General features: G+C 45.0%; 10 protein-coding genes across 10 annotated transcripts in view; 3 read left to right on the top strand and 7 right to left on the bottom strand.

Moving 5' to 3' along the window:
* The window catches only part of LOC119462096 (paired box pox-neuro protein), a 19153-nt gene extending 11557 nt beyond the window's left edge, over positions 1 to 7596 (top strand). Inside the window, exons 3-6 of the mRNA XM_037723442.2 lie at positions 294 to 525; positions 1403 to 1721; positions 2626 to 2867; positions 7118 to 7596. Of these exons, the coding sequence (XP_037579370.1) occupies positions 294 to 525; positions 1403 to 1721; positions 2626 to 2867; positions 7118 to 7596 (1272 nt within the window). The remainder of the gene's footprint in view (positions 1 to 293; positions 526 to 1402; positions 1722 to 2625; positions 2868 to 7117) is intronic.
* A 16150-nt stretch (positions 7597 to 23746) lies between these two features.
* Positions 23747 to 52686, bottom strand: LOC119461090 (protein arginine N-methyltransferase 6). The gene is made up of 13 exons (XM_037722274.2): positions 52391 to 52686; positions 52258 to 52305; positions 52050 to 52183; positions 51941 to 51982; positions 51761 to 51861; positions 47207 to 47254; positions 46340 to 46408; positions 44775 to 44848; positions 41913 to 41995; positions 41670 to 41779; positions 38680 to 38789; positions 37044 to 37151; positions 23747 to 27858 (listed from the first exon to the last, which is right to left on the bottom strand). Exons 1-13 carry the CDS (start codon positions 52459 to 52461, stop codon positions 27774 to 27776), a joined length of 1083 nt encoding a protein of 360 aa, XP_037578202.1. The 5' UTR covers positions 52462 to 52686; the 3' UTR covers positions 23747 to 27773.
* Positions 52687 to 52884: 198 nt separating this feature from the next.
* On the top strand, positions 52885 to 59886 carry LOC119461091 (pre-mRNA-splicing factor ISY1 homolog). The gene is made up of 9 exons (XM_037722275.2): positions 52885 to 53070; positions 53192 to 53214; positions 53307 to 53473; positions 54646 to 54758; positions 55514 to 55575; positions 56661 to 56716; positions 56972 to 57219; positions 58521 to 58613; positions 59713 to 59886. Exons 1-9 carry the CDS (start codon positions 53068 to 53070, stop codon positions 59821 to 59823), a joined length of 876 nt encoding a protein of 291 aa, XP_037578203.1. The 5' UTR covers positions 52885 to 53067; the 3' UTR covers positions 59824 to 59886.
* A 5254-nt stretch (positions 59887 to 65140) lies between these two features.
* Positions 65141 to 67477, bottom strand: LOC119461089 (serine--tRNA ligase, mitochondrial). Its single transcript, XM_037722273.2, has 2 exons — positions 66539 to 67477; positions 65141 to 66120 (listed from the first exon to the last, which is right to left on the bottom strand). The coding sequence occupies exons 1-2, from the start codon at positions 67313 to 67315 to the stop codon at positions 65599 to 65601; spliced, it is 1299 nt and encodes a 432-aa protein (XP_037578201.1). The 5' UTR covers positions 67316 to 67477; the 3' UTR covers positions 65141 to 65598.
* An 8808-nt stretch (positions 67478 to 76285) lies between these two features.
* Positions 76286 to 85506, bottom strand: LOC125947837 (uncharacterized). Its single transcript, XM_049673272.1, has 4 exons — positions 85041 to 85506; positions 82398 to 82662; positions 78874 to 79089; positions 76286 to 77632 (listed from the first exon to the last, which is right to left on the bottom strand). Exons 1-4 carry the CDS (start codon positions 85397 to 85399, stop codon positions 77312 to 77314), a joined length of 1161 nt encoding a protein of 386 aa, XP_049529229.1. The 5' UTR covers positions 85400 to 85506; the 3' UTR covers positions 76286 to 77311.
* Positions 85507 to 86837: 1331 nt separating this feature from the next.
* On the bottom strand, positions 86838 to 90815 carry LOC125947654 (microtubule-associated protein futsch-like). The gene is made up of 2 exons (XM_049672835.1): positions 90724 to 90815; positions 86838 to 89385 (listed from the first exon to the last, which is right to left on the bottom strand). Exon 2 carries the CDS (start codon positions 88440 to 88442, stop codon positions 86838 to 86840), a length of 1605 nt encoding a protein of 534 aa, XP_049528792.1. The 5' UTR covers positions 88443 to 89385; positions 90724 to 90815.
* LOC119461088 (uncharacterized) lies at positions 90276 to 92625 on the top strand. The gene has a single exon (XM_037722272.2). It carries the CDS (start codon positions 90664 to 90666, stop codon positions 92614 to 92616), a length of 1953 nt encoding a protein of 650 aa, XP_037578200.2. The 5' UTR covers positions 90276 to 90663; the 3' UTR covers positions 92617 to 92625.
* A 6689-nt stretch (positions 92626 to 99314) lies between these two features.
* Positions 99315 to 128654, bottom strand: LOC119461086 (protein FAM76B). Its single transcript, XM_037722270.2, has 9 exons — positions 128402 to 128654; positions 118390 to 118454; positions 117310 to 117373; positions 117067 to 117222; positions 114000 to 114280; positions 111658 to 111735; positions 110542 to 110683; positions 103594 to 103695; positions 99315 to 101461 (listed from the first exon to the last, which is right to left on the bottom strand). The coding sequence occupies exons 1-9, from the start codon at positions 128483 to 128485 to the stop codon at positions 101363 to 101365; spliced, it is 1071 nt and encodes a 356-aa protein (XP_037578198.1). The 5' UTR covers positions 128486 to 128654; the 3' UTR covers positions 99315 to 101362.
* Positions 128655 to 132286: 3632 nt separating this feature from the next.
* LOC119461087 (solute carrier family 13 member 4-like) lies at positions 132287 to 136781 on the bottom strand. The gene is made up of 2 exons (XM_037722271.2): positions 136536 to 136781; positions 132287 to 132466 (listed from the first exon to the last, which is right to left on the bottom strand). The coding sequence occupies exons 1-2, from the start codon at positions 136650 to 136652 to the stop codon at positions 132287 to 132289; spliced, it is 297 nt and encodes a 98-aa protein (XP_037578199.2). The 5' UTR covers positions 136653 to 136781.
* A 1558-nt stretch (positions 136782 to 138339) lies between these two features.
* Positions 138340 to 143874, bottom strand: part of LOC119461084 (sodium-dependent low-affinity dicarboxylate transporter 1) — a 10029-nt gene continuing 4494 nt past the window's right edge. Inside the window, exons 3-9 of the mRNA XM_037722266.2 lie at positions 142961 to 143110; positions 141793 to 142096; positions 141113 to 141152; positions 140917 to 141036; positions 140114 to 140230; positions 139368 to 139451; positions 138340 to 138448 (exon numbers count right to left, since the gene is read on the bottom strand). Coding sequence (XP_037578194.2) covers positions 138340 to 138448; positions 139368 to 139451; positions 140114 to 140230; positions 140917 to 141036; positions 141113 to 141152; positions 141793 to 142096; positions 142961 to 143110 — 924 coding nt within the window. The remainder of the gene's footprint in view (positions 138449 to 139367; positions 139452 to 140113; positions 140231 to 140916; positions 141037 to 141112; positions 141153 to 141792; positions 142097 to 142960; positions 143111 to 143874) is intronic.

Raw genomic sequence — 143874 nt, 5'->3', positions numbered from 1 at the left:
GAACAGCGCAAGTTCTCGCGTGAGATGGCGTATCTCTTTTGGTAGGGATTTTTTTTCTTTTTGTCCCAAAGAGAAGGAGGTAAAGACACGAAGTAAACAGAGATTAATAAGCAAACACTTGACAGCCACACCGATCATGTTAGTTACGGTCGCGTTCTTTATCCTGCTACGATCCCAATCGCGATCAGTCTAAATATAGATTGCCAGAAAGTCTTTCGCTGGTTCTCTAAATCGAGCAGCACCCTTCATTCTTACAAGCGTGTGTTCGCGCCCTTCTGTCCGCCCTGTCGCAGGTATCCAATCCGCAGGTGATGCGTCGAATGCTGCGCTACAAGAACGATACCAGCCCCAGCGGCTGGGACGTGCGGCAGCTGCTGCCCCACCAGCCGCAGCAGCACCAGCCGCAACATCAGCTGCAGCCCGACCACCCGCTGGGCGCGGAGCACGGCCTCACGTCTTCACCGCCGTCGGCGTCCAGGGTGCTCCGATGCGCCGCCGAGTGCTCGACGCTCGCCTCGCCAACCGGTACGGCCGTGTTTAAAATTGTCGCTTCTTTTAATGGGGCACGAAACAAACATTTCTTTTTCATTTCCCCATTTTCCTATCACTGTTGTACAGGAAAATATCAAATCAATGAATAAATTAATCAAGCAAGTCCCAATAAGCAATCAACTTTACTTTAATCATTCAGTAAGGATGTTGGCGTGCGTTGTTATACACACGAACGTTTTGAACTCAGAGACTGTACCAGCACCGGCTCACAATCCTACACTTGTTCCCTTTTGATGTTATTTTAATCTAAATCTCAATTTTTTGTAATTGTTTTTATTATTCATAGCGCCTTAGGCTATATATAAGTAAACCAGAGTATCAGAGAGCAAGTGCTTGCAGCCTCTCCACCTGATTTTCAAGCCAAAATCTATCGATGGTGACAAAATGAATACCTCAACTAAAAGACCAGACATTGCTATTTGATCCTGCAGCAACAAATACAAAGAATCATCGCAATCATCACTATTAAAGCTGATAAAAAGTCGGTCATAATGTAAACCCCTAGTCCGTTCAATATTCCGAGATGCCGAGATCATTCATTCATTCATTCATTCATTCATTCATCATTCATTCATTCATTCATTCATTCATTCATTCATTCATTCATTCATTTATTATTATTTATTTATTTATTTATTTATTATTTATTTATTTATTTATTTATTTATTATTTATTTATTTATTTATTAGTTTTACGCTGGTCAGAGGACTGCTTTACTAACGGTGCCTCAGTATGATCAGACAACTTCCCTTTGCACCATCGACTACATCAACCATTTGAAAGCAACGCGTATCTTGTCAGACTTGAACATCTCGCCTGTGCTTTTCTCCTCGCATGTTCACCGAGCAGTGGACGTGACGGGAGGCCTGGCTGAACCACTGCCCCTCGCCATGGGGCCCTACTACCCCAACCCTTACTTGGCCCTGCAGCACGTCACCACCTGCCTGCCCACACTGCCCCCGCAACAGCAGCAGCAGCAGCATCAGCAGGCCCGGCAGGCACAACAGCATCAACAGCAACTGCCGCTACAGAACGGCATTGGCCAGATGACGCTGCCTTCTACCTCCTCTGCCATGTTTGCCGCTTCTTCGTGTGCGACCATGACGCGACCTTCGACGTCGCATAACTCTGGAGGAATGCTCTTCCAAAAGAAGCAGCGGAGCAGGCCGTAAGTCCCTAACACTGGATATATATGCGCGTGCGTGCGTGCGTGCGTGCGTGCGTGCGTGCGTGCGTGCGTGCGTGCGTGCGTGCGTGCGTGCGTGCGTGCGTGCGTGCGTGCGTGCGTGCGTGCGTGCGTGCGTGCGTGCGTGCGTGCGTTGGATAAGTATATAGATGCTTACGCATTTAAGAAACAAGCGGGAGCTTTTTGTTGCAAGTCGAAACTACGGACCCCACTGGCATCGCAGAACAGTAGGTGGGCTCTGTGAAACGCACGGTATCTCTGCGGCAGAGTACTCTTTACAGGACAACTCCGGCGCGCCAAAAGGCCGTTTCACATGGCGCGATTGGGGCGAAAAAAAAAAAAATCGTTCTGTCGCGCACGTCGCAGAGCGCCGCCGAGTCCTACTCGTCGAGGTCGTCTTCCGTCGCGGAGAGCCTGCGACGTCGCGGCGGTCGCTGAGCGACGGCATTCACTGTGTCGCTGTGTGAAAATCGCGCCATGTGAAACGGCCTAAAGGTGCTCTCTTTCCGGGAGAAATATTAAAAACAAAAGTATTTCAAATAGTATCATTTTGTCTCCTATGTGCAAATACGAGAAGTTGAATAGAAAACTTACTAACGACTGAAGTTAAACAAGGCAGACAAGGAATTTCACAACAACGAGCTTCAGCCACTAAAGCGTATGCCTGGCTCCCCCATCGACCAACTCGTGTATATCAAGCTATCAGTCATCAATCAATCAACGGCATTTCTCACAGCCAGAGTGTAGTTTCAGGATGTTAAGCATTATCAATTATTATTTGTTTCATAGTGACCACAAGCGACCCAAATGAAGAGCATTTCATTCATTGCGAGAGACGACACAACCTTCGGCATCAAGTTTTGCCATCGCTTTCGTGTGTGCGCAGTGACTCGAACGAGCCTGACTCAGAGGACGACCTCGACGACCAGGACTCGGCGGACGAACAGTTGCTGTCGAGGCGGCGCACCGGTGGGGGCAGCAAGGGCGTCACGTCGTACTCCATCGAAGACATACTCAAGAAACCGGGTGACTCGCCTGCTGGAAGGTCCAGGGCCTCCCACAGGAGAACGGCGGCTTGGAGCTCTGATGACGGAAGTGCGAACGGCACGTCGCCACAACAACCGAAAGGTGCGTGAGAGTCGCCATTCATTTCTTGCAATCTTCCCGTCGCGGCGACTCAGTGTCATCCTGACCGAGGTCGCGGGATCGATTCCCGGCCGTTCGCGGGTTCATTCCACTCCCGTCGGCTGCATTCCGATGGGAGCGGAATCTAAAAACACTCGTGTACTTAGTTGAAGTGCATGTTAAATAACTTCGGGCGGTTAAAATTAATCTAAAGCCTCCGCTAAGCCACACATCAGAGCCCCATGCACTTCGGTAAGCTACGTTCTACAATTTCATTTGATTTCTTGCGATTTCTTGCATTGTAGATCACTATGAAACAGAGCACCTGGTCTCGTTTCCGGACGGTTAAATGCCTTCGTCTATAGCAGTAAAAAAAACTGCAGTACTGCGTTGAATTTTCCAGAACTGGGCGTATACGTTAAGCGAGTGTAATATTCCAAGTAATGTTTTTCTGAAAAGCATTGTTTGAATGTTGACTAAGCTCATCTTTTAACATCACACACCGCACAGTGTACTTATTGTCTAAGAAGTGACACTTAATTTGCATTACGCTAAGTCTATGTCTGTATTGTTTAAAGGACACTGGCAATACTTTTTCACGGATATGGATATACTTATACCGTCAGTTAGTGTCACTCAAATGTTTCGTAGCAAACAGTGGTTGGGATTGACTGCTACTGGCGTCGAATAAGCTTAGGGAGTTCGGAAGCTACGGTCTCGAGAGAAAACCAGGGAACATGAACAGAGGGCGCAATCAAAGCTTCTGCAACTTTCCAGCTTCGACCTGCTTATTGATCTCTGGCCGCGTTATCGTAAACGCCATGTTGCCCTTACACTATTTCGGCCAAAACTAGATTTTACGCCTACAAATAGTTGCAGTGTATAATAAACATTAATAGCAACGAATAATTTTCAGCACGCTTGAATTGACAGCTCTTATTTTTGTGATTATTCATTATACACAGATGTTACTTCAACCTGTCGGTGCGGTAGAACAGTTGTGGCTGTGGTTCTGTTTGTGCGAAGGACCGAGCAAATGCCTCGCCACGAGGACTGTGTTGTAACAGAACCCATAGTAACAGGCATCCATCTATAAGAGTAATCGCGCACCATGTACAAAGTTGCGCGAAATGTGACACTATTAGTCGAGTTTATGTAAAACACATGTTCTATTTAGTGGTATATACAAAACATATTATAGGCCATAGTTTTCATCCATATAGCCCTGTTTTGCTTTCTTAACGACTAGTGCGAAAAATATAGACGAAAGTTTTGGAGAACAACAAACATTTGAAGAGTAGCTTTTTTATTGCTTCTGTGAGTTGTTTGTCATCTTCATTTCATTTACTGATACCACCACCCAGTAAGGGCTATTGCAGAGAGAGAAACAGAGAAGTAAAACATATGGTATCCCTAACAACAAGGCGTTGTTGTCGTGGATACTAGAGAAAACAATAGTATAGACCATAGAAAAAGCGAAGATATGAAGTTACTATAATTCTTAAAACCGGAGAAGTAAGCTTTATTTGTTATGTATGACGACATAATTAAGATCATGACCCAGCACTCAGAAGTTTAGGCAGCGAGTTTAGGCAGGATCGAGGCGCACTTTAAAACAGTAGCGCAAGCAATGAAGACTGAGACCATATGCAGGACGCATTATACAAATTATTTGCGCAAACTATCTTCCTAGGCCTACAAAGTTCCTCGCATACGTCGAGTAGTGACCACCAGCCGCGATACTCGAGTTACGCATTAGCCGCAACGTTAACAGCCCAACTGCCAGCCGCTAGCCATAACCATTATCAACTGCAGAATGGACACGAAGCTCGCAAGCAGCTCGTAAAACAACCTCTGCCCATCTCCAGTGTTTAACGAAGCGAGCCGGCCCATAATCACCTGTGGTCAGTTTCCCTGGCCCCTTATACGGGGCAGCGAAACTTCATCCACAAAATGTGCCTCAAACGTTGCACACGGAAAGTTGCCTTCTTCCGTCGCTCCTGGCACACAGAACGCAACTATGGTGCCATTATATGCGGTTTATGACAGCCCGACGTGCACGTATACTTCTACTCAACCGCTACAGTTCGCTGTATAAACCCTCGTCAAGTTTCCGAGAGACCTGCGAGACCCTCCATCTGGCGACAGTGGCAAACGAGAATTCAATTAGTTCGCCCCTCGCCCACGAGAGGCGCCACGCGCCACTAACGGCGCGGCGCGCGCACGGCGCACGCGTACTGTGATTACGGCTGCCGCTGCTGCCGCCACCTTGTGGCGGGAGTGATAGCTGTCACGCTCCGCGGCCTCGCAGACGACTCATTTCATGGCGATCGGAAGCCGACGACAAAAACGCGGTTAATCTCTCCCCTGCCAGCTTTGTGGCCACCGATCACCCACCACACCCAAGCTGTTAGTCCTCCCTCACCTCGAAGTTGAATGGAAACTAGCGCCCCCTTCCCCCGAAGCCTCCCTTTTCTTTATTTTATTTCCTTTTAGAGTAAGTGCCCGAGGGAGGCAGGGGGAGAATTCCCAAAGGGCATTTTGTTCCCGTCGGCGTTCGCTTTTCGACGCCGCCAGTTCAGCGGTCGGTGTTCTGACTCTGGGTCGGCGAATGTGATGCAGTGCTCTACTTGTTCCCGTGCCGGTGAAAAAAAAAAAAAAAGGGGGGGGGGGAGGACCAGATAGGAATCGGACGCTGCTGGGGAGATCAATCGCGGCTCTAGGGACTCCTCGTCGCAAATAGGGGACGTGTTGAGAGGCTGTTGAATAGAGAGAAAACGAATTTAGATTTGTGTCCATTGATAGCGACCGCCGGTGGCTCTGTACTGTGTCCCCGAAAATGATGTGACCCGGCGCAAGATACAGGAGGCGCACAGCAGCCATTTGGAGCTCCTCACGCGTTTGTCATATTTTGCTCTCCCTCTCTCTCTTTCTACTAGTTGTTAACAGCACCTCGCGAAAAGCTTCTCTTCAAAGAAAGTTGCGGAGGTGTTGGCTATTTGCTTTGGCGCGCCCGCTTATGACAATATATACTCGAGTATGCTATGGTTACCAAAAAATAAGAGCAAGGCCATGAGTGACAGTGTTCCGCTTCACAAGTAACACTTGAATCCTTTTCTCTACGTCAACCTGAAGACAAATGACCGTTGGTGCAGTCATCCCAACTTAAGTATATATCATACTTCCTACATTTCTAGTATCGGCATTCACGTTGTTTTACTTAACGTAGGCATATACAGGGTGTCTCCGCTTAGCAAAGGTTTAAAAATATACCGAAGCACAATAGGAGGACGTAACCAAATGCATATTGTGGGTATGGAACAAGTCTAGCATTTTCCTTAAATATTCTACTGAATTGCATATTTAGTCAATATTAACAGCGCATAAGACGAGGACAAGTGAAATAGCGACAACATATGCGCTAACTAACGTTGTCTTTAATGCAACAAGGCAATATATAGAACCAAGACAGCCATGCGCCGAGCATATCGTCAAAGATAAAAGGCATTGATTAATGTTTTTATGTATACACAATGGTGAATCTTCAATTTAAAAAGGTGATTATTCCTCAGAAACGGTCTACAGTGCACTTTATAGGAATGCGGCTTCTTTTCTGCTTAGAGCTATCGAAGCCGGGCTCACACATGCATTGCCTCCTTCGTGAATAGCGTGTGCTTCGGCTATCAAACGTGCGTAAATCTGTCGGTATCGGCTGATAACTTACGCGGTATCTGCCGTACTTACGCGCTGTTTCCCCGTCCAAAATGCAACGCCAACTAGCCCAACGCCAATCCCTTATGTAATCAACCAACTTCGCAAGCATTCACTTTAGGACAAAACTTCGGATGAGGAAGTTGTAGAGCGCTCCAGGAAATATTTGATTCAGCAGCTTCTACCTTCCTACTTGTTCCTTAATCATATTGTTCTGCCTCCTAAAGAAAGCCCGCGAAATATATATATATATATATATATATATATATATATATATATAATGTTGTCTGCTACTGCATCCCGAGCGTATTTTAGAAAGCACCCGCTAGGTGGCCATCAGTGGCGTCTCTACAGGCGATGCGCTCGCGTATAGGTGCTGTATAGCATTATATTATCTCGAACCTTCGAACCTGAGTAGAGGCCCTCTTAGTAGGTTGTTCAATCATTGTTCCACGCGGCTGCTGCACCATATTACACCTGCAAAAAATTGTATTGCTGGCATTCACTTACGCCTGCTCTTCACCACATCGCCCTTCTTTCAGGCCACTCGAAGTCCGAACAGGAGTCGAGTCTGGAGGCGGAAGTGACGTCATCGTCGGCCGACGCCGAGTGCAACGGGCTACCACCCGCCGCTTCCCAGCAGCAGCTCGCCGAACAGACGACCGCCGCGGCGGCAGCAGCGGCTGCCGCCGCAGCCGTAGCGGCTTTCCAGCCCCAAGCCGCAGCTCTGGCTCTGTGGGCCGGAGCCGCAGCCTCTAGCCCAGGCAGCGTAGGATTCGCGTCATTCCCGTTCACGAGGTTCGCACCCATGATGGCGCCGTTCCCATGCTCCTACTTCTCGCAAATGGCCGCCATCTACCCGCATGCCCAACCACCGCAGCCATCGTCGTCGTCCGTCGAGCCGGCGATCGCGGTGGACAGCAACGTCGTTGCCGATTCGGCAACTTCGCCGTCGCCCGCAGCGGAAACCCCGGCGAACACGATGCATCCTAAGTCGAGTTCACTGGCACTGACTCCGTGATACGTCGGCGAGATGCGTGCGTTGCTTCTTCGTTTGTAGTAACACTTGTTGAGCGTTCTAGCGAATAAGAGTTGCGCTCCTGGCGGGCAGTTCTTTTTTTTTTTTTTCGCGCAGAAACGGAAACTAAAGTGATGAAAAATGACAAGAAAACAGCAAATGCACACGCGCAGGCTGTGGAGTAAAAAATGATTTTTTTTTTCAGTCAGCAGGATAGAATAAACTATTACTGTTGTCGGCAGGCGCCTTGGGATGTAGGACTTCGTACGAGGCAAATCCTGCGGCATTAGGCATGCATATGGCGTGCACTTCCGGTTAGTGGCATCGCCAGACTGCTCCTAGCCTATTGGCGGTGCGCACTGTACTAACTCGGCGTAAAAGTACGTTTCACCTGAAGTAAACGGAAATTTATCGCACCGCCTACGCTGCTCGAAAGATACGACCCCGCTTTGCCAAAGATAAATGAAAAAAAAAGGGGGTTGAGGATCTCTTAACGCGTGGCGTTATATACGCCGACATAGCCTTAATAGGACGGGAACAGCGAGCAAAACGAATAGCTGCGCAATGCTTGAAGCAGCTTGCAGAGCGTATCCGACAAGTCACTAGTCAGGGAAGCATCGGGGCTCCCACAGGTATACGTCTAACCTACGTTGGGAAAATAAACTTAACCGGGGCACGCCGACTCCCCCTATTAAGGGCCGCAAGAAGTGTGGTGCGATATTGGAATGATCTAATATAATTGATGTTCGGATACTCGTGAAATTGTTGCAAATGTTTCATAAGGGGTCAGACAGCGTAACGCCGCCGTTGCGCTGAGTGTAGTTTTAAACAATTAATAGTAGGGCTAAGTGAACACAGCGATGAGGCGACGCACCTGTGCGCACGGTTCCGCCTTCTGAAATTGAGGTCCTTTTTTCTATTTTGCGCACTATGCATCGTTTCTCTAGCATTTTTTTGCACCCACCAAAAGTGGGAGTCCCTCGAACACGGAATTACTTGATTCCGTCTTTCACCGAAAACTATTTGCCAATCATCCACAACGTCCAATATGACCTCACTCGAAGGTTGGCCTGCGTCTGAGTAATGGAATTCGTATATCGCTACGGGTGCGGATCAATGGCCTACAGGTGTTCTGCTGCTCAAAAACCTGTTTCAGTTTCTGTACCAAGCCGCGGAGCGAGGTCATAGTTTGACGAAGGCAGAATCGCAAATGCATCATGTACCAAATTCTCAGCCTAGATGCCGAAAACTGATCCGGCGCCCCCTATATATTGGATTCAAGGCCATTTGCGTTGAAGTAAACCTCATTATTTCCCGATTTTCTTGCAGCCCAAACCAATGTTACAGCAAGTAACCGTACCTGCATGGTCAACGCGATATGTTGCAAAACCACCTACCACGACGTAAACAGCTTTAAAATAGCGTAGTCGATAACTACCACAGCTACAAGTCGGTCGGCCGATGTCACTGCGTTAGTCACGACTGTTCTCCAACCGGTAGGGTAAAGACATGCGGTAAACAATTGATCACGGTACCTTGCTAATTCCGGCACCATGTCAGTGCCATCTATAGGCTGTAGACGAGCTCTCGATAATAGCAGAATAAAGGCGATCAAATCGGTGTTATTTTGTTACCACGGTAGAACAATGTCATGGAATCTGCGAACCCCTTCGAAGAGCTGGAACTGGTCACTTGTTCGTGCGTAAAAATTGTCCACTGTAAACACCAGAACAAAGGAAGTGTTAGTTCCCGACTTTCGGTGTACACACGGAACGGTATGACTTATTCTGTGCATGACGAGTGTGCGCGCATGAACTGGTTGTTTGTCGTTGAAGTCATCAGCATCTGGTCAAAAACACAGAGTGTCATTTTCATCGTTCATAGCTAGTCATACGAAATCAACAATCCCTGCTACCGGAGTTCGTGACTCTAAATGTGAAGAGCCCGTTCGCTTTCGTTGTTGTAATGGTTACCAATCTCTACATTATCAGAGCAGTCTCGTATCGAAGCTCTTCTTTGGCTCTACCATGTGGGAAGTAGAGCCTTCAGGATACTTTAGTCACTGAAATGCGATTACCATAGCCTCCGAGATCGTCAGCGGTTCTTAAACTCGGAGGTGACGCTATGCGTTTGCCGGCGATACCTGCGGTTTAGAAATATATTTAGCCCTTGGAGGAGTGGCTAGTGGGCTTCTTTCCAGATACCATGATGCGCTGAGATATGTCATAGTTGGTCAAAATTATTCCAGAGTGCATAAACCACAGCATCATCTCATATAGTGAAGGTGTTATTGTGGGCATGACTCCATGATACAATGAATATCATAACGCTGGAATAGCGCAGGATCGTCTTATCAAGTCTCCCTAGTCGGCGGAATCGAGGAAGAGCTTAGACTCGAGGCTGGTCTGTGGCTACGGTTGTAAGGATCTATATCATTATCTTCTTTACAGTGATCTCGTGTTTCTTGCCCCGTGATGCCAACTACTAGCAGTGGTGACAATGTTGTCAATAAAATAAATGACCCTACATGGATGCGTGTGATTCTTTGTTTCTCTGTACGACTGTCTCCTAATTGTCATGTTCAACAATTTATTTGACTTTACTTTAACGCTGTCACTTTGAAAGAAGTTAATTTACCGAAGACAGCGGAATCACGAATCATAGTAGCATAATCATTGACCAGTTACAGTCATAGTAAACGTTGAAAACTACATTACTTGAGATGAATAAGAGTAACTGTTCTCTGCTTCAAACGGCAAGAACAGATGTAGAGGAACCATTGTAGTAAGCGCACAAAGACGCGTATGAAGAACATGAACTGGAATAGGTTCAGTTTTACGAGAATGAAAAGCATACACGCGGAAAGGGGCCGATTAAACGCACAAAGGCCAAAACGAGGTCAAATTTCTTGTTTCAAGCTGAGTGAAAGGGACCCTGAAACAATTTTGACGATTTTGTAGAAACGTACTGAGTCGTTAGATAAGTAATTCTGATCATTAATTGGCGCATCTAAGCGCTCCGCGTATAAAGCGTGTAATTTATTATAAGGTTTTAAAAAGGTACATCGCTACCGATCACAGCACGCCAATCGGCTGAGTTTTCAGCCGCCCCTGACCAAGTGACGCGATTTGACCATATGACGTCAGTAGGGCGAGCTATCCGATTGGCTGCCCAGGGCGCGTCATCTATCATTTTTCCGACATTATGGTGAACAAATGTTGTTCGTAATAGTTTAGATGTTAGTTAATTTGTTTCTATATAAATAAAGTAACAGAAAGAGAATGCACAAGGACAATGTATCACTACAGTAAAAGCACTTCCGGCCCACAGCAAGTGTCGTCTGTTTGTGTTACAACGGGCTCCGTGTTGACGAGAGCTGCGTGGTCGGTGTTGGTCTCGTTCTTTCTTTTCGCGAGCGCCACGGTTCGCCCTTGCGTTGTGGGCTGCAAACGTAGCTACTGGCAATATGTCAAGCTGCGACATCGTGCCCCTCTGCAAGGCAGCAGACGAGCGGAGTGGCTGCAGCGCATCGGAGTGTCGGAGGTGGCTGGACCGTGTATGCCGTTCAGGCCACTCACGTACGTCTACGCTAAAGCTCCTTCATCACAGCGGTATGAAGGGGCTTTAGTTTACGCCTATCCGTCAAAGCACCCAGCTCGTCTGTGGTCACCGTAAAACCGGACACGCTCGGCGCTGCGACAGAACGCTCGTAACGCACGCTGCTTGGACCGCTCTCGCTGGGGATCGATGGCCAGGCGGCTAGCGGTGAGGTTGGAGAGCCTTCGCGCACTGCCAACGCCTCCTAAAACGTTGGCACTGCCTCCAAGACAACCGGAAGTAGACAACATCACGCCACGTCATGACGTAGGGCCCATTCACACTTGCGACTAGGCGAGGTCGCGCGACCAAATTAGTCGCAAAGCGACCAGTCGCAAGTAGTCGCAAATGGTCGCTTTTCTCGAAATGCGACTGTTTCGGGCCAGTCGCTCACTGCTCGATTTTTCAGTCGCGCGACCGCAGTCGCAGATCAGCTGAACCAATCAGATGCGAAGGAACAGGACGTCCGTATACGCTGACGCTTATTTTACGCGGCGATGACATTTCAAGCAGACGTGAACGGCATATCGCGAGACATTTCGGTTTAGCGACTCGTCGGTCGCATTTGTCAGTGTGAACATCGTTCGTCTTGAGTAGCTTTTTGGTCGCCAGTCGCAATCGGTCGCGCGACCTCGCCTAGTCGCAAGTGTGAGTGGGCCTGTAGAGCCAGCGAAGGGAGAGCTTAGCCCCGATCACTCGGCGAACGAGTTGAGGAGAAAATGCATGGCTAAGGAGGACGGTAACTTGTAATCATCTGTAGCTCTCTTAATATTAGACGCTTCACTTAAATTATGACGCGAATATTTTACTGTAGCTGTACCCTACGCGTCTACAAAATTTGTCCGAACCATTTCAGAGACCCTTGAAGGATGAGTAAGCCAGACCAGACAGATATAAGCGTTGTCTGACGATAATGACTACAGTTTGCTTTATCTGTATTGCGTAGAATTATTGCTGGCACTTTCTTGCGCCTCGGCGTTAACTCCGTTCATTCATCACTCGAGGTCGCCTGAGGTCTGTAGCGTCGCGAGTTTTTAAATGGACATATAGTATCAACTGATAGTATATAGTATCAATCATATAGTATCAATCTGATATGTTTAAAACTTTGTCTTTAGCTGATTTCAATTCTTTGCTGCTAGAAACTGTAGACTTAAAGCATTTTTGGAGAAGCCAGTATAAAATTCCTTATGTTCCTGTTCGTTGCTCAGACCGAAGAATCCTTATGTTACACCCCGCTGTAAGACGAGATACGATCGAAGACTCCGTAACTATTACGTCCCCGCAATGCTTAATTCAATTCCGCAAAGCATACAAGACGTGAAGACGAAATGTGGTCTCAGAAGGGCTCTTAGACACATTAATGCGTGATAAGAAAGCCTGTCGTGTTTTTTTTTTTTTTTTGTCTGTCTGTCTTTTTTTTTTTTTTTTCACTGTTGTCTACAGCCTAACAACTTGTTACTGATGGCTCTGTCGCTGTCTGCCAGGCACTGCCGTTCAAGCCCACTGCGGCTTTGGCAGGCCCGATTCTTGTACTGTAACATACTGAAGTCATCAATAAAGTATTATTATTATTATTATTATTATTATTATTATTATTATTATTATTATTATTATTATTATTATTATTATTATTATTATTATTATTATTAACTCACACCCAGTCTAGTGCAAAATATTGGCATACATTAAAGGGGCTAGTGAACGCGTAAATCCAGCGTAAAGAAACGCTATGTGCTAAACGTTAGAGCCGTTGGCGCCGCCACCATCACTGCGGTGCCGTCCCATTGAACGGAATATGCGCGGTTCGCGCATACAGAGCGCACGCGCTTGGCTGCAAGAACGACGAAGCAAAGCGGACGCACCGTAAACACTACTCTCAATCACATCGGTGGAAGAGTCAAGCCAGGGAGCCTACAAGCTGCCAAGCCAACGTGCTGCCTTAATTGCTGGCATACGCGTTGCGCATTGACGTCAGCAAGGCTTGGCGGTGCACTAGGACTCCTCTGAAGCGGTGCGACATCTTGACAAGACGCAGCACGCAAGGTAACTGTTGCTGGATAGAAGGAACAGCAACCTGGCAGCTACAAAACGCCTATAAACGCTGGCGTGACGAAGAACGCACGCATAAGCAAACATGAACACATCTCACTCGACGACTGCGGAAACTCGCTGTCAGAACGCTGGAGTGAGGAAGCGCGGCAGCAGCAGCAGCAGCGAGCGAAATTCGTGCTGCGTCTCGCATCAACGGGAACTAAGCCGCGAGAACACAGCGCACAGCGGACTGTGTCCCTGACGCAGATGGCTTTCAGGATACAGCGGCCCGAACGAACCTCTTTTACGTTGACCTCGGTAACTGTAGATGCGGGACTGGGTAGGTGCCGCTGTTTGATGCCAACTTGTGTCCCTGGGTATGTGCCAGTAGGTGTGTGCCGCTCTTCAATGAACGTCCTTAATGCTAACTTGGTTAACTATAGGTATGAGAGAGAGATAGAGAAAAAAATTTATTTGCAGAAAGGCAGAGAGGTCGGCCTGAGCTGTAACTTGCTCTGGCCTGCTACTCTACATTGGGGAAAAGGAACGGGGAGGAAAATGGTTAATGAATGATGATGATGATGATGATAAGAGGAGGTGGTGTGTATATACAAGTTTACAACGTTGTGGCATCTCTAACGTGTGCGTCCAGCCCAGTGGCTTGTAGATAGACTATAGCGGCACTGGTTGTCAGGGCTGCCCTGTTTGCATTGTGCCAAGGACCTAAAATCAACTCGTCTGATAGGGGCCTCTTATCGACTTTTGCATTTGAACAGACCAGTTTCTGTCGTTCTTGCGCGTACGCGGGACAAACGCAAAATATGGCCCACTGGGAATGTGCCGCGCTACACTGACGATAAAGATCCCTGAACGGAATCGAACCCACGCCACATGGGTTCCTCAAGGACAGCAACCCGACGCTTTAGCAGGCTGCGCCACAAATGCACTGACATGCAACGCCTTTCACGCCAACGCTTTAGCGAGCTGCGCCATGAATTCACTGGTAATGTGCCGCTCTTCAATGAACATCTCGCCAACTTGGGTCACGGAGTATGTGCCACTGGGCGCACGGCAAGCGAGGAAACAATTCTCAGCGTTAGTAGGCACCGGCGCGCCACGCTTCTCGTCTCGGAGGCCACGCGAGAACTTCTCAGTTGTGCCACTAGATGGCACAGCGTGTCCAGAAAGAAGCGTGAGATGCGCCCGGTTGCCTCATCACGAATTTCTCAGCGTTCGCACGCATCGGCGTGCCATGCATTTCGGAGGCTATGCGCCGGCTTCGCAGCGGCGGCGCTAGCTGGCGCCGAGTGTTCTCAGGGAATAGCGAAAGGGCGAGTCCCGCTGCTGTACACGCTTCATACATAACTCGTTTCGACGGTGGCGATACGTTGTATCGCTATTTTGATTCAAAGATAAATGCCGTACCATCGAAAGTTATCGTGAGATGGGGGGGGGGGGGGGGGGGTGAGATACACAGACCAGGCTGGCGGACTGGTCTGCTAGAGTTGTGGCCCCCTGGGTTCCAACGTAGCCCCCGTCCAGCCTAGATCCCCCATTCCCCCCCCCCTCATTTTGTTTTTCATAAAGTTCATTTCCCCCCTCACTGGAAAAAAAATTCAGAGTACCGCAAAGGTATTCTGAATGCCGGCAACATTGGGCGGCGGCGGCCATATCATTTCTATATAGACCACCGACGCACACTGCTGGCGTGCATTGGGCAACAGACCGAGTTTCTAGGGGCTGGATCTCGTGGTCCGTTCGGCGGAACTGGAATGTATTTTTTTTTTGCTACCTCAAATAGATATTGTACTTGATCGATGTACTTTTCAGCAGAATTAACTTTGAATTTCACTTTATTATGTTGTCTGAAACCTGGTACGACCGCCATACTATACCCTGGTGTTTGCAGAAGTATCAGTGTTTCACGCGGTCTAGAATGGGAAGTCGAGGTGGTGGAGTCAGTATGCTTGTACGCGATAATTTCAATGTAGAATGTATCCCTGATTTTTCTTGTGTGACCGATGATTATGAAATCTTGTCTGTTTTACATGCTCGCACCGTGTACTCTGTTGTATATCGCCCGCCTCATGGTAATATACAATTCTTTTTTTGCATTCCTGGAAAAATTCTTAAACTACGTTGCTGAATTGCAATACAAAATTGTACTCGGCGGAGATGTCAATATCAACATGTTAGAACTTTCCAGCATGACTCGTAACTTTGAATTACTATTACAGTCGAATGGCTGTTTGAATGTCATTAATGCTCCCACTAGAATTACACTTGACACGTCTACATGCCTTGATCTATTCATCACTAATTATGGCTTGAACAAGATTAATTCTGGTGTTCTATCATATAGCCTTAGCGATCACATGCCTATTTTTTTCAGTTTACAAAGAAAAGCTAAGATAACTCCTGTAAATGACATTCCGTCCCAAATAATCTCGCATGCTAGGCTAGTATGCTTTCGTAATGAATTAAATCAGGTTGACTGGAGTACTGTGTACAGTGCTTCTTGTGCTGAAGTGGCTTACAACACATTCTTGCAAATATCTTTCGCCGCCTATTTGAAACATTTCCCTTCGCGTTCACACCGCACAAGGCCTTCAAAGATACGCAAACCTTGGGTTACGAAGGATTTATTTGAAAAGATTAAAAAAAAGGGAAGATTATTTAATCAATTCCTTAAGTCACGAGATCCAGCCGATCTTAATGCATTTAAAAGTTTCCGCAATGGCCTGAACAAAGACTTACGTACTGCTAAACTTGCTTTCTACCACAAATCATTCGCGCTATGCAAAAACGATAGTCGAAAGCTATGGCATAAGCTCAATTTATTGATGAATCGAGTACCCACTCCCGCCACTGCGCTACGAATCGTGCATGATGGGGCTGAACTGAGCGGCGACTTGTTGCCTGATTGTTTCAATGATTATTTTGTCTGTCTGCCCCACCAACCCGTAAGTGCCAACGCCTGCCAATTTATTACTACCACTTGCCCAGACTCGATCTTCATTAACCCTACAACTGAATCAGAAATCACCTCACTTTTTTCTGAGCTTAATAACAGTCATGCCTGTGATGCTGACGATATTCAAATTAAACCTGTTAAGTTTGTCCTGGACATAATTGCGACAGCATTAGTTCATATTTATAATATCTGCCTCTCGTCAGGAGTATTCCCACATGAAATGCAGACGGCGAAAGTAACCGCAATATTTAAAAAGGGTGATAGAACCATGTTGTCAAATTACAGGCCGGTGTCGGTTCTGCCAGTTTTTTCTAAAGGCCTAGAAAAGATTATATCTTGCAGGATAATTAACTTCTTGGATAAACATAATCTGTTAACGAACCAGCAGTATGCTTTTCGCAAGAATAGATCCACTCAGCTCGCTCTATTAGAGCAAAAAGAATTTATCCTAAATAATATTGAAAAAGGTCTGTTTACACTAGGGGTCTTTATAGATTTCTCGAAAGCTTTTGATTACATTAACCATGAGCTCTTGTTTTCTAAAATGACATATTATGGCATTCGTGGCAGTGCCCTTGACCTCATTAAATCCTACCTAAATCACAGAAAACAGTTTGTACAAATAAACAATAAGGCATCTCAAACTCGTTCAGTTAATATTGGTGTTCCACAGGGCAGCATTTTAGGGCCCCTTCTCTTTAATATTTATGTTAACGATTTAGTGAACATTGATGGGGACTCACATTTTGTAATCTATGCTGATGATACTACGTTATTTCTTTCGTCTACAAATCCAAATGATTTAGTCTCAAGGGCTAATATCGTACTGGAGAAGTTATATAAGTGGTCAGTAGAAAATGGCCTATGTATTAATTCCTCAAAAACTAAAGGAGTGCTATTTCGGGCTAAAAATATGCAGACCACTTTGCAAGAAGACCTGAGGATTAATTCCTCTACGATTGAAATCGCTGAATCTATAAAATCTCTAGGTGTACACTTTGACCAACACATGACCTGGAATAATCATACAGATTTCGTTGCAGGCAAACTGTCCCAAATTGCTGGTCTGATCTACTCACTGAACTTTCTCCCCCGTTCCGTTAAAGAGTTGATATATAATTCCTTATTTATGAGCCACTTAAACTACTGTTGCCTTGTATGGGGTACGACTTCTGCAACTAACATTAAGAAGTTGTACGTACTACAAAAGAAAGCAGTTCGTGCTGTATGTAACAAGCCGTACGACTTCCCATCTGCCTCCTTATTTCAAGAGCTTAGAACATTGAAAATAACAAATCTTACGGAGTACCGTCTGGCAATAGCCTATAAAAAGGAACACAAAAGCAATATAAGCCTTATACAGTCAATAGCCCAACTCAACAAGCGTAAAGCAACCTACACAACCAGATTTCCAGAATACTGGTACACACCTCACTCACGTACCAATTACGGCAAGCAAATGCTATGTTCTAGACTGCCTAGGCTACTCAATGATCTGTTGAGTAATGAAATTGATGTACTGTCGTGTTCACCAGTTGATCTTTATAACTTTTTTTCACGCCTCTAAATGATTCAGTTGTGTCTTTCTTTGTGTTTAAACTATGTCTGATTCAGTTATGATTCAAATATGTCTTTCTTTATTGACTAGATGATCAATGTTGTTGTACTTATATAATCGCATTTTTTTTTTTTTTTTTTACATAGTCATTACGAAATATGTTGCTCCACCCTGCTGCTCGGATGTTTCTGGGTTCTTGGGACCAGTCAAGCTGCCATGAGCAGCTTTTTTTCCCACTTTCCCACCACAACACTGTATTGTACATGTTTTGTGGAAAATAAACAAACATTCAAACATTCATTCATTCATACGGGAGTCCGAGATATCGATGGGTATGAACTTACTGCGCGGTAAACGTCGGAGCGGTGCATGAAATGTGCGGCGATGAGATAATTGAATGATTTTCTCTAGATTACTTTTAGCACAGAGGCACATATTTGAAAATTATTCGGTGTAGTAGACAAGTAGTAATGCAAATCAGATTAGTTAACTTTCTAAACAAAAGAGACATGCAATTGGTCCCAGTCGAAGACTTGAAGCGCGCCATCCGAGGAGCTCACATCATTTCAAGCAATTAAAAAAAGTTGATGCCGCTAATTTTCACAGCGTAATTAACTCCGGCCGATTACAAAAGCGATACCGAACAGCCGAAAAGCGCAACTGTCACGTCCTTAGTAGACGACTGTCCATGAGTGAAGCGACTGCTTACGCATTACCGTCGGGCGAGCATGAAGCTGCGATTGAGGCTTGATAAGGGCTATTCTATGTCAGCGCGACGTGACTGTAACTGGTTAGTACGAGTTCATCTTATCATGATCATCATCATCAGTCTATATTCTAACCTCGGCAAGTTTCTGCCCCATATGTTAGCACCGGTAGAATGCAATGATTGTACACTTTTCTTTTCAGCGACAGTGGTAAACTCCGAGTCAGGATTTCGTAATGCTTGCCGCATGCACTCCAACCCAATTGTATTCTTCTGTGAATTTTTTTGTCATTATCAGGGTCCCCTGTGAGTAACTGACCTAGATAAACGTACTCCTTTACGGACTCTAGAGGCTGACTGGCGATCCTGAATTCTTGTTCCCTTGCCCGGCTATTGAACATTATCTTTGTCTTTTGCATATTAATCTTCAACCCCACTCCTACACTTTCTCGGTTAAGGTCCTCAATCATTTGCTGTAATTCGTCCCCATTGTTGCTGAATAGGACAATGTCACCGGCAAACCGAAGGCAGCTGAGATATTCGCTGTTGATCCTCACTATATGATGAATTCTTGTTCCCTTGCCCGGCTATTGAACATTATCTTTGTCTTTTGCATATTAATCTTCAACCCCACTCCTACACTTTCTCGGTTAAGGTCCTCAATCACTTGCTGTAATTCGTCCCCATTGTTGCTGAATAGGACAATGTCATCGGCAAACCGAAGGTAGCTGAGATATTCGCTGTTGATCCTCACTATTAAGCCTTCCCAGTCTAAGAGATTGAATATTTCTTCTAAGCACGCAGTGAATAGCATTGGAGAAATTGTGTCTCCTTGCCTGACCCCTTTCTTAAATGGTAACTTATCCTGATCACCTTTGTCTTTATAGACAAGATTTATCCTGTTTCCACGCCACCCAATCGAAATTTTAGAGCGCAGCTCATAGGCGCCCGTTCCTGCGGCGAGTGTCGGCGTCCTACCTCGTAACCGAGCGAACGAGCACAGCGAAAGATGAGAGCGAACGCGGAGCGGTGGATGAAACAAGCGGCGAGTGCGAAGAGGCATGAGGAGGAAAGCGGAGAGAACGGTGCAGCGGAACCATGAAGCGGAAAGCGGAGGAGGGTATGACGAAAGCTTGAGAAGAAAAGAGTAGAGCGGCGACAATGGCTATGGGATGGCGCCAGAATAGCGCGCGTCGTCTAGGAGGCCTGTTGGCGGCGGCGGCTGTGAATCGCGCTCACGCTTCACCCACGCGCTGGCTCTCGCGATCTCGATTAGCGAGGCAGTCGCGCAACGCTTCGCTCCGTTTGCAACTCGCCGCACGAGACAGATCGTATGTGCCAGCCAATATCGCGAAATGAAAACACGTATACAACTGCGCTCAAATTTCGCATTAGGGAGTATTGTAATCGTCGGTGAAGCCGACCGTCAGTCCGTGACGCGTTAACAAAAAACATCGCTGAGCGAAGAGTCACCTGGGTTGCCTAGCAACCCCCTCGCGGAGCGGCGTGTGCTTCGCCTCCTCTCCGTGCCGTGCACATGTTGCCTTAGGAAGGAGAGCATGCGCGCGGCGCGCGCTATGCTCGGGAGAGAAAAAATGAGAGCGAGAGAGAGAAATTGTAGAAACACCAACGAGGCAAGTCGCAGAGCTGCTGCCGACGCCGTCCGCGTTTCCCCGTTTCCCCTCGTTCGCGTCGAACGCGGGCGGTGTCCGTGACTGCAGCAGGCGCCTCTGGCGGCGGCTCGGCAGGTTTCGACCAGCCATGCCCCGGCAAGTGTGGAGGCCACGGTGGGGGTGCAGTTTGGTCGTGACGTCACCGGGGAGATAAATCTCGGAGCCGCCGCGTTGATATATGTACTCGCCAAAAGTTGACTCTGTTTCGTTGGCTATGTGGCGAGTACATATACGACATGGTACGACCAAAGAAGACCCGGAAACCCGAGGAAAAAGCCGCTCAGCTTGAAGCGCATCGCGCGGCCAAGCGCGAATCTGCGCGTCGGCGGCGAGCCGATTCGGAATACCGTGCAGCACTTCGCATTTCCTAGCAAAACTTAGCCAAACCTAGTAAAACCTGGAAGAAGCTAGGTCGATCACCAGCTCAGCTGTACGGTGGCTAGAAGGAGCTAGCCACCGTATCCGCTGTTTACTCCAGCCTTGCACCACTAGTACAAGCTTCCTACGTTATTTTTTTCCCCTTGCTTTAACCACTTGCTCTATGACACTATACAGACCCCTTGCATAACGCCGACAACCCGTGCGCACATTGGATTTTCCGCCACCATCGTGAAGGGTAGATGTGCGGGTGAACGCAAGATATGCGTAGCAAGTTTGTGGGCCACGCGAGTTCTGCTACACAGGCCGTGCCGACCGTTCGACCGTATTTCACGCTAATTGTAACAGTCAAGTGCAGCTAAAGGGAATGTACAAAGTGCACTTGAGCTACAGTGCCGTCGTGAGGTATGCGTCACTCGACTAAAGTCATGTAGGCGACAGCAGTCGCGTATCTTGAGCCAAGGCTGATAAGACATGTAGCGGTGCTTACGCGTCTACACAAGCTGAGCCGATCGTGCGGCCGAATACTCTAGCGCTTGCGAGACCACTTAATCCAGCCGTGCTATAAATAGATGACAGCGCTGGTTTGGTACGCCTGTACATAAGATATTGCAACATGCTTCTTTTTTGTGTAATTTCATATCTGATATGGAATCAGGAACGACGTAACGCCGGACAAAAGGTATAGCTCCTGCAGTCAAGGCCTCTTCGAGTCGCTGCTTCTGCATTGTAACATTGTCAACGACGCTTTCGTGGCGCAAGCGCGGCAACATGCCAAAATATACTTTATAACTACCCTGGTATTTTTGATATGCTTTGTATTATGCGTAAGAGCAAGCTTTCTAAATAAAAAAAAAAAAACTACCCTGTCACGCGGAACGAAGCTTGCGATCGCGGGGACATTTTATGCAGCGAATTACACTGTGTGTATGTCACGCCTGTTATATTCTTATGGTGCTAGTAGAGGCTTTTATTTTTATTCATTTATGCCTCACACTAACAAATGTGTGTATATCAGTGCACCACAGCAAACTCAAATGAGACCAGCAGCAGAGCACGCACGGCTAACAAACTTATAGGCGCGTTCTGTGCTAGCCTGCACGTCTACCGTTCTCTATATGGTGGCGGGAACCCAGTGTGCGCAAAGGGTCGTCGGCACTATGCAAGATGACCTTGGCATGTAGCAGTTTCGGGATTTAATCTGGTCCTGCGGTCGTGTTATTAGGCTGATTTCCTTCTGCTTTTGTTCCAGTTCAAGTTTTCTACGTTAAATCTGGAGCTGTCACGCTGTTGCTTGATCTGCTTGAGCCTGAACCACGGTGGCTTCGGCCACGCCTCAACCACCTGAAACTGCGCTTTCTTTCTTGCCGAAGTTATCACTAATACTAGTCTAATATTGTCCCTCCTGTACCGCAGCGCGTCGTCTCCTTCCAAAACGTTACCGTCTCCGCATAAAAAGGTTTGAGAATTTTTGGTTATTGCTGGTAGAAAGCATACACGGTCCCCGAGTATTTTTGGTGCGCCGTTATCCTTGTTGCGAATGTCGTACACTCACTGCGCGTCTCGAGAATAATGTTAGCCAGTGAAATTCACAACCATGGTGGCGGATGTGGAACTTTTTTTTTTTTTTTTTCAACCGCAGGTATCACGAATTGAACACAGGGCGAGGTAAAACCATTACAACCTAAGAGCTCGCGCAGCGTTCCACAAAACATCTTATTCGCGCTTGAGCCCAGTTATCGTGCTTTTGCCCAAGTGCCACGCCGCAGTATCAAATTATCCAATTGAAATACTGATTGGTATTCGAAAATTGTAATACATGCATTCCTCTACTGATAACGCACGTTGCCCTATTGTTCTACACGGCCTCTTTGAGACGCTAGAGCGTACTGAAATACGCCAGCGCACTGCAATAATGCTGAACATTTGTTAAATGAGTTCGCAGATTAACTTTGAACCTAGACATACTCATCATTCAAAAACAAAACGGTGCTCTTGCAATCACTTTTTCTTTTTTAATTCTTATGTCGTGCGAATAAGGGGGAGGGACAGTTTGACACGGGAAAGCGCAATATGGCTTACGGTGCGGGCGAAGTTCGCGCTGTTAGACGTCTGGTGCCGCAATCCAACAGGTCTTCACGAAGACATCCCATGGGTACCCACATGGGTACTCTAACATGGGTACTTTCTGGTACACTGTAGCATGGGCGTGCAAGCTCCTTCCACTCAACCACATCTTACAAAGCAGCCACAAAACACGCTACACCCCAGCGAGCGCTTCGCATGATAGCTGATCCATTCGAATATCCCCAACTCACTAAGTGCTTTGTAATTAGTTCGCCCATGCATTGCAAGTTAAACCGTACGCGTTCCACAGCGAGCTGATTAAATATGAGCGCATTCAATGCGGTAGAAAATTGATATTTGAATTTCTATATCGCATTGAACCGTTGGCAACACTGACGGGTGACGAAATGAAGGGCGTTCTACGCGGTCAACGTGCGCGCGTTGATTCGTTTTGACACGCGAGTCTCAGCCCTCACCACGTGATAGTTTCTGCAGGCGTTCCCTGGCTTATGCAGTTTTTCTCACGCTAGTGATTAACTCGCGGGTACGATGCAATGGTGACGCCATTGCTGTGTCGTTGTGCGACAGCGTGAGGGGCCAGGGGCCGTATTCTGAAACGATCCACTTCGGCGATAGTATCGCCTCGGCGACAATATCGCCGTCATGCGCGCGCTGATTGGCTGGTTGAGCAAGAGTGGTTGACGTCGTGCTCAACCAGCCCATCAAATTTCGCTAAAACAGCCAACCAGCGCGCGCCGCTGCCCAAGGCAATAGTATTGCCGAAGTGGATCGTTTCAGAATACGGCCCCAGGAGTCTGGCATCGCGCGTTCATGGTGTTGGAGCAGAAGACACAGCGAAGGACCCGCACTTCTCGACGTCACACAAACCATGTCAGAATGGCGGTCACTGTCGATTGGATGAGTTCAGAGGTAGCGATTTGAAATTTCCAGTTGAAATATGCGTTAAGGGCCAAGTTCTTGCGTGTGCGGCTAACCACACTGGCTCATTTGCTCTTAATTACAATAATAAACAGAACGGTTGGACGGCTATTCATATGGCCCCTCCTCTAGGCAGGCTACAAGACTATAAAAAAGACAGGTAGCAGAGCCGTCCAAGTGGCTTGTGTGGATTTCAGCTTCACGCTGGTGATTAACAGAGCAACTCCGCAGCCGGCAAAATCATGTTTATTCAGCATCTGTTCATATTCAACAATACAAATATGTTAGCTTTAACTTACCCATTTAAACTGCCCGTTGCATACCAATTTACTCAACAGATGCCTGGCAATGAGCAGCCTCATGCCCACATCAGCAGCCCACATCATTTCATACCGGAGATACCGGATATATATACTAACGAACTACACAATTTCTGCACTAAAAAGAATATCCATCAACCTGTCTTTAACAATGTGCTAAAGGCTTAGCGAAAGGTGTGCAGCTTAAAGTGTAAGGGGGTGAGAACATCTGCAAGAAACTTCTCAGCCCTTCCTGGCTGTTTTTGATTAAATCCCGACCTAGGTCATCTTTTGGCATTACCGGGATGCACCAACTATGGTGCGTAAAACTGCAAGTGGTCACAAAGTTATGAAAAACATAAAAGAAGACTGGCCATTTGAATAGCAGTTTTGTTTTATTGTACATGTACTGTACATGAATGAATAAAGTCGCTATATGTTCTATGAAGTAAAAAAAAAATGAAAACTCTGGCCATGCAAGTTTGCAGGCCGAACCCTGCATAATCAAGTAAGGTACGAAAAAGGTTTAAAAGATCACTGCCCTCAAGACATGTCACATACGGGAGGGAGGTAGCAATGCCATCAGTAAACTGCAATAGCAGCAGTAGCAAAAATGCACGTTCTTACCTAATATATGGCACAATGCTATCAAAACACATCATAATTTGTATCTCTCAATGCTGCTTCGCTCCACATGATGAGAATAGGTTTAACTTCATACAACTCCAATATACAGTTGCCAAGACTGTAAAACTGACATTCTACACTCAAGCTACAGCCGTATCAAAATATGTCAAAGGTGTCCAATGCAGGCACACAAAAAAGCAGGGCTCAAACCAGGCAGCCTGTCAAGGACGCCGAAGTTCAACTTAGTCTTCTGAAATAAAAAAAACTACACACATGCATCAATTTTTCAATTATGTACAGGGTGTCCCACTCAAATGTAGTCCAATAAAGTCAAACCTCAATACAACGAAGCCTCATCCAACACAAATATACCTTTGTTATATCCAATATTAATTACGTGCTGATATGGCAAAAAAAAAACACATTTTAGATTGATTTATTATAACCGTATTATAACAAGATTTGACAACAAATTCAAGTTCGACAAGCTGAAATCAAACAAACACATGCCTATGAAAAAAACAAAAATTGGGGATGATCACATGTTCTGAACACCCCCTCCTATGGTGTACATCTCCTATAGTCTTCGTCTATGACGGCAGCAGCGAGAATGTGAGGAGATGCCAACATGATTTTGTTCAATGAGTTTCATGCAAACTTCATCTATCAAGTCTCTACGGAATTATCACTTCAACGAGCCTTTGCCATAGGGAAACGCATTTTGCTTCTCAAACTACAGATGGCACAATGCATGCATCCTCACTAACACTAATACAGTAGACCCCGCACATCATAGAAACAAGCTTTAATGATACTTGGCTTACACTAAAATAAGACACAGCTACAATTTCATTCTTATGATTCCCATAACAGAAAACCTTTATGTAGTGAAGAGCCAGGCGCTATGGTCCTACCCTTTGCAATAGAAGACACTAGCAAGCTCACTCCTAGCCAGAAGCACATGCTCACAGCACATATACAGGGCTGAAACCTCAAGATTTCTGGCTCTAGCTGCCAATGCACCTCAAAATGTGCAGCAGACTTGTTGTGAACTTGATATTTAACTGTTGCCACTAGCCAAGCTTACAATTCGCACCACTGCTTTGCGCCCCAACAGATGCAGCAGTTGCGGCAGCACGAGCGATACCATCACAGGTCAACAGTTTTACGAAAGCCAGACTGAAAACTGCTCTAACAGCTATGTCAGATTCTGAAGGCAATAAATACATTGGGGAGGCGTTCGTCGCATCCAACATGCTCGACTTGTTTTGTTCTGACAGCCACGATGAGTGATTTTGACGGGCTTAAGGATTGGCTACTATATGAAGTGCAATAAAGGGCAGAGACTTAACCTTTGCTTTGCTTCTCAACTGCATACTGGTTCGTCTCTGCGGACTATACAGTGGAGGCGGACTATCGAAAAAACTTATTATTGCGATAGCAATTATATGGACACTTCAACCGGATTTCTGCCGTCGGCGTCGCCGTGAGGTTCCGTATAGATGCCAAGGGCGATAAAATCGTCGCCGCGCGCCGTATGCGCGAACGAAAGCACGCGGGGGACGCGCTCGCTATCACGGAGAGCGAACGCACGGCCGAAAGCAAACGCGACCGTCGCGCGAAAGGCCGTGGGGGTATGAAAGGGAGGGAGGCGGGTGACGCTGTGCTCCGGCACCAAAGGCATATCTTGCAATCGGGCGTAAGGGGTACTTGCCACTTAATCTCCCACGCGAAAGCAAGAAAGCGGTAAGGCAGCGCGGGAGGGAGGAGGGGGGGGGGGGGGGGCGGCGCGCAGCTTCTACTCTGCCAACAACTCCATTCGTTTGCCCGGCTGTGGCCGTCGCCCGCACGGTCTCTTATCTCCACACAGCTCTGACCTTTGTATGCGCTGTGCATCCGCCGCTCAGTTTCCTTTGAAGCGATAGACCGCACGAACCTTGCCCGCTGCGGCGGCTGCGATTGCTGCCAGCGTTTTGACAGTCGTTGTCTGCGGTCATTCAGTGTGATCTATTCATGTTTGCTTGTGCGCGCTAACACCACGCTTGTTAATTCAGTTAGTAAACGGATGTGTCGAAGTTTATGCAGCCGATAAAACTACTATCCCTACTCCGAATAGCTCTCTACTAATTTGCTATCGCAATTGATGCTTCGCCTTTCGGGTGAAACTGCGACTTTTTTTTAGACACAAATTGGCCTCCTAGGACTACATATATACATAGTCAGGAAAATACGGCATTCCGAATATGCCGTTTGAAGTTGGCTGTGCTGAGCACATTTGCCGACAAACTTTTGGGTTGGTCGGACATGGAGGGGGCCACACTTGGGCCCGAACTACACTATTACGGCTGTCAGTGTATTTGTCAGTCAAGCCCATGCGTGCAATTTAATGCTTAATCACTGATGTCTACTGATATGACATATTGACAGCAAGTGTCCAACGATGACATGTCACCAGCCGCTCCGAGGCCATCAAGAAATTTTCATCACTCTCATACTGCCTAAGGTACTAGGCGTAACCTGTGCTGCTCCAGTCAGCAGACAAAAAGTCAGCTACAGTCGGCGATCAGCCAGCAAACAAAGTTGCAGCTTGATGCCGAGTTGACATGACGGCAACTCTGCTCACAACGTTTCCTGTAGTGCGTGCGAAGATCACATAAAAAACTTGAGCAGCATCTGAAAATTCGGTTGCCATTACACGAGCTCTAGGGGCAGGTGGCAGTGCCGTAGGGAAGTCTGAAAAATCATCCGTCTGTAATTCTGGTTGGCGACTGTACTTGTAAATTTTTGCTAGCAGAATGATATTCTGTGCCATGCGAAAACAAGAATTAGCTTCATTGTAATTGATACCATATCAGATCAAGCATTTTTGTTTTTGTTACAGTAAAACACTCAATTGAAATAAAGCATGAAAAAACAAATTTCAGATTTACTTTCTTACAGTATTCGATAATTAATTATATCGGGCTTCGTTATGTATTGACGTTTGACTGTATCTACCACTTTGAGTTGCCGTCTAATTTTACTTCCTATCCGACTCTGCACACCATTGAAATGATGATGAACTCCTCATATCATCAATAAATTAGGCAGAGATAAGCACGGCAAGATTTACGTGGGACAGATTTTTTTTACTTCTATGCAACGGCACTCAAACACAGACACAATGCAACCTCTGGATTTTTGATGAAGTGAAAGTTAAACATATATGGGTTTATTTCTGTGACGTTGAAGGGTTGTCGCCTTCCACTGTACATGCCATGTCAAATAAATACACATGGTGAAACAGCACTGGCAAGAAAACCGCCAGGAGAGATTAAAATTCCAGCATTCAAGGACCGCACTCGCTCATTCGGTACAGTTGCTTTCGTGCCTGTCTGCCATCCACGGTGAAGGCCAGCTCCACGTCCAACATTCTGTGCATAGGATAAATAAATATGATTGCGTGATTTGCACTGCTACAACAACTGTAAAAAAACGCATTGGGTTATTTGACTCCGGAAAGAATTCCCAGCTACACAAATGATGAACATCAGCATCACCAGGGTTTGTTGGGGCAATACAAGGTCGGATGGCCAGTTCCATTTATTACAAGCAGGCTTGCAGCCTTCACTCGGCAACTTGTGAAATTTTTCACTCACACTCTTTGTTGCTTCCCTGAGCTTTTCACAATTGCGCTGTCTTATAAATAATCTAACTACAGTATAGACCACTTATAACGTAACCGTTTATAATACAGAACTGGCTACAACGCGGCCTTTTCCGACTCCCGTTTACCCTCCTTTTTCCGACTCCCGTTTACCCTCCCATAGAACTCCATGTATATGCATACTGCTTACAGTGCAGCCGCGTGAAACGAAATACCGGTTATAATGCGGCTTCCGCGGGAAAATCTCGCCGACAAGGGCGGCAGCGTGTCGGTGCGTGCTACCGGCCGGCGTATGCATTATTCAATGCAATTAAGCTTTCGGTAATTCGAACTTATTTGGCCGCACATCAGTTAATCCGGAAAACTTTTGGGGCTCGGTGAGCGAGGAGCGCCGCAAATATGTGACGCAAAAGAGCCAGAACGGCGCTAGTGTCCAACCGAAACGAGGCGGCAGAGTCCGCATCGCCACAGCCTGGCCATCAGTTGAAATCGTACGTGAATGACAGCAACGCCGGAACGCTTCGAGCCTATTTGTGTCTTTAAAGCCTGTATTCTTGCATTTACCGCCTCGTATAACATTACGTTGGCCGCGGGCTTTCGTAACTGCGTAGTCGTCATCCACAATCGCGTCGATAGCAGCCGCGGTTTTCTCCGCAGCGGTTGCGGCGAACAGTAGTTTCGTTTTTACTCGGTACGTGCGTCGGCCGCTTGCCTAAAAAAAACTGCGTACTAGTCGCCATCGATGATCGCATACATAGCGACCGCGGTTTCGACTGCAGTTGTTGCAGCGAATGGTAGTTAATTCGTACAGACTCAGTGCGTGCGTCGGACGCGTGCCTTCAGCACCGCAAAGTCGCCGTTCATAATCATGTCGATAGCGGTCACGTTTTTTTTCCGCAGCGGTTGCGGCGAACAGTTTCGTTTTGACTCAGTGCAAAGCTGTAGAGCTTGAAAAGCACTGGCTACATCGCGATTATGTTTTCGCCAGCTCACTGGCGAAAACGTAATCGCGATGTGCGCGCGATAGTACAAAGCGTGTCTACATGCTTGGTCTACATGTTTAGCATACGTGCAGTGCTTGAAAATCGTTGTTTTGGTTATAGTGCGGTACCGCTTATAGTGCAGATATTCGCGACTCCGGCGACTTACGTTATAAGCGGTCTACACTGTATTACCCTTTCATTCCCAAGTCATTTCGCTTGGTGATGTTCCAGCTGGCCTGCACTTGAGCATTTAAGCTGAAGTACAGCTCGTTCGAAGAGAGAGGAAGAACTAAACACTTGCTACGATCATTGTTTAAGCACAAGGAAACACTACGATCAAGAATAAATTATTCTTTAAGAATGATTCTTTAAGGTGCAACCTTTGTCCGTAAAGTTTCGAGACTGATTTATTTTCTTCTCTACAAACGATTCCCCAAAACAAATGTTGGTGCTTATGTGTAGCACCATCTTTTCGGGCTAACGTGAGCTATTTATGTTAATTGCTGTGGCAGCCGCTAGATGTCACTACATGTAGAAAAATATGTTCTCCCTAGTTGCCTCCGCATTCTACTGCGAGTGAATGTGGAGAGACGTCCACCTCGAACAGCGTGTAAACATAAAATTCTGTGCGAAGCATGACAAGACAGCCACACAGACATAAGAGCTTCTTCGTGACGCTTACGGCAACGACATTATCGCGGGCGCGAGTTTTCGAGTGGCACAAGAGGTTTGTTTCGGGGAGAACATCGGCGGAAGACGACACAAGGCAGGGGCGCCCTGCAACCTTACGGAATGAAAACAACGTAGCTCGGATCAGGGAGATCGTACAGCAAGACCGCACCATTACAGTCCGCATGCTATCGGATGCTCTCGACATTAGTGAGACAACATGCCACCAAATTTTGCAAGAGAACTTGGGGAAATGAAAGCTGAATGCCAGACTTGTGTCGCACTCCCTCACACAGGACCAGAAGGACACGCGGGCATCAGTGAGCGCCGATTTGCTCTCCGAGGCAGAGAAGGATGCTACATTCGTCGACAGCATCATCGCTGAAGACGAAACATGGCGTTTTCAATATGATCTTCAAACAATTCGAATGACGGTTCACAAGCTCTCCAGCGTTGAGAAAGGTGCGGCGACAGAAGAACAAAACAAAGACGATGCTGATAGTTTTTTTCGATGCCAGAGATGTCATACACCATGAGTTCGTCCCACAAGGACAGACAGTGAATGAGGAGTTTTATATCCGCGTGCTCTAACACATGCGTGCGTGATGCATTGCGACGCCGCTGCCCTGACTTATGGGCATCTGGACAATGGAGCCTTCTCCACGATAACGCAAGGCCGCACACTGCTCTCAGCGTGACAAAATTTTTTGCCAAGCACAGCATTACCGTACTTCCCCATCCGCCATACTCGCCTGAACTCTCCCCATGCAATTTTTTCCTGTTTCCTCGTGTGAAGAGAGCCCTAAAAGGTCGCTGGATGGGGAGCGTGGAGGCCATTCAAGACGCCATGACAAAGGAGCTGACAGCCCTGCCAAAAGCATTTTCCAACTGTTTCCAAGACCTCAAGAAGCGTTGGAAACTGTGTATAGGCTGCAAGGGAGACTATTTCGAAGGGGTGCTGCACAAATGATTTCAATGTTAAACGCATGTTTTTTAATGGACTCAGTCTCGGAACTTTACGGACAAAGGTTGTATATAAGAAAATTAGCAACCCCACAAATCATGTGTGGAAACATGACGTACGAAGAATTTTTTTTATATATACGATATTTACTCGAATCTAACGCGCACTTTTTTCCGATAAAACAGGTCCAAAAATTGCATGCACGTTAGAATCGAGTACGACCATAAATCTGGATTACCATATAGCCGTTGGCATTTAAAAATTCCAACGGCTTCCTCAATGTGCTGCAGTACACGTGCTTAGGCATTAGTCGTCCAATTTTCTGCATCTGCTGTATCACCATAAAGTGCTGAGTTCATCATGATGCCACATTTAAAAGGAAAGTGATCATGTGTGCGGAGACGGACGGAAATCGAGCCGCATCACGGGCGTTCGGAGAATCCGAAACTTGCATGCAGGACTGGTGCAAACAAAAGGAGAGGATTTTTGCCAGCAAAGCAACATGGAAGGGTTTCAGTGCAACGAAGTAGGACGTATTCTACGATGATCAACTTAGGCGGTACGATCGCCTTGGCCCTATCTTGAAAACGATCTGCGACGTGGAGAGTCTGCCGCGCGCTGTGTTTTCGCCAGGTCGCGTTGAAGCAAGAGACATGCTAGCACGGAGGTCAATTCGCTCGACGCGTTTTGACAGCGAGTTTCCACGGTCAACGAGCGAGAAGTGCTCATGTTTGCATGTGCGCGCGTGACACCGTGCTTAATTTATTTAGTAAGCGAATGTTTAAAATTTTATACGGCCGATAAAACTGCTATCCTTACTTCGTATAGTGGTCTACCCATTTGCTATGACAATCGATGCTTTGCCTTTCAGGCGAAACTGCGACTTTTTTTATTCATCGCAACTGTAGTGCACCGGGAGCACGGTGTAAGATATACAGTAAAACCTCGATAATTCGAAGGTCGCCGGACCGCGAAAATTCTTCGAATTAAGCGGATTTTCGAATTAACCGAAATGAATAATAAAAAAGAAAACAAGCAAGAACTTGCAGCAAAAAGAAATCACCTTTATTTTCCATGTCCGAGAAAAATTACTCAATGTAATTACCGATAAGGGATTACTTGGCGCGCTGGTTCGCCGCCCCTAGTGCCATGCTCTCCAGCTGGCTCAAAAAACGTAGCATACAAATATCACCCGCACTGCACTCAACAAAGTTGCGGACAATGTTTACGGAATCGATACTGCCGCGAAAGCGGGCGTGGTGGTGCTTGACTCCAAAAATTTGGACTTGCTGGATATTCCGGACTTCAAAAATGCACCGTCAGGGTTCCCATTGAGTTCATGCATTTTCGCACCCAATTTTTCTGACGAATTGAGACCCCAAAGTTCGATTTTGCGGACTAAATCGCTCTTTCCGAGCCGCGCTACCCAATCTTGAAGGCCACCATGTTGGATTTTGCACTGGCTTGGATTCCAGTGGCTCGCTGTGTAGCCTCCAAGATTGGAACGCGCGCTATCAATAGAGAGCTTGTGCAATCCTCCAGTCTCGGAGGCCATGCCCGCTCTTCCTTGGCTGACAAAACGCTCCAGAGTACTGCTCTTTTTCTTTTTTCTTAGTAATGCGCTCAGCACTATCGTTGTAACCATTTATTGTGGGATGTTTTTTTATTGCGACACCAATTATATGGACACTTCAAGCGGATTTTCGCCGTTGGCGTCGCCGCCCTGAGGTTCCATACAAAGTCCAAGGGCGATAAAATCAGCGCCGCGCGCCCGCCGTATGTGCTCTTCTACTCTTCTAACTGCGTACTTAGTGCCGGAGCGGTTTCTCGCGCGCACCGTATCTTGGAAGCGATCTCCAGACGGCTCTGACCTTTTGTATGCGATAGACCGCACGCGATAGACCGCGCAGCGATAGACCGCACGAACCTTCGCGGCCGCGCTCGTTCGTGCGCGCTGACACCACGCTTGTTAATTCAGTGAGGGTTTTTTTTTTTTTCTCAAGTTTCGGTTGCTATTTTGAACGTGGCGTGTACACTGAGCAGGTGTCTCGGAGACCCAAGTCTCAGTGATCGGCGCTACTTCCTGTACCTTCGCGAGAGCTAAGTGGTGCGAAGCTCGTTTCTTGGATCTTCGTGGCGAACTCCGTTGGCGGAGATCGCCAACGCGGTGACGTTCGTGTCGACTGTACACAGAGACGACGTCATTGCTGCGCAAATCCAAGCAGGTCGATCCCCTCCAAGCGTAGTATGAGGCAGGGCATTATTAGAGATTTTTTTTTAAGCCGCACTAATAACTTTTTTTTTTCGGCCGAACGAGTTTTCCGGACTATTTTTCAGTCCCCTCGAGCTCGGAAAATCGGTTGGCGACTGTACGAGCGCCCTAACCTAACCGCCGCACGTTGCTACTAGCCGGAAACTTTGAATTATCCGAATAGAGCCGCGCGGGCCATTCAAATTATCCGGTAGAATTTGCATTGAGAATGACAGGACCGCTCAAATTCTTCGAATTAACCGAAATTTCGAATTAACCGAGTTCGAATTATCGAGGTTTTACTGTATATATGTATATATACATATATATACCTTACATCATGACCGGGAGTAAATCTTTGTTTTTCCAAATGAGAGAAAGTTGTATTTCTGTAAGAAAGCATGAGGGTCGCGCTACTGTAAAAATGAATGAATGAATAATAACTTTATTTATAATCCGGCGAGTTACTCGGGGATTTGGGCGAATACCCCTGCCTAGGTGTCGGCCAGGAGCCCTTGAGCTCTGGCAGCTTCCTCGGCCCGCTGGACGGCCCAGAGTTGGTCTTCGAGGGCGGAGCTGAGCAGCGTAGTCTCCCAGCGCGTTCGGCTCGAGGCTGCGTCCCCGTCTGGAACCCCCCCCTCGTTTGCACTCCCATAACATGTGTTCCAGGGTTGCCCTGGCCTCACAAAACTTGCATTGGTTGGACGAATAAAGCTCTGGGTAACAGAGATTCAAGATCACCGGGTTTACAAACGTTCTTGTCTGCAGCTGTCGCCATGCGACCGCCTGTCTCTTGTTCAGTTTCTGGTGTGGTGGCGGAAATTTGCACCTCGCCAGTCTGTAGTGTTGCGTTATATCTCTAAAACTCGTCAGGCGATCCTCCCACTCCCACCCCTCACCAGACGTCATGGCCGAGGCGGCGGTAGTGTGGTTGGCGGCTCGGTCCGTAAGCCCTCGAGCCGCCCCGTGCGCCGCCTCGTTGCCGGCGAGTGATGTGGTGTGGGCGGGTGCCCATACGATGTAAACTTCTTTATTCCCGGTTTTGCCCGCGAGTAGTATTCGTAATGCCTCGGGGGAGATGCGGCCGTTGGCGTAGTTGCGAATTGCCGTCTGGGAGTCGCTGATGATCACTTCGGCCTCGGTGGTGGCCACCGCTAGCACGATGGCCACCTCCTCCGCTGTTTCCGCGTGCACCGTGCGTACCGTGACACTAGTTTTGCAAGTGTTCTCGTGATCTACCACCGCGGCCATGAAGGATTTTACTGTAAAGGATTTTTTTTTTTTTTTGGTCATGGAAATCAGGTGGGCTTTACAATCAAGGTCGCGTTAGAATCGAGTAAATACAGTATATATTCTGCTGGTCTCAATGTATTTTTGAACAAGGCACTCCACTTAATCGATCTTCTTTCGAGAAAGCTACCTACCACTTGTTTGTTCAGATAATCTGATCTAGCTCTAAAGAGTACCAATCGAGACCGCAATTCAAGTGCATGCCGATGGTGACACTAGTTCTGTTACACACTTTCTCTGGAAGTTTGAAGGAAACCTATGAATGAAGTTTAACAACACTTCTGCATGTGTCTGTGCCATTGGTGAAACATTATGTCAGAAACGCACAGGTAAGGCACTGTAGCATTATCCAAGAAAATTAGTCACACCTTTACATACAAGAACTCTTAAGACTTCAGTTAAGCCATAAAGGGCCAAGAAAAAACTACCTGCCAGAGTATGCAATGGTCTTGTAAACTGCATTGTGAATGTTTTATTAATTGCACTTTATTATTAGAAACTGTACAATAGCATACTTTATAAAGTACGCTTGGAATTTATGGGAGAAAAACACGAAGCAGGATCTCAAAGGTATGCTATAGTTTGGAACGTCTTAAAACGAGAAGGTTTACTTCAAATGGTCAAATTAAACTTTATACAGGGCCATTTAGCTTTCTGATGGAAAAATTAGCATTTTAGTGGCTATTATTCTTTGTTTAGGATCTGTTTTTACTATTAAAGCCTCACCTTATATTCAAACAAATACAGTAATTTATACAAGTGAACATCTGAGACTTTCAGCACTTTCTTCAATGGTGGTTGAAACATTCGATATAACGGTGGCCTCTCTTGCAATTAGGGTTGATTTCTTGCATCATTTACTCGGTGATATTTCCCCTCTTGCAGTTAAGCTCGATTTCTTGCATCATTTGCTCGGTGATATTTTTGTTAGAAGCTTCTCACCTATTATGAGATGGGGCCCGGTTCTGGTCCCGGAATGTGGGTTGCCCTATTTTTATTCCATATCTCATCTGGTTTGGCAGTGGAATATACTATATACATTGCCAATCTTGTCTAAATTGTTTTTCATTCATATAAATTTAGTGCAACAATGTTCGCTATTAATTGAATGTGAAGACAAGAGCATTGTCATTTTTTGTCGGCGGCAAGAAAGGAATCTGGAGAAGAAATATCAATGATGATGCAATCGTTATTCTCTGTTTATGCCTGCAACCATCTGTGAAATTTCTTTTATCCAGCAAAAAATATTTCACAGGAGTTATGGCAAAAAAAACAAAAAAACAAAACAAAAAAAAAACAGCATATGTGCTTTGAGAGCAAGCAAACCCTTCCAGCATACACATAGGCCTAGTGTACTTTATAAAGTACACCTGCATTCATTTTCATGTGACGCTTTAAAGATGCATCGTACAGGCAACATTATGCCCATTCATCATTTATGACACTCTTTTCTGAAACTTTCACACAAAAATTAGCTATACAAAGCAAGTACTAGAGGTGATAAAAAATAAACTGTGCGCACAGCTGTGCTTGCTATGTCCAGCACTTCTCGAATTTTGACGATGAATAGATGAAGGACATCATGCAGCGGAGAAAAAAAACTGTGTGTTCGTCATTGCAAGATCCTTCTAAGCAAAATGGCATACTAAGAAAAACAGTACGTTTCTTCTTTAACTATTTACAAATAAAAAGGCTGCCAAAATTTCAAAAGTACACTGGACACTAATGGGGAAAACGTGTATCTGTGAATACAGTGATGCAGTCTGCTTTGCTTATAGCCTAATTTTAACTGGCATGCTGCGAGAAGAACAGGGGAACCACAGGGCTAAATTTTTTCATTTAATGTGACGCGAAGCAAGAAAACAATGAAGCCGGGGAAAGCATAGGGTAAATTAGTCATTCTTAATTGAAATGTAAAAATGAACAGAGAAATGAAAGCAGACGAAAAGACGACTTTCTGCAGGTGGAAGCCAAACCCACATTTTCCACATAACGCATGCAGTGCTTTACCGTTAAGGCCACTTTATAGTCCAACACAGCGTGCCTGTCCGCCAGCGTCGGTGGAGGTCGGCGACGCCAGGTTCGTCATGTTACGGTGGGGCGAAAACAGACCCTCTATAGCCCGTGTGTGCCGCGCCACGTCACCTAGACGCATGTGCACTTTATACGCAACTAGGAGTTTCAGGATGATACGAAGCTGCGAGCTCGCTGCACAAGCCACCAGCCCATCTTGCTCAATGAGACGCAGACGTGGTGCATTCTAGGTGACAAGGCCGGCGTGAAATGCAGCGTGTCGTATCTCAATGTCAGCTGCAGCCAGGGCACGCCGACGAACGCCAGATACGTCGGCCGCACCTCGCATCGGAATATAGAGTGCTGCGCTTTCGCTGGCGTGGCATCGCCGTGCCCAGCGCGCTTGCGCGTCAACTCTACATCGGACTATAAAGTGGCCTTTAGGCTACTGTGGCAGCCATCATCCCGACAACCTTCCAAAATTAACCTTGTGAGCATTAGCCAGCACCACTAATGGTCATGGTGGCAGACGTGGAACATCCTTCCAAATGCAGTAGTCGCAATGTATGTGAACTCAAGGAGACAACTGGCCAATAAATCCTTGGAATGCTACACTGAAGCATCAGGTCTGCCAAAGTCAAGACCCTAGCTATGCAAGGAGCAATAATAGTAAGGTGAACCGAGAGTATACATTTTTTAGTTACCTATAACCACACGAAGAAAACGGACAATGAATTGAAGAAAAGCAGGTGAGTCAGGATAACTGCTAAGTTGTTACTTACCGATGGTGGTCAGCACTTGGATTGATTGTGACAGTTCCTCGAATCTCTGAGTCCTGCTTGACATCAACAGGGTTTATGTAGAGAACTGTCTGCTGCCAATGCGTCTCACTGCAAGTGGCACAGGGGGAGGAATATTTAAGCAAGATGCATACCTGCCAACCTGTGAACTTCGAAATTGACGAAACTCCTTCGTACACAACATTGGAATGGGTGAGGGGGGAGGGCAGTGGAATAGCAAGCATTTCTTAAATTTGTCCTGAGCACACACTTTTCGTGGGATACATACGCACTTTATTAACAATGATTTACCTTTACTTGCAGCACACAAGCAGCAGCAAACTTGAAAAAAGGCAAACTAACAAGCAACACACTGTTTTTAGACCCCCCCTCCCCCCATAGAAAAAAAAAATGCGGTTTTACATGCCAGAACCACCATTTGATGAAGAGGCACACCGTTGTGGGGCACGTCGAATTATTTTGATCATCTTGATTCCTTAACATGCACCTAAATCTAATAACATGGGCATTTCTGCATTTCACCCCCCGTCGAAATGCGGCTGCTACGGCCGACACGAAACCCGCAACCTCGAACTCTGCAGCGCAACGCTACAGCCTCTGTACTAATGCAGCGGGTTTTTTGGATCACATCAACTTTAGTGTTGCTAATATAACCTGCTTCTGAAACTTGTCTGAAAGAACTCAGAAGTTTTGAGCGCAAACAGGAGGTGCAGGTTATAACGGCACCTTTGCTGTCCTCTGTGACTTCATGGCAATGCACACTGTGCTGCCATGAAGCCACACTGTGACTGGCGACTGAACAAACGAGAAAACAAGATTCTTTCTTGCTCTTTTCTTCATGCCAACAATTGTGCTGGGTTGCTTTTGCAACCCTTTTCAAAAGTTTGTGAGATGAACGCTCAGAAATAAGTTCGTTTTACACATTTAATACCACGAATGCACAAAGACTGCTGGAGAGGACAAGATTGGTTAGATTAAATCGAGGCTCCATTCAATCTTTGGCAACAAGTAATAGCAGTTTTTCAAAGTTTAGTATTAGATGCATGCCTATTTGCTGTCTACACCGTTTTTTGACACAACACACTATTGCAAGTTACGGCATCAACTCCTCGTACGCTCTGCTACACTACATACGTAGATGACACGCTGACCAACTCCCATTTGCTCGAATTCCAGCGCATGGGACTGGAAGTTCAACTTCTACACTTTCGTGTAGCGGCAGCTGTCAGCATTCCGAATTCAGGGGCCGAATTCTGACGAATTAACGAAGGTTTGGTCCCATAGACTAACATGCACTTTGGCCGGGACAAATAGAGCCGTCCGAATTATCCGAATTAACGGGTGTTGAATTAACGAGCTTTTACTGTATAGCTTTCTAGTTTGGACATATAAAAAGCAGGTAGCGGGTGCACATTTCGTTGGGGGTGCGTGTTAAAATCAGGCAAGTACTGTCAAATGAATAAGCAGTGTGTCTTTTGTTTTTCTGCATCTTCTTTAATTCAACGCGCTAGAATAAAAGATCAATTGAGATCACCAAATATTTAATATTCACTAGTGAGGCACACAACAAAAGATCCAGACATTCGCTACTGACTACAAAATAAGCCAAGTAACTCACGAGTCATAAGGTGATGTGGAAAGAATCACATCCCGAGGAAATTCCACTGAAAACCAAATGACAAAGGCGTGAACCCTGCCATGGCCATAGCAACAACACATGAAGTTTTCCTGTGATAAAAAGGGGGGAAAGAAAATTAAAGGGTTCATTCAAGAACAGTAAATGTCATTCAGGAGACTGCACACTAGCAGCACATGATCGTTCACACAACTGCAATCACACTGAACATTTGTATGAAACTGCTCATGCTCGTTTGATAGAATAATCAATAGTGCCAATTTCTTTAAAACAGCCACAACACAAATGTAGCAGAGGATGCTCTAGTTCACAGCTTAAGACCTGCACAGTGGTGGAACAGCCATTTTACCTTTTAGCGCACATCCTGACACAGGGAAAATGCTGATTCGGCGCAGTGGTGAACGTACATCTATACACCAGATGGTGTATATAGATGGGCCAGGCCCTCTTCTTCCCACTTATTACGTTTGCCTTCCAAGTTATTACATTGAAAAACTGAGACGGTGCACCACCAATGCAGCATAATCATCCACAGGCAGCGCTTATGTTAAAAGCCACTGTGGCTGACTTAGTTACCTTGCGTGGTTACTTTAACTTACACAGCTGCGCAGAAACTGAAAAAGAGCTGCAAGTGCTTGAAAAGATACAAGAGCCAGATGGAAATCAGAAGCTTCGATTAGTGTGATTCACGGCTACAACCACTCAAAAAAGTGCTTAACATTCAATTTTTAACTGTCAGAGGCAATAGCGAGTCTCATATAGCGAGTCTTATATACCTCATCCGTAGTGCCACCTCATTATCGGATGTTTTGCTTCCCTGGATCATGCATTCATTTCCCGTGGTCCTTTAAAGGGGCCCTGAACCACCCTTGAGGCTCGGTGAAATACAGCGTAGACCGCTTATAACGTAAGTCGCCAGAGTCGCAAATATCCGCACTATAACCAAAGCAACAATATTAAAGGCCCGCACATATGCAAAACATGTGCACCGAGCCGCCACGCGTATGCGACAGTCGAGGAATGCGGCCAGAACGTTTGCATTCAATTTACAGTCGAATCTCGTTAATTCGAAATAATTCACGCGGCGGCGCCTACGACCGGCATTGCTCCGGCACCGCCATAGAGTAAAAGCTTAGGAGAGACCCCTCAATGTCGCGCGCAAACAAAACAAAAAAAGAAAAGAAAGAAAGAAAGAAGAAAAAAAACGCGGCGGAAATTTCACCCTCTCTCAAATGGCAAGGTCGCCGATTCTGCACTGCGCCCACGGTGTAAGTGATTACGCCGGAAGATGCGTGTACGTGCCGACGTCTCAGCGACGCTACCGTAGCCATGCGTAGAAAATGGCAGTGAACCCTTCTTACTCCTTTAAGCTTCCTCTACTTTCTAGTCGCGTGTTGACCTTGCACACTGCGGCTACGGCGCAGAGGGAGCAGCGGCACTGTCCCAGGCCGACCAATGAAACTGCCCCACGCCGGCAAACGCCCGCTTCTCGATAACGGCAGAAAACGAAACTTCGGGGAGCTGGCGCCGGGCCGGCTGGAGCGGCCCAGCGGCGGTGCCTGCACGGCGGCGGGCGCGCACGCTGACAGAGTGAGGGAGCTGCGAGGGAGGACGAGGGGAGCCACCGAAGCGGCGGAGTTGCCGAGGCGAAATCCGCTTCCCTGCCGCCCTCCTCCCTCACATTCCACGGTCTCCACGTGCGCCCTTCGCCGTGCTGTGCCGGCGCCGCCCGCTCCCTCAAGTTTCGTTTACTGCCGTTATCGTGAAGCGAATGCAACAGAACACCTATACAAACTTGTTTCGCGGCCCTCGCTCGCTATGCGTGCCGTGATATTTCACGACTCGCACTCAAGATTATGGTTTCAGCCTCACTGGCTGTTCGTTCGCACCACGTGCCCTTCTCCACTTCATCTCTCTTTCTTCCTCGAGCACTCCTTGGGGCGCCCGTTTGAGGGGAGTGTTCGCCGTCTCCGCTGACTTCCGTACTCCCAGGCAGCCGCACTGTAACCGGTATTTCGTTTCCCGCAACTGCACTATAAGCGATACGTGTATACATGGAGTGCTATGGGAAAATTAACGGGACTCTGAAAAGACCGCACTATATCCGATCCTGCACCAAAGCGGTTACGTTATAAGTGGTCTATACTGTAACATAATCTGCAGGTAGCATATGCTGCTGTGAACATCTCAGTCAAGTTTTACTGTCATACGCAATGCGTGGAGCTCGCAAGTGGAGCGCAAAGTCACCTTTCTCTCATACATTCTCTTTTCAACTGAAGCCATGATCCTCCCTTATTTCAGGACGCTTTATTTCGTAATAAAGCGCATTCCCATACGTGGCTGCCGCTGTTAGCGGCAGACGGATAAAATGCGGCCGCCGCGGGGTGCCACCACAAGCCCACTGGCTAAGTGCACTGAGGCTCGCGTTTGGCTTATGTTTAGTACGTCGTAGACCCAAAAATCAGAATTCGTGGTATCTATGTTAACATCCAAAATGAAATTTGAACTGCGTGCCGCAGTGACATTTCAAAGGTGGAGTGTTGTGGGCCAGCACCACTCCGCCGTAGCCTTCACCGTGCAAGGCATTGAAGAAGGAATGGGAGCACAGCGGAGGCCGTGTTTGATTGCCAAAAACTCCGCTTCTGCTGAACACATTGAAGTACTTTGCAAGGCAAAGTATTTCTGAAACCACCCATTTTCACTTTAAATGCCTTTTTCCACTTCGATAAAAAGTGGTTGAGGGCCCCTATAAGAATTGTATTAAATGAACTTTACTATACTGGCAACACGGGTACACAATACTCTATGAAAGACCGCTAAACTGAGTATGACAACTGTTGCTCTGATGCGTGGCTTTGTAAATTCAGTCTGTAGCTAGTCACTAGTTAACGCTATTTCAGTGTAGCAATATGAGCTATTGAATTTAAGTATATGAGAGAGCTGTCAAGAGATTTCATGAGTATGCAACTCACTTTAATGCACTGGAGGTCTTCAGACTTGACAGTGTAGAGGTCCAGCTCGAGAAAGCAAGTGCCTCTTGAGATCACATTCTCCGCATCTACAGTTTTCACCGTGATGTGTTCTGGAGAGATTAAAAAAAAAAAAAAAAGAAACATGACATTTTTTTTAGAACCACGCAACGTAACACAAGAAAGAGCTTAGAAAGAGAAAAGAACACAAGTTCACATGTTCAAAGAAAAAAGTGAGATGCTTACTGTACATCTCCGCCTTTGCGAACTCAGTTACGCAAGACATGTCCACATGAAAGTTGTCCTTCACCATTTTCCAGAAATCAATCCTGCAGGAGAGGGCAAGACTGTAGCATTCAACAAGCAGAATTTCTTGTAGCGTTATAAGACAAGATCTATAAGAACTTCCAGAGTTACTATAACACTGGCATTTTGTTTGTCTTGAGCACAGAATTGGAAAAGAGTACAAGAGCGGTAGAAAAACTGGGGTAACAAGCCCTGTCAGAGATGAAAACGCCATTGAAACTCGAATGTACAATAAGTTTACCCAGCTCTGGAACATCCTGGGTTCTGAAAGGTGCAGATGAGAGAAAAAATAACTTAAAAAAAATAATAGCAAAAATTGTATTAATGACAAGGACCTAGTGAAGGCTACACTAAAAGGCATAACCACTTGAGTGAAGTTAAAGAATGACGAAGAAAGGAATATTATTATTACTAAAGTTGTTTTATGTACCATATCATTATTCCTATGTTATTCGTGCTATGGGCACAATTAAATAAACCACCAAATGTTCTTTCACATTGCACATTAATACATGAGGTGCTTAAGTTTGCCGAACTGAAACACAACTGCTGAGGTAAAGAAGCAAACCTGTACTACGTGCTGGGCATACATGATGCTTTAGCAATAAAGCTAACAAAGCTGGTGGTTAATGCACTAGCTAAAATGTTGGAGCAAAAGAAGCCCTGATGCAACTGCCACATAAGGGTTACACTGTCTTAATAATGTATTTTCAATAAATAAATAAATATACAGTTTTAGAATAGGGGACCTAAAGAAACAATGTTGTCGCCATTGCTTATGCGTCAGACACAAAAGGCGTTAAGGGATTTTATTGGGCACACTATTTCTCAGACATAGTGTACCGCCCCAAACTTGCCCTAAAAGCTTTGTGTCAACAAACATGGCAGCAACCATCCATGCGATTGTTCCCGCCTTATTCCAACTTTTATTCGATTCCTGATAACTCATAAAGTTCGGTGGTGATTTAGGCTATCGCTCTGTCTCATCCCACATAAGAGACTAGGGTTGATCAATGAAACACCACTATTTTCAAGTTTGGTTGTCAATTTAAGAGGTGGTAGACCTAAAAAGGAAATGTTTGGGCTAGGCAAAAATAGACGGTCGAATCATGTAGTGAAGCCAAGCTTGTGGCCAAACGCAACCAAATTGTGTCATAGCCAAAGTTTGACAATTATTTTCAAAATATTGGCGCCAGAGACGGCAGCAACTTAATGAATGCGACTTTGCCAGGACGATGACATCGTTTTGTCGCGTGTCTAGGCGTTTTAAAGCAACAGCTTTTTTTGTTTCTTTGGCACTGGAAATGCATGGTGCAACGCATAGCAAAAAAATTTATTACAAAAAGAGAGCGCTTGCTTCTTCTAGCTGACAAGGAAGAAAGCAGTTACGAGACGCGCATGTCGCCGAAACTCGTTGCGCGCTTTTTTTTTTCATCCTACTGTGGCGTGTTACTTCAAGCCATGGCCACGCTGAAAGGCTAGAGCACTGTGGTAGCGCTCCAGCGTGGCTGTGGTCAAGCACGTTGTGTTTTCTATTTAAACACATTTTAATGCTGAATGAAAGTATTGTTTTCTCTCCAAGTTCCACCATTGTGGCCTTCTCATTCTCTCGTCAAACCTAAACATCAGCCGAGAAGCCTCTTCCTCCACTACTTTAACTTTGAACAGGCCGTTCAAAGACTAACCCAGCCAGCGCATGCACTCTTGACATTCAAGAAAAATCTTTCAGATCACTCCAACTGAAGTCTAGATAAAGTAGAGATAAAGATATGGGCGATCGGCTCATCTTCGGCATGGAGGATGAAGTGAAGGTGTGAACTTTACATCGCAACAAAGGCAAAAGCCATGAATGATGCTATGAGCGTACGCACAATTGACCTCTTGGATTAACTTCGCTGGTGATGGAAAGTAATTTAGTCACCCAAACTAAATGCAACAAATTGTTTGCTCGTACTAGATGAACCTAAAAATGTAATTAAACAACAAATTACGCAAGCCAGAAACTGCATCCTTCATGATACAGTATTTCATTTTATCATTTATTGCAACTTTGCTCTAAAGCCACATTGGCGCTCCAAGTGCAAGACGCAATCTGCAAGTGCAAAACTCTATTCCAAAATTCTTCATGCCTGCACCCAACACAGGCGCACACAACACTCTTTGGAGCCTCTATTCTAAAACTCTCTTAATAAAGCCACAGTGCAAGTGATCCAACAGGACAAATGTCACTCAGCCCTTCGGAGCTAACTGCAAAACCGAGATTAAAACGTTGTCACCATTACAACAGAAGAGCACAACCTGTATCAGTGCTTTTCACATCAACAGTCACGCTATCAGAAGCTGAAAGTAAATGTTGTCAACTATTGCATTTGCAGCTACAGTAGTGTTGGCAGAACATGCAAGAAGCACACGTTTTAAAGCCCCATGTTTTTCCTTACGTCCAATACCAATGTGTCGTGGATCCTTTGATAAACACCTTCCTAGCTGCAACATTTAAAAAACAAGCATTCAGAGGTATAAAGACTGGCACTTCTAGTCAATGGGCTTCACATGTCTAATAAGAAAAAAAACAACAAAATCAGTGTACAGTAACTCTAAAACTTGATGAATTGGGGACATTGTACCATGATTTTCAGCGGATCAGAAAATCTAGCCTAAGAAAAAAAAAATTACCACATGTATAACTGTGTGTTTTCGTAATGTGAGGCTACCACTGCATGATATAGAACAAGAAGTGACAGCTGCCGTGTGGCGGCGAACCACTTACTAAACGTAATACATAACTGAAAATAGTGCACTTGCCTCTCAAAGCCTTCGTCCGGATCAGTCAGAGGAGCAATAAACATACGAGCTTTTTCTGGAAGGAGAACACCATCCTGCAAGGAACAAAGCAAATAAAAGAAATTTCATTATCACCTGTTCTCTTCTCATAAGCTCAACATAAACAGAAAAGAACAAATGCTACAGCAACATTACCTAGAGAAGACATAATAGCGCAAACTGAGTCAATGACATTATAGAAGAGCTCAAGTACTCATCCTTTTGTTATCTATGCGATTGTCTCAATTTACACTCTAAGTTTTTTTCTCTACACATGAACCAGCCAGCCCAGTTGCGAGTTATATTAAACAGCAATTTTCACAACGTCAGCTGGATGATTAGTACTCACGTCATGTTAAGTAAGTTCTGCATTAAAGGAACAACGATATCAAATTTTAAACGTTTCATTTTTGGTGGTAAATGAAGACCTAGACCTCAAAACACTAAAACAAATATTGTCATGCCTCAGTGCACCTGAAACAATTCCCTACAATAGCGCTTGTACAGACCCCATTTTGGTTTCATTTCCCAGAAGGTGCATGAGTCACGAACAACGCATAATGTGGTCAGGTGCAAGCAGACCATCGCGGCATTTTGGCAATCGCTCCAGCTCACTCGGTCATCTGCTATGATGCTACATCAGGCTGTGCAATGAGCAGGCGACTGAGTGGGCTGGAGCTAGCACCATAACGTTGGGAGCTTTTGCTACGACGTGACCACATTCCGAGTCATGACGCATACCTTCATTTATAGGAAAAAATTAAAAGTAAAATTTTTCCCGTCAGTACTCCTTTACGGCACGACAAAACTAATTCTATATCGAGGTCAAACTCGTGCAAAGCTAGGACGCACCCATATAACACGCTGTAGTGTAATGAATGCATATCAAGGGGATAATGTGGCCAGGGCAACATTTCACAGTAACATGCCAAAAGGAGGCTAATCGAAAGGGAGAGGTTGGCTACGGCAGATTCATGCAAATGGCTGGCGCAAAAAATCAAGCATGAATGAGAAATTGTAGACTAGCTATTGTGTTGTCACTGCTGCGCATACCCACACTGCTCTTTAGAGTGAAACAATCAAGCCTGTAATGACAACTCATGATACACAGTACCCCTACTTTTGCAAAGTAGGGGTACTGTGGCCGCGATTTGGTGGGCCATGCGTGCAGGAGTGTGCTGAATGCTGAACTGGGCTGGTTGATGCATGTTAAAGAGGATCGAACAGTGCAACAGACACGACAAGGCGTCTGTCGTCTACAATTCACCCCATCTCATGTGCTGTTCGATCCTCTCCATTGTACGAAGCGTGAACAGCACTATACTGTCTTAATGTGATACACTGAGCAAACGTGACATATGCATGTCAGAGTCATAACAGCCAAGCAACAGGTGAGCACACTATATATCTGAGCTGTCACGCATCAGTACTGAAGTAACATTACCTTAGCGAAAAAATATATATATATATGAAAAAAAAAAAAGCCTCAGTGGTACAAATAGCACTGTGAAAGCTTCAAATGTCCAAAAGAAAGGAAGACAATCCACCTTGTTCAGCCACTTGTCTCTGGCAAATATTACCGACTGAAGCATGGACTCGTAGAGGAGCATGTAACCCTGTATTAGGAAGAAGAAAATGCCAACATCTTAGTACAGAGGTAAACAAGAATCTCCCTCAAACAGCTTAACTAAGGCATGGAAGCTTCTTATGTTAGTAAATACGAGCACATGTCTAGAGTGCTCGAGTGCTGCCCTGCATAGTAATGAGTAATAACACAGCAGCATAGAAGAACTTTCTGTGGGCCTAGTTGGCGCATATTTGATACACTTTTTAAAGCGCAAACAAGAGACAAGGCACAAAAGCAAGGTCAAAAAGCGCCTGTCCTGTGTTTGACCTTCCTTTTGTGCCTTGTCTTTTGTTTGCGCTTTAAAAAAATGATCAAACATAGCAGTAGCAGCTCGGTTTAAGGTACCAGACTGTAAACTACGTTTGCCTGGATATTCTAGTGGCTTCTGCTGGTCAAAAGCATCATCTCTCAAACTGAACAGAAATGCTCAGATATCAATTTCTTTGCAACAAAGCACACACCAGTTAAATGCTCCAGAGAGAAGTGTAGACGACTGTAACATTAAAATTATGGGGTTTTACGTGCCAAACCCCCGATATAATTATGAGGCACGCCGTAGGGGGGGGACTCCGGAATAATTTGGACCACCTGGGGCTCTTTAACATGCACGTAAATTTAAGTGCTCGAGTGTTTTTGCATTTCGCCCCCATCGAAATGCAGCCGCCGTGGCTGTTCTCTGCATAAATTCGGTCATTTAAGTCATGTGGAAGCTCTAAGTTAAGGCGCCTGCTCAGGCCCTACAAACCAAAGAGCTTGCATGCAGTAGTGGGAGTGGGAATACAATTACCATCCATTCACTGACGATAACATCGACTTTTTCAGGCAGTGTTGCTTCCTGAAAAAAAGGCACAAGGAAATATATGTATGAGCGCAAGCACAACCTGGCACTGTTGCATCGGTCAACATCAAGCCACAGTGGCATAGCCAGGAAGCTATCCTTGGGACAAAACAACACCCAAAAATTGAGAGCCACACCCCACCCCCCTCTGCAGTGCAACCTTTCTTTTCCATGCTTGCTGCTTTAATAGCTTGACATCTTCGAACTAGCTGCCATTTCACCATAGGCAAGACTCAAGAATGACTGTGATCCAGGGAGCTCAAATCACTAAAAAAACTGCTGCTAAACATACACATGTTTTCAGTGGTCAAATAGGAGAAGAAATACCGTGGTCAAGCAGGTGCATTCTTACGACAGAGCATCGGCAAAGTTACAGGTATCCTGTGATGTCCTTTCCACATTATATTTATACCCAGAACTAAGACAAGAGGACAGTGTTTATTACCGTGTTACGATAATCGTTGATCAGGATGATTACTAACAAAAGAATGTCTTGGTGATGCTATGCTCATACAATTTCTTTATGCCTGTGCTTTTATTTTTAGAAACTGCATAGACTTCGCACTGTACGTATCTCTGTACCTTTCTTGCATTCGAAATGCTGTACATGTTCAATGCTCCCATCTACTTGCTATGTTACCCTCTTTTACTTTGCTCAGGCGCGGATCCAGGGGGGATGTCCGGATGTCCTGACCCCCTCCTCAGATTTCTGCATCGCCCCCTCGCTGACAGGGGGATGGCCCTGTCGCAAAAAAAAAAGAAATATGGCCACCAGCATTCTTCAAAAGTATTTTTCGCGAGTACCATTGGTAGCAGCCATGTAGAAGAAAAGCTAGCTCGCTCACAAGCTTAGTTGTATTCTGTAGGGGTGTGTGTTGTCGCGGCGTTGCCGTAGTTATTTATTCTCATGAATATCTTGGACCTCCTGGCACCGGCCGTGCCTTACTTGTCCCGTCGGTGGCGTCGAATGAACGAGAGAACGTCCATTTTGCCAAGCACGCCGATGTGCGCGCGAGCGCTTTCGCGCCTGATTAACTTACCTCGGGGTGTGATCGGTTGCCTCATTGGCTGTCATCGGTTCTGCGACTAACCTGCTTAACGAAAGACATCTCTCGTTGAAGTGTTCACATATCAATAATAACAACTAACAGCTAAACTAAGAACTATGCATAGGCAACTTTTTTTAACTGTAGCACTCATTGTGATCACAGTTACAGGTTGACAATATCCAGTACAAGTATAGTACCATTCGGACGCTACAAGTTTTTCATTGTAACTTCGCAGTTTTATTGTCGTACAGTAAGCATAGGAGGCTCAAACCCGCCGGATCCATTTATCTGAGTGGGCGCTCTCGCGGAGCGGGGCGAAGCCTCGAGCCGCGGCTGCGAAGTGGGGGAGCATGACGTCAGCGGCCAATGCCAGCGCGCGGTTCTAGGATGGCATCGCGTGGTTAGAGAAAGGGGAGCAGATGCGCGCCTTGTGTAAAAGGATGACGTCGAGTGGGAAACAAAACATGATGACGCTGGCTCGCGCTCTCGGCTAACACGCCACATCATTCTTCTTGTAGGTGGTGTCGTGAGTCTTCATACGCGGTGATTCGCATATCGTAAACACTCAGCGTAGTGGTTGCCGGATTGGAGCGGGGCGTTACGCCCGTATTCAAGAACGTTCCTCTAGTCAACACAACACCTCGACTCAAGAAGAAAGATAGCACCGCCATCCCTCCAAAGAAGTGGTCACTGAGCTTCATGATCATTCACGGTAATTTTTTAGAATTGTCGCGTCTTTATCAGTTGAGAGGCGGCGCTGTGCTCAACAAGGTGGAGTGGAGGAAGAGCTTCGAGTCGAGGGCTGTTTGAGAATAGGGGAGTTAGTCCTCCAAAGCAAACGAAGGTGTCTCAGCCGAACACAAAGAATCTTCTTAAGGAAATCAAGGTGTCCCAACAGAACTCCAAAGAGGGACGCGTGCTTACGCATTTATAACGAACCTGCAACAGATCATCCCAAATTTTATTTTAAGAAACAATGCAGGCTAGATATACCGGGTGTTCAAAATACAGCTTTATGGTTTTCTTAAAATTAGGCACTGGGAGGCACGTGAAGACCACCTACGCAAATAAGTCATGTGGCCAGAGGGACACAAAGTGAGACGATAATTATCGCTGTTAGCAGCCTAATTAAATAAAATTGAATAATTAACTTTTTATTGACTGCAGTAAGTGTGTATGTTTGTATTCAAAAGTTAGAAGCAGTCGCATTTCTACACAGTTTCACTTGGAAGAATTATTCTAGCATGTCTGTGCTCCAAGATATCCCACTCAAAATTTTAATTGTCGTTCGCCTGATTACGCATGCAACTTGCAAGAGAGTAAGGATCAGCGCAAAGCTCCTCCCTGATGTGACCCGGCTGTTGCGTGCGCCGTTTAGTCCGACAACGGGGCGGAGGCATTGGCAAAGATAACTGTCCCCCTTCCCCTCACGGCTGGTGAAATGAAAAAAAAAAAAAAAAATTGAAGAACCTGTAACCGCTGTCGTAACACGCGACCGCGCAGCCTGTAAAGATGGCGGCAGCTGCCATGCCGAGATAATGGCGCGAGTGGAGAAGCCGGAGGGCAGTGCGTGTGCGTAATGGTGACTAGACGAGCGGGCATGATCCTTGCCTGGGCTACGCAAATAAAGTGACTGCTGATTTCCAAGTATTGTAAGTTTTATTGAAATCAAGAGCAACAACTGCACCATCAACAGCAGAAGCCTTTTTAGCTATGCTAACTAATATTTCATACTGCCGCTTTAAGTTTGGTGTTGTCATGCACAAATCTCATGACAACACTTCACCCATCAAGATGTCAATGCCCTAAAAATGTTCAAAATGCCTCCCTTCCACAGCAACGCAAAGCATAAACCGCTCTCGTGTCGACTCGATAACTCTGCGCAGTACAATTGAATGTAGTCGGATATCTCGGAGCACGGACACGCTAGAATAATTCTTCCGACTGATACTGTGTAGAAACACGACTGCCTCTAAGTTTTCAATACCGTCGACTTTTTTGTCGACTTACTGCAGTCGACAAAAATAATTGTTCAATTTTAGTTAATTGGGCTGCTCACAGCGATAATTATCATCTCACTTTGTGCCCCCCCCTGGCCACATAGCTTATTTGTACAGGTGGTATTCGCATGCCTCCCAGTGCCTAATTTTAAGAAAACCATAAAGCTTAGTTTTGAACACCCTGTATACAGCCACCAAGCACATGACTGTATTGGGTAATGTCCTTTTCCTATAAGGTCGGAGAAACTGATACCTGGCTTCGCTACAGGTCTTCTTCCTCTTTCTGGGGTTTTACGTGCCAAAACCAGTTCTGATTATGAGACACGCCGTAGTGGAAGGCTCCGGATTAATTTTGACCACCTGGGTTTCTTTGACATGCATTACAACACAAGCACACGGGCGTTTTTACATTTCGCCTCCATTGAAATGCAGCCGCCGGGGCCGGGATTCAATCCCTCGATCTCGTGCTCAGCAGCGCAACGCCTTAGCTGACTGAGCCACCACGGCGGGCTACAGGTGTCGCTCTAGCCGTATAAAACGCGGGTTTATCGTGAGCAGAAATGGTGAATTTCGGTAAATAAGAAAGGCTACTATCATCATCATCATTGACAGAAGCTGACCCCCCCCCCCCTCAGAAAAAACCTGGATCCGCCCCTGACTTTGCTGTCACAGTTTAGTTGCCAATAATGCTTTGCCTCATGGAAAGTGCCTCTGACAGTTTTATAGCTCCAGGATCTCCTTTTATACTAATACTCAGCAAATCAAAAGTGTCACTTGAACAACCTTTCTCTTGCTGCTCTCAGAATAGGAAGGATGTCCACTTCATATAACCAGAATCCCATCTCCAGTTCTCCTACTGAAAACTCATGGTAACCAGGGATGTGATCATGCAACTGTTCAAAAAGCGAACCGTTACATAAGACTGGACCGCTGATTGCAGATGGTGAACCCTTTCACAAGGCTGCAGCAAGCAGGTGGCAAAGCATTACCTTTGCTAACATGAAGTTTAGACAATGCAAATTAGAAACTATTCTTGCTTTATCATTTCAAAAAACTAGTTTGTGCTAACAGCAATATTTCCTCTATTGTTGAATTCGCTGTTTTCATTTGTGAATTCACAGCGGAGAAAGAACATTAAGTTGTGTGCTCTGTTATAAGGTGCTTCCTTAAGACAACCTTTATTCCTTTATCTGCTGCTCGACCGTGCCACGTATGCCCAGATGGCACCAGGCAAGCGCGGTAAACGCGAGAAGGTAACAGTACTAACAGTATCATGCACAACAACTTCAACAATTGGGCCAGTGCCGTACTAATTCACTCGAAACAAGATATCCGTGTACGGCTACCGACAGCGGAGCGAAGAAAAACAGCACGTTCATCGAGACGATATACTGGCAACGTCACTGTATTACAGCCATAAATGATGGAAAACGATTCGCTTCGCTGCCTCTTACCTCTACTTTGCTCTGAACAACCACGACTTGGTCTTCAACTTTATTTGACGACACAACCTTCCTCGCTACCTCGGCCACACCGCTGGCCTCAACGGCATAAACTGCAGGCAAGGGACACCGTTACAGCAAAAGCCAGCGCCGGTGAAATTGACCTTCAATGAACACAGAGAATAAGCTTGCCTTTTCTGGCCCCCGCTTGAGCGCAGAACATGCTAAGGATGCCTGCAATGAAATGAAGTGGGCACGTATTTAGGCAAATGCCTAAGTAAGCATATAGCTTCTTGCAAACCTGTGCCGGCTCCTAGGTCCAAGACAGACCGCTGATAGATGCAGTTGTAGTTGTTCAATATCGCCTTCCTATACGTAAACGTCCTCGCAAAATCACCGATCATCTCTCTGTGAATGTCCAGTCCGGCGTAGCACCTTCGATGGGGATAAGGCAAATCATTTAGTTAGATACAGCACATTAATTCAACGCAACACCGTGCACGACTCACTTGAAGTATTCGTTGTCATGTTTTGTCCTCAACTTGAGCGTTTCGTCGCTGAAATTTATGATCAAAAATCACGTCAGAACGTGCACCAATGACCCTTCGAGTAAAACGCAACGATGCTTTCAATGAGGGGCACCTTTGCTCTTCAGCGTCGGAACGTTTTCGCTTCAAATCTGGCTGCAGGGACCCGTTGCTGACAGCGTCCATTTTCTTACAAGACCTTGGGAAGCGACTAGCGATTACAGTGGTGATCCACTAGTAAACACCTTCAGGGCGCACTTGTACGTTTACATTGACATAATAAATTATAATGACGGGCGCAAAACCACTTTGGCAAGGTTCCATACAAAAGTTGCGGCGGAAAAATGATACCATGCGGGATCTTCTCGGTACGCGCACTTGTCAAGCAGTGAATGCCCGCCTACAGTTTAACGGTTTCGTATACAACCCATACAACTGTTAAAAACAAAGAACGCACCTCGCATTCTTACAGTAACTAAAAATGGTACTCGTAGAACACTATGAATTACAACAACACACTAAAACTAAGTTAATTGTTTGTATTATAGCTGTTTTGATAACGTGTAGTTTGCGACAGGTATACAATTTTTTACAACAGAGCTAGAAACAAGTCACGGCCAGGTCAAGCATCCAGCCAAAGCAGCCGAAGTCGCGAAGGCGCATCGGTCAAGCGAGCGAATCGTGTTGTTTACGTCGTGCTTGCTGCACCGTCACTCGCTGTTACACACTGAGAAGTGTAATTACATCGTAATCCTCATCTGTATTCTTGAGCTTCCGTCATACTTTGCTACAATGGTAAGCGACATTTGTTCCCGATTAAACATTTCTTGAAGTCTCGTGTCCGGACCGTTTGCCTCGTTCAAACGTCGCCTTGTTATTAATGCACGATGGTTTGTTCTCTTACACACTGTTCTAGGCGAGAAACGCTGAAAAGGCAATGTAAGTAGTGGCTAGATTGTACCTGTGCCCTCATAGCGTACTTCGTTTTCGCATGCGACTTCAAATGATGGTCTTATTTCTGCTTTTTCTAGGACGACGCTGGCTCGCTGGAGAGCCGCTCAGTTGGCCGAACAAGGCAAGGGTGTCCAGGAAAGACGACCTTTCCTCGCATCCAATTGTCACAACCTGAGGAAATGCGAGAAGTGGAGGATGCAGGTTATTCGCGAGATCGCCAAGAAAGTCGCCCAGATACAGAACGGCAAGTGAACTCCTGACATAGTCTGTCAGGCTTTGCTTGTACGTTTGCAGGCGGATTTTCTTATTTTCTTCCTTCTTGAAGGGGTGAAGGAGGTGACCTAAGTAATCGATGGTAGTTAAAACTACTTAGGGCTTTATTTAGTACATTGGTTCTGCTATCATTGACGAGTTTTCTATCTACTCCTCAAAACATTATTCGATTGTGAGGGCTGGAGTATTGCAAGCTTCCGAGCTGTATGGAGATGCACATTTCACACGAAGAGGAAATACAGCCTCATATGTTGCTAAGCGACTATATGAGTGTTAGTTAAATTGAGTAAACGCCATGCCAGCTATGTCATTTTGAAGCATGCCTTTGGCTCAGTTGTAGCTTCCACATAGAGAGTCGTAATGCCACTACAAAGCAGCAGTGTTCGTAATGCATATGCCATGTACAGCATAATTCCCTGTATTCTGTAGGCTTCCTTGATTTTTGTGATCAGCTGGTGCAGCAGGGTATCATTGTTAGAAAGTGTCCCAGCAAATGATGCAGGAACCGACAAGAAAGCTGAACTTTATCATTGCCAAAACATGCAGGGTCAAATTAGCAGGCGCTTTCTGTTCTTGTGTCCATGTCAACCATGGTGCTTTTACTTTTGGGAGTCTTTGTGTGCAGTTTACGGGGACATTCGTGAAGTCTTGTAAGCTTTTGTAGGCAGTAGGGCACAAGCACTTGTCTTGAGGCAAGTCAAAGTAAGAGCATCATAGTGTGATAAATTCTAGTTATTATTAATTTTTTATTGCAAACTATAGATTTTAATCCATGCAAATATTGAAAATTGTCATTATAATTATCTTTTCTATGGTTTCCTGCTGTGTACTTGTATTTTATATGCCTATCGCAATATTTCGTATTGAATGATGACTGTATCTGATCTACTTATGTACTTTTATTTTCACTGGTGCCAATATTACAAAACTCTGTAGAGCTCCTTTTGAAGCCTCTTGCTAATTGCAGTGGAAATAAACACACACACACACACACATGTATATATTATGATTGATACCTTCCATCTTTGGTAATGAAGCATGGTGTCTTCTCTACAGCTATACAATTTCTCACTAATTTGGTTCTGACTCACTGTCACATACATTAACTTACCTGTTCCTTTTTTTTTTTTTTTTTTTTTACAGCTGGCCTGGGAGAATTTCGTATTCGAGATCTCAATGACGAGATTAACAAGTTGCTTCGAGAAAAAGGGCACTGGGAGGACCGGATCAAAGAGCTCGGAGGTCCTGATTATGCGGTAAGTGTGTGAGAACTTGGTCACGGGTACTTCAGAGTCTCGATGTGATAAAGTTCACAGAGCCTTTCTTCTATTTTTTAAAGTGATGCATCTGTAGTCCTTCCAATTGTAGTCTAAGCATTCTGACCAATTGATGCGGCCCAATTTTGTGTTAATTTGTGGAGAATCTGCCAGGCGCTGAGTGCCGCATTATGTATGATGCTGATGCATGTCGCATTTGGTGTGGCCATCTTCGTTTTTTGATTTACGTAGACCCTTTTTCTTTATTCCCTCCTAGTCTTCACTCACTACTCTTCCTAAGTGTGCGTTTTTCTTCTAGAGCAGGCAGGCACGCAGTTGCCAGTTTGCTCTTTATTCTTTCTCCTCGCTGTTATTGTTTTTATATATACAAACATAACAATAATGTCTGATATCAGAGATTGAAAAATAGCCAGCGAGACAGGCAGCATAGGTTACTGATTTGCACAGTAGTTTCATACAATTTTGCCCCTAGCAGCAGTGACCAGCAACTTTTTTTTTTTCCTAATTGCAAATACGCAGCGAGTCACATTAAAATTCACAGATGTGCAGTTGAAAGCAATACTCTTTCCTACAATCATTGAACACTGGGTGCTGCTAAACTCTAGATCAGTCTCTAACATTGGCACCAGCTTGAAATGTATTGGACTCAGTGTGCAGTGATTGAATTGTGAGTGATGAACTAAGAAATTGCCAGGAACACTCACAGTGTGTTTTTGCTCTCGTGCACATTCCAGAAAGTCGGTCCGAAGATGCTCGATCAAGAAGGTAGAGAGGTGCCTGGAAATCGAGGCTATAAGTGAGTGTTGCCTGTGTTTTAGCCTAAGGCACTTTCACCACCCGCTTTTGCTGTGCATGTCATTGGCTGTATTAAAGAGAGTACATAGAATGTAAAGTAGAGGTAGATTCGTGCATTGCTATCAGCGCTTGGTGTTTTACCATAAAGAAAATATACACACAAACATTGTCAGCATTTCATACACTGCAGTTGTCATGCAAGTTTGCCACCAGCCTTTGTGCAAGAACATAATGAAAAGAAAAATGCCTGAACAGTGAGAACAGAGCTGCACCTCTTACATTGCAAAACAGCATCTTTCTCTCGATTGTGCTTGACAAATGTTTATGTGTCAGTACATTCAAACCATGTAATGCGTGAGATGGATAACCGGTGGACTATTAGAGTTACAGGATGGATACCAAGAGTAGGGAAGCGCAGTCGAGGACTGCAGCAAACTAGGTGGGGTGATGAAGTTAGGAAATTAGCAGCCGCAAGTTGAAATCAGCTAGCGCGAGACAGGGGTAATTGGAGATCGCAGGGAGAGGCCTTTGTCCTGCAGTGGACATAAAGATAGTATGATGATGGTGATGATGACATTCAAACCTCAATATAGCAAATATGGATATAAAAAGTTATCAGAGCTAATGCAGTAAATCTAAAATGTATATCACTGATAATACTAGCATGTTATGAACATATTCTTACAACAATTATTAACAAGATTAGACTGGATCATCAGCTGCTTTAAATTGTTCACGGAAAGTACCTACACACCTTCGAGTAAGCCAGATCAGTTTACCTATTCGCAGAACCTTTGAGGCACAAGTTCCAGTGGCTTACATTTAGCTTTCGATATAACGCTAATTCACAACAATTTTGAGTCGGCACTAGATATATTCTCCCACTCTCGAGTAGAAATGTGTGTGCAAACAGACAAACAAATTTGCTTTTATGACATGTTGAAGTGAAGACACACGGTCATTGTGTAGGTTAAAGAGTAGCTTAGTGGTCCTGCATTGTTTGCAAAAGTGTAGCTAGAGAACAGAAGCTGAATACGGATACTGGCATTACACTGACCACTTTCGTGGTTATTTTCCATGATTCAGATACTTTGGCGCTGCAAAAGACCTTCCAGGAGTTCGGGAGCTGTTCGAACAAGAACGTAAGTAGCAGTTGAACCAGAACATAGTAAGAAAAAAAAAAAGTACAGTTCAGCAGCCCTAGTAGTTGCACTGCTGTATGCACCATCTTATACACTGCTGTCCATTTATAGTAATGTTCACAAAACTGATTAATACCATTGCTAATAATTTAATTACCATTACAATCTGGAATGTCCATGAGAATGTCCCTCGGGAATGTTCATCCTCTTACATACACAATTCTAAATGCATAACTGATAATGCGTATGTTGCAGCGCCACCTCCCCCAAGACGAACAAGGGCAGAAATCATGCGGGAAATAGACGCAGACTACTATGGTTACCGAGACGACGACGATGGTGTCTTGATGCCCCTGGAGCAGGAACAAGAGAAGGTAGCCATAGCCAAGGCCGTTCGCCAATGGAAAGCACAAAAGAAAGGAGTCAAGTCTGGTGCGGAAGGGGACAAAGGCACTGCTAGTAGTGCGAAAGATGAAGAGGACATCTATGCTGTAGAGCCTGAGGTATATCTGAAACTGCCTTTTATTAATTTGGTTCCTTCAACGTACCCTACAAGAGGTACGGCCTTTGTTGAAAGTATACAGGCTACTCTCTGCTTTCACATACGTCTTTCGGCTGTGTGGTGCAATTCTCGTAGTGCTCCCAGCACTCTAGACCCTGGATGGCGAGTATAAAGTTCTTTTCATTCCCCAGGGCATTGGAACTTGTGGCCTACCACAGGAACTCCATTAACCAGCCTGTTGTCAGCCTTGTAGTTGCAGGCAATGTAGCCTGTATACTTTTGACACGACTACGTGTTAGCATTGATCAGCATTTTTAACCTGATTAACACCATTTATAGTCAATTGCTTGGTTGTATTGACTGCATTACATGTACATAGAAAAAAAAGTGAGAACAAAACTTCACATTACGTACCATACCAAGCAGTTGTTCGATCCATGTACTGGCATAAGGAGTAGATAACATTTGAAAGTGGTGCTTTCTTCCATTAGACAATGCTTCGGGCTTGCTTTTTCCATTATATTACATTCTCTGAGTGAGCTGCCATGCCAAGGGTAGCTGGTTACTTGAGAATGAATGCTATCGCATGACAACTAGGGAGGTTGAAAGGTGCAAAGCTAGCAGAAAAGACATTCAATGTGTGTGTCGCAGTTCACATGGCAAATCATTTCCTTCATTTGTAACACTTGTTTAAATCAGTTTTGTGCTGCTCCACACAGCATGCACGCATCTCCAAGGCATTGTTACAGGAACCAGATAGGGGTGTTCGACTGTGAAATATTTTAATCGAATCGAATACAAATACTATTTGAGAAAAACATCCTTTGAATATTGAGTACTCCCAAATTATAAAAAAAAGTGAAATGAAAAGTTGTGTGGAGTCTGTTTGGCAACAAAAAGCTTGTTTACATATTTCAATACATGTAATGCCATTAGCAACTGCATGTCTGGTCAGTGGAGAAGCTTGTAAATGAGAAACAAAGGAAAGTACACTCATATCTGGTGCACGATGGTGACAGTAGTAAAAAAAAAAGAAACAGCATGTCACCAGTTGCATGTAGTAGAGTGTAGTGGTCCTTGACTGAGTACTAGTCCCCACTTGCATCAGTCTTTCTCCCAGTAGACTGCAAGAACTGTTGTTTTTCCTTATAATATTCGAACGAAGTGAATACTATTCAACTTCCAATAGTGAATTCTCAAGTCGAATACGAATTGAATAGACTTTGCTGTTCAATTCGTATTTGAATAATGAGTAGTCGTGAAGGGCTTGTGCTACAATATGTTTCTTGCATATTTGTTTAGAGTGACGAGGAAATGGATGACGAGCCCACCACGGAGAGTGCCGAAGAACAAGCCAGGTTTATTGCTCATGTTCCAGTGCCTTCACAGAAAGAGGTGAGCTGCCATTAATTGCAGATGTAACACACGGATCAAAGTATCATAATGACTCTGTTCCTTTCCTACTCCTTTTTGTTTTTTGTCATTGACACAAGTGATTCCCTTTGGTGATACAGTAGATCCTGAATATATCAAAGGGGATTTCCAAATAGTTCAATACATTGATACCTAATTCGAAATATAACATTAACCTATCTGAAGCTTATCTGAAAACTCCAAACATCTCAGAGAGTCTCCCGAGATCGTGAATGCACAAAAGCCGCACCCGTGTAAGGACCGCACACCCAACTTGACAGCCCAAAATTTTGAGGAAAAATTTCCACCGGAGAAGTGATCGCGTTCTATGCCCCGATGCCGTGCACGAGCATCGCAAATTTTGGCACACTGCGTACTTCCGCATGCTGCTACTAGACGGCAAGAGCCAGGGTGTGCACAAGTCACCGGCTGGGCCGGCACCATTTTGACCAAAAGGTTCGGTCCCGTGTAAGGGCTGCACCTCATCAAAGTTGTGAAAAAAAAAGTGTGGCCCTTACACGAGTCTAAAGTATTTTTTTTTTCTAGACGAATATCACAAGTCGCTCATGCCACGGTTTAGTCTTTAATAAACTGTAAAGCCTGCATCACTTAGCTGCGAGATCACTGTGTGCCTCACACGCTTTGAAGTGCTTGTTGCGCACTTTTATTCATGCTAATGTAGAAATGGATGCAGCGCAGAAGCAAGCCGGCCAGTATGGATATGGGCCATGCCGCCATCAGCACACTATTACTGTGAATTGCACGTGACCATGCCTGACCATGTATGTGTCCATTACAATACGCCGCTTGAACAGCCGATCATCATACGTTGGCAATGAGTCAACCTGGCAAATGCTTAGATTCGAAAGTGGCTTGCAGCCACTTTACCATGCACTTTTTTTTCTGAAATAACTTGGGATTTAGTTGGTGGCCATTCTGGCAAAAAATTCTGCCACCATGTGGTCATTCGCAAACGTGATGCATAGAACAGTCAAGATTCAGGGTCTGTCAGCATGGCTATTTGTTTTCTTTTTGTGCACTGTATATGTTCATGTCTACAATAGGCCACTATTTCATGCAGGTTGAAGAGGCTCTGGTGCGAAGAAAAAAGATGGAGCTCCTTGAAAAGTATGCCAGTGATGTTCTTCAGCAGGAAGCTGAGGAAGTGAAGGAGATGTTGGGGTTGCAGTAGCGTACTGCGACAAGAACTGTACAGTCTTAATTTCGTTTTATAATAAAACCACGCATTACTGCATGCACCTGCATCATTGTCAGTCTGTGCCATGTAGACATCTATTCAAACCTTTTCATATTAAAGCGTACTAATGCAAAAGTTACATGGTCAATATTGCCACTGTTCCTATGATAAGACATGGTGAACAGTTATAGCAAGACTAAGGCTATTATAACTTTGTCAATGTAATTATAATTTATGCATTTATCATGACATTGACTGATTTACAAATGGATGCAGCCAAAACTTTGTGCCAGCGACATTAAATTATGTGACACATGTATTTTGGAACTCGCGAAATGAGGGACGAGACGACACTTAAACGTTGACAAGAAGTTTGAGGTATGGTTGCTGGAAATAGTTGAGGTAATGTCTTCTGAAAGCACCTTAACCACAAGGGATAAAGTTAAGCAACGTCATCAAATCTGATTTGACAATGAGTGAAATCAAGCCTTGCAATCATTTGCCCACCCCCGTCATGGAAATGAGCTCTTGCAGCGAATGCCTTAACCATTCTGAGCAGCGCAGGAGTAAACAAAAGGCACCACATTTACTAATTGCCGACAATTATGCAATGCATTAACCACCATTCTCTCACTTTTTACAATTTAGAGCAGCCAAAAAAGCAATCTAACTTGAGCAGTAGTGCCTTTAGTATTATGCATTGGCAAATGCTGTGGCCACGTTTCAAGGCTACCTTGGTCTTTTCTGCACACGGAAGCAGGTAAAGGATTGAAAGCAAGATGATACCAGTATCATGGCTAATTGACGGAAAGGCACAGTTATCCTTCGAGCAGCCATGCTAGTACCGAGCACGACATTGCTTACAAGCTGCGCTCTTTGGCAGTGCATGGGCAGTTTAGTGTCTATAGCTTAGTGGCTGCCATGTAATAGCACGTCCATTCCAATGGCCCAGTTTAAAACTCAATTTCTCACAAAACTTATTAGTTTAATATCCCGAGTACTCCTCCACATTTTTGCAGAACGTAAATTTCACAAACACGCACTGAGAGAGTGCCCTCTCCTTGGTAAGCCCTGCAAACTTCTGTTAATGCACCAGACTTAACCTTTTCAGATGCCAAATAGTTGTGTTGATTGAAAACTTACTTTCACCGCATTTCCTAGATCTTCAGAATCGTTAGAAGCTTACAGCTGCACAATAGAATAAGAGGTTTCAGTTCTTTAGTAAGTTTTGTCAAGTTCACAGAATGTAGACTCCATGCAAAAACTAACAGCAGGAACATCAGATATGCGAACATCAACTATTTCATGTCTGCCAGGCTTGAAAAGCACCTATCCAGCCACTCGAAAATTATGACCGGTGCAACCTATTGTGAAAAACAATGAAAGAAGTGAACCTGCTTCATTACGATGACATACTCGCCACCAAGCAAAATACCCAACCATCTACCTTCATCTCATTTTACTAAAACAGCTTGCCTGTTTAATTCAAACTTGCAGCACTAGTTCAATCAGAAGCGCTTCAAGATGTATGGGACATATTTTAAATATCCTTACTTTAATCAATTCTTTTGCTTTTGATGCATTATCTTGATGTACAGAACTGTGTACATTGCGTCTGAAAGGGACCAGGTCTAGTCATTTTGAGCTGACAAGCGCAGTGCATACAACGTGCGCTAACAATCGTGTCTGCCAAGTATTATATCTCTATGTGCTGTGGAAAGAGCTTAAATTTCAAACCAAATGCAGTTTGCCCTTCTCATCGTGGGCGCCACACTCCCAGCCAGACAGTTGAAGTCAACCGCACAAATGCGCCTACATACATGGCAGTGCTGCGACATCACTGTGACGCGACTTTGAGAATTATTCAAGGCAACATCAATTATTTAATCTGTTGCTTCAGTAGATCGATTAAAGTTTAGAGAAATAACAAAACATTTAAACCGAATGCCTGCATGTTTTTGTTTTACTTCGTACCGTAGCAAGAGAGATGTACTTCCCATTTCGTCTGCTTGTGCCACGCTTGCGCGCAGGGAGCATAGCGGTGTAATTTTCTACCGTGTTCCAGCGCTCCAATCATACTCTTTCATCCTCTCAGGTCTGCCTCAGTGCACGCGAATGTGGCACTGACTTATACTGCTAATCAGGTGTCCTCGTGCAGAACGTGCAATATCATCGCTGCGCAAAACAAGACAAATGCAACAGCTCGCGTGCGCGACCGTCGCCGCAAGTGCACCACTCGGCAAAAATGCGACAGAGAAAAAAAGGAGGCGGGGCCCGTGACGTATTTGTCACGTGATCCTCTGGCTCTGGTATGGGAGAACACAAGGAAGGAATTTCGCTTGCGAAGGCTAGACGGAGATAGTGGAGAGAGTGTCTATGTTAGAGGTGGTGCCTCCTGAAATCATGGGTTCGCGGCACTTTAAATATTTATCTCTCTGCTATTAAGGTAGGTCACCACCTTCGAGAAAAATTTTCACAGTAACGGTCCAAAAGTTACAACTCCACTTGTGGTGTGTAAAGCTTAGTTATTTTGAATGTTTAAAATCAGAAAATTGCAGAAAATTAAAATTCTTTTTTTTATAAAAATCAAAATGTGCCGAAATATGCATGTTGCGCCAACAGTCATAAGTGAAGTATGGTCGATGCGATTCAAATGCAACTTGGCAGGTATGTAGTGAGGACAACAGTCTGTGCATCTAAGCACCATCATCACCGTATCTCAAAGCTGAGGCGCGTTATCATAAAAAAACTAATAAAGATGATATCCGGCAGGTTTTTTTTTTTACGCAATTCGCCATAGTATAAAAAGGTACTGCTCGTTTTCATTAATTCTGCTTGAATGCACAGCTCTATGTATAACAAAACAGCACGCAAAATTTTACGCGAAAATATTTATTACACGGAGAGTTATCACTGTTCGCGCAACTGCACATAGCAAAAAAACATGTTTTGAGAAAAAAGGGTTTAAAGATTTCAAATGAATGTTTATGTAATAAAAAACATCGGAAATGCCTAAAATCCACCAGACTCTTAGCTTGGGCCCTCCTTGGAAGCGGCATGGTCTCCTTTTGAGCGAGCTGATGCACGGATTTTTTTTTTTCTTGCCTGCTTTGCGTCTCCACCTGAGTTGCGCGCGGCCTTCCTCACACAGCAGCAGACACTGGTCAGGCATGCCATCGTCGTGTAGTGGCCGTGTTTTTCATATTTCATAGAGTACACAGACTTTTTTCTTGAGTGGATAGCGCTAAATGCACGATGTTCAAAAAGCGCACGAAAAAGCACACGCGACACAGACGCAAACGCCACGCGAACGCGTGCAAAGTAAACAGAGTGTGCTGTATCGCCCCGTAGCCCTCCAGTGGAATTTTTTAATGAACTCAGAAAATGACTTGCACTTGAAAATGAACTAAAGCATACTAAAATGACGTAATATGCATTCTGAGAGACATTTATGATGAGGTAACAGATTCCGTGGTATCAGAAACCTTCAGTTTCGGTTTCGGACGCATCTAGGAGGGGTTGGAAAAATCGCCAGAACTTTTGAACCGCTTGAGCTATCAAAATAATTCTTGTTGCTAAATATTCTTCAATAGACAGGGAATCTAAAAATATTAATTTTAAAAAATCAAATTTTTTTCAAAAAATCGGTTTTCGAAGGTGGTGACCTACCTTAATAAACTAATTTGAAAAATTCTTGCGATAGAACACCCCGTAAGGGGCACATAACAACTTCCAGCATATAACTAAAATTTGCTATGTGGCCTGGTGAGGGACCTTTTAAGAGGACACCTCACCAAGTTTGGGCACTGCAAGTAAGCAAACCTGATGTGTAGATCATGCATTGACGATAGTGTCTACAAAATATTGCAACAAAGTACTCCAAGGAAAGAACAAGAAACTCAAAAGAAAGCTCATGCATACTTATCCTCGAGCGTGGCCAGGCACCTTGCCAGCAGAGTCAACGTTGCAACTTTTTCCTATCATCACAGGTCTCACTTACAGTGCACAAATAGCCAGCAGCAATGTAAACAACATAGGTATTCCCATGAAACACGATGCACAGAAAAAACACCACCCCAAGTGCACTCCGTACGTGCAGTGAGAACAAAAGAAAGAAAAAGATTCAGGCAGGATGTGTAATCTAAACATCACAATCATACTGATTTGGGCTAGTTGGCACAGATTCGTATATTATTTTAACAGCACCTACTTCTTTATCATCTAGTGTCATCTGCCTTCTTGTCCCATGTCTCAGCTTGTTAAAGCACCATACCTGCCAACCTAAGAACATTAAAATTTGTCAAAATCGCAGGGAAACATCTTCATGAACTTGAACAAGACTTTCAAGAGTGTGGTCAGAGACTGACGAGCAAAACTGTTTTGTAAGCAGATCTTTTTTTTTTTATTGAAAAATATTTGTAAAATCGTATAACAAGCCCAAATTCGTAAACGTTAAGAAAATTCTGGAGGGTTGGCAGGTATGAAGTACTATGTAAATGTCATGCGACCCAATCAATAAAGAAGGCATATGAGGAATATTGCTTGGGGATTCTGGTTGAGGCAATGGGTGACAGCCTCTGCTGCTGCTGTGTAGTTTAACTCCTTGCTTTATCACTTTTCAAACTTTAATTTGCTTCTGATCTCCCCTATTACCGAACCCTTTTGAAAAATTCTTGCAGTATAATGCTCCCTGGACAACACTTACCCCCGTATTCAGAAATGCATCTTAACTTGAAGCTCATGCCTGATTTGATATAAATGACGCCTGGTGTGAACCTGCCTGAGACGCTCATTGCGTTTCCTGGGGTATGTTCACGACAGGCGTCATTTAAATCAAGTCAAGTGTGGGCTTCAAGTTAAGATGCATTTCTGAATACGGGGGTTAGTAGCATCTAGAGTGTAACCAACTTTCTGACAGGACCTGATGAAGTGCCCTATAGTGGTGCATATTATGGTCACTGCACAGCGGCCAACCGTAGCTGTCCACTTTCCATGTAAAACCACACGTACGAGATCATGTGTGCCAATGAGATGTAACAAATGGGTATGCAGTAGCCACGTCTATTACTCGTACGTCTATTACTCGTACGCTTGGTACGTCTTCACGCTCAGTTTGTGAACATTTTCTGCTTAAACACGGATATGTTGAATTGCCCTACATTTTATTACAAATTATGACCATTATATAAGATGGGCAATGGTTTTGGATGTTACTTTATGTGCCTTCTTTGACCATTTCTGTGGCAAGGCTTTCCATGATGCAGACTGTGTGGCTACAGACACCATTAAGTGCATAAGAAGGATTCATAAACAATTTTTACTAATTCTTTAATCACAACATTATAACACCGCTCACAAGGTGCTTGCATGAACTTACAACAACCTGCACTGGAAGCTATACAGAGATAGCTTCCAAATGGTCCCTGCATACCACATTTGGTAGGAACATGAGTTGAATGTGCTGGTTCACTCAAGGACTCGCATGCATTCAGGAATCAAGTGGCTAGACCTTTCCACACCGGTTTCAATAAGGAGCATTCAACAATGCAATGTGGCTAAAACAAAGGTGACACAATTTGCATGAACGTGCACTTTCGAGCACAGATTGCAAAAAGAAGAGAGCTGTTCTGAATGATTGTGCCACAAGCTTATGCACTGTCCATTAGACTTTTGTCTACCAGTCTTCACACACACACCTCACGAAGAACCCGTCTGAAGCAGTAAACAAAAGTCATCGACATGACTGCTGCAAAGTTGGGGACCTCAATGCTACCTGTTTTCCATGAAATAAAATGGCACTGGCCGTGGTATTCGTTCCGTGCCATACGGTTCCATAAGGGCTTTGTCACCCATATACCTTCTCAATGCATCAGGGATGACTACGGAATTATCCTTCTGCTGGTAGTTCTCCACAATAGCTGTAAGCATCCTCGGAACTGCACAGGCCGTGCCGTTAGTAGTAAACACATAGGATGGCGCCTCTCCCAGGGTTTGCCGACAAGTAATGCCGAGCCTGCGGCTCTGGTAATCGGTGCAGTCTGAAGCACTGCTGATCTCGCCGTACCGTCGACTGCCTGGCATCCAAGCTTCCATATCTAGCTTACGATAGGCTGGCAGCCCAAGGTCAATGGGAGGCATGTCTGAAAGTTGCACGTGGAGGTTGAGGTCTCGGCATATCTCCTTCTGGATCTCGACAAACTCCTTACGCAGTGTAGCGCTTTCACCCGGTGGGGCAAAACCAAACATTTCCACCTTGTTGAACTGGTGGACCCGGTAGATGCCTTTCTCTTGCTGAAAGAAATAACAAACAATACAAATATTTTTTTTTTTAATTTTTGATAGAACCACATAAAATAAGCTCTCTGCATGAATCAAGAAACTGAGTACAAGGCTGCTATTCTAAAGCAAGAAGTAGTCGAACTGAATCGCCACGCTTATCATCTGTCACACGCAAATCACTGTTGCGTATAGTTAGCAATTACTTTAAAAAGAAATGTCATGCTTGGAGACAATACGAGAAGCAACGAACAGATCATGCTCGTGTTAACCGGTGCCGACGAATATGCTGGTCGATAGAAAGAGCGCTCTTTGTGCTTGTCACTGCAAATTAAAACATAGTGATGGCGACCACGTAACCCCGAAACTGGCAGTGGTTAGTGGCATAGTTGGGGTGATTTACAGCCCTTGCCCCTCAACAACCACCTCTCACCTTTGTCGACGATATCTCAGCCCGATAACAGCGGCTGACTGCCATCAGTCGTTGGGGCAGGTCAGACATCTCTAAGCACTGGTCGCGGTACATGTTGGCCAAGCCCATCTCCGCTGTGCCAGAGAGGCACACCTCGGTTCCCCAGTTAGTTTTGAGGCGATACACCTGGTTCCGCAGCCCAGTCGTGAGCATGCCACAGGCTTCCAAGTGCGCGGGATGCAGTAAATCCGGGACGTACACTGCAGTGAACCCTTTCTTCAAAAGCTTGTCGACAGTGAAAGAAATGAGAGCTTCTTCCATACGGGCTAGGTCGCCGCGGAAGAAATACGTCCGCTCTCCGCACATGACGTTGTAGTTCGGATCTGTCTGAAGCAAGCCCATCCTTGACATGAGATATTCGAACCGCCTGGGAACGAAGTCCATTTGCCGTTTTTCGCCAATAACGTCCACGACGACTGGTTCGTCGCTTTCCCTTCCCAGCACGTCCGGGTGTGTCATGTTGGGCATCCTGGCGATAGCACGCATCAGGTCGATTCGCATTTGTTCGTTCTTGTGTTTCACTTTGAGCTCTTCCCATAGCGCTCGAATTTCGTCTAAGTCTGCCACGCATCCCCTCCTTGTAAGATTCTTCGTGATAAGGTTGTGGTTCGCGACGTCTGCGTAGAATTCGACGTCGAGGTCAAAAAGGCGATGCGTACCTTCCCTGAACTGTCGAGCGGGAGCAAAGACTTGCTTTCCAAGCCTTGCGAGATGTAGTAACGGTCTTATAATAAGCATGGCAGTGTTTATAATTTACGCTGAAGAAGGGGTTATAGGGCAGCTTGCATTCTATGGCTTCCCCGGTGTAATTACTAAGTTTCGCATTAAACTACTGCGCGGATCTGAGGATCGCATGTGCACTTTCCTGTGGAAGCAGACATGTTGTCGTCATGGTTTGCAGACTGTCAAGGGCAAGATCGTTGAAATAGCGGTCGCGAAAGCGGGCAGATCACTGGGGCAGAAACATGACATAAGTTCTATTTCACGATTACAACGCCAGACTCGTCTAGGTCTGTTTATTAACTTTGTAAATTAATAACTATCCACATTGTCACGATACTAGTATTGTTCTGCTTGTCCTTACACAAAGAAAAATAACATGACATTTTTTTATCCTTTTTTTTTCAGCAGGTGATAGTCCTTCCTTTTATTCTAGAAACCATTAAAAAATAATGTTAATAAGCCTCGAAGCACGTTAAATAATTTACTATAACAGTTTTCCTACCGACCAATTTCGGTTTCGTTTCCCAGGAGGTGCTTGTGTCGTGAGGTCACGTAGTAGAATATGGTCACATGAGAGCAGGACCATCACTGCCGATGCTGAAGGACGTTCTTTATTCCTGAATGTAATACCAATTTCTAGTTTCTAGAAGAGAACACCCAAAACATATTGATCGAGGAAGCGTTCCTTGTATGATTGTCATATGTTATATTTTACAGGCAAGGGCATAATCTTGGTGTAAGAAAAAGAAACTGGGAAAATTCGTTTTTTGGTAGCCCGACTACAATGCTTTTCCTGTATCATTCCGGAACATATACATTCGAACCATTCATTTGGCGCTCATTTCATTATACGTTTACAAGTTTCTATACGAATGTAAAATTACAGAGCGTGACAGATGATATTTTTAATTAATATATACTCGCTGTCCTTTCAGTTTCATCGTGATGGGCTTACAGATGCGTACTTAAAAATCTTCGATACGCTACATAAGTGAAATGTACGAGAAAACAAATAAGCCATGCTGAGATATTAATTTGTGACGTGTGATTTTTCGCTTTGAGAGGGAGAGGAATAAAGATTCAGATTGCAAAGACGTGTAATATGCTGTGATGCCGTGTATTCAGAAGTACACTCGATCCTTTAAAACTTTCAGAACTTAAAAAAAGAATCATAATGAGACACGAAAAGATTTCAGAACGTATATCCATGGGGGTTTGTTGTTACGCCAGGACGGCGTGCTCAATTTTGCGCCGCTCGTAAAACACACTGACAACGTTCCGGAGCACTTGCATACGTAATTTACTTCAAAGGCCGCAAAGAACCCACAGTCTTCAAATTTGTCCTACACATTACCCATAACATGTCCCTCACTTTGGCTAGATATAAACAAGGTGCCTCGTTAAATTCGCCGAATACATTGGAGAAACCAACTACGAACCCCTTAACGCATGAAAACAGGGAATTCAGTAATTATTTTCAAAGCTTCTAATTTAGCAGGCAACGTGAGAGTTTCGCCACACATTAAAATGAACATTTCGTATATTTTTCCTGAATTTGAAGTTGGTGTCTTGCACAATTCTTTTATAGGACTCTGGGAAACATAGCGGATGATGGCGGTATGACACTGTGGAATGCTTGAATAAGTAACTTTCCACAAAAGGCTGTAATTAACCAACACAGTTTAAACATTTAACGTACGTTCTTCTCTCATAACGTATACTTCCTTTTTCAACGAAGTATAAGCACTGTGCCCCGCATATTTTACCGATGAGCACGAGGAAAAGCAAGTATACATGCCTCGTAATAAGGCAAAAATTGAATGAAGACCAGTATTCAGCAATTATTTTGAAAATACATATAAGGTATACACGCTTCAAACTTTCGGCACACGTCACATATTAAGTGGCCTCCATTTCCTACAAGTACGAAATTTCTGCCGTTAATGGTCCTCCTAGGAATATGGGGTGACTATTTGGGCGTTTCTTATAACGCCTCTAAACGGGTCAAAGACGAGTAATTTTAATTTAACCCCTAATTAAAACACACGCTTCAAATTTTGCCTGCTTATGCACATTACGTCCCCATTTACAATATCACAATATTCCCCCATTCCAGTAAAATATAAATTTCGTGAACAGCATAGTTTTCTCAGAAAAATAAAAGCCTTCAAAGAATGGACTTAGCTAAAGCATATGACTCCGTGAAACATTCAGTTTTACTGAATGTCCTACAGAGTCATAATGTCCCAAAATATACTATTGCGTGGTTGGCAGAACTTGTGACATCAAGAGAATTTTATTACTTTATGGATGGCTGCTTTTCGTCTAAATTCAGACTCGCGGTGTCCCCCAAGGAGCAGTCCTACCTCCAATATTATTTAACATATTAAATAGTTCCATTCCCGCCAGTCAGGACGTGCAAGTTTACGTTAATGCAGATGACATTTCATTCTTCGCGGCCGACAATGGCATTTACTCTCTATAAAAAAAAAATTGCAAAGATACTTGAGTATGCTTGATGTATCCATGGCTTCAGACAATTTGCATGTCATTAAATGTAAGTAAAAGCGCAATGTTGGTACTCCCACTAAAGGATCCGATTTCAATCTCTATATTTTTTAAACAAGAACCCATTCCCCAGGTTGAGTTTCTTAAATACTTCGGTATCATTTATGACGGAAAACTCAATTGGAGTCCACATAGAAAATGTAGCATCTAAGACACAGCGCGTGCTTTAGGTTTACTGCGCAGACTGAGCAACCGAAAATATGGGCTACGTAGGGACTAAATAAATTAAATTATGGGGTTTTACGTGCCGAAACAACGGTCTGATTATGAGGCACGCCGTAGTGGGGGACTCCAGAAATTTGGACCACCTGGGTCTTTTTCGCCCCCATCGAAATGCGGCCACCGTGGCCGGGATTCGATTCCGCGTAGGGACTCTCTCATAATAATATTGTTACAGAGAGTTGTGCAAAGTGACTTTATTTACCGGAGATGGATGATGGTGACCGCGCAATCTGGCCTAGAAGCACTTCGTCCTCCTCTTCTTCCCAACTACTTCTTGTAGGCTCGTTACATTATATACATAATGTACATGCGCCCAATATCGGAATTCGGCTGTGTATTGTTCTCCGGAAGCGCTGCTTATAAAACTAAGCCTCTGGTTCTTTTGGAGCGTGAAGCCCTGCTCCTGTGCCTGGGACTCCCTAGGTTTGTAGCAAACAATGTTCTTTATCAGGAAGCGCGCCGGCCAACATTGCCCTGCAGATTCCGCATCTTAACGATACAAACATTTCTAAAATTTTTACAGCTTTCCTAATTAGACGATCTCAATATGTCTTTATAAACGATCCAAACTCCTTCTTTCTTGCTCATTGGTCACGTTTTCACACCCCGACAGATTATTTTTGTACAAAAGCAATTAGATAGCCTAAATGTGAACATTCGAGACGTAATTCCAGTTATATGACTCAAATCAGAATATTAAGACTGAATTCGATGACATTTTCCCACAAAACTCTAAGTTTCAATCAGTCAGGTTCTTAAATAATATCTGTTGCAGGATTACCTTGCATACGTACACACAGTTAACATAATAGCCCCTGACGCTTCCGTGGACGACGATAAGGCGGACATAGGCATTTTCTCGCTTTCGCTTGGCTGGTCATTCTCTTTAAGACTGCCAGATTTTACTCCCGTCTTTGAAGCTGAGCTCTTGGCAATGATTCTAGGCGCAGCGGAAACTCCCGTTGAATGAAACGAGTGCGGTTATTGCAACACATTCCCTTTCTATCTGTACTTCGCTTACAGCTTCAACCAATACGCCTGCTCTAAAGACGTTTCTCACACTAGTTCCCCCACAGCTTAATCCTGTAAAATTATTATGGGTACCAAGACACTGCGGATTACATTTAAATGAAATGGCCGATTCATTAGCACGAGCGTCCCTGAATGGACCGATAATATCGGTCCTTCCAGTGGTGGCACATGCATAACAGCGATCAGATACCGGACATATTCAATCTGTAGAGATATAATTGAAACAATAACATCTTGGACTGAATTTCAGCACCTAAAATTTCCGTGGCAAATACAGCGGTGTCCATCAAGACAATCGGAAGTAATGATCACAAAATTACGCTGCCGTGTCCCCCAATTAAACCCTATATTACGCCTGGCGATATCGCCCCTGTGTCAATTCTGTCTAGAAACAGAAACCATCGAACACTATTTTTTAATTTGTCGGCGGTATAAATTGCAAAGAAAAAGACTTCTTGAAATTCCGTTTGCTAAACTGGGGGTAAATTTAAAATCAGAAACAGTACTAACTTTCGGTACCTCAGTACAGGAACGTATTTGATGCCGTTTGTGGTTTCATTCAGTCAATTCAACGATCAAATTTTTAAATCCCTACTTACAATTTTCTTAGCGATACTTGTGTGTTCAATCATAGCAATAATATTATAAATTGTACTGTTTAGAAAAATTAATCGCTCTGTTTTGATTACTAAATTGCACAGTAACTGTAGTTTCAGAAACAGTATCTAAAAGTGCAGGTGCCCAATTCTTGGCCGATCCCCCAGATCATCATCATCATCATAATGAATGGACCCTTTAGTCTTACAACTTCAGATAACACGGCTGTTTCACGACAGTGGACATTTTAAATAATTATCTAGAAATGAATCCGCTTGCTACATTATGGCTGCCTGCTATGTATGCTGAGCGCCCAACAGAGCGCTTGCGACACACGTTATGTGCTAATTTAGGGAGAGCCGCAGAACCAGCAAACCGGCGCCGTGAGGGAAAAAAACTTACTGTTCCGGTGGAAAGCCGGCCCAGTGGCAACACCAAGTTTATTGAGCCATTAATTTTCAGGTTGTTAGGATGATAGTTATAAGCATCACAGTGCTGTGTCAAGCCGCAGGGATATGGGAGCGATAGCTGCGAGGCGTAATAGGAACGAATTTACGTATTTCGTACTAAAACTGTGAGACGACCTTGTGATTAGTCTGCGTGGACTTTGTGGCACCACTGCACCTGTGCGTCAATCCTGTCGGTGCAGAGGATGGATGTTTTTCAAATATTTGGTGCCTTGACGGCGACCGCCAGCGACACCGCTTCGAGTCGCGGGACGATATATTCCTCCTTAAAGCATCCCTTATCTCAATTACGGTGTACTAACGGTTACCGTAATGTATGTGTGAGAACTTTTGTGATATCGTTACAAAAATTCCACTTTCGGTGTGAGCGCCTCTCGTTTCTGTTCTAATTTAATATACAGCGCGCACGATTTGTGTGATTGGAATTGATTTTGATTTCATATGTTATGAAACAATTTGTGTACCTCAATGATTTTCACTTTGCATGAGACAACGAAGAAGACGAGGAAGAAGGGAACGTTCGCTGATCGAGGCCGTTATTTGCGCAGCATTTTGGAAACGTGACCCTGCTAAGCTGAAAGACGTCGATCGTAGCCGAGTTGAAACCAGCATATCTGTCGACGCGCTGAACTTTGCCAGGAAGAACGGTCAAGACCGACGTACGAAGCGCTTGCAGCTTACGGATCTCACCACAGTCTAGTCATGGAGCAGCAGCCACGGGCAGAAGTCACTGACGTCTCTGCACAAGAGCAATCCACGGGTAAAAGCAGATCCACGGAAAATCCAAGGAAATCCAAACGGTCGAAATCATCCAGGAAGTATTCCGGGCCTGCGCGGAGCTCCTCCAGGATAGACAATGACAGAACATCAGTGGAAGACAAAGATGGAAGAACATCAGTGGAAGCGAGAAGAGGTGCGGAAGAATCCGCACAAGACACCAGAGATATTCGAGGAGGTATAGGTACCAATACTGGATCACAAGCCGAACTCAAGGCGGGAACTACACGGGGTTTGAGGTACCTGGCCGAAGGCCTGGCAACAATAGCCGATGCACTGAACGATGGAGGACAAGGAATTCGCGCTGCGAGCCGTCCCGCCACTGGAAGGCCAGCGTAGCGCCGACCCATTGCCTTTTCTCAGAAGCAGCGAGTCCGAATATGTTTCCACAGAAGATGTCCCTGGCTTTCGGCGCAGCTTTCTTTGCTCCAAAGGAAGTGACGCTCAGTATCGCCGTTGCCATCCTAAGCGTCCTCAAGACCCTAAGGTCGTTATTACACTCGGGGACTCGGACGAGGCGGTCGCCGAAGGAGTGCCTCAAGACGACTTCGCCGGCTCGGAGGAGTTGGTCGTTGACAAACCGCCTCTGGGTGATGGAGGCCTAGCCTACTTGGACGATACGGCCGTCGAGAGAACGCCTCAAGGTGACTGGTTTGACGGAGGTGAACGTGGTCTACTCTTCGACCTAGTGCTAGAGTCGCCCTTATATGCTGAAGAAGAGCAGCAAGTCGAAGAGAAGACCGGGTCAGGGAGGTCACGTACTCACCAGAAAGCTCGCGGCAAGGAAACGACCTCAGACAGCGAAGTGGTCAAACCCGTGGCAGAAAAGCAGGATGGCAGCGCGGGGGCGCATAAGAGCGATAAGGCGTCTCAGAAGCAAGCGAAATATGGTGACTCGAACAACAAAGTCCCGGCGATCGTCTTCGATGAAGAAATCGCCACAGAACCGGCAACGAAGCACCCGGAGGAAAAAGAAAACGAGCTTAACAAGAACGTGCCGGCGCAACCGTCATTTCCACCGGGAGACATTTTTCAGAAGATTGTTGATTCGCCCGCGTCGCACGCAGGGCAGGCCGCCGCGCCGGCGCCTCGAGATCCACCCGCGGAGACGGAGGTCGTGGTGAGATACAGGGCTGCCGGCGCTGTTACCATGGTGCTCGTGATCATGGTGCTTCTCGTCGTCGTATCGGTGGTGGCCGATTACTACCTCTCCAATAGAGATTCCACCGACGCGACATCGCCCAGGACGCCGTTGACAAGGACGTCGACCGAGATGGCCCATGCAACGGCTCGGTTGGCGAGCGAAAACCGAACCAGACGCATTTTTGTCTTCATGTCCGAAGAAGAGACCAAAGGCGACGATATTGCCATTTTGGAAGTGAACGACGAGACATGAGCATGCTTTTCGGGATCGAGTATCTCATCAGAATATAGGGCTTTAACCTGTTGGCTTGGTGGCTTCCGATTCTTGCCGGTAGCCTCGACAGCTTTACGCACATGTCACTTTTTATATGAGCAAGCTATACCTGAAGCGAACAAGATTTGAACCTCATAAATCGGTGGCTTCCGAATTTGTGAGCAGCCTCGACAGTTTTGTGCGGAGATAATTTTTAAGGACGCTATAAAAAGTTGGTTTTTATTAAAATATAGTTTGAGACAAGATAATGCAGTCGACTTGCATTCACGTGACCGTGCATCCACAACAGCTCACTGTTTTAAACTTCCCGCAGTGCTACGTAGGTTCAGTCTAGGGACTCGGTCGGACAACAGTTTCTTTCATGGAGGATATATTATCACTGCGGTCTATCGGTTTTACACAACTTTCACGCAGTTAATACCTACAAATCTGCTCCTTCCGATAACGCTTATATTATCTCGCTTGCCTGTGAAGTCTATAACTTATGTCTACAGAGCAGCTTACAGTTTTTAAGTATGAGAGAAACAGCTCAGTGATACCTGCTATCTGGGTTCCTGAGCATCACAGGAACCCAGGTATCGTGCATAAATTATGATCTCATGTACGCCTGCAGCCACCACTGCGTGACTTGTTCTTGTTTCCAAACAAGAACTCTTGGTGAGGTGTACCCTCGCAAGCGCAAAATTCGGTCGTTTTTTTTTTTCTTTTTCCTTTCAATGCAAAAATGGCAAACATGTTACCACAGTGCAGTTAGCGGTGTACTGTCGGTATTCGCAAGGCGCTTTGCTTTCGTTATATATTTGTCTTATGTTAAACTGTTAAACAATTATTTAAAGAGACCGACAACCACCCAGAACGTGTCACAAGATTTTTGATGGAAATCAAACAATCATAATTTATAGTGATAGTATTGAGCGTGCCATTTGCGGGTTAAGTAGGAATTGTAATTTTAAATTAGCATGGAGCCGCGAAAATGGTGCGTCGCGCCCCCTTGCGGTGAAACCTTGGTACTAGAACTGCGAGCTGACAACGTAACCGCACATTACTGTACCTAAGTCGGCTGTTAGTAAGTGCACCGTATGTATCGCTTAGGATAGCAGCCTTTTATGTCATATTGGCATTTGCGCTTTATTCTGTGCGTATTACGATCTAAAAAAAAAATCACGCTAACAATCGACGCTTCCTTCATGGTAATGAGTGGAACTGCAGAACCATGGCGAGCCGTGGCGTCCCTCATTGCATGGCGGCGCACATGAGTGCTTTTGTACGCGTACGTGTTAGCGAGTGAGTACCTAGAATTCTGTGGTCTTCCTGTGAGCTACAAACTACCATCGCATAAACATAGGCTTGGTAAACAAGATATTAATTTCTTTATACCAGCGCCGCGCTTGTATGCTTACCACCAATGCCAGCATAAAATCGCTGTCGCACTTAGCTATCCCTGTTTCTAGCATGCTTCCCCATAATGCCCCCCCCCCCCCCCCCCTTAATAAAGTTTTCTTCTTCTTCCAGCGTACGAAGTTCATAAACACGATCGCGACTGCAGACCGAAAGACGCTGATCAAAAATAATCCACGACGTTTTCCGCGTTACCACTGCAGGATTGCACACTCTGACTGCTAAGCTTTCCGTTGCACTATTAAAAAAAATAACGGGGTACCGTCACGATCTGCAGGACTTCAATAAAGTTTATTCCATCCATCCATCCACGTAAAATCCATCCATCCATGACGTGAGCGACAACCAGCATTTATAGATGAATGGATGGACAGACGGACAGACGGACAGACGGACGTCCGTCCGTTCATCCATGAAATGTTGGTTGTCGCTCACGTCACTACAAATACACAAAAGACCCGTATTCCGTTATCGTTTACTGTCAAGCATTTTACTTGGCACGTCAAGCGCACCATTCAATATGGGTAAAAAAATAGATTGAAAAATAGGTATATCACAAAATATCTTAAACAATGCGGAAACTACAGGCAGGTGTGACACAGCGCCTGCGTGCCTCAGTAGGAGGAGGAGCAGCTGCGGACTAAGTAGAAGGAAGAAGAATAACTAGAACACGTATATATAATTTTGTATGCTCCCGTACATGCACCTATACGCAGCAGGCCCCTGTAGAGCTAGCTTCTCCACAATAAGAGTCACTGAAAGGAGAAACACACCGTTGCGATTTTCATCGTTTTAAGATTGTAGTTCGCATACAGTACTACGGTGGCACGACGAACTTACTTTCGAAAGGCCAGTTGGCTATCGTCTGTGCGATTTCCTAAGCACTGACGCGAATAGTATTACAGGAGGCATAAATAACATAATGGGTGTGCTTTTTTCACGCGCGGGCACAACACTTTTAACATGTTTGTTGCTACGTGTCTCACACTGCAGTGAAATAATTTATTTTGTTATGACAAAGCTGCAGTATGAAGGACAGACCCAGCATGACATAAGAGTTCCGTGCCGCAGCTCGCTGGCAAACTTTCGTTGGACTCCCAACGCTGGTTTTTCCTACTTCCGCGGTACCCTGCATTCGCAGCATTTCGCCAGCGGTGTGACGATGTATAGTGCATGCCACTTGCATACGCCGTGCCAGATTCCTTGCGAAAAATTCACTGATATACAAAAAGGCCCGGGGACTCTTGTATCACAATTACTGTCAGCATCTTTATCAGATCACGCGCTACTAAATATTAGCAAAATACGTTATCTTAATTTCATATTTCCATGACAATTGCGTAATAACGGCGTAAGAACGCAAATTACGAGAAAAACTAAACCCGAGGATTAAAAAAAAAATAGAATGCGCAAATACCCATCTCTACTCTTTGTGACGTCACTCGTTAAGGCGTCCGTAGTTCGTCGATGCCATAGAAAACAGCCAGCTGCGCCGTCTCGTGTGCACTGAGCGATACGAGCAGTGAACGACCTTCAGTCACGACCGTCACGAAAGTGGCGTTGACGGCGAATTCCATCGAGCAGAAGCTGCCCAGGCTTGGGTTCGCTGATGATCGTCTCGTTCCCCAGCGACAGCGGAGGCGGCTCCGACGCATTGCCGGCTGCAGGCGGAGCTGTGAAACGGTCCGGGTCCAGCACCATGAAGAGGTGCGATCGCTGTTCGGAGGTCTTGAAGGCCACCGAGGCGATGGCTGTCGCCAGAACCAGCAGCACGCAGAAGATTGTCGTCGAGCGGCGCCAAGTGCGACGCACAATCTCCCTGAACCGGGCTTCATACCGCTCCTCTCGCAGAGCCTGCACGTGTTATTATTGATTGATCGATTGATTAATTGATTGATTGATTCGCACACCACCTTTAACCTGGCTTCGCGCCGTGATTGACTGATTCTATACAATTTCGTCACACCAGAATGTGTACACTGCCTAATTTTGTTTCGAGCGCTGTTTGTACTGGGACTAGAAATGTCGGCAGTCATTTCTTTCGCCGCATACAGACCACATGATAGGAAGCAACAACAAAAAACAGTAGCGCCGTCGGCTGGCGCTTAAACGCAATCCTAAAATTAAAGGGAGTTCTTTTTTATTAACTGCATTACTTTTGGATGGGGCTGTGTAGGTACAAGAACGCATAAACAAGCGCATGAATGCACACACACACGTGCGTACATACGTACAAAAGCACATACATACATACATACATACATACATACATACATACATACATACATACATACATACATACATACATACATACATACATACATACATACATACATACATACATACATACATACACACACACACACACACACACACACAAACACACACACACACACACACACACACACACACACACACACACACACACACACACACACACATACATACATACATACATACATACATACATACATACATACATACATACATACATACATACATACATACATACATACATACATACATACATACATACATACATCGCTTTGTTACACGTGAATCGCTTTGTTAAAGTAATGAGGCTCTCAAAGGCGCATACTTGTTGCAGTGAAAATATTTAGGTAGTGTTTTTTGTTTCATAGCGTAATTCCGTAGAGAACAGAGGTCTTTAACTACGACATCTGCGGCTATAGCATAGGTGGCGAGACATATAAGTTGATTCGTTATAGGTGTGTTGCCTCGAGCGGCTCGAGCGCCGGTAGGGAAAGCGACTGCCACCCCCCTCTCCCGACGCCGCCACAGGGTGAGGGAGCGGGGGGGAGGGGGGGGGGGGAGAGCGGCCGGCTGTCCTTCCCCGGCACTCCCGCACAGCATCCAAACCTTCAGACACCTCAAAGAATCTCGCGCGACAGCACTCGCCTCTCAAATAGCTACAATAGCAAGCATTGGGCGACGAACCCACCCTACTAAGGTTGCGCGGGGGCCCGCGGCCTTATGCATCGGCGCCTATGTGAAAGTGCGACCACCGCCATACACGCAAAACTATATCGAAAGAACGAAAGAAAGCTATTCGCTTTAAAGGCGTTGCGTAGCACCTCTTCTTCCTCGCGCGGCGGCGGTAACGTCGACGATGAGGTGACCGATGCAGCCGGGACATTTGTGCCGGTTCTCACACCCGGCGGCAGTTGCGTCGCAGCCTGAGATGCGGCCGAGTCGCTGGTCGGAGGTGCACGGGCCCCAGTGCGGGATACCCGGCTGGCCGAGCTCTCACTAGCTGACGATGGCTGGGCCACAACGTCCGCACCTTTCACCTGCGAAGACCAGGCGTTCTTTATTTATGCGAGCGGGAGAGACTCGGCATTGCTGGTACGATGTAACGCAAATAAACAACGCATATGTGTCGTTTCATTCCTCAGTCCGTTTCTCATTGGCGCTATTTCTGTGCAATGTCCTGATTTATAATTTTAAGGGGGTGGGGGATGGAGATTGGGGAGGCTGGCATGATTGTGTTTGAATGCTAGAATTTCTACCTATATATATATATATATATATATATATATATATATATATATATATATATAGTAACTAGATTTTTCAATGGGCCAAGCGTATTTAGGAAAATCAGAAGCACAACTTCGCGGTTAACTTAGGTTGGTAACCTAACCTAAGTTAACCGCGAAGTTGTGCTTCTGATTTTCCTATATATATATATATATATATATATATATATATATATATATATATAGTGCTATCTGAATAAACAGCAGAAAACATGACGATCATGCAACGGAAGACGAAAGGGGCTTTTTTGTACATTATTATGTAAACTGCGGGCGCGCTGTGAGCGCTGATATCATGGCGCTCCAGGGCATGTGTCCATTGCTGGCCGTCTCGCTGGCCGTCTCGTTCAGTATAGCCATGCACGGCGCTGAGCCCACAAACGTTATTCTGTTATGACCTCGATCAACCATATTTCCGTTTCATAAATTAGAATTTTTTGCTGACGAAAACGCCAGTCTGACCAATCGCCATTCTTTTCAACAGTCGCTCTCAACGGGGGAAGTTCCGTATGAGTAGAAGATTGGTTAAGTTATGCTAATTTTCAAGTCTGGTGATAAGAGCGCTGTCGACATATCCCTAACAAGTGTTCCCGGTAAGATATACGCTATATACTAGAGTACATAATATTTTCAAATGTAAGCTAATCACTTGGAAAGGAACAACTTCTTTAAACATCAATTAACATACGGTTTTGGAAAAGGACTGTCATGTGAGATACAGGTAATCGAATTCTTTACAGATATTTTTCTAAACATGGATGCGTGCGCTCAGACAGATTCCATATTCATTGAATTCGCTTAGGCCTTCGATCGTGTCGCTCACTTCCCGTCTCATAGCTAAATTTTCAAGTTTATTAAACATCGAAATGTCGATTCCCTAAATATATCCTAAGAAATTCTTGTCATTACGTTAGCAACGAACCGTCGTCGATAACTTCGCGTCCAGTATTAGCGGTGTAACATCTGGCGTAGCACAGGGAAGCGTCTTGGGACCATTACTTTTTATGATTTATATTAATGATCTGCCATCTGAAATAACATCATCCATACGCTTGTACGCTGACGACTGCTTAATTTATCGTCAAATCTGCTCACCCTCCAATCACGTCGCTATATTCAACGTGATCTTAGGCCGTATTACTAAATTGCTTTCCACGACAAATGACCCTGAACACTGATAAATGCAAACTGATAACATTCACCCGCAAAAAGACATTTCCTGATTTTGATTACTCACTTCATAATGCCCCCGTTACACGCCCCAACTCTTAGAAGTATACCTTGGCATTCTCCTTACACGTAACCTGTCATGGTCCGCGCAAATCGAAAAAATAACTGCTAAAGAGTCACGTACGCTCGGATATCTTAAACGTAATCTTCGTGGTGCTCCTCCGCTCACCAGACAACTTGCCTATCAGGAATTCGTTAGGCCTGAACTCAATTTTGCGGCCCACGTACACCTGGTCACCTCGTCAAGCTTACCTAATCACGACGTTCGATATCAGTTCAAAACAGCGCTGCCCGCTTCATTGCCCGAGATTATCACCGCCACTCTAGAGCGACTAGCACCAAGCTCTCCTTGTCCCTCTCACCTCTCGAATCACGTAGAATCGTAGCATTAATTGCTTTGCTGTTTCACAGTATATGCACCCGTCCACCCCGCCGCTCACTCGGCCATGCACTCCGTACATCTCGGCGTTTGGACAATCATCTTATAGCTTCCAGTGGATCTTTAATCAAACGATTTCATTCAATTCATCCGCTTTACCACGGGCCATTCAGCATTGGAATGACCTACCACACGGCATATATAGCTGACATTTCCGAACCTGCATACTTCAGAGCACACTTAAGTATATTGTGGGCATTCATTGTGCACTTCATCATCTGTATATTATCATCAGCATGCGTGTGCCCTTCATCTTCATCGCGCGTGCGGGCGCATCATCAGCGTGGACTGTGCCGAGGGCTGTTCATGACGGTTGTTGATGCCACCTTCCTTCGTCGAGTCTCTCGGGCTAAATAAAGGTCCGCTCTTACTGTGACGTCATAATATATTATTTCCATTAATTATGCGTCACCACTAGCCGCACTGTGTAGCTAAGTCCTCTGGCGAAGTTGTATACGTTCTTGTTGTTTCCTTCGTTGCTTTATACTTATGTTAGCGACTTGTTCTTTCGTCTTTACGCGCTATATGAACTGTATAATTTATTTTTACTCCCTTCTTGTTATTTTCCTTGTATCCTCCCCTCACTGAATACTCCATTGGGAGCCTGTGAGGTAACTGAATGAATGAATGAATGAATGAATGAATGAATGAATGAATGAATGAATGAATGAATGCGTACGGTTCGCTTTCTGAACCTTATAAGATCACGCCGGAAGAGCTATCTGTTGCATGGGCTAGCTGCTTAAGCGTTCCATTCTATGCCCATAGAGCGCAAATATACAACGCACAAAAATACTATAGACGCTAAAGTATATGCCACAAGCCTCCGTGCTGCGTACTTAACTGTGCACATCTTTAAGCGTGGAAAATCATTTGCGCTCCAAATGACAGCAAATGGTTTTCATTTTATTCATTTATTTATGCATATTGTAAGCCTTTTTCAGTGATAGTCTGCGAAACACGAGTGAATACACGTGTAAGAGAACAAAAAGAAAAAAAAAAAAAAAGCACAGGACCACATAGTTATATCACGGCCGTGGTTATATTATTATATATAGGGGCGAGATGCGAGAACACCCGTGAACTTAGATTTAAGTGCACGGTAAAGAACCCCAGTACTTCAAATTATTCCGGAGTCTCCCACTATACGGCGTGCCTCAAAACCAGACCGTGGTTTTGGCACTTAAAACCCCATAATTTAATTAATTAATAGTCATATTAGTTAACATAATGTTAAATAATATGACTTTACATAATGTTAAATAATAATTTGAGACTGTCGTACAAATCCTCCTAATTACCGTTTATTTTCAACGCGTCCTTGAAAACAGCTACACAACTCGCGTTCACGAGCTCACGAGCACATCCTTCTACGTGAGACCCAACTTACAGCGGTGCCGCTGACTTCAGTGACGTCATGTTTGTCAGGTTTGCCTCCATGCAACTTCTGCTCCGCGGCGGCCCCGCTCTTTGGAGCACCGCTCTTGCCTTTCCTCCGCAAGGCCGTGGCTTTGTGCACGTCTGCGGTGCTCGCAACCTTCTTGGTGGCAGGCGCATTGTCGTCGGCTGTCTTTGTGGTGGTCGCGAACTCGGCCAGCGGCTCTCCCGAGACACGATCCGCCGCGACAGCTTTCTTCTGCTTCGAGGTTGCCCCCCTTCGGTATAAAGCAGTGGAGAAAATTCGGCTAAAGGCGCAGCGTCAGCGTAATACAGCAATGCTTTGTTGACGCCGGCTTTATGCAAGTGAGCGCTCAATCCGCACCAAAGTCAATGTATAGCGTGGTTCAATATTTCAAAACAGTGCGTTTTCACGCGGCTGTGATGGCCCACAGGCCGGCATGCCGAGATGGAGTAAACTGTAAACAATTCATTGGGCAAACTATACACATGCAGGATGCCCGAGTTAGCGTTAGCCAAGCTGTTAAAAAAAAAAAAATGTCGCAGTTACACCCGAAAGGCGAAGCATCAATTGCGATAGCAACTTAGCAGAGAGCTACACGGAGTAAGGATAGTAGTTTTATTAGCTGTATAAACTTGGACATGCAGCAGCACCAGTAACGCGCAGAACTGTTGTCGACGCCGTCGCCGTTTTGCCCGCGTTCGCACCGAACGCGCGCGGCGTTGGTGACTGTTGCCAGGGCCTCCTGGGGAACGTTTTTATATAAATACGCATTTGGTAGCCGCAGCTAAACGTCACCTCCCCTCCCTCCCGTCCCCCCACGGCCTTTCGCGCGACGGAAGAAATCGCGTTTGCTCTATATATATGGTGATTGTAAAGGAGGAAAGAGACGCTTAATTCTGCAGCCCTTCAGGGAGCATGGCTACAGTGCGTAGAAAGTAAATATATTCTAGGCACTGTAGCATGGCGGAGAACGCGCGTTTGTTCTCCGCCGTGCGTTCGCTCCCCGTGAAAGCGCGCGTCCCTCGCGCCCTTTGACTCGCACATACATGCGTCCGGCGCGCGGCGACGATATCATCGCCGTTGGCGTCATACGGAACCTCACGGCGACGCCGACGGCAGAAAATCCTCTTTGAGTGTCCCTATAATTGCTATCGCAATAAAGAAACATTTGTACAATATATTTGTACAATATAGTTCTTTTCCGCCACCAGTGTACTTTTGTGAAATAATTACCTGGTGAAATAGAAAAACATTGATTACTCAGCGTTCTAATTTCGAATTAAGGGCGTGAATTCCGACGGGAAAACAGTGTTTCTTCTTCTTCTTTTTTCTTTTTTGATGTTATTGCATGCGTCCTAAAACATCTAATTGACTCATTTTCAGCTCGCTATGTCCTGAGTAATTATTTTTTCCACGTTTTACTCGTAGCGTGCGAAGTACGGCCTCAAGAGATTTGCGCTCGCCGGCTGCCGGCGCGCGCAAATCTCGCAGGCCGTGGACTAGCTATGCTCATTGTCTAACTCGGCAACCGCATCGTTGCGCCAAGCTGTCCGGTATTGGTATTGACTTCCGCTGATAGCGATCTGTGTGTTTCCGCGTGGCGAACGCAGCCTACGCGATGACCAGGTCCCAGCATGGTCATTGCCATCCATCCGACTGTTGACACGAAATTATAAAGGAAACACAGTCTGGGGGGTTTCTTGGTAAGGAAGCTTCGCAGTTGGTGAAAACTTGGGACCAACGCGGTTCCGGGGGCAATCGTCCTGCCATTTGAGCTAACCAGGATGCTGCAGATCGCAGAGCGAGGCCAATTTATCGACAACTTGAAGCAAATTAGGGATGCTGGATATAGGAAACAAGTTCTGTGGAAGCCCGCAATCTTGGGGAACGTTCATGAAAAAAAAAAAAAAAAAAAAACTTCAGTTCATTCGACTCCTGCACAAAACTACAAAGGACTCCCGGACTGGGTCGAATTTTTCTTCAACTGCATGGCTTTCTTTCTAAGGAACCCGTATTGTGTTTCGATCCTTTGTAGATACGTGCTTGCAGTCGTGTAAATGACAATTTTCCATTCCCTGAATTGCTAAGTATATGTGAACAGGTACCCAGTGCAGTTGTTTTTTAAATGTTAGATCCATGCAAAACAACCTAAATTAACCTTTTTCCCCGAAATTTACTAAAATTACATACTATTAAGTTTAGCATCCAGCTGTTTTTTTTTTTTTTTTTGGGGGGGGGGGGGGAATTCGATTGAATATGTGTATGCGACATCCTGACGTCACTTTTTCATGCATGCAAGACGCATAAGAGGGGAAAAAATCATCATAAAAATTGTTAGTTTTCCTAAACGTAGCCATCATGCTACAAGCCATTTGAATGCTCAGTATCACCTGAGGTTGTTCGACGTGGTTATGTTGTTGCGCTGATAAGCACGAAGTCGCGGGTTTGACTCCCGGTAGCGGCGCCCGGAGCGGAATGCAAAAACGCCCGTGTACCGTGCTTGGGGTACAAAGAACACCACGTGGTCATAATTTATCCGGAGTCGCCGTACCTCAAAAGCCAGGGTGCAGTTTCAGGATGCTAAACCCCACAATCTAATAATGCTGCAAGAAGTACGCCGCGCTCACTTACTGGCGTTCCGCGGAGTTTTCTGTTGCGTGCATGTTTTTCTTCTGCTTGCTCGACGCCACGGATGCCGCTGTTCCATCGGCGGCGTGGGCCGCTACTTCCTTGGACTGTGACGTGTCGCCCGCTGCATCCGTGCCGGCCGCCCCGGCAGAGCCGCCTACTCCGGCATCTTTTGCCCCGGGGCCTGATAGCGAGGCGGCTGACGGCACGGTGTCCGATGCCCCGGCGTCCGGGCCACCGCCAGGCAGCTGCGACTCCCGGCGAACCGCGACCGTACTAGGGTCTCCCGAGTCCACAAGCTGCGCCTCCGCGTCATCGTCGTGGACTGGAGTTGCTTCTGGAAGGCAGAAATACTGGCCCATTCTCCTCCGTTCTCTTCTTGATGATGATAATATTAAAATGCAGAGGCACCTGCCCACTCAAGGGAATAGCGGGGCGCGCGCACTGGGATGTGTGCATTGCAATGCACTGGCCTCCACTCCATCTAGTGAAGATCAGCGATGCAATGCCATAGAAAACTTTATTCGTGGTAATCGCGGACTAAATTGATGATCATCATGATGATACTTTAAAGCATATTGCACGGACCCACAATGGGGCCAGGAACAGCGGCACAGGAGAGGCCAATGGCAGGCCAGTAAAGTCCTTTGCAAAGTCCCTTTCTTCAGGGAGGAGAAACGACGACACCACAGTAAGTGGCGATTTGTTGATTATAATCTATTGCAGAAGTGAAAAAGTTGTTTCCAAGCGATGGCGCATACGCAAATGCGGTAGCCTGACCAAGAAGCGTGTTTTTTTAGTGAATAATAATATAAATTGAAACTCGGAATAATCAAGTGTGTGTGTGCATAACTATTAAGGGAGGGAGGCACTTAGGCAATCGCAGTACTTGAAGGCAAAAATAAATTGAACGGCCTTTTCATTTTTTAAAATATCCTTTGTGAATAGTCTATAATATTTGTATTTTGTTGTACTGTTCTTGTTCTGTCAGCATAATCTCTATTATTCTTTTGTATCTACATTGAACAACTCATCGATATGTTTTTGCTCGAAACCTAAAACAATTTCGGTGATTGATCACGTCCGCGGCTCTATATAGATTGTGCGTGCTCGACACTTATAAATTGCCATGCTATTCGGTCGCTCCATTGTGGCGCTTATTGCACTTGCACGCGTACGTTTTCATCGTTTACAGGTGTGGCGCGAACGGCTCGTACAACCACAATCTACACGAAGCCCACCAGATATACATGTGGGCGGTGTTCACGGGCGATAGCCAGCAGCCTCCGTCCGACTGTGCCCACAGGTGCCCTGCCCAGCGCCACGCGACAATAAAGCACGGCGTGCACATCCTTCTAACACACCAAGCTATATATTTACACAGTTCTATGACGACATCGACTACACCTGACATTCTTCTCGGTCTTTTTTTATTTATTTTTAAATTTTTGTTCTTCGAAGTAGGAGCAGGGCATATGGCAGTAGTCAGCAGGGAACATTTCGTAAGCAACGATGCATTAATAACCGAGTGCAGCGGCATTGCGTGGCACGAATAGTCCTGCCATCCGCATTATGTCCAGAGTGTCGAATTCCATTTTACGAAATAACGCCAGCTATATATACGTTTGCTTGCACGTCAATAAAAAAGTCAATAACAATCGTTAAAATATAACATGTAGAAAGAAAAAAAAAAGGGGGGGGGGGAGGTGCCTATGTTTCAGCGTAACACGACTCACAAGCGGCGTCATTAAGAAAACATTATTAAATGTGAGGCGATGTCGAAGACAACAGCGCCTGTACCTAATTGATGTCCAGCGTGAGAATGTCCCTTTCGGTTTCTTCCTCCGGTATCATAAGCTGAGCGCGGCCGTTCTCGCTCTTGTTCCACTCCGGGAACGTCAGCAGCGTGGTGCCCTCTTCGTGACCCTCCTGCTGACCACCCCTGAACGTGAACTGGCCGATCGCAATGGTGAACACCACCACCGACGTCAAGAAGAGGAGCGCTACGGTGAAACCGATCCGCGTCTTGTAACGAAAGACCAGCTCGACCGTGTCCTGTGTCCCAGGCGCGGGAGCCTGCTGAGACAGCCGCTGGCTCTCGGGAGAAACCACAGCACTGGCGGGGCCTTTCGGAAGGTCGGGGATCTTTTGCACGACATCCGGAGGCAGGTACAAAGGACAGAACTCGCTTGCTTGAGTGTCGGCTGCTGCCTCTGTTTCCCCGGCTGCCACCTCTGTGCCGCCGGCTGAAACATGCTCACCAGGACCCTCCACCGGCTCACTCTTGTGGTCCGGTAGGTGCTCTTCTCTGTGAGATTCGTGCTCGTAGTCTTTGGCGCCGTCTTCCAAACCTTCGCCTCCACCCTCCGCCGGCTCGGCCTCGTGGTCCGGTAGGTGCTCTTCTCTGTGAGATTCGTGCTCGTCGTCTTTGCCGCCATCTTCCAAACCTTCCCCTCCATCGTCGCCGTGATCCAGTTCCTCTTCACCGGCACGTTTCTCTCTGTTCACGACGGACGCGATTTCCTTGCCGTCGTGTTCCGCAGCAACGTTCCGGTCTCCAGCTGGAGTCGCGGGTGACATTGACGCTGTAGCATCGGGCGGCGGCGGGACGGACTCGGTCAACGACTCTTGTACCGCCGTTTCATCATCGGGAGCGACAGGGACCAAGCGTACGGCGAATTTCTCGTTGTCGGCGGCCTGCTCCTCCTGCGACGGCGATGAAAGAACGATGGTGGGGGGAGAGGACAGCAGCTCCTCTCTTTCCTTCTCCAAGTTATCCAATTCAACGGGGTCGGAAGGCACGCCGGCTTCCCGCAAGATTTCGACTTGACGAAACTTCGCGGCCAGCTCATCCTCCGCCTTTTCACGCAGTTCAGCCTCTAGGAGCTCCGAGGGCGACCTGTGGTCCATGACGAGGTCTTCGAGGAAATCGCGAGATTTCGTGGTCTTCTTGTTGACCGTTTGCCCAGCAGCCGACTCTTCCGTGTCTCGTTTGCGAGGCTCGGTTGACCTGCTGGACCGCGCCGCGGCCTTTTTCTCCCCTGGATCGTCGGCGGGTGGTGGAGCCGTGCCGCAGCAGGCGTTCAAAACGTCGGTCAAGGAGCTGACAAGTCCGGCGAAGCTGTGGGCGAGAGCGTCGCAGCCATCCTGTTGCACTGTCGCACCGACGTAGTCCGGAGCGGTATCGGGCGACGGCGCCACGTAGCTGTAGCGCAGACTGGGCTGCTGCTGTGTCGGTGACTGCACGGACGCTGGAGTCGTTGCTTCCGAGCTGGCAGCCGGTGTTCGGCTGGGTTGTTGGTTGTCCTCAAAATGTGGCTCATACCTCGCAGAAACACTTACGGATCCGCCTTCTTCCTCGCTGTAGGTGCCGTCGGTCAACTCGGATTGCACCAGATCAGACATCGGTAAGCGACGGTTTTTGAACGCTTCCGTTCACTTCACCGTTTCGTTGACGTTTCTCTTGGCAGCAGTAAATATGTCTTTCGGTTGATAACTGCACTAAGTAGGCCAGCGGACCAAATAATTCGCTAACGACGGCAACCCAGCCGATAACCGAACGAATGTGGAGCGCGCTGTTCTTTTTCTTCTTCGTCTTCGCTTATTGAGGCCTGTGCGCGTGCATTACAGCATTGACAGCTGACTGATCCCCGGTGCGGGGGAAAATGAGCAATAAAAAAACAAAAATGCAGATCCAACACATATTTTGGAATACAGGTGAAAAAAAATGTCCGACGATTACGATACCCCCTAATGCAAAATTTGAGCGCAGCTGTACACGTGTTTTCATTCGGCGATATATATTACCCGCTGTAGTTGCTTAATGGCTATGGTGTTGGGCTGCTAAGCACGAGGTCGCGGGATCAAATCCCGGCCACGGCGGCCGCATTTTATTGGGGCAAAATGCGAATACACTTGTGTGCTTATATTTAGGTGCACGTTAAAGAACCCCAGGTGGACCAAATTATTCTGGAGTCCTCCACAACGGCGTGCCTCATAATCATATCGTAGTTGTGGCACGCAAAGCCCCATAATTTAATTTTGTTGGCGATATATTGAGGCAAAAAATTTCAGACCGAAATCACCGCACCGACTGGCAGTGGACTAGTGCCGTCAGCGCCTTCGCAGATGGAGGGGCAATATGGAAACGCTGGCCTGATGAGCGGCATCATAGCCAGCTGTGGAAGAAAACGACGAACGCACGAGCAGTGGCCACTCAAGATTGGCTGCATTGCTCAGGATTGGCTCCAATCGTCAGCTGTGATCGCAGCCTTTACGATCTATGTGATGATCAAATGTGTGCGAACATAATATAACTTTCAAGCACCGTGATCATGTTCTGATATACCTGATGCATGCCACGGCGTTCGCGCCGTTACGCCGAGGGACACCGACGAGCCAGTTGTGGAAGAACGCGCGAGCAGTGGCACGAGCGCGTTCGCGCGGTTGCGCCGAGGGACGGCGACGCTCAACCCAGGAAAGGGCTAAAGCCCCTGAAAAAAAAGAAGAAGAAAAAAGTTAGAACGGGCGTATAAGAGCTGTGCTCTAAAGATTTTAATTCTGAGGTTACGTGCCAAAACAACGATATGACTATAAGGCACAGAATCCATCTGAAGTGAAAATTTCGTGAAGCTGCCGGTTAATTAAATACTAAGCAATTGTTCATCTAGCAAAATGTTTTGCAGTATAGCGATTACACTCGGGGAATCAACAAGACGTACGCGGCCCGTGTGATCCGAGCAACCGCAGATTACACAGTATTCGGGAACCGGCCCACCTTTCTTGACAAGAAGCCGAGTCGACCGAGCACGGCTCGGCTTCTTGCATATACAGTATACATAGGCTGATATCTATTCAATTGGCCGATACCTATTTGCCTGGTTGGGAACAACTGAATTAAAGAACAAAGAAACTCATTCATTCATACCATAGCCTCCTATATATTATATGAATGAATGAATGAATGAATGAATGAATGAATGAATGAATGAATGAATGAATGAATGAATACGCGTGCGTGCGTGCGTCTATTTAGTGCTGAGTGAGTGCAAAAACGTCACGATGTTCTGCTCACAAGTAGAGTGGTTAGAACTCTACAAGTGACCACCACCTGCGCCATGACACTTCCACCTGGAATACGAAACCGAAACTGGTTGTAGAAATGCTAGATAATTACTTAGGTCAATCTTAGGCGGGTCAGTATTTCTATTTAATGTCGGTGTTCAGACCTTCATTTATTACAAAAAATGGTGTAAATAAACTAACTAAATTTATTGTGTATTTCTGAGGTGTTTTTATGATTTTTATCCCATAAGAGTTTCATACATATTCCCCTATTTGCTCCGTGTGTGTTTAGGATCGGACGCGACGAGTAAAGCTAGTACTAGCCACCATAATAGTACTACCAGTACTACCGTCGTAAAAAGCGTGAGTGGAGGGCTTTAGCGATGACGATGACCACCTCCTTACCTTGGCGGGGCCTTCACTTAGATTGCGTTTGTCGCATAAGCCTCAATCCATATCCAAATCCGCATGGGCGCATTCACGCAACTCGAGACCGTGCTAGGGCACAGTAACCATGCTCGAGATTGGCTACAATCGTTGGCTGTGATTTACGATCTATTTGATGATCAAATGTGTGCGAAATAATAGAACTTTCAAGCACCGTGGTCATGTTCTGATATACCTGATGCATGCCACGAAGTTTAAGACCCCGCAGTTCGCGACCGCGATGCGCTGGATGTGCCAGTTTTGGATGTTTCGGCGAGCGCTCCACGGAAAAATTCATCGCGAGCTCGAGAACGAGTATTTTCACGAAGTTTTGGAGAAGCAGCCCGACCTAAAGCACAGTGTGATGAAACAACCAAACAAGGAAAGCGTACGCAAATTGCTTAGTGCTGCTGTCCCTACGGTAGACGACTCCATACGTCGTTTCGTCGAGCTCTCCGTGCACACGGACGAGAGTAGCTCGTGCATCGAAAATAGAGAGCACAAACCGATTATAGAGGTTGTCGTTGCTAGCTTGCCTGCAGTGTCCAACGATGGCTTAAAGTGTGCTCTTGCAGGTCTTTGCTTGTGGCCACAGACGGAGTCGACCACAACTCCGCACTTTAAGCAGCTGTGGAATGCGCTTGACAACGAGTGTAGCGCACGGTGTTCTCGATGGGACAAACAGCGCCAGCTTATGCTGGCGGACTGTTTCTATCATCTGCGGCTCAGCAGGATCTCAAAGTACAACAGAACCATGCTTAATATTGTTGGGCGCTCGATCACAAAGCTAACGCCCCGAGAACTGATTCAGTACTTGTACTACACGAACCTGCAGCGGTGGATGGTGCGAAACATCAAACCAGTCATTGAAGATAGGCTTCTGTCATCTTTTGACGTGCTCAATGTTGATGAAATCGGATTGGTGTGTCAAAGCTTCTTCAAGTCTCAGGAAGTAATCGAAGACAAACGGCTTATGGCACGGATCGTGAAATCGTTTGAAGAAAACGTAGTGCAAGCGGACAGTATCGCGATTGGAGCAGTAGCAAAAGTACTTCGTTACAGCCGGTCTGCTCATGACACATCTGCTTGGGCGAAGGCTCTGATAGTCTGCGAGCCTGTTGTAGCCAAGTGGGCACCAACCACAGTAGCTCACGTAACGACACTGGCAGTTGCACTTAAGAGCTACCACCCTGTTCTCCTGGACACTGCCTTGCAGCACTTAATGGCAGAGATAACAACTGTTCGGTTGAAGGAAATCGCAAGGACACTGAAAGCTGTAGCGCTGTTCAACCATAACCCTGAAGGGTTTGATTACAAATCTGTATTACACGAGCTGTCGAGCCTACGTAGGAAGGCAGAAATTGAAATTCACCATCACACATTTGTGTCAGCGTTGTGGTATCTGGCAGTTGTTGGCGTATACTGTGTGGACTTGCTGCCAGTGGCACTGAATGACGATCGTATGTATGGGAGTTGCAAGCACAAGGACGTTAGCTTCCATGCGGAGGCACTTCAGAGCTCTGTGCAGATTGAACTGCCCCAATATACCGGGCCATTTCTGAGCCCGCATGTCCTCACGAGTTTACAGACAGAGCGCCATTTCGTGGGGCGTGACATTGATGAAGGAACAAAAGGGTTGGTCCACAGGGAGCAAGTTACTTTAGAAATTGTGAATCGTCTGCAGACCCGGTTCGGCGATGTGTGCACTATCAAGCGTACTCTTCCGCACCATCACTACCCTGACATTTTGCTTTGTGTTGAACAGGAAGGAAAGCTGGAACTGTCAAAATGCGAGTTGCAGCTTGCCAGTGGTGTATGGAAACCATTCAAAAGTGGCACAAAAGTTGCTTGTGCTGTGGTTGTGCACGGGCCAGGGTCATACTGCACTAACACTAACAAGCTTTTGGGCATCGAGATCATGAAGTTGCGTCAGTTGCGGCATGTGGGATATAAGGTAATAGAAGTGCCCCATTTTCTGCTGTCGCAAATGTCAAAGATTGCATTTGACTCCTGGATTGAGCAGAAATTACAGGCTCAGCGTGCAACTGTAGAAATTTCAAAATCCTGTACAATAAAAGGAGATTTATAGACCATGCAAGTAAAGTCCTTAGTAATTATAAATGCTTATTGATAGGGGTGTGCAAATATTCAAAACTCTTGAATAATGAATCAATTACTCCCCCATTCAATTCAGGGACCGAACTGAATAGTCGCTGTTCGAAAACCCAAATATTTTTTTAATAGTTCTCGAATATTTCATGTCAATTGTGCATGATGAAACATGAAATTGAAGCAAGAATACGGTAACTTTGATCCCCTGCACAGTGGAGATACTGTACTAGAGGACGCTGTCGCTCAGGGAACTGGGCTTTACCAGTGAAACCACGATGAACCAAAACTACAATTTTGCTTAGACATGGCATTAGGCAGTGGGTATTATTTGGAAACTACATATAGATGCAGCACATGTGTCCTCCGGTCATTTTAAATATGAAGGCATTTCATTGCAACATATTTGATACAGTAGTGGCATTATCTGCCGCGACCATTCAAAATAGAGAAAAGGGGCCTTTTATTTTTTCTCGCTCTGCCATAGCCACAGATCACCTGCATTTCTGTTTTTGGCGTGAAGGCATACACAAACGTTATTTGGGCCACAAGGGTGCGTTTCTGAACTTAATGTCATAATGCATAACTGCATATGCTCAGAAGAGCGCCGAGTTTGCAAACAAACTTTTTAGTTATTCTTAAGAAGGCTACCTTCGTGTTTTTATATAGATCATTCTTTTTAATGTGCAGTGTAATGACAAACTTTATAGTGTCATCAAAACCATGACGTGAAAATTGTTTGAAATTGCAAGTGAGGAGGCTGTATATCCTTTGCGAACTGTTCAAAAAAAAATTATCGATTCGCTTCTGGCACTACTCGATTCGGTCTCAAAATGCTACTATTCGCTACTACTTATTGATCCTGTGTTCTTCAATAAAGTAGGATGTCATACTGTTAGGAATCCAGTATGGTGGTTATTAGGCTGGTTATTACTGTGCCAAGCACAGAGTCAGTTTCACAAAAGCGTGTGTAGTGCACCTTTGTTAACCACCTTCAGCGTTTCATCCATGCTTAAACTACGGAGAAAATGCTAAGTTGAGCCGTTAAATTACGCTTCTACAATAAAAATACCATGCCGCCTTTGAAGCTGTTAGCATAAGAGGAAGCATGGGTGGGCTAACAAAGGTGCAAAAACGAGAGATTTGTTGGAAACTTTCCACGACGTCATAGATTTCGATGGCATCTGCTAGGGCCTGGATAATTTGTTATCGGTAAAAATGGGCTATGTTGTACTCTAAAGCCAAAGATAGAACTTGGCAAGTTTCAATAACTTCTACTGCCGTAGCGGCTGAAATACAAGAAAATACTTATAATAAATGACATTGCAATGAAGCACAAGCACTGGTGGTTTCAGTGCGTAATTCTAAAAGGTGAAATTTCGACCTTTATTTTCTCCCTTAATAATAGCCTATTACATGAAATAAGCAATAAAATTTTCAAAGCACAACTTATTAATCTAAACTGATTTCGTTAAGGTGACCACAAACTTGCTCAATGCCTTGCCATATTAGAACGCTGAGGCGAGTCATTTACCTTTCAATATGATGAAAATTCTGGGCTTCATATATAGTATAAGTGCACAGTTCTTAAATTACTAGGATAAAGGTATATTTGTGGAATACATAAATAGTCTGTGAATTGGCTTAATGGGTTAATGATTAATGTCAATGATTAATGCCAAATAATCAGCAAATGTGTATGGAGCATTCTGTAGGCCGCCTGAAACAGAAGCTATATAGCTTTATCATTTCCGCACATATTCAGCCACATTTGCAGACAATGAAGATGCAGCACTACATTGAAGTGTTTCTCTTCCATACAATCCACAATTTTGATAAAATGGTGTTTAAAAGCCTGTCTCCCTCTACTCTTCAAAAACTACACAGCAAGCAATTTTATCTGTTATGCAAGTTGCAACATGCTTTCTTGGTACATTGTGAAACAACCTTTATACTAGGCTTAGGGGCTTGAAACTATGCTGCATTCACATTTTAACGCGATAGCGTTAAGGGCCCCGTGTCCCAGACAATCCGGTGTCGGTGTAAGCATCGGCGTCTGGCGGAAATCATGCCGAACCACATCATCCCGAACCACACCGACCGGCAGGCCCTTCGTGTGGCACAAGGCGTTACGTGAACAAAAATTGAATTTCTCAAAGTAAAATCCATCAGAAAAATCATAAAGTACGACTTGACCACAACCTACAGACATGATAGCGTCAGATTGAAATTTGAATATACGAGGAAAAAGCCTGATAAGCAGCCAGGAATCTTTGAATGCTATTGCGTTCTACTCTTAAAGGCGAAGCTTAAGCGTCCTCCAATTCTGATGGTGTTTCGCTGTACTTTGGTTCTAGGCAACATTGAGGGGAATGTTGAAAACTGAGCCTTTCTAAATTTTGATGGGGCCCCATGTCACCGAAAATATGGTGTCGGTGTCAGCGGCATCCAATAACGCTTTCGCGTTGCACTCTTAAAGGCGAAGCTTAAGCATACTCCAAGTTTTTATCAGTGAATTGCAAATTTGCCAGTACCGAATTTTGATTATCAGCTGCATCTGCAGATTTTGAAGGGAAGAACACAACCAAATTTTAGCTTGGGCAAGCGTACGACATACTGCATGAATATAAAAGCAACACCACATGCCTTCTGAATCTTTTTGGAAAGATACAGAAAGCATGTTTTCAGGCTCTAGAATGCAAGCAGTTGAAATGTGTACACTTTTCCCATTACGATCCAATTATACCGAGCAGAAATGTTAGTCTAGCACTTTATGCATTTAACATAAGTGGTTCCCTGTTAGCGTTAGAACATCCTGGTAACACAATCCTGGCTGCTAAAAAGTGAGCTGCCAGATGGTGGCCCATGTTGCTCAGGCCACATTTAGAACAAGACAGTAGAAGCACAACTTCTAGTTTTCCTTGCTCCAAGCTCCCCTGGCGCTAGAAGCGCCAGCCCCTGAGCTCTTTCTCGCGGATTTATGAGATAAAGCTGTCTTCCACCAATTCCTAATCGAAAGGTACAGCACACACAAGTGCCATTCACAAAAGCAACACAGACTGCAAGACAGCACCTCTGTGGCACACTGTGAATGCTACATGTAATCACTTCATCAGGCCAGTGATACAAGTCTATACATGCGCTTTGCCAGCTTTATGTCAAAAGTGGGTCACCTTATCGTCGAGAAGCTGGTTGGTTACTAAATGTTTGTAAGAGCTTTCAAAGCCACTACGTCTATGGGCGGTCCATGTTTAGTCACAAAGTGTGGCTTCCGTGGAATTTTTGTAGCTCTAGGCTTCAGGGATTGAGTGGGACACTTTGGAGTTCCACGCCTGCTACGGGAATCGTGCACTAGATTGCCACTAACGAGAGAAAAAAACAAAACAAAACAATAATGTACCGACTGAAATGGCAAACTTGCTACAAAAGGTAACCAATATGCAACACACACTTCTTTTTAGAACTTGTTACAGGAACCAAATGATCAGAAACACAGATGTCTAGTTTGCTGAACTGGCACCTCCAATCTGGTGTTCACATGCAGACTACGACACCATTGGAGCTCATTCCTCTTGTCAAATCCCTAATTCAGTATCAGATCTGGCGTTTCCCACTTTGGTTAAGAAATGTATGTCTGTGAGTTATTCTTTAACCCTTCAATGTTGTGTACACAAATGTGTACACCAAGATACTAGATAGTGCAACAGCAAGAGCATTGATGAAAGTAATATTTAAAATGTGTGACATGCATCTTAAAACACTTCTGATTGGAATTGTTAGGCAAGTTCGAATAACCTGTGCAAAATGTTTTAGCAAAAAGAGTAGGAAGGTAGACGGTTGGGTGTTTCTGCCAGCTGTCAGTGTGTCCTTGTATGTAGTGGGTTAACTTCCTTCACTGTTTTCCACAATGTTTTGCACCAGGCATAATTTTCAAGTGGCTGGATAGGTGCTTTTCAAGCCTGCTAGAGATTAAATAGTTGATGTTCACATGTCTGATGTTCCAGTAGCAAGTTTTCACATGGAGTCCACATTGTGTAAACTTGACAAAACTCACTAAAGGCTTTATTCTACAGCTGTATGCTTTTGACAATTCTGAAGATGTAAGAAATGTGGTGAAAGTAAGTTTTCAATCAACGGAATTAATTGGCTCCTGAAAAGGTTAACAGCTCTGTGTTCTGGATTAGATTACATGATTGCTCTTTTCGTTACACCATGTTGCCCTTGCAATAGGGGGCAGAGGAGGGCTGTGCAAGCTGCGTTACAGCAGCCTTCTCCTCGGCCTCCTTCATTTGTTGTAAATAGACTTCAGAAAAAAAAAAAAGGAATTGCTAAGAGTACTTGGTTTAGCCTAACGGGCAGACACACATCTCGAGCTGTACTGAGAGAAAGTTCATTTGCTTAGCGTTGGGTGCCTTGATGAAAGATTCATCCCTGCACTTTTTAAACTTGGTTAGCACTTCCATGTGCGTTACACAAGGACCGCGTGATGGCACCTGCATGTTGCCATTTGTTTCCCACGGTGCAGTCTCTGTACAGGTTTAGTTCGGTCTTTCCTGAACTTCTAGGCTCCAATTATGCACGCATACAGAAGTGTCACTGCCCTCCTGTGAATTTGTTCAGAAATAGAACCGGTGCTAGGCTAATGCACCTGTGAAAGCTGCCACTGTCTGTATGACTGATGCTATCAAACCGGCTACAAAATTGTTCGGCTATTAACTGTATGGAGCTTACTGTGCTATAGGAACTCGGAGTCTATTAAGTATACCATAGTGGGCAACTTCAGATTAATTTTTAAGACCCGAAGCTTCCTAATGTGCACTTAATGCTTGGTACAAGAGTGATTTTTGCAATCTGCTCCACTCGGAATAAAGCTGCAGTGGCGACGACTTCTAACTTGCAACCTTGTGCTCTTTGTAAGCACAACCCCATAGTCATCAGCAAAGAATCGACAGCATTAGCAAAGTATTAGAATATTACACGAAGGTAAGCCTTGCAGTTTGACGAGCAGTATAAAATGCAGTAAGCATTCACTTGCCAACTAAACATGCATGGTGTTACATGCCCAAAGAGAGACACTAAGTTCACTAGTGGCCACAATTCTGATGTGATAAGTGTCGGCAGTGGCACATGTGCTTGACTCAAAGCAAGCGTTCTATGCTGCCGCTCCTTTAACATTTTACTGTGCTAGGTCTCCGAAACACAACAAATCATGTGACTGCCAACACTCGGTGCATGGGAAGACGCCATGCATTAAAAGAGAGCTTTAGCTGAGGTGCTCCTATCTAAATTACATGCAAAAGGAGAATTCGTTTTTCTCGGCAACCACTGCATTACATTTGATGAGGTTTGTTGCACATAAAATAAAAAGTCGAAATCTGGTGACTTTTGGTTTTTTTTATTTTTGATTATAAATTTATGATTTATGTCGTCAATATTTTATTAAAAATTGGCAAAAATCAGAAATTTTCAGAAAACGAAACTATAAGTCTACAACTAACTCGGCAATGAAAAATCATATCACAATTCTATGCTCTGCGTCTAATAGTACATCTAAAGCGGACAAAAATGATATATTGCACATGAATCTAAAAAAAATGAGCAATATGGAAATACAGCTTTCGCAGAACTCTTGTACACAACATAACGAATTCACATAAGATAAAAATTGACATATCAAATTTGTCCACTATGAATGATCTAATGGATGCCGTTTATAGAAGTGCAATAGCTGTTCTTGATGTAGAGCTATTAATTTTTAAAGTTCGTGCTTCTATTTTTTTCAAACTCTCAAATTTTTGAAAATTCTTAAAAAACAAATGCAGGCCGTAAATCGAAATTCCGTTTCAACAGTCGCTGGAATTTAACTTTCTCTCTCGAATGCAACAAATTTCATTAAATCGGTCCAGGGGTTATCTCAGAAAAGCATTTCTGCATTTTACATGTATTTGAATACGCCGCGTCGGAGTAGGGCCTGAGCTAAAGCTCAGGCCTTGAAGCAGATCACGGGACCTCTAACACGCAACATGCAGGCCGCACATGTGCTGTCAACCTCGGGACAGTACGGATGCAGCGACAGCACGAACATGCCCGAGTGTCAGTATAATTGCCATCACAGTAAAGTTGCAGATACTAACAGCCTGTAATGGCAACACTTCTGAAAATAGGAGACACTGTAGAATGTGCAGTCAAAAAGATGTGGTAGAGCCATCGGCAAAATTTTTGGTGTAAGCAACTGTTGTGCCTATCTTTATCGAGTGATGTGCATGCACAAGCTCGATTAGCGCCACCTTTTGCTAGGAAAGATTTTTGCGCTCTAAGCTAATTACCGCACGAAAACTTTTGTCTTCAGCGGACACCATGGACATCATTCTAATGCTTAGACTTTCATTCTAATGCAAAAAAGCCATGTTGAAAGTGACCTCTAAAAATTTTTTTAAACACCAAGGTACACAGTATCAGGTCTCAAAGGAAGGCTCCACAAACACTTTTTACCCAATTTTGCAGTACTCCTTTTGTTTACAAATAGGTTATCTATAAACACTAGATGCTGGAATCTGTATACCTTCTTTACAGGGTTGCCTTAGACCAGTGAAGGCCATTTCCATTTTGGCTACTAACGCATACCACTGTCCAAATAACATGCACTGAACATGCTTCCACAAAACAGCACACAAGGCATTTTCGCTGAATAAATTTATTGTTTTTACCATTTTTAGAATGTACAATGTTGCAAACAAACTTTGCAAGAATGACTGCTGAAGCAGACTGGCACTCACAGTTGCATGACACAATCAAGTAGCACAATCCATGGCACATGCTGACCACACAATGCTTGCACAAACCAGTTCTTAATTCCACTTCAGTGGTGTTTTCTTTCAGTGAGCATACAGGATTACTCAGAATAGCTCCTATAGCACTCTCACAAGAGCTCGTGTCAATCTTTGCGGCGTCACCAAGCCCTTGCAACTGCTTTTTAAGAGTATAACACTTGGGTACTCCTCTTCACCCACTGAAAAGTACTAACACCATGACACTCGCAAATCACTTCTTAATTCCACTCTGGCCAGCCTGCTTCGAGCAAAACATTTTAATATAGAGGTTCCACAAGATATATATGAAACAAGAATGAAAATGATTTTGACATGTCTTCTACAAATAAGCCTGTCGCCTGACAGTAGACAAAGGAAGACTTCGTAAGAAAATAAAAACACAAGGTGAAGTGTGGTTTCTTAACACAGACCTGAACAATTCTGGGAAAAAACAAACACATTACGAAACTATCGTCTCATGGAAACTGATACACGCCTGTGTGTGTAAATGTGGACGTTCAACTAAAACAACAGTAAGATGAAGTGGGCCCTGCAGGCTCCACACGAGGACTAAAACCCTACAGCTTGCCAGTTTTGGCAGTATAGCGCTGAATTGCGCTAATGGGATCACCACACTTTGACTTGTCACCATTAAAACCCAATCAACAGCATGTCAATATGGCAATGGAGTATGTACTACCCTCCTTAAAACACTCGGGAGTTTCTCGGCCACGTCCCTTAACAAAGGGATAAAAATCGGTCCATAATGTGCCCGTACTTAAATTAATGGTGGCCCAAAATCAGTTATGCAGGCCTAGTTGCCACCGAAAACCTCAGCAGAAAATGTCACTACAGACCAGAACCACTGAAAACATTCTACCACATGACCAGTACAGGGCATCTAAACAAAGATGAACTCCTGTTCATTACTTAGGCAAGAAATAAAAGACAATCCAAGCCTGAAACCACGGCAACACTACAAGTCACCATTATCCAGCCCAGTTGTCACTCACTACACTAATGAACCGGGCACAACTGTTCCCAACTACATAAAAAAATCCAGCAGCAACCATGTTGTATTTTTTGACTGTACAGAATCTATGCCAAATTTTAAGACCCTGTCAATCTCTCAAGGGATCATCAGTCTCGTATAAGTCTTGACCGCAGATAAGAATGCAATGGTACGTACGTACAGTGGATCTGTAGAGCCACCAAGTGAATTTCAATAGGTTGCCCTTCTGTCAGCACTAAATGTGCAGGCATGCACATTATCGCGAGGCAATAGGATACTTTTTGAAAGTGAATTGGCGCCCTTGGCAGCAGACATTTCACAAAGTGATACGGCACATGCCAAACGTGTCACGCCTGGGCAGCAAGGACCTCAGATGTGTACTCGGGACTACTTGCCTTATCTGCCTACGTTAACTACACAGAGCACCCATCTTGTGCACCTGCAGGAGACAAACAGATGTACACAGGGGGGGAGGGGGGGGGGGGAGGAGGTATTAAAGACCACCTGTTCTTGCAACGGACAAGGCTGGAAGCAACTGGCCCATGATTGTAAAAGGGAGTGCCGAGATTCTGCAGCTGAAGACTTTCGCTCCATGAGCTCGGCTGTAAAACCATCAAAGTACTCCACTGCCATTCCAATCACCAAAGCTTAGGACTTGATTCGAGAACCGGCACCTAAATGAATGTGGGTTGCACATCACAAAATCCCGCACAACTGCTACAAAACTTAAAAAACAACAATAGAGAGATGAGATGATATCGCCTGCTGATAAGAGGGCTGGGGGAGAGGAGGGAGAAGGAAAATAAAATGGCAAAGATGAGCGATGGCGAAGAAATTGGATAACAACCACTTTTTCCAGTTAAGCTGGGCAAAGAAAGTGGGAGACAAAATGTGGGACACTTCCGTCACGTGATCAGGGAAGATGGGCTGTCTGTTGCCACTGTGTTCTTTCGATTGCTCTTGGCCTTGGCTGCAATCTGTTTCTGCAGTGTCAGCAGCTTGTTCTGAAATAAGTGCACACAAACTGACACTTGAGCGTTGCCAGCAAAGAGGGTTAAAGGCATTTGCACTACTTCACCGCTTCATGTAGAGAGACCGTCTAGCATCGTATAACGTAGAATTTTGTCTACGTTAGAGTTTCCTACCAAAATTACTACAGGGAACTGTGGCGCCACAATTGTGCAGCTACTATGGAACCGATGGCTAGTACGTGGATTTGTCTAATCTTCGTGCTTGTGGCTTCAGATGTTTTGGCACCATTTATTGCACTTTATCTTTCTAAATTTTTAAGAAATCATATTTTGTAACACATGAATGCAAGAAGTTCCTGTGTGTATGCATAATCACTGAAATGCTGCGCTTATAATGCAATAATTTGTTGTAAATAATCAATTTATGAAGCCACATGGCCGTTCAATGCCAGGACAAAGTTTAGGCAGATCCATGTACAGTGCTCACGAAATGAAATGCGTCAATTTAGACCTAACCAATGCGCATACTTGCATTTGCAACGCTTGCAGTTTGTGCAACATCGCCGTAATTTTGTTTCGTACGCTTAGATCAAAGCCCGCGTCACCTTTAGTAACCGTACTCTTAGCGACATGGCATATAGATCTGCAGTAATTGCACATATTAAGCATTCCACTTTAAAGATTTACCGTCGAGTTTCATTCCGTGAGCACTGTACACTACTGTACTGTACTGTGAGCACTGTACACTACAGAACAACAATATGTGCTTTAGGTGCAGAGATACACATTTGTAAATTTCGTACTTCTATTTTTTTCAAATTTAGATTTTTGAAAATTCCCATTTAAAAAACTCAGGCTTTAAATAAATATTCCACTTCCAACACCCAATATAATTAACTTTCTCTCTCATATGCAATGAATTCCATTAAAATCGGCCCAGTGGTTATCTCATAAAGTGTTTCTGCATAGGTGGCATCGAAGCTGGGCCCGCGCTAAAGCTACCTCTTAACTCGCCCGTCTCTCCTTCTGAAAGAGGCAGTGTTCACAAAATTTAAGGAGTACTAGATCAAAATTAAAGCAGCTTTAAAGGGACACACAGTAAATCAGTATAGAAAGATGAAGTATTGTTTCAGAACTTTGCTATCAGTAATTGCACTATAAACGGTTAATGACTAGAATAGAAAATGAAGGTCAAAATTTCGTGCCGAAGCCAGTAAGTCATTGTGACAGCACGAATTTTAACATATTTTCTTGCTTTATGCGATTGTAGCTTGGAAAAGTCCTTGAAACTTGCAAATTTTTAGCCTTTGGTGCTTCTAGAACACTGTTCAATCCATAGTTCCCAGTAAAATTTTAACTAGGCCCGAGCACTGGCGCTGCATGAGTGGTGGCTGCTGTTTACTAAATCGCGCCCACGCGCTACCTCTTGCGATCTCCCGATTATCGAGGCAGTCGCGCCACACTTTGGTCCAGTTGCAATGTGCTGCACGAGACAGATTGTCCGCCCTAGCCGATATACAGTAAAATGAAAACCCGTATACAGCTGCGCTCAAATTTAGCATCAGGGCGTATCGTAATCATCGGTGCATTTTTTAAATCGGCAATTCCGATGGCAGCTGTGAGTCTACAAGTACTCCTATGCAGGGAGCCTGGAGAGCTCAGCACCACCGGCTGCCTAAGCAATCTAACTCTTTTCTTATTTGCATCTGTTTTGCCTGTCGCTACGACAAAAATGAAAAGCAGGAAGGGGTACTTATCCGGACAGCCTTAGCCAGAGTCCTTGCAGTCTTTGCAAAAACTTTTGTCATTCTGCATACTGGATGCAACTATGATGTTGAACAGTGAATGTGAAGTTGTACAGCATGTTTTAGCTACAACAGTTAGTGATAAAATATTCACTGAAAGAAATAGCGGTAAGCTGAGAAATTATCTATAGAAAAGAACCTGTGAAAGTTAATCTAAAAAAATGTGTATGTTCACTGAGGGGAAAAAAAAAAAAAAAAACTGAATTTTCAAGTGGAAATAAAAACTGAAAACTCTTGCGCTAATGCATAGACCACATTTCATGCTTAGATCGAGACTGATAATGGCACTTTATTTACAGTTAGAAGCAGCTGTGATACGATAGATGCAAAAAGCAAAATGCGCCAACAAAGAGTCCCCACCGTGAGGTCTTGGACCACTTCCGAATGCTTCTTCTGCTCTGCCAGCAGCTTTGCTCGATGATTGCGTTCATCCGAAGACATGTAAGCCTTGAGCTCTGCAATCTGGAAGCAAGAATAAGCGTTTGGCACACAAAAAAATTAGGCATTGAACGTTAGCAAGGTACAGTAAAACAGTGTTAATTCGACCCCCATTAATTCGGAAAATCCAGACAGGCATATACATTATTAAATGGTAATAAAGCTCTTGTCAATTCGGACGTATTTGGCCGCACACCAGTTAATTCGGACAGCGCGAAGCACTGCAAAGATGTGATGCAATACAGCAAAAGCTGCGCTAGCGGCCAATTTAAATGAAGTGGTGGAGTTCGCATCACCATAGTCATCAGCGGAAACCACACAGGAACTACAGAAATGTCGAAGGCTTCGTGTCTATTTGTGCGTTCGTGTATTCACCGCTGCACATGACACTGCGTTGGCCAGAACTGGGGACGTATTCTGTGACGCCATCAGATGCGCGCTGATTGGCTGGTTGAGGATAGATGGACAGACAATCTGTTGCCGACCAGCTCACTGGCAAAAGAATAATCGGAATGTCCATGCGGTAGAAAGCAAGTCTGTTCGGATGCACTCTTTACCCATGACAAAACGAGCTGCACTGCGAAGTCACAAGGCTCTCGCCGCTGCAAGGCCGTATCAGTAGCGAGATGACGAGAACTACTGCTTCAGCACTGATATTGTGTGAAATAAAAGCAAGGGTTGCGAATTTATACAATAAATAAAGGAGGAATGGTGCAGTATTAATTTATTGTTTTCTTGATACCCTCAATAATTCAACATTTGGTTTATTCGTCTCAGCTAAGGGGAACTTAGCAATGCAATTTTCAAGAGTATTCTTCATGGAAAAGCCACCCAGAAACAAAATTTCGTCGTTATATCCGATATGCGGTGAATAACATCATTGTATATGTTTTTTTTCCTCACCGTTATAAACAATGTATTGTTACATGTGGTATCAATATAAGTGGACTGCACTGTAGCAACATGATCTGCTCATTCATTCACGTAATAAAAGCATGTTGACCTAGTGCGGCCGCTGACGGATTTTTCGAACTAAAATAATTTGGACTTTTGGATATTTCAGACTTCATAAATGCACAGTCAGGGTTCCTATAGAGCTAATGCATTTTCTCAACCGATTTTTCGTACGAATTTAGACCCCGAAGTTCATTTTTCTGGAGTAAATCACCTGGTCTTAAAGGCTGCCATGTTGGATTTTCCACTGGCTTGGCTCCCAGTGGCCCGCTCTATAGCCTCCAAGATTGTAAGGTTCATAGTTTCAATAGAGCGCGCGCCATCCCCTCCCTCTTTTCAGAGGCCATGCCCGCTTTTCCTTAGCTGTCATAAATGCTCTTGGGGACGGCGGGCACCATATCGGTGTATCATCTACGGCACAGGCAATCGCATCAAAATCACACACACACACACACAAAAGTATTTCCTCAAGTACAAAAGTGGGGGATGGGTTCATTATGTGAGTAAACAAGGTAATTGTTAACGTGCAGTACTTTTATGATAATTCCCTTCGACAGTAACAATGGTGCGGCAAAGGATTCCAATGCAATGTAGTTGGCCAAATCGACGAGATGTCACCACCAGCTTTGCTACTGCCGGCAACTGCACCGGTAACTTGGCAATCCGTAAATGGTATGAAGTTTGTATGTACACTTCAAAGCACAAGTACGTACGCCTTGTGTGCGATCAGTACAAGATACCCAATGCTAAAAATGCTTAAACTTTTTACGAACGGCTAGACAAGTGAATGACGTCACACGTCACCAAAATCAATTGCTGAAACTTGTGGCATAACATCATCTACAAACAGACCCATGCTGATGATTACATCGATATGTGCTGCACTTTCTGGTTCGTAGCAGTGTAAAGTTTGTACTGTAAATGCTATTGATACTTTACAGATGATACCTATGAGCTTGCAGCAATGTAATCCACCAGTTATTTCGACTTAAAGCTTTTGTGTCAGTACTCCTTTAACATTTTCCTGTCCCCGCACACCCATTCCCAGCGATAGCCTGCCATCGACGATTTCAAATTCGTATTTCGCCACTTTTCAAGTACCTTCATAGCTAGCACCATTTATTGGGTTATTTAGGAACTATTTCGTCACTTTCTGCTTCGGTTTCCTTTTTCCACCACGTGCACGTGTGGATCATTAAAACACCCCTGGAGAAGGGGCGTGTTCGGCATGCTGAGCGCTCGTAGTTTCCAAGATAGCGTCAGCGCGGCACGCCGCTCGTGCTTGGAAACGCCGTCATTTCTACTGATTCTAATGCATCTGCAAGTTATTGGACATTGGAAGCAGGACTGACAGGGAAGTCAGCTTTGGTTTGTCAAATTTTCAAACGAAGTCCCGCTTTCTGCTTCAAAGCTGCCATGCGCCGATATATAAATATATCCTGCATGTTCTAATCGTCACAGTTCTCATCTGCTGGGTGTTAAAAACCTTTGGTCGGGATCACTTGCCAGCGGCAGCGCAGCGAGTTAAGTTTTGTGCGAAAAGACAGCTGGCAGTCGACGTTGGCATCGCTAAGGAAGTGGGCTAGTCACTAGGGTTAACGTTTTCTTTCATATACAGTGTAGACCGCTTATAACGTAAGTCGCCGGAGTCGCGAATGTTCACACTATAAGCGGTACCACACTATAACCAAAGCAACAATTTTCAAGGCCCGCACATATGCAAAACATGTGCACCGAGCCGCCACGCATATGCGACAGTCGAGGAATGCGGCTAGAACGTTTGCATCCAATTTACAGTCGAATCTCGTTAATTCGAATTATTTCACGCGGCGGCGCCTCCGACCGGCATTGCTCCGGCACCGCCAAAAATCGCATTGCGACGTGTGCGATCGCACTAAGTTTTTTCGCTCCAGTCGCAGTATGTGAAACGGCCTATAGAGCAAACGCTTAGGAGAGACCGCTCAATGTTGCGCGCGAAAAAAAAAAAAAAAAAAAGCGGCGGAAATTTCACACTCTCTCGAATGGCAAAGTCGCCGATTCTGCGTTGCGCCGGAACATTCGTGTACATGCCGACGTCTCAGCCACGCTACCATAGCCATGCTTAGAAAATGGCAGTGAACCCTTCTTTTCTCCTTTATACTTCCTCTACTTTCTAGTCACGTGTTGACCTTGCACGCTGCGGCTACAGCGCAGAGGGAAGCAGCGGCGCTGTCCTAGGCCGGCCAACGAAACTGCCCACGCCGACAAACGCCCGCTTCCCGATAACGGCAGAAAACGAAACTTCGGGGAGCTGGCGCCGGGCCGGCTGGAGCGGCGGCGCCTGCATGGCGGCGAGCGCGCACGGTGAAGGCCCAACCACAAGCACGCGATATTCAAGCGACCGCGACAGGCACACCCTGTCATGCTGTCGTGTCGCGGCGTGGAGCAACCACATAATCGCGACATCGCGAAAAAGAGTAGCGACAGATTTACATTGTTGTGCAAATAAATGTTATCTTGCGCGCGTAAAGAAACCTCAATTTTATCAAAAGGTAAATGTTTTATCTAGACCTAGCTAAAGTATGCTATCATCCCCAGTGAAAATCCGTCCCATGCATCCCCAGTGGAACTCCGTCCCATGCCGCCAGCGTAAGGTGCCGTGGCGCCATCTGTTGAGTAAAACTTAAAACACTTTCTCGGCTCTCGGTGGCGTCTCAGGCCTAACAGCATCAAACCAAAACAACCGATCTCAATAATAACGACAAGAGAGCGCCGATACTCCGTCTTCAGCTAGTGATGAGGTGAAGCGATGACTGATTGTACTATTTATTTTTTGCTGTCACAGTAGAGAGCAAGTTGCAAGAGCGAATTCAGATCGAAGCGGGCAGGCTGATTGCTGCCATGTTGGTGTGCAATCGCTGTCCCCAGCGGATGTCGTCGCGCTGACTTCCGGGCGACAAGCGATATTTTCTGGCTGGCCAGAAACCGGCGACACGACCAGCGACAGCGACGGATAGCCCTCCGCGACGGCAAAACCCGTCGCTCGTCGCTTGAAAATGGCGTGCACGCGGTTGCGCCTTGACAGTCGAAAGTGAAGGAGTTACGAGGGAGGGCGAGGGGAGCCACCGAAGCGGCGGAGTTGTAGAGGCGAAATCCGCTTTCCTGCTGCCCTCCTCCCTCACATTCCACGGTCTCCGCGTGCCCCCTTCGCCGTGCCGTGCCGGCGCCGCCCGCTCCCTGAAGTTTCGTTTACTGCCGTTATCATGAAGCAAGCGTTGGCCGGCGTTGGCAGTTTCGTGGCCCTCGCTCGCTATGCGCGCCGTGATATTTCACGACTCTCACTCAATATTCTGGTTCCAGCCTCACTGGCTGTTCGTTCGCACCACGTGCCCTTCTCCTCCACTTCGTCACTCTTTCTTCCTCGAGCACTTCTTGGGGCGCCCGTTTGAGGGGAGCGTTCGCCGTCCTCTGCTGACTTCCGTACTCCCAGGCGGCCGCCGCACTCTAACCGATATTTCGTTTCCCGCAACTGCACTATAAGCGATACGTGTATACATGGAGTGCTATGGGAAAATTAACGGGAGTCTGAAAAGACTGCACTATATCCGGTCCTGCACTATAAGCGGTTACGTTATAAGTGGTCTATACTGTATCAAGAAACTTTTTACACAGAAAGACGATATTTGCTGGAATATTGCACAGATCCTTTGCACTGAAAATGTAAAAAGTCGAGCCCGACTATATCGAACCCGTTTATATCAAATTATCCCGTACAGTCGACGTCCGATTTCCCGGACGCCCGAAATTCCGGACATGCCTGATTTCCCGGACTCATCTGTGGCACCGTCAAGTTCCCCATAGAGTCAATGTATTAAAAAGTCCGAAATTCCGGACGCTTATAGCCTTCGCCATCCGATTTCCCGGACTTTTTACTGTTAACCGCCGACCCAAAGTCACCACCGATGCCGCCATTTTGGTTGTTTTCTTATCCTCGAACCCACCATACTCGCATCGCAGGTGTGGCCAGCAGCACCGCCGCACCGCGCCGCGGCTGCCGTAACCTCGAAACCACACGTGTCAATCCGTTGCCAGCCGTAGCTTAGCCAAGCCAAACCTCACTGTGTTCGTTCACGTGTTGTTTTGTCAGCTCTGCCAGCTCTGCGGTCGTGTCTGCGGTTGATCGTTTGCTGCTGCGCGCTATCTTCAGTGATCACGTTTCCCGACCTTCAGCATCCACCGAGTTCCTAGCTGTTTCGTGCTGCGCTTTTCGTCGAGCGGATTCGCCGTTTACAGCGATGGCACTGACTGCTCCTTCGTCTTCATCCGCGCCTTTGAACGAACTGCCATCCGCGAACTGCCCTCCGTGGACGAACTGACGAACTGCCATCCGCGGACGTTGCCTTCGACGATCTGCGCGCTGCCGGCGTGTCGATTCCAGCCGGGATAACCTTTGAGGGCTTCGCCGACGCTGACAAAGACCTCGAGCTATGTGCGGAGTTGACCGATGACGAAATCATTCGTCAAGTTACGGAGGATTCCGACGACTCCGACACCGAGAACGAAGAGCCAGCTCCTACACAGCCAACGAGCTCGGAGTTGACGCGGGCACTGATGACACTGTCATCGGTGTACAGCGGCAACATGACGTTGACTGAAATTGAGGCAGACATGATCGCGGGCAAGCGCACCGTGCAAAAGAAAATACGCGACTTCTTTGCGCCCAAGTGCTGACCTATGAGGTAGCGCCGGCCACGTCGTATTTTTTTGTTTTATAAACGGCTCTTTTCAGAGCCACCTAAACGATGCATTGGCTGAATAGCAATGAGAATCTTGTACTCCGGCCGTGACCCTCTCCGTCAGCGAAAAATACCTACCAAAAAGGTGCGTTTTCACGTGCATTCGTTTTTCCGGACTGCCCGATTTTCCGGACGTTTTCGCGGTCCCTTGAGGGTCCGGGAAATCGGACGTCGACTGTATATCGAACAATTTCTAAACACGGAAAATTTACATTGAGAATATATAGCAAAAGTTACTGTTACATCGAACGAAAATAGCAACGACAACCGATATATCAAACTCCACGTGCCTCAAAAGTGCCCCAGCAAGTTGGCTTTCTCTTGCGGTGGCGGGGAAAACTGCCGGCGCCACCCTAGAAAAAGTGGTTTAGACCTGGCTGTGCACGGGCGAACACCCCCCTGCAAAAAATGATCCTGGCCTGCTCGCAGCGCTTACAGCCAATCAGAGGACGTCGTGCTTTCTCCGAGACGCGGAGGCGGTACAAGTGAGGGTCATTTTTTCTTTCTTTATGCTTGTGTGCCTGCTGCTGCCTCTTTTCCTCGAGTCCTCAGTGTGGCTCAGTTCGTCAGTGCGGACGATGATGTCGCCATCATGGGCCAGCTACAAGATGAGGACTATGTTGCAGACGTCGTGCCGACCACGAGCCAAAGCGACAGCAATAAGGAAATTGACGATGGGCCGTTGCCTACATCCTCCGAAGTGATTAGTGCACTTGCGTTGGTCCGGCGCTATTGCGTGAATATAGAAGGTTGCGGCCTCAGCTGCTCCGACTCGTTGGACAACGTGGAGGCATGCGTGCTGTCGCAGGCAGCGAAGTCGTTGAAACAGAAGAAAATCCAGGACTATTTTGTTCCAAAATAGGGCACGCAAGTAAGCCACCATATTAATAAAGTACTTTTCTTATTGGTATATGCCTTTGCGTCATCAAATCCTATAGCGAGCCTATATCGAATTATGCTATATATCGAACTAATAAACGTTTTTTGGTGAGTTGGATATACCCGGGTTTGACTGTACTCTGAATTTTTAAAAAAGTTTTTCTGTGCGAAGGAACTTTCAATCACTATGCTTTAACTCACCAATATCAGCAAGAGTTGCGGGGGGTAATGATGATGAACACAGAAGGAAACAGTGTCTGACCTGCTTGTCCTTGGCAAGCAGCTGCTGGTCCTTGAGGCTCAACTGCTTCTGCAGGGAGGAGACCTGCTCACGCAACTGTGTCAACACCACTACGTGATCGCTGCTGTTTGGGTCCAACAAACCACTAGTCTCTGGCGTGCTCCTGTTGTTGTGACATGCAATGACAAAAAGGTGCATCAAACCATCAAACACAATCTGTATGCATGCTGAAGTACATCCCGTTTTAAAAACCACTCTGGACAGAGATAAATCAAAATGTGTTGCCAGGGCAAGTAAGCTTGCTCTAAATAGACATGGGACCATATATTTTAACAATCCATATCACTTATCATTCCTTTAGCTTAGTCATTGGTTTGGTCACTGCTGTGCCGGGGCACTTTGCATGATACATGATATGAGGAATAGAAAATGAAATAGAATGCTACAAAATAAAAGTCATGGTTAGAGCAAATTGCAAGAAAAAAATATGAAAAGAAAATTAATGGAGAACAGTGAAGTGGCAGTGTAGGGTGGGACTTCCAAAACAGCTGAATGGAAAATTGACTGATTAGGAACACAAAAGGAACACTCTCTCAAGTCCTCAATCATGTGTACTTCCATTTTACAACACTGGGCACATGGTACTTTCTTGTCAAGGGCACTACAGGATGCCACTACGGGCATGGTGTTCAGATAGGTAAGTGGCATTGCAGAAAACATGCACAAGGTTGATGAAAGCTACTGCTAGGCAGCAAAATTATACCTTAAAGGTATACTAAAATTTTTGAAGGGTGCATCATGAGAAAATTTCTAAGCAGATTTTGTCATGCACATCCTTTGATATGCGCCTTTTTTTTTAGCACACATTTTCATAAGTTGGCATATGTCAATACTGTCTTGTCCCATACTTCCTGTACAACTTTGCAATGGCAATTTTCAGCCCCCCCCCCCCCCCTCTTCCTTTTTTCCAATGAACACTGCGCAGTTCAAAGCTCACATTGGCATTAAAAATCTTGACCTATATTTTGGTTGATATAGTAGGTTATACTTAATGCAGTGGTACATCACACTTGCTGGTATTACAAATGTCCAGTGCAAAATGAATGAGGTGATGCTTTGTAGTACCTCATAACTCACCTTAGAGGGGTACTTCCATTGGCCAACTTAGCTGGGTCCAGCCGTGGCCTTTTGACGCTACCATGTTCACTGCCAACCCTGCAACATCAAATAGAAAAGAACAAATGAACAACAGCGCAAGTCTGTATGCACACATCAACATTTCATACAGTATTTCGTGTAGAGTAGTCCCAACCATGCCCAAAGAGCATTTCCTATCTTGGAGGCAATCTGCGGTGGGTTTGGAAGCTAGCGGACCTGAGATGGCTGATGGCTTCGTGTGCACAGCATTCTTGTGCGAAAGCGCCGCATGTTCTTGTGCCTGTCGGCTCGGAATGATTGCTTTCATCTTTACCACAAAAAGTAAATTGCAAATGATAAGATAATCAAGGAAGAATCACAGGAAAAATGTTTTGCCCCACTTACCTAGCTAAGTGGACTAGAAAGTACAGTGCAACATTTTTTCCGGGTTAAGGCGCCTGCCCTGTCCACAAATGTGGACATCACGGAAAACTATGAAAAAATTAAATTTATATTTCCATCTTTTAATGACTCTTTTACTGAAGCATGGAGAGCCGAAAATGATGTTAAGATAATTTTTTTCATTGCCAGATTTAATCTGCACTTGAAGGGGACATATGAGACACATCACAGTGGGGGACTTTGAAGTAATGGACACTTCACTGAATTCCCAAATGCATTTCTCTGCACGACACATTTGCCTAACTAATGGGTTTTGTTCAAATGAAGTGCTAGCTGCATATTTTGGGGACTGTCTCTTGCTCATGGTTTCATCGTGAGCCCTGTTTACATTTTCCATGTCATAAGGCAAGCAAACTGTGCTCATGTGCACTGTTTGCAAAAATTACTATACAGAAAAACCTCGTGAAATCAGATTTCATGGGACTGAAAAAAATTGTCTGAATTAACTGAATATCGAATTATCGAGGGTATCCAGAAAACAATAAGCAAATGCTTACTACATCAACATGCCTTTATTTAGTGAATGAATGAGCAAATCCTGTTGCTATTTTGCACAGAAGCTGAGCGGAAGGTGGAATGCTCGTCATCTCGTGACTCATTGGCTCTTGCAGTGGCAATTGAGGCCTCGCGACTTCCTTCGCAGTACAGCCGCGGCGCGGGCCTTCATTTGCGACACACTTTGCACTACCGCGCGCACATCCCTATTATGTTTTCGACACTGATTTGATCGCCAGCAGATCGCCTGTCCATTGCGATGCAGCCGGTGCTCTTCATCCTCAACAGCTTTGCACCGAGTCAAAACAAAACAACTGTTTGCCACAACCACTGCAGAGAAATCCGCGGCTGCTATTGACGCGATTATGAACGGCGACTTTGTGGTGCTGAAGGCACACGAACAACACACACAAGTCGGAACGAAACTACCGTTATGCTGCAACAACTGCGGACGAAACCCCGGTTGCTATCCATGCAATCAGGATGGAGTTTTTTAGGCACGTGGCCAACGCGCGTACCGAGTGAAAACTAAACTACCGTTTGCCACAATGGTTACAAAAGAAACTGCGGCCGCTATCGACGCAATCATGGTTGGCGACTATGCAATTATGAAAGCCCACGGCCAACGCGATGTTATGCATGGTGGTAAACACAAGAACAAAGGCTTTAAAGGCACAAATAGGCACGAAGCGTTCCAGTGTCGCTGTCATTCATGTATGATTTCCGCTGATGACTATGGAGACGCGGACTCAGCCGCTTTGTTTCGGTTGGGCGCTCCTCGCTTGCCGAGGTCCGAAAGTTGTTCGAATTAACCGTTGCGCAAGCCAAATACATCCAAATTAACGAATTTGATTGCACCGAATAATGATACACCGGCCGGGACCAGAGAACTAGTGCGAATTATCAGATTTTCCGAATTAACGAGGTTTTACTGTACTGCCATTAGTTTGGCCAACTGCCTCATATCAAGGCTAGCTTTACAATTACAAAAAGGGCCATTCTGACAGTTTCCTGTGTGTCTCTCCTTCCGCCTGTAGCAAAGTAGAAGATGCATACTAGCAAGCTCATATAGCTAACCTCATAGACTGTTTAAGAGTTCTTTATAGAGCACCTAAATTAAGTACACAAATTAAGCATAAAATTAAGTATACAAACCGAAACTGGTTGGTAGAAACAAATATTAAGTAAATCATTCAAAATAATTTTTAAGCAAATCATTCAAACAAATAAGTAAATCAATCAAAGTGCTCCGACACTTGCTAGCAATTCATCAGAACCTTAGCGTGTTTCGCCAACCCCACAAAACACGGAAACTGACAAAAATGCCATCTCAGTAGTCCTTTGAATATAACTAGCTTCTACCACAAAATGCTGTTCCCACTCACTTGTGGTTCGAGAGCGATGAGGAGGAATGGGAGTGCTTCCGGTGGTGGTGATGGTTCTGTCCTGCTGAGGAAGCCGTGTTCGTACCCCCAGCAGCAGAGCCTGATGATGACCGGTGGTGATGGTGGCCGTGGTGGTGATGGCCATGGTGGTGGTGGCTGTGGTGCGATGTCAAGGTGGCCTTGCCAAGTGCCGTATGCCGCATGGGGTCATTGTGTTTGGTCTTGGCCACGGCCCTCTTGTATGACAACGTGCACAGCCAACAGAGCAGCTTGCCCTCAACCTGCACATGAGCACATTCACAATCAACTCTGATAAGGTTACACATTTGGACTAGTCAGTCAACCACCCTGAATTAACAGCAGGAATGAGGACAAAAGCTAGAAACAACAAGGAGTGCACCTACTTCCAGCTGGTTTCATTACTTGTGAAAGATCCCTTGCTTACCAACTGAGCAAAAAAAGTTTAGTTATGGGGTACATGCCAAAATGATGAAATTTAGTTGTGGGGTTGACAAGCCAAAGCGACACTCTCATTATGAGGCATACCATAGCTGGGAACTCCAGATAGCTATTTCATTTTCGGAGAGAGAGAGAGAGAGAGAGGGAGAAAAAAAAAAGGACATTGATATTACCCTCAACATCGACACGGGCAGTTGAAAGGTCTAGTTTTTGCTAGACTCTGAGCTGCCTACGGTTTCGTGTGTCAGTAGTTTCGTTATCGCGTAGTGCTGCGCTGGCTTTGCTGACCCACGAAACTCGCGCAAACTGCAAGTAGCAGAGAATTCCACTTCATGTGATGTCCCGGGATGCCCGAACTAAAATGGCAGCAAAGGGCGGTGATGGCGTATGCAACGTCACCACTCCCCGGTTGTGTGGTGGGACATTTGAAAAGCAATAAAGGTATTCGGACCCTTCAGATGCAATTTCTTGTAAACTAAGTCTTTTCTTGGCACGAAACAAGCGTGGCAAGGTTTCTGGAATGGTATTTAAACAGTCCATGTCAACTTAGTATTTGCCTTTAGTGTCCTGTGCACCCCAATGCACAACACACAAGCATTTATGCATTCCACCCCCATCAATGTGGCTATCGCGACATAGAATCAAACTCGTGACCTCGTGCTCGGCAAGTGCAGACTGAGCAGGTGAAAACTAAATGCACAGAAGCAAAATTGCAATGATCCAATGCTACATGGAATTAAAGCATTCAACCCTTGCATAATAATGTGCAATCTATACAGATGGACAATGCTTTAGAACATCATCTTAGCTGCTTCAATTACCTCTCTCATTCTTTGCCACTAATTAAACCCACCGTGAAATAAATATGCTTCCCAGAAATCTCACATTACTTTTGTCCTGTGTCAACCAAATATGACTTCAAAGATATAGACAATTTTGGTTTGTAAATGCGGACCTGGGCAAGCTTCCAGTTTTTGACAACAGAAATAAAGTGGGTAAGAAAGACAATGATGAGCCACAGTTATGTGGAAAACTTGAAACCCGCAGATTTACAAGAGTTAATCTGCACGCAATCACAGATGTACAATTCAATTTTGCCATATAACACAGGGAAAACTATGAGTATGAGAACTATGGCAATTTGAATTGTACATCTAAGTTTTCTAGTTCATTTTGCCATAGACTAAAAGTTTCTTGGGGGCCACAGCCTCACTACTGCCAAGGCACACGCAAAATCGTCCTAGACATACAAAATTTCTAAACTTCGTTGTTCCGGCAAATTGTCTGGTGCCCTTGACGCTGAGTTGTATTGATAAGAGCTACCACATGAGACAATTTTCAGCACCCATGCAAGACATAGGTTCACAGGAAAAAGAAGACAAATTCTATTCGATATTTCACCACTGGAATTTGTCAAATACAGTCGAACCCACTTATAACGAATTATGGGTCAAATCAGACAATGTTTGGCCAACAGCCACTCACGTGTTACTATCTTATCGTTGCTGTCGATATTCACGTGGTCCAAGTCGGCGTGAACATGATACGATGCGCCACTGCCATGCCAAGTTGCACAGAGTCGACGGTTACTATGCCACTATCAAGGAATCGCGGTTCGTTCATGATGGCGTTCTACCCCCCCCCCCCCCCCCTTTCGAACTTCTTACTTTTTCAGCTGAACTGACACAGAAAACGTTAACTTAGCGGTTCTCGACGAACGTGTGGCTGATACTGCAGCCATAACGACAAGACCTTCGCAATATGCTAGCCTGCCGCAGTAGTTTGTACTTCCAGCTGTCTAGAACAGCTTTGTTATCGTATGCAGAATCCATTCGTGCCCCGCTGATAGTAATATATAGCACAAGCTCTCGAAGAAAGAATGGCGGCGGCTGCACTCATATTTCGAAATGGCAGGCGATCGGAACCTGCTGGCCGCAGTTTTGAAAGAGCTACGCCGCCGCATTTAATTCTTTAGATGACGTTTTTAATGGAAACTTGCAGCTTGATGCGAGGAAAAACTGAGAACAAAAATTGAAGATAATGCCAATTTGATTTTTGGAGCAAAGCGATGTCGCAACTGCCAACGCCTGCTTCAATGTAGTTAACTTTTGCACTTCTTGAAGGGCAAGTTGAAATAAACTACTGATAAAACAACCCCTTTTTCGCAGGACTATCGAATTCGTTCTAAACGTGTTCCACTGTATTCATTACTATTTTCAAATATAAGGAATAACAACAGAAAGCAGTTGTTTCTCATTTACAACTTCCTCAGTTAACTGGACGCCCGATTGAGAACGGCACTACATGCATGTATACCAAATAATGAAAATAAGCCTAGTTTTTCTAACAAGTGGACTCCACACAAACTTTCACTTCGCTTTGTTTTAATTAAAAACTGATAACATATTCGATATTCGAAGATAATTTTTCTCAAATATTCGTATTCAATTTGATCCAGAAATTTCACTATTCAACGACCCCCTACTTGGCACCCATTATTAAGGCACATTCCAAGCTGTACTTCAGTGATACCTTGTTTGCATGCGAGAAGGTGTATTCTTTCCCTCTGAACACGCCCTGTATCGTGCAAACCTAAACTAATACGCACCTTTCGGCGACTATCATCCTTACGGTCGAAAGCGCAGCGTTGCTTGCATTGCTCGCAGCTCACAGGAGGTCCGTATCTTTTCTCTGAGTTGGTACATCGCTGGCATTTGCTGCCGATGAAAGCAGCAATGATGTTGCAGTATTCACATGCTGTCGGCTGATTTTGAACAGAGAGAGAAAGAGAAACATAGATTCAGCACACCGGACACATGCACCATCGCCCTCGGATGGCAGATACCCGTACCTTTCCATAGGCTTTCACATTCTGCTCACACTTCTTGCAGATGACCACTGTTCCGAGTTTGCCACTTCAAAATTAAAAAAAAAAAGAAAAAAAAAGAAAAACAAATAATAGGTTTAGTAAACCTTGCCAGTGACTCAAGAACGCTGTACAGTTTGGTACACTCTTATGTAAGACATCTGATTGGTAATTAAGGCAACATGGCCACTGCATTAAAAAAAAACTTTATCGACAGAAACTGGTCAACATGACGCATTATCCACGCTGCACACACATGAAAGAATTCTTTAGGCCTTCATGCCATATCTCAGCTGTATAAATGTCAAAATAATACAAGACAGGCGTTTCCTTTGAAGGCTAACGGCAACGAAATTTTGGACAAAGTAAAAAGCCCAGTTTAAGATAATGCAAATATAGAGGAACCTCTGTGCAAAATTTTGCAGTTTGAAATACAACTGAAAAAAAAAAAAAAAACTCACAACTACTACTCGCCGGAAGCGACCCATGACCTAACACGCAGTGCCACGGCATGACTTCCGAGATTGCAATGAATGGAACACCTGTACAATCTCGGGGGCCACGCTACTGAGTAGCATAGATACGGTGGCCACCACGGTGTGCCATGACGAGCCCTCTCGTTATTTAAACGCTCAAACTACCGCGTGCTCCGACTGGTCTCTGTGGTCGGTCCAGACGTGGCGACATGAGCCAGCCCGAGCGCGTGGTGCCTGTGGCGCACTGAGAAGTCTCTCATGGGACATGCTGTTTAAAGGCCATTAAAAAAAAAAAAAACTATACAATTACCAGCTTTGGACTTTGCCACGATTCGTTCTATGGTCAAATTTAGCCAGAGTGAAATTTCGTTGTAGCTGGCCTTAAATATAGCAATTCAACCAGGTCACACATCTTAATAAGCACAATTTTAGTAATGCATACACAGTTACTGCAACACAGGTGGAAGCTCTTCTGGCTGCTCTTAGAATGCCACACATGTTAACATTTTATGGCTGATTACAGTATTTGAAAATGATTTGAAAATGAAGAGGAGGATAACGTCATAGAAAAATATATATAAATACAGACCTTTCTTGTTGGAATTCTGTTCGGCAGTAGGTGCACTTGACGATGGGAAAAGCGCCTCGGCAGTCCTATTAAAAAAAGACCGAAAAAAGAAGGGTAAGTAGACGTCATAAACATGTGACGGATGCCAATGCAAGACTGTATAATGATGCTAAAATAATATGGAGGCACAGCTCAGAGTGAGGAACGAGTAAAATTATCTTGTAGTGGGAACAGTGCGAGAAGCGAGGACAGACACTAGAGTGCCGAATGCAATTAACTTAGACAAAGGAGGGAAAAAAAAAAGAAAGACTACACCTTCAAGTTTGAGCACAGGCAACAGTGAAACCTCGCAACGGAAGGCAGCAGCCTAGCTGATGACAAGAGGTCACTGAAGCCACCTCACTATTATGGAATGCCAGCGATAGCCTGGTAAATGTCTCTCTCAACAGATGTACGTCACTGCTTGTGTCTCAGCTTCAGAAAACGGGACCAGTCTCCACCAGGGCTTAACAAATGATGCCAGGCTGGCCAATCGTACACTTTTAGTTAAGATCATGAGTCTTCTGTCTCACATTCTCAAAATTTGCTGTATAGTTTTAGGTAGCTTTCGTCCACTTCCTAAATTGAGTGTGATCTTGGAGAGTATTGTAGCATTGCAACAGGTGTTATAGTTCAGTAGTGTAATGTATGGCGATTGCAGCAGCTGCATGTTTGTTTATCTTGGTCCATATGCAACTGACAGAGAGGAAATTGAGATACACACACAGACCTGAGATGTTCCCACAATGAGCAGTGCCTCCACACAACCTTCAGCCACAAAATTCAGTGCCCATATTTTGTTAACCTTTCTTTTTATTTTTATAAAATCGTGCAAACTGGACAGCTTTGTGTGTTGTTTTTAACAATTTTTTTTCTTTCCAAAAATTGCTGCTGTTACATTTAGAGAAACTTTACTATGCAGGATGCCCCCCATCCCCCACTTCTTGTCTGGCTTATGAAATGGCTGTATTGAACAATGAGCAAGGCGAAACTTTGACACATTTATGTTGAAAGGCCTATCACAATGTCCACTACTACAATTACAAAATAAACATTCGATCTGGAAAACAATGCAGAAATTCATTGGATATTTTTTAAAAACATGGTGAACATTAATCAGCATAAGATTGAATAAAAATTACTCGTAAGGAGGAAAAAAAAGTAAATATTTTAATTTAGAACTCATGAGGAGGCACACTTCTGAAGAAAAAAAAAAAATGCAACTACGACCTTTTTACTGTATGCTTAAGACCCCCCAAAATACTCAAGATTTTGCTGTTAGTGGTTATTTGCTAGTGTTACAGTTGACCAAGCAAGACTCGCTCGCACAGGGTCAGACCCACTCGCAGCCACAACACTATGAGAGACTCAAAACAACACACAATGCGATCCAGCTGCAGGCCACTAGGCCTCAAGACAAAAAGCCAATGGACAGAACTCGGGCATCGCCTTACCTTTGCCAAGAGGCACTGAGCTCTCTAGTGTGGAGGCACTCTTCATGGTGGGCTGTACAGGCTGTGAGACAAGAACAGAGAGCACCACGACAATCATGGGTGTGTTCTAATAATCACTATAGAAGATAAAGATGACAGCTTTGCAAAGATAACATCAAAGTCAAGAACAATGCAGGGTACTTTTCTGTCAAAACAAGATGCTGGCCTGTTAGCATGGCAGAAACTGTGCACAAGAAACCATCGTCATGCTCTGTTGAATTCATAGTAAGCCACATTGCATTTTTCTTAGGTTAACAAAGGCAAGCAACTTAAAATGTAGGAATAATATATTTCATAAAAAGCTTTTTTGGCGACGTGAGGTGGCACCAAGTTGCAGAGACAAAACTCAGTCTCGAAGCTGTCTTCGTAGTCATCAAGGTAGACCATCCACAATGCTGGCAAAAATTAAAAATGTATTTCCTCTGGCCCATTTGAGGTAAGCCACTACATATGGCAACAGGGGAGCATACAAATGGCAGGGACGGCACATGCAACAACACCAATAGTATATACAATATCACTTGACTTCAAATGTTTTTTTACCAAACATGTGTATACAAATATATGCGTGTATGGATATTACAGCCAGCATCAAAAGCATACGGGACACTGCTGAACGAAACTGTCCATACAAGTTTGTGTTTCCAGAGTTCACGGAAATTAATCTTTTTTTGGAAATCCTCTGCCCTATAAACTTTTGACATATAAACATGCTTTCCCAAGGCTCAGACGGCTGTAGCAGAGAGAAACCTGGTAAATCTTCCAACACTTGAGATGTAGATTCTCTGTTCCTCCCACAGTGTTCCACATATGAGCCATTCTCAAGACCCGTCCAAGCCAGTTGATACATGGCAGGTAGAATTACTTCCTTGTGACTATGCAACAAAAGTCAGCAAATAAATTAGGCACTATTTAAAAGTTGAATAAACGTACTAAATTAGGTTCTAAAATTATGGTACCGACAATACAACCTTTATGAATGGTTAGCCTTTGTATGGTAACCATTCAAGGTTGGCATCTAACCAACGGTGCTAGAAGCCTCGACAACTGCTGCTTCACCATTTGCTCCAAAGACAAAGTGCGCACAGCAGGAAAAACTCATCATCACGAACAATTGCACAGTGTCTAGCATCTGTGACTGTCCTGCATGTGTGTCCATGACATCACTGCTGGGGCATAATAGAAGGGGCTTCAAAAGCCAGATCTTGACTTGCGCTTCGCTCACACTTCACATGCTCAAATGGCTGCGGAGAACTCGGATGCTTCACTCAAGTGGCTCTGTAGTGGAGTGTAGACAGCATTTTACATTCTGGCGTCATTGCGAGTGCAGCGCGCATTCGTACTAGAACTCGCATTGAGCAGCCATGCGTAAAAGTTAAAGTACACAAGTCGGAGCAGAGCGGATCATAAACACTCTGCTAAAAATGCCATTTTATGCTAGACTGTGGGCTCACTGCTGCACACATTTGGCTCACATTCATGGCAGCATTGAACATGGTAAGAAGACATTTGCGATTGAAGTCAAAGGGTTGCAGTGGCTCATTTAAGGTTCCATTACTCTCTCGGAACCCACACATAAAAACATGCGACGTGCTTTGCACAAATCCTGCTCGTCATGAGACAAAGAACAAACAGCACAGAAGGTAAACACTAGCCACCATCACATTATGCCCTATTACATGTTTAATGCATTTTATTGGCTACGAAACATACTATATCACCTTGACAGTGTTAGGCGCTCCTTGGCTGTATGTGGCTCTTTTAAACCAAGAACACTTCTCACCATCAAAAAAAAAAAAAAAAGTTCACATTACAACAGTAGTCCTGTCCTAACAAAGCTGAACATTGCAACTTGCCACAATTGTTCAATGCAATCAATACTTTTGAAAAGTATTAGGCTGGCTTTGTAACACAAAAGTATTGTCCAAACAATAGTAAGCAGTGTTTAACTGTAAAGCAATATTTAAAAGCAAAACACAGCACAGAGGCTTCAAAAACTAAATGATTACACTTAATTTAACAGCAATGGCATATGAGCAAACATTGTATTTAAATGTACTCAACACTTTATTTTGACTAATACAGTATTAAAGAATAGACGAGCATCAAGGAACACACAAGTAACATTCATAAGGTGTGCATACTATAGTTCACCAACAGCCCTGAGCTCATGTGTGCCACTCACATCATACCGCTTGATCCTGATGGTAAACTAGAACTAGGTGCTTAGGTGGCATAGTGTACGAGCAATGCAGATTGCAACATTTCCACAAACACCGCTAGATTAGCTGAAGATCATTAGCAAGTGTATTGCAAGCACCTTGTTATGTTAATTTTTGTGCCGGCTGAGTGAAAAGCAATGGCCTGTGCAATAGTCTTCCATGCAAACCTTGTATAAAACAAGCGGAGCTTTATGTTAATCATGCACGAACGGTATAAAACAATTCACACAAAGGCTGTCCCACAAAGCAAGAATGGTGATGTTTCAACAACATTGTTATTGGACGTTAAAAGCCCTGTCAGTGTTCCCCATGACCTGTGCTGTTCTCTTGCCTTGTCTGCATTACACTGGTATTCCAAGGTTGTAGTCTAACAAGCCTACATCGCAACACCAGTTGAGCTCACTCCCTGGGTTCCTTTAGTAATGACAATTACCCTTGGAAGTTCTCATGTGTTAAAGGAACCAATACCCACTGCCTAGAAAGCATGAAATGAATAACTCGTAATCCATAAGAGTGTTTTAGCGTAACGTATACATAGTAGCACAAACACAAGCACAATACCAGATGACATATTTGCCATGACAACACTAGCGGAGATACGATGCGACACTGTGGTCAACGATAATATAGATTTTGCATAGATTTTTCTTTAAAACATTACTTCTACGGCACTCTTTAACCTAGAAATTTTCAATCTTATCCTTTTGTTAGGCCAGTTTATAAAAAGAAAGAAATTTGAGGCTTTATGCCCATAACCGTTGACACTTAGTATTCAGAGAACTATCCGTATAGATACCATTTGCGGCATTCGTTGCATATTTAACTTGCCATGAGGTCAATCTAGCAACCCACACTGGGAATGATAACCTCAAAAATGCCTGCTTGAGGACACAGCCCCTCATCTCCCAATCTTGAGCACGGTGTAATGCCCGATAATTATAGCACTGGACATCTGGCGGCTGTCATAAAAATTAGTAATCAAACAGACTGCATGTCATACAATGGCACAAGGATGATTACAAATAGCTCAGGCATCCTGAGCAGCCCTTATGATCTTTTACCCATTTGCATTCAAAATACAATTAAGATGCAGTGCAGTATAAAACCAATGTTAGCAAGTGCGAATGAAATGATGAAATCAGTGACACAAAAGCAATTATGCATATTTGGCCTTCATTACGTGTATTGGAAAATGAAGACACTGGGCAAGGTATATACCCAAGTCAGTTAACATATATAAATAGCTGCAAAGACTTGAACTACACTGAGTTGAATAGCTGATAGGCAACTCAAAACACACACACACAGCCGAACCTGGACATATCGAATTACTGTGTATATCGAACCAGCTCTAAAATCCCCTTGAAAATCCCAAGCAAATGTATAGGGCTGGTGCATGCGTATATAGAACGACCGTTCACCAGTTCATTAGATATACCATGCCGAAGACCTCAAAGTGCACTTTTTTGTGCACCTTGAGGTCCTCTGGCACCTGAAGAGACGAGAATCGCACGCCGGGAAAGTACAGAGGAGCGCACTGAGCGTGTGGCAAAGCAACACCACCTAGAGGAAAGTCTAGTGGCGTTGAGCGAAAAGGGGAAGTAAAGCCCCTATAGGGGGAAGGGGAAATGAGGTGATGTGTCGCGGCGACCCATACGCATGCCTGCCAACCTGGGGCATGTGAAAATCTGGAGACTCACCGTGGGGTGGGGTACTCTTTTTTTTCATGCAGCACATGCGATCTGTCTAGTATTCAAGATTACACAGATCTTGTCTGCAATTTGACACCGGTATATCAAGTGAACACAATGCGTCCAGCACGATGTTGCCAATTTGTTGGCCAGTAGCCTCCCCTTGAAGTGCTTGCATGCACAAGTTCGCTTTCAACCCGCCCGCATTTCTCTATGTAGTAGGTTGCCACGGCAGGGTAAAGGTGCGATGAGGTGTCAATGCTGCCGTCGACTGCAAGGGCGAAAACACGACGCTTCAGGCTTTCCACCATTGCACCTTGCGCCTCTGTAGCCATTTCACGGACGAAAGCATTTGTCTTGGTTCAGTAGCATCCATAGCGCTTCGCACTTCGGGAACATATTGAGCAGAAGTGGCCCAACGTGATCACTCACGCTCAGCGACGAATTGTGCTCGATGAGAAATCCAGTGAAGAGGCACTCCACACGCACAACACTGTCTTCAATGCTGTTGTCAAAGAAGCTACTCATGGCCCTGTGCTTCTCAGCTGCACGAAGGAAGTTTTGGTGCTTAGTAGTCGCTAAATGCAGTTTTATGTCTCCGTTACCGCCGTGCGCCATGCTTACGTCGCATGCGCAAGTCATGTGAAATCCAAACTGCTCGCCTTTCCTGGACGGCACGAAACACGGGAATTCTGAAGTGTAAGACTTAAACACTGTAAATACTTCTACAGCTTCGATGACGCCAAGACGGCTGTGAAAAGCACAATTTTATCACGTGCACTCCTCAACGCATTGCTCCCGTCAGAGGCAAACTGAGTTCTGCAGTCAAACGGCTTGGATTCCAACCTGACTTCGCCTAGCTACCTAGCTCCTGATGGCAATCATGATGCGGCTGTGCTGCATCACGGGGCTTTGGTTTAATTTTTTTCGGAAATGGGGTTGGGGCGGTTTATCGGTAGATTTATGGCCGTGCCCGTACGATCGGGAGGATAGATCAGAAATCGGGAGTCTCCCTATCAAATTGGGAGAGTTGGCAGGTATGCATACGCTTGCTTGTGCATTACCAGCATTCCCGAATGGAACCCCCCCCCCCCCCCCGTCACTAACTTTTTTTTTTCCTTTCGCGTTGCTTGCTTCTCACGCGCCTCGTATGTGCGGTCAGTTCAGCCCCGTCGAGCTGTTCGGCTAGCCCACGTGCTACCTTGGATGTCCAACATTCCTTCTTTCCAATTTTCGTGGCCGCATCGTGAAACTTTGAGTTGATATGGAAGGTGCAGGGCTTTCGCACCGCGACAGTTTTGACAAGATCGAAACTAGCATCTTCCAACTTCATTTCACAGAAAAAGACGCAAACCAGGATCAGCAATTTTTTTTGCACCTAAATAAAGTGTGCTTGCTCTTTTCTTTCCTAGCTTGCATGAAGTAACTTAGCGGCCCTCGAACGCACTAATTGGTAAGCCTTCGTTTGCCTCAGGGCCTATTATTTCATATATCGAATTACCTATATATCAAACTTTTTTTGTGATGCCCTTCAGATTCGATATATCCAGGTTCTATTGTATATATATTCTGGTGTGTTACGTGCCAGAACCACGTTCCGATTATGAGGTACACCATAATGGGGAGCTCCAGATTAATTTTGACCACCTGGGGGTCCTTTAACGTGCACCTACAGCACACAAGCGTTTTTGCATTCCCGACCCATTGGAATGTGGCCGCCAAGGCAGGGATCGGACCCGCAGCCTCGAGCTCAGTAGCTTTGGAAGAAAAGGTGAAGGGAAGGCTATAGAAGTTTCAGGATAATCATAGAACATCACTTGAACTGGGATAAATCATATAATCAACATTTTAGTTAACCCACTACGTCGTCAGTGTAAAAGAGGCCGAGCACTGCAGGCCAGAGCACGCAAATTCTGGCAGACTTCTCAGTGTTTCTGCAAATTGATTGCCTTTCCAGAGACGCATCCAGTTTTGGCTCCTCAATAATGCAAGGAATATGGCCAAACGCAGATGTTTAGAAGACATTCACACAGAAGAAGACTTGTAACATGACCCCCACAGTTTCTTCGCAACTACGTATTTGAAAAGCTAGTGCTGCTGTACACGTGGGAACACCCAAATGAGGTGGCAGCAGATTGACATCTTTCCTTTGCTCTAACAGCGAATAAAACTGATTTTCCTATACTAACTATAAAAACATTTTTTTTTATTACGCTACGAGCGCTTAAGTTGAGTTGTGCAATTAAAGGTAACACGAACTGTACCACCACTAAATTTGGAAGATAAAATACCAGGTCTGCACTCACTGTGCGTCAATTTAATGCAAGTAAACAATACTTAGATTTATTATGGGGAAGCAACGACTTGTGTGCGAATGACCTGCTTTAAGTCAGGCCGTGTTCGAAACAAGCCTCGCAAACCAACATACTACCATCCCCATGTTGGCACAGCACAGTCACACAGACGGTGGGCACCAGACTTCCCTCTAGGTAATATGGTTAGAAACTCTATGGTGACCACATTTCATATTCAAAATGCTGCGTCAACAGGCTGTACCGTAAAATGGCACCACTAGAGCGTCTGTCAACATGGCAATGCATTACAAATCGCACGAAAAAAACAAAAAACCCTGCTCGGCAGGTTCCTACAATTTGGTCTCGGGTTTCCTAATTTTACAAATGACACATGTGAACAAAAACGAACATGCAGCCCATGACAGTAGTAACACGCGATACCTTAAAGCACTTAACATTTGATTTCAAGCATTTTCATGTTTCACTTGCTTTAGGGGCAGCAAATTACAACTGCCGGATTCTAACACATTGTAAATAGCAACAACATAGTGGAGACAAGTCACATATGCAGTGTCAAGGGTCAGTGAGTGAAGCCACCTTTCAGACTATCAAGTTTACCACACTCAGTTTCACACTTAGCAGGCAATGCACCCAGTAGTGCGGTCATAAAGTCTCAATCTGTGCTTCGCAGTGCAGTTGTTCCTTATCCGAGATTCTTTCCATGGAATAAGTACTTCATAAATCACAACTACAACTCGAGGACATAAGTTAACATCAAACCACGTATTACCTGTGCATCTTTGTGCTCCCAGTTGTGTAATGCAAAATTTTTCGGGCACTAGCCAAGTAGTGTGCTGTGGCCGTTGGTCACAAAAATGTCATTCTGCTTGTCTGATGGCAAACATGTTAAAATCTGCAATGCTTTCTGTGTAATAATTACATCATATTTTTGAACAACATTAGAAGGCTTAAAAGTTACATAGCCTATATTTTTATTTTGCATGTGATGCACTACTTTTTGGTCTCAATTGTGAGCAACTAGAGAAGTCTATTATTGTGTTGCCTGCTATGTATCAGACATAGTATAGGTCTTTGAGTAGATTCATCTGAGGAGACTGTCAAGCCGTTTCACGACCCAATTTATGCAGCAGTGGTGGCAGTTTTTCATTGGCACAATACATCAAATAAAACAGCGACTACTGAACAACATGACAATTGCTGTGACATGGGGCTCTGAAGAATTCCTTTACAATTTCATCGGACCAACATTCTCTTGCTTTTCCATTCCGAAGGGGCAGCTACCACAGTAGAACTAAAACTGATAAGATTCAGTATCAAACATTCACGGTCAGGCTCAACATATGTATTCAGTCAATGAAGTAAAAACGGTGTGATTTTCACAGAGGACTCGCTAATTCTCGTTTAACATTGCATAAACCGTTCACTTCTAAATACGGCCTTTTCGTGCACAAGAAATTTGCAGGACCAGCTGCGACTGAAATTTGACTTGACCCAACACTTGCTCCACCGTCTCGCGATAACGTAAATTCTTACTACGCATTTAAAGCCCCTTCGCACAAGACCAGGCGTGTCAGGAAACCCAAGTGGATAATACGCGATTTTTGACATGATCAACTTCTGGTGCTTGTCATGCGAGCCGAGGTTTTCCATAAGCTTGCTAACCCACCCATATTCGGATTAGTAGCTAGAAGCTCCCTCTTGTCAACTGCACTCGCAAATGTCATAAGGCTTGCCAAGCCGCAGTGTAGAAAGATAGCGGCCATTATGACTCACTCTGACGTCAAACGAGCTTCTGAACATTGTTCTGTAGTCCGCTATGCAGCACCGAAGATTATTCACTGCGCATGCAACCTTGACAGGTGTGCGTGCGAATCACGCTATTCCCATACTTGCGCACACGACAAATTCAAAACGTAGCGTACAGTACCGCTACAAAGCTCATACAACGATCATTGCGCAAACCAGCGACCAGACATCAACCCTTATCTGAACGTTCTGCTTTTGATGATATCGCTCGAAGTGCGTTGGTACAGCGTATACAGCAAGGTAATGCACATTTACTGAAGTCATGGTTTTATAAAACAAGCGTCTTCCGGTCGCTTCAATTAAACGCAGCAGCACTAAGCCTAATGTTGAAAACTAGTCAGCCAGGATCACTGCACTGATGCTACTTTCCCAATTAACACGTACTGAGAGTAACGATAACTGCTCACACTGTACGCAGCTAATCCGCATAAAAAAATGAACAAGAAACTTGAGCACTGTTCACCTACTTTACAGAGCTGTTGCCCTTGAGAAAGTTCTTCGAATGGGTGCCTTGCGTTGCATCTTGTGCATGCGAACAATGCTGAGGCCATAAAAATGCTTTTAGCGTTAATACAGTTAAACAAATGAGGCGCCTGCGGGCCCACAAAACAAAATAAGCCGAAAGAAGTCACAACGCAGACTACGCCTTGCCCCAAAGTCAGATGTTGGTAGCGTCCTCCGACGATTTCTCCAATAACAAGTCAGCAATAACATCAAATAAATGCGTCAAATCCTAGTTTGTAGGTGGCGCCAGTAGTCACACAACGTTGCTAGCACACCATAGGATAGTTCCAAATAATAATAAGCTTTAAAATTCTCTTGGCAAATATGCATCCGTGTATGTCCGACGGTTATGATATTCTGGAGCTTATTGATCTAAGTAGCGTTTAAGAAGTCATGAGGCAAACGCAACGGTGGCGCAGCCATGTCGAACAGGTAGTAGCCTGATGTGTTGATAGATATGAGGCTCAAGACTATCCCCATTAGTTTGATGATCAGTCCGGGAACGGCCTGTAAGAAATAAAAATGAACAAGTATAGCAAATAAGACAGAATATGGCAAAAAAAAACAACAACAATGAAGGCACTTATTTTAAAAGGACCCTATAGAGTGTAAGCAATACGCACCATGTCGGTTGTCTTGATAAACTTTTCTGCGAAGACTATTTCGTTGCACACGCAGGAACGTGGGTACATAATCGACAATGTTCCGGCGTGGTAAACAGCGAGGATGAAGTACATTGGATGCACCTGCATGACGTCAGCCTTTCGCAGAAAAAAAAAAAAAAATGTTATATAACGGGACACACTGGCAGGTCCGCAAGCACCCACGTCGCCTCCTCCCTCCCCCCTTCCCCAAATTTCCCAATTCTCCACCCCTCTCTGCGTTTATCGGGTCATTCGAAACAAATATGGATACCAACAAATTCACGGTTTCCGGCATCTCAAAGATTACGCAAGGAAAAGTTTCATTTCTTGCCGTAAGACATCAATGGAATTCTATAACAGATGTAGGACGGGGGCGCTGTCGTCGTGCAAGAAACATAGCCTTCGAGCACGGCCGCCTGGATCGGCGCACGCGGCGGGACGCGGATCCAGGCGGCCGTGCTTCGAGGTTGGTCGGTGCGGCAGAGGCTGGCAGAGGTCGCTCTGCTAAATCAATATCGGAGGCGACGCAAAGTGCTTCGTTTTTCAAGGAAATGCGATGCCCGACCCCGCTAAATATTTTTTAAAAATTCGAAGCGCTCCTAAAAGTCGCTAATGTTTACCGTGGAGTCTATACAATCAATAATTGCCTTTCTACGGAAATGAATTGTAGCACATGTACCCACAGTTTTGAGATAATTATAGGCAAATTCCTATAGAAATACATAGATGTTCTCTCTCTCTCACTTTTTTGTAAGCATCCCTTATGCTGAGCCATGAGGAACGCCATTGTATTTCGTTTTGTGAAGAATATAACAAAAGTGCTGGGTAGTCTCATGGTGGAGCTTGAACATTTTTCAAGATAGAAAAGATATATAGGTCGTGGGGGTGGAAAGCGTCAAACATTGGGAGAGAAATCCTTCAAAACACTACAGTTCTACATTATAGGAATGGCTATATGCTGTGCTGTTGCCGAAATTGATGTGAAAGATCACTTTGTGCACCCGAGCGACGTGATAAGCTTCATTTATCAATGATGTTTATCAATGACGGTTGCACTCACGTACGTTCCATCGATTCAACATCGTTCCAACACACACACACACACACACACACACACACACACACACACACACACACACACACACACACACACACACACACACACACACACACACACACACACACACACACACACACACACACACACCACACACACACACACACACACACACACACACACACACACACACACACACACACACACACACACACACACACACACACACACACACACACACACACACACACACACACACACACACACACACACACACACACATATATATATATCATCGCACGCGTAATGCGAAGAAATGGGTTCGTTCCCCACCTGCGGACAGTTGTTTTTTCATCCATTTTCAGTTCCATGAATTTATCATTTTTAAATTGAGTTAGTAAGTACAAGTAATTTCCCCTAGTTGTCCTTGATGTCATTGTTTGTTGGCTTCTTAAGATAATAAAAATCGGGCCACTCTGTTCCCTTTCTTCTCGTTCATATATATATATATATATATATATATATATATATATATATATATATATATATATATGAACACACACACACACATATATATATATATATATATATATATATATATATATATATGTGTGTGTGTGTGTGTGTGTGTGTGTGTGTGTGTGTGTGTGTGTGTGTGTGTGTGCGCGTGCGCTCGAGCGGCCAGTCGCGAGGCACTTTTGCGTGTATTCGCGGGCTTCTTTCACGCACGGAAAAACACTTTTATGTAGCACGTATTGAGCAACTGAAAGCTGTATCGGGAGTTTTTCATGTTGCTCTATTGTTTTCTCATTGAAAATTTTCATCTAATTTTAATATTTCAGAAGTTGATTAATTAATTAAGACTAATTATCGAATTAGGCGGAATGCAAAAAATATTCTGAGTATCTCTAAGCGACCGCAAACAGCATTACCGTGGTTCTGTTGAGCTAGGTGGCATTTGCATATTTTTAAAGTTTGGCTATAGTTACGTGGAACACCCTGTATATATATATATATATATGTATACATACATACATACATACATACATACATACATACATACATACATACCAGTGGCGCACCGACGGGGGGGGATTCGGGGGTTGTAACCCCCCCCCCCCCCCCCCCTTTTGTTTAACCCCTTTTCTTTCCTTACGCATTTTAGTACTGCAACTAAGATGTAAGACGCGCAATCGTCTGCACACTCACAAAAAGCGCATTTTTTGACAATTTCCCGTGAAGAAATCGAAATTAGTGCTGTTTAGATGGTATTGGCAAACTGTCAACCCCCCCCCCCCCCCCTGGCAGAGATCCTGGGTGCGCTACTGATACATACATACATACATACATACATACATACATACATACATACATACATACATACATACATACATACATATATACATACATACAAGTTGTCCTTAATTGCTCATTGTGTAAAGCTTCTTTTGCCTCAATTTGACGATGTCTTTCATCGTGGCCCGCACGCTATGTTATTCAAGCCACGCATCTTGTCTGTGAATAAGATGCATAAAACTGTGTGACGACGAAAAGCAATCTGCGAAAGACAGGTTATCAGGAACCGCGGGTAGAAAGGCTAAAATGAGGGAAGTCTGCAGAGCCAGAAGGAACAACCTCGCCGCGAGGTTTGCCGCGCGGCTTAAATCATTGAAGACGTCAGGCTTCAGTGTTCTCGCTCTCACCAACGAATATCTCAAGTTGGAGCCGTCGCTGAGCTTGCAACAATAAGACCCTGCAACGGACAGCTTTGTAAAATAAAAGCGGCTCGCGTAAACAGGTGCAGTAATGTGTCCACTGCAGCAACACGTGAATGAATTCCAAGGCATCTCGAACAAACCAGTTTATTTATCCCCGGAACTTCGCCAAAATGAGCGAGTTCTTGAGTTAATCACTTTGTCGCTTTTAGGCTTTCGATGGATTATGCTATTCGAATATGGGACGAGAAATCAGAAGCACTTCGTTAGATCGAAACTTTCACAAAATCTAGTTTCGTTAAACCGAAGTTCGTCTGTATAACCATATCGTACAACATTCTGGATTGACTCAATGTGCGTGTTTTGAATCATTTTAAAGCTGCGTGTGTTTGTGTGATGTTATTGCTGACGCACTCAAGTCACACGTGAGCGCTAAATCGACGTACTTACCAGGTGAGTAACGTATGGCGCGAAGATGGCAACCACGACCGTGTTCTGGCAAAGCTCACACATGACCGACGTGACGACGGAAATGACAATCTGCACGTAGAGGGGCTTGGGCAGCGAGTGTTCGTACACTTCGTCCCTCATCAACTGCTGCAGGCCGGTTGTCTGCGTACAACACAACGCACTTCGTTAGTGTGGGCTCAGTCGACACCACCTAGATAGCACAAGACCTGTGCAGTTCAATCCATGACGTCATGCTACCTTTCGTGACTACCATAGAATCTAATGGGAATGCTTCGGAGTAAGCCCCGGTGATTTTGACGTCACCGCTTTCGTCACGCCGGGCCTGAGAGTGAAAATTTCAGTCAGCACTACGTCATAAAGTATAGTGCACAGACGTGCTGTCTAGGAGGCGTTGGCTCAGTTCAGTTTACTATACTTTCCAACAGTGAGAGGATTACAAATCGATCATATATACAGATGAGACTACAACGGGACATTCGGTTAATAACAAGAATAGGCAAACATGTGCCAGAAAAAGCGAACAAATTAAATGGACATTGTAAGTAAAAAAGAAACAAAGCAAGAACAGCATCGGGTGAATTAAAAATGCAAAGCCCTAATTACATATAATAAAGAAACGAAGTAGTGTATAAAATTATAGTCATACAGGTACGCTGCAGCTCAAGTTTAAATGCAGAAAAGAAGGATGAAGGTCTTAGAAAATAAAGCAGACTGTCAGACAGTTTTACAGCAGCAAATGAAGATGTCATTTTTTCATTATGAAAACGAAATTCTGGCAGTAGAAAATTGGAATTAAGTACAAACAATGTAATGAATATTAGAAACGTGGAGAAAATGGATTCGTGGGTAAGCTGCTAAGCAACCTACAAAACAAGACTGTGATATAATAGCTGAACAAGTTCGTCATATGTAGAAAAGTTGTTAGGCAAAGCAACAATCAACATCACTCGAGTTTGATTTGCTTGGTTTTGTATGCGCATGCTGAATGGACGACAAATGGCAGTAATATGTGTATTTCGCCAAAGAAATACTAAGTGATGTTTGTTATAGATGAAATAAAGTTATTAGGGTGATAACGTGTCTTTGGGAAAATATGATCTTAATTTGATCAGTGAACATTGCCTCGTAGTAAAACTTGTGCATACGCAGTTATACCAGAATATTTGTAGCACCGGCACGAAACGTGAAATGGACAGGACGAGCGTTCGTTTTCGTGTTTCGAGAACAGCACCGTTTTTTCATGGGCGCCGCCATTGCGTAGGCAGTGGCGCCATCTATGGGCAGTTGGCATGCTGGCTTGGGCGAACGCCCGTGTTGCATGCTACGATATACGCTCGGCGGCAGTATCTGGTGGATTTTTTCGCACTCGCGCGGTCTATTTAGCATGAAATGGCGTCTTCTACGTGGGGAATGGTCCTGTGAGGCGTATTGAAGGAATTTAAGCCTGAAGCAATTAAGCGGCTGGAGTAACTGCTGGTGTTAGGGCGGACGGAGCACCCAGCGCGAGGTGGGCGCGTTTGTTTGAGCTTATACAATCAGCCTCGGATATTAGCTAGGTATTTCTGAAAATTCGTTTCACGAATGTTACCTTACTGCAGCATTCTCAGCACTGTATTTCTAAGCTCTGCTTTAGCTGCAACGAGTAGTTACGAAACATTTGACGATCCTAACATCGTGGGTACCATTCTGCTGGAGAATAAGTCGTGCTGTTTACTTTGACAAGCGTTCAAGTTGTTATCTGTAGATACATTGGGTGACTGCCTTGTTTGCTGGGCAAGGTTTCCGCCCACAAATAAAATAGTTTGGTACCGTACAGTGGGAATCACACTTTTCGAGTGGTCGAACGACCAGCTGCAGACTGTGCGAGCACCCGAGGTGGTACTAAATGCTGTGTTATAGATCTGTTTGTTCTATATAGCGTATGGTCCAAGAGGTCCAAGCATACGGCACGACCATGCGGAGTCTTAATGGGTCGTTATTCCGTGTTCTGTTTTATTTTGCCGCAAAAGGAGGACATATGAACTCTTTTTTTCCCTTTCAGTCTCCTAAGTTCAGTCATTTATGACGCATTCACCCACGTTACGGAAATTGTGCACTTGCTGATGGATTCTCTTTATGCGATCCCCTTCGTATATTGTGTCTTACAGGGCAAAAAAGGCAATGCTCATCTAAGCACGAAGCAATTGTGTGTATCATGTTGGCTTGCCAACCGCAGTGCTCGCTGTGTTGAGCAAAGCCTTCGGCCTCTTGCAGGAGGCTAACGTAGACATAGTTATTTGAAGTCTACTAGACTTAAAATGCGTGAAATCGATGCCGGTGGCTGATGCAAATGTTTTACAACAACTCTTCGTCGAGTGCAAACCGATACACCCAACATAGTTCACAACACATACACACACCGCGGCTGATGATGCGCGTCACATTTTTGCACATCCAAGAGACATTTCCAGATACGTAGCTGCTGCTGCGCCTAAAGGCTACACAGTGGTTGTTCGACGACCTCGTAAGAACTGACATCCCGTGAACTGCACTCGGAACTAGCTAAAACACCTCCGAATCGTTCCGTTCCGTAGCGTGCGACCGGCAACACATTCAAGCCGCGCCGCGCCGGCTCGCACAAGCCAGAGAGGAGGAAAGGCTCGTCGCGCGCCCTTTCCTCCTCGCCCGATGAAAAGGTCTATACTAGCAAGACGCCACCGCCCCTGTACTCCAACCTATAGCGAACGCAGCATTGGCATCGCATTGAGAAAGGTAGTTGTGATGTTGAGAGGACATTTTAACGACTAATTAGGTACATTAGAAGCCCTGCCAGATCTAGTAAGATGGACACAGAAATTATCCCAATGAAATTGGCGCCAACAAAGACCTATAATTACAAACATTATACCTCTTGCGAAACATGCCCGTGTCCACTAATAGTCGTACTTTTTTCCACTTTGTTAAGTTAGACGTCTCGACACTCGTACTGTGATCGGCGACTGCGCGTGTATAATTGAGGGACACATACTTTAAGAACATTCGGAGAACAGTTAAATGAAGGGACCGCCAAGCATGCCTTTCTTTGTTTTTGATTATGTGGTTTCTTTCAAAAGTACTAATAATGCCGGCCAACGAATATTTCCAATAAATAACTTGGTCACATGATTTGCGAGCAGCTCTTTTGGTCAGTATATCGTCCAATGAGTGATTTAGCTTGTTTAAATAAAAGTGTGTTTTCAAAAGGAGACCATTGCGTTTGTGAAAGTTGCCAGAAAAATACCGAACTTTGGGCCATACCAACCAACACAAATCCCGAGTTATCCCCGGTTTTTCTCATTAATAACAACGTCCAATTGTTACTCACCGCGTAAAAAACAGAACCCGAAAACGAAGTGTAAGCAGACGCAATGCCGTATTTTTTTCCCCGTATCAAAATTCTCTCTGCCAGCTTTTCATGACGCATACGCTAGTATTTTAAGCGTAAAAAATGCACAAAGGCAAATACACTATGACTATACACCATACAGTCGACTTTCGTTAGTTCTCAACCTCGGTTAATTCGACTTTTCGCTTAATTCAAACGCACTGAAAAGTCCCGTCAGGAAATCATACATTGCTATGGAAGGAAAACTCGTTTAACTTGAATGCGAGCGTTGGTTTGGTTTATTCGACCCTTACTGACCCCCCGCTTTGCCCCCTCTTGTGCGTTGCAGTTACCAAAACCTTTAAAACTCAAGAAATGCAGCAGACTTGTTTCTCTTTTCTTGAAGATTTCGTCAGAGCCAACGACAGCGTCACGATGACACGCTGAGACAGCGTTTAAACGTGTCGGCGCTCTTCGCTACATGCTGGTTGAGTCGCGCTTCAAGAAGAAGCAAAAAATACATTATAGACTGCTTCAAGCAATAAACAAATATTCTAATTCCTTCAGTTTGCTGCCATTTGTTAATTTGACCTTTCGGATAATTCGATTAAATCTGGTGGTCGCTCGAGGGTCGAATTAACGGGATTCGACTAAAACTGATCCGAAACTGGGCTTTTGGTGTGGTACAAAATTTTGTTGCAGTTACGGTTCGTTCCATAACCTATGAGATTTCACTCACGCTAAACCATCTTCGAGGGAATGCGTACCTGGTACTCGAAGTTAAATATTTGATAATGCCAAAGCGCGTGCTATTTTCACTAGCAAGGTGTATCGATTCCTTGATGCGTTCGCCCACGGCTGACTCACTCGGAAGTAGGTGCTGAGCAGCACGCAGGTGTTGGCGAGCAGCAAGGTGTACCAGGGCATGCTGTTGTTCAGCTCGGTCCACGTGAGCAGCCGGCGGCCACGGTCGCATTGCGTCATCGACTCGGACGGGAACACGAAGAGCACAATCGTGAAGCCCACCCACAGGGCAGCTGTGCGAGCTGCGACCGCGAGGGTCAGCAGAGGAGGGAGCGAACGATTCACTTCACTTTATACCTTAAAGACCCCATTTCGGAGTATTACATTATGGGCGGTTATTATACAAGTAAGTACAGGTGATTACAAACATATAAGTGCAGGTGATCACAAAATATTTGTAGTCGTTTCAGAATTGGTTGGGCATGTGATGGCGGCAAATGCCTGAGATACGCCTGGTAACCCTTGTCCAAAAATAAAAATAAAAAAAATTGCACACACCATCCCTCATTGTTTCCGGCGTCCGCAATTGTTTATCGTTTATCGCTGTCCGGGAACGTAACATAAAAGCTGATGTCATTTAGTATTTTGGAGTTGGTACTTGACTATGCACCAGTGGCGCAACCAGAAAGTTTTTCTCGGGGGGGGGGGGGGGGGGGGGGGGCGCCCTTGACCGGGGACCGGGTGGTAGAGGTGCGCAGGCGGAGTCCTTGAACATGGAAATTTCGGGGGAGCCCTCCACTACGGCGTGCCTCATAATCAGCACTGGTTTTGGCTCGGAAAACCCCAGAAAGAAGAAGTCATTGTGGATGGTCTTAACTGCAACACCAGTGCATTTTTATTGTAGATTTTGGAGACATGCATCTCGAATTTGGTGTTAGCCTTGAGATTTCTGCTGAGCAGGCGTGACTTTACCACTGTTCTGCTTCAGTTTTGGCAAATCGGAACGTGTGTCCTAAAGTGAACAGTTAAAAAAAATTAATTAGCGAATATCTTTAATTATCAAGATAGACATTGTCATTATTCGCGCGAGATAACGCTCACCTTTGCAGGTAATCTATCTGAACAGGCCAAATTGTACTCCATGCAATTAAAAAAAAATGTTCAGACTGTCAAGGTCTGAATAGCTTTGAGGATGCGGCGGCTCTGCGTGGCTGTTTCGATCAGATGAACCTGCACGCGTACGTAACCACGTCGACTTCCATCAATGCGCTCCTGACACAAAATTTCGAAGTTACAGGAACTAATTCTCGCTCGTAAAATGAGGACTGCAGTGAGGATGAAGTGTTGGGAAACACTTAAGCACTGAAGTTGGTCTCGAGATGCCAGACTTGGGCGTCAGACATTAGCGTGACGTCATGACAGAGCGCAGTATTTGCTCACGTCGTGCAGCCATAATACACAGGCATGATAAACTTGCTCATCGTGTCTTCGGTGTGCACTCTCGATGTGACAAGCCACAGCGACTGCAGTAACAGAGCGAGCCCAACGTATCATGGCGTCATACGACGCACCTACCCCCTGGGTAACGAAATCGAAATATATTACAGAAACATGCATCGAGTAATTATTTACGGTGCTTTTTCAGGGCTCAGAGGGCTTTGAATTCTGGGGTCTTACGTGCCAAACCATATGCGGCCTCCGCGGCCGACATCGAACTCGTCAGCTCGAGCTCAACAGCTAAAGGCCAGAAGCCACCAAGTTTTATACCGCTGCGGGTAGGTTTACAGAGTCCCCTTCAGTTACCGCAATGAAATGACAAGTTGAGAATGTCTTCTCAGTAAACCCCTTTAAGGTAGCATCGGGTTTCTGCGCATCAGTAATATCCCCGAATTTGAGTCATATATGCACGCCCTCGCAGTTTCTGCACTTACACGGATATGCCGGAACGCTTGTTGACTTCGTGCGTGAACCCGCTGCCCATGAAGAGAAGGGCGTTCAGCAGGATGTAGTTCAAGAGTACGCCGCCCTCGTGCAGCCTGCAGCGAGATAGAAGCAGACCACCTCTGAATCAAAGAGATATAAAGTTACAGTAGAAAAGTAAAATAGCAACGAACATTTTAGGCCCAACCTCGCGTAGTATACTGTCAACGTGGCCATTCCGTAGCTTCGGTTCATAAAAATCTGACACTCAAGCGTAATCTACAAGTGTCGAGTGCCAGAGCGTGCCTCGAGGCATTCCGTAGTATTTATTGAAGTGCTTTAACCATAGACGAAGGCTTGGGATCAAAATTTCGCTCTGCACGGCAGGCATCTCGTAGAAGCGCGGTATCGGCTCGACATGGCCGATGGGCGTCCTCCCCGGGCGGGAATTTTAACCGACAATTTAACACGTTATAGTGAGTTCTAAAGTACACTTAAAGCAATTCTGCTTTTTCGCAACTTATTCATTAACGTGGTATTGCGCTACGTTTGAGTACACAATTTTTTTGTGTGTGTGTCACACGAGTATCTATAGAAAATTGGTCAAACGGGTCACCGATAATCAATATCAAACTGACGTGACACGAGCGCGGTAAATATCGTTTCGCGTGAAACAGAACTCTACGGAACACATAAGCTTTTTCTTTCTTTCTTTCTTTCTTTCTTTCTTTCTTTCTTTCTTTCTTTCTTTCTTCTTTCTTTCTTTCTTTCTTTCTTTCTTTCTTTCTTTCTTTCTTTCTCTCTCTTTCTTTCTTTCTTTCTTCCTTTGCAGCTGCTCGTTACCACTGAACTATCGCGCTCGATTTCTCTTCACGTCATCGATTCGAACCTTCATCTTGAGAATTATTTTTTTCGTTCTTCACCTTTACAGACGGAGTTGCATCGTCCAGCGTTTCACGATTGTTGGAAATGTTTGTCACGCTATTGCACCGCGGTTGTTCTGTCTTAAGCATTTGCGTCAGCCCCTGCACTCACTTCAGCGGGCCCAGGGCCTCGACTTGCTCGTTGATGGCTTTCTGTAGGTCTTCGTCGATATTCTCTCGGTATCTCGATGCCACCCTGTCATTAAAACGAGAGAGAGAGAGCGATGGAAGGTTAACGTAAAAGAAAATCGATTCGCCTACGAAAGCCTTGCTGCACAGTTGTCGACACTGTGTGCTTCCGTGCATAGGTATACATTGTTTTTCCAACCCTCATATTTTTTGCGAGATGCTTGAAAAAAAAAAAAATAACCCACGAAAGTTCATATATCCTCCAACTGCATTATGCAGTCGAAAATGGCTGATGACACTTGTGACATATCAAACAGTTTGCTTTAATGCTATACAGCCTAGGAGAAGAAGATCAACGATGATGATGATGATGATGATGATGATGATGATGAAGTGGCTATTGGAGGAAGAAAACGTAGCGGTCGCAGACACATTTGATAGAAACTTCAAACTATACAGGTTCTGTCGCAATATATTGCTATGTCAACAAGAGTGGATACATTTTTTTTAAAGATCTGAGAGCTAGTAAAGCTGCTGAGGGGGTTTTTTTTTCAGGCAAGGACAACAAAATCACAGGAGTCACTGTTATACATTCCTTCGGCTCTCCGTATGTCTTCCATCCGCAGTGCCAAAGAGCTATCTTGTTTTTTAAAGATCGCTTAGTGCTTCGCTGCGACACTTGGTATACAGGCGCGATATCTGTGAAACGACGCTGAATGCCAGACTCACGAGTTGCCCAGCGCGAGGAAGTGAAGCACAGCCCACGTGGCTACGAGTAGCATGAAGCACAGTGGAAGGTGGAACACACACCAAGACAGCGGAGTGATGACCAGCGGGCCGTATTCGCTGTAAGCGCGGCGTAATAGAAACCATTAGGATAAAAAACCGAGCAAGTTGGTACGTATTCACCTTGTGGTCTGTGCAGCGGCTACGAAAAATCCGGGACAACTGAAAAGGAACTGCACAGAACAGCGCGTGTTCTGTGCACTTCACTTTCTGTTGTCCCGGGATCTTCGTGAGAGCTGCACAAATCACAAAATGAGCAAAAAATAAAATAAATAAATAAATAGGCTCAGTACCACCTCGTAAAGATGAACTTAAATAGCGCATAGATCATCTGGTAGTCTTTTTGCAGACCATATTGCCTTCTTATAAGCTTGTACTCTTGGCTATATATAGACTACGTACCATGTTAAGAGAAAAGTCACTCACAAGTCTATTTTATTCTGTCAATTGTTTATACACACGATTGTTGTCAACAAACTTTCAAATGGGTTGTTTGCAGAAAGTCGTGTATTTTGGTCGACGAAAAAGTGTAAGGCCATAACTCTGCACGCTCTGCTATAGGCAGCATCTTTAGACGCATTAAAAAAAAAAAAACCGTTGAATGTAAACTTATTGCATATTTGAACATATTGTAGCATATTGTAACATATTCTAAACAGTACTTCATATACTGTTTGAATAACTATTTGCGAAGGACGCGCCGCACGGCCGTGCGACCATGGTTCCCGGCGTGCACGTTACTCAACTCTCTGATGTAGCCGAGGAGGTAGTAGTTGATCACGTGACCCGACAGTAGTCCCATGCCGCCTAGCGTGGCACAAAAGCCGACTCCAATCAGGCTGGTTTGCCGCATACGGTCCAACTTCCTGCGTGAAGAGTTGTACAGAAAACAAAAATTAAAATAAATGAAGAGAAAGTGGCTTGGACCTGTTTCTCACTTACGTGAATTCGTCAGCCAACTCTTCTGTGATAGGGATGTTGTCTGCAAAGAAGAAATCGTAAGATGCAGTTCTTGAAGAGAAAGTGCGAACGAGCGAACACCATGCACCTTGTCCCACTTGGGAATAATGCTATATTGCTGCCAGGGCCATGCGTAACATTGGACGAAGTCCGTTATGGGGCATTAAATTCTTGTCATGTAACAAGAAGTGGCAGTTGAGGGCTGGGAGTCTTTCTCGCCATTAAACTGCCTCGTCGGGTATTTTTCGGTGGCAGTATTTCCGAATGACGTCATGGAATTCCACTCTTCCGACCTCCCCCCCCCCCCCCCCCTTTTTTTTTTTTTTTGTTGATCCGGTGCTGCTGCAACAGGCTAACACCAACTCATTGTTTTCTTCCTTTAGGTGCGAAAACAAAGGCAGCTTACGGTCTTGAATGAAAATCAAGTGTTCTCTTTAATATTGAGCTAATTCCCTGTTGTAGAATTTCCATTTAACGCCTCTTCCGGTACGACTGCTCTTTTACCCGTATGACCCCGATCAAGGGGGTGTTTTAAAGAACAAGATTTTAACGCCACCACCACCACCCCCACAACTCTCCACAGAATACTTGGACAGACTGAGAAGCGGGTACACGTCGCAAAGGCTCGTCCCGAACTTATCGAAATCGAAGAGGCCTACAACCTTCTCCGCTATTGCTGGAACTCATGTTCAGCTCCCTGAAGGAAGTGTCCTGCGTCATGCGGATGTAGGTGTTCCTCTGTATGATGCCGAACGTCTCGTTGACCACGGACACTGTGGTCAGCGTGGCGATCGCGTTGTCCACCCAGAAGGAGATGGCCATGGAGACGGCCATCAGGGTGAATATCCCGAGCTCGATGCCGTACGCCATGTGTCGCAGCGACCAGAGGGCGAGCCGGTGACAGAGGCCGCTCGTCGTCATCGCCGCGGTGTACGCCAACTGCCCAAAGCACGTGAAGAACAGCTCCTATAAAGCGGGACGCAAAAATAAAAGGAAGAAGAAAAGAAAAGCGTCGGGTTGAGCGGACACTAGAGAAAAACACTTCATCAGTTTCTATTAATAAATTACTTACAAAAGCGTATATTGACGTTAATTTCGCGGTATAATAGGTTGAGTATTGGAATATAAAATGAAGGTCACAGCTCGATATTTCTGAAAGTTCGCGCGAGAACTTTCGCGCTTGTACGCGAATGAGTGACGTCACGCATTTCAAGATTAATTTTTTTGTTGTGTTTTGGCTGTTGTGGCCAAGTAAATTCTTTTGAAACTTGTGAAGTTCTGTCTTTTGGGTCTTTTAGAATATAATGTAGTTCGTCATTAGCGATAAAAAACTTGTACTAGGCCCGAGCAGACGCGCTCAAAATCGATGACGTCGCAGCGAGCTAGTGCGGAAAGTGAAAGGTGGCGTCGCCACCTGCCTTTCGCATTTGGGGCCTCTTTTGGCTTACGAAGCCTCTTCTCACGGTAAGAATTTCCATTTTGTAGAAGGGTAACTTCTAATTCAACAACAACAACAACAAATAATCTATAGTATCTATTTATTGCTGAAATCTGGGATCGTTCACTGCTTGACGTGTGTTATAGGTTCACATCACGTGTAAGGGACACCAAACTAAAGTTAGCAACCATACCGCCAACTTTGTGTTTCTTCAGGCAGGTGCACTGTAAAGTAATTTACCCTTAAGTAAAGTAATATAACTCACCCTTTTTGTGTGAGTTATAGACATACTTATACCCCTTTCCCCTTTTAACTATGTAAATTATTTTACAGTGATGCGGTTAACAATTGAATAACCAGGGTACAAATACTTCGAGTCCGTGAGAACGTACCGTGAAATAATTGTTGCAGACTTCAGACATGGTGTCTATCTCGAGCAACGGTAGATACACGAACGGTAGGAAGCTGGCGACGCCTGGGTGCACGGTGCCGAACAACAGCTGCTCGTACGTCACTATCAGCACGTACAGGCAGCGCAGACTCTGCAGAGAACAACCAAAAAGGATCAGACTAGTCTTCAGGAGTTATAAACCAATGAATGAATGTTGTGGGTCGTTAAATCGTCGAACCATGCATAAACACAGGCAGTGACGTCACTCGGCTTCCCGGCACCCGCTGCTGCTCGGGGTGTCAACCCGCCCCTCTCCCCTTTTCTTTCTTTTGCCACTACCTCCTATTTATTAACGCGTATTTTTTATTGTGAAATAATTTTAAAAGGGAAATGATCTTATTTTCGCCTGTAATTCGGCATTTATTTCTGTAAAAAAAAAAAATGGCAATATGGTGGCTCTTTGACATGTCACATTTTTGTGAGCGTTCTAGAGCTTGTGCCGCTACGACACTGCAAACTCTGAGCCCACAGCTAGCCGGTACAATATTATACGCTAAAACTACAAAGTAAACAATGCCCTGGACGCTGTGATGCAGGTTCTTTTTCTAATGTTTCGAACGGGTCCCTGAGGCAGAACCTCAGAGAACCCAATCAAGGACAAAGCCGCTCGTTCCAGGAAACCCCTGCGAGTATGAAGGAATAGACAAACAAACACTTAAGGAAATATTAACAGCAAGATACGATTACAACTGAAATTAGAATATCACAGCACACTAAGTAGAGTTACGACGTGACGCGAGTGTAAGCTTACGGTAGAGTCAAGGCAACAACAGTTCGACGTTGACTGGCGGTGGGCAAGGCGATGAGATAAGCGGCGCTGCTCTCACCAAGCCAGTGTTGTGGCGGAACGACGAG

This window comes from Dermacentor silvarum, chromosome 8, assembly GCF_013339745.2.
Source record: "Dermacentor silvarum isolate Dsil-2018 chromosome 8, BIME_Dsil_1.4, whole genome shotgun sequence".
In the NCBI taxonomy this organism is placed as follows: domain Eukaryota; kingdom Metazoa; phylum Arthropoda; class Arachnida; order Ixodida; family Ixodidae; genus Dermacentor; species Dermacentor silvarum.
The sequence above is the reverse complement of the archived record's forward strand: the minus strand, read 5'-3'. Positions and strand labels throughout refer to the sequence as shown.

Coding starts and splice junctions, on each gene's coding strand:
- LOC119461090 (XM_037722274.2), bottom strand. CDS start 52,461: ATGGACGCTGTCAGCAACGGGTCCCTGCAGCCAGATTTGAAGCGAAAA. Junction 52,184..52,257: donor CATGACAACGAATACTTCAA/GTGAGTCGTGCA, acceptor TCCCCATCGAAG/GTGCTACGCCGGACTGGACA. Junction 41,996..44,774: donor CCGGACGAAGGCTTTGAGAG/GCAAGTGCACTA, acceptor CCTCTCCTGCAG/GATTGATTTCTGGAAAATGG.
- LOC119461091 (XM_037722275.2), top strand. Junction 54,759..55,513: donor TCGGAGGTCCTGATTATGCG/GTAAGTGTGTGA, acceptor TGCACATTCCAG/AAAGTCGGTCCGAAGATGCT. Junction 55,576..56,660: donor CCTGGAAATCGAGGCTATAA/GTGAGTGTTGCC, acceptor TCCATGATTCAG/ATACTTTGGCGCTGCAAAAG.
- LOC119461089 (XM_037722273.2), bottom strand. CDS start 67,315: ATGCTTATTATAAGACCGTTACTACATCTCGCAAGGCTTGGAAAGCAA. Junction 66,121..66,538: donor CTGAGATATCGTCGACAAAG/GTGAGAGGTGGT, acceptor TATTTCTTTCAG/CAAGAGAAAGGCATCTACCG.
- LOC125947837 (XM_049673272.1), bottom strand. CDS start 85,399: ATGGGCCAGTATTTCTGCCTTCCAGAAGCAACTCCAGTCCACGACGAT. Junction 79,090..82,397: donor CTGAAGTCAGCGGCACCGCT/GTAAGTTGGGTC, acceptor TGGTCTTCGCAG/GTGAAAGGTGCGGACGTTGT. Junction 77,633..78,873: donor CGCCGCGCGAGGAAGAAGAG/GTGCTACGCAAC, acceptor TAACACGTGCAG/GCTCTGCGAGAGGAGCGGTA.
- LOC125947654 (XM_049672835.1), bottom strand. CDS start 88,442: ATGTCTGATCTGGTGCAATCCGAGTTGACCGACGGCACCTACAGCGAG.
- LOC119461088 (XM_037722272.2), top strand. CDS start 90,664: ATGATCAAATGTGTGCGAAATAATAGAACTTTCAAGCACCGTGGTCAT.
- LOC119461086 (XM_037722270.2), bottom strand. CDS start 128,485: ATGGCCTCAGCATTGTTCGCATGCACAAGATGCAACGCAAGGCACCCA. Junction 114,281..117,066: donor AGGATGATAGTCGCCGAAAG/GTGCGTATTAGT, acceptor GCTCATGTGCAG/GTTGAGGGCAAGCTGCTCTG. Junction 110,684..111,657: donor AATGGAAGTACCCCTCTAAG/GTGAGTTATGAG, acceptor TCACAACAACAG/GAGCACGCCAGAGACTAGTG.
- LOC119461087 (XM_037722271.2), bottom strand. CDS start 136,652: ATGACGCAATGCGACCGTGGCCGCCGGCTGCTCACGTGGACCGAGCTG. Junction 132,467..136,535: donor TGCTCAGCACCTACTTCCGA/GTGAGTCAGCCG, acceptor TGTTGTACGCAG/ACAACCGGCCTGCAGCAGTT.